Here is a 136,922-nt window from a genome sequence, read left to right as displayed (position 1 = left end):
CACGTGCATAACTTGTATGAAAGTGAAGTTATTTGAAACTCTGTATATTCACGTCACGTATGATTCTCTCCTGAGACTCTTATTGTTATTCTTATTGTGCTTATTGTTCCTGTGATGAGCTGATTCCATCAAATGTCCCTTGTCAGTTTTTCATAAAGTGCTGATTGTACAGTCACAGCTCTGGAGATATAGAATTGTTTTCATTTCTTTACTGAGAACACGACCTCTGACCTGACCTCGACCTTCACAGAGAAAGGTCGAGGATTCACTGTCACGGTGACACTTTATACGTACGCCATTTTTTTTTTTTTTAAAGATGGTTTTGATTATTGTATGTTGGGTTTTTTCTGACACGACGAGTTGTCCGAGCCAAAATGTAAAGGTTCATATATGAAGTGTGATCATGTGATCATGTGATCAGCCGAGAGGGGGGGGGGGGGGCGATGACCTGAGACGACCCTTGACCCTTGTTTTACAGATACGCACATGAACAAAGTTCCTGCATCTTTTATAGTTGTGTGTTTTCTCTCTTGTCGTTTGTTACCGTTTGTATACGAACCATTCCGTCGCCACACCCCCCCCCCCCCCGCAGCGTTTTCTTATCCCCCCCCCCCTTTTTGTTGTTATTGTTTATTGTTTCTATGGTGACGGTTCGAAAAGCTGTGAAGACGACGGCGACTGATCCAGAAGTGAAAAGAGAATAAAGAGCAAAGCTTGTTTTGAAGACGCACTGTGTTCCTCTTTGTGTTCACTGCAGACACACAACACACAACACACAACTCACAACACACAACTGTTTACGTGTCTCCCTCCCCCCCCCCGGGTTTAACTGTGAGGGATGGATGGAGGGGGGGAGGGAGGGATGGAGGGGGGGAGGTCCAGGCTGCGTGTCGGTGCGTGTGCCCCCCCCCTCCTGTCTGTCATTATGGTGATTCAGGGTCTCACCACATAGAGAGAACTACCTGGAGGAGAGGGGGGGGGGGTCTCTCTCTCTCTCTCTCTCTCTCTCTCTCTCTCTCTCTCTCTCTCTCTCTCCCTCCTCTCTCTCCCCCTCTCTCTCTCTCACCCCCTCTCTCTCTCTCCCTCCTCTCTCTCTCTCTCTCTGTCTCTCTCCCTCCTCTCTCTCCCCCTCTCTCTCTCTCACCCCCTCTCTCTCTCTCCCTCCTCTCTCTCTCTGTCTCTCTCCCTCCTCTCTCTCCCCCTCTCTCTCTCTCACCCCCTCTCTCTCTTTCCCTCCTCCTCTCTCTCTCTCCCCCCTCTGTCTCCCCCTCCTCTCTCTCTCCCCTCCCTCTCTCTTTCTCTCCCTCCCTCTCTCTCTCTCTCTCTCTAGCTCCCTCCTCTCTCTCTCTCCCTCCTCTCTCTCTCCCCTCTCTCTCCCCCTCCTCCTCTCTCCCTCCTCTCTCTCACCCCCTCTCTCTCACCCCCTCCCTCTCTTTCCCTCTCTCTCTTACCCCCTCCCTCTCTCTCTCTCTCCCTCCTCTCTCTCTGACTCTCTCTCTCTCTGTTTCTCTCACCCCCTCTCTCTCTCCCTCCTCTCTCTCTGTTTCTCTCACCCCCTCTCTCTCTCTCCCCCTCTCTCTCTCTCCCCCTCCCTCCTCTCTCTCTCCCCTCCCTCTCTCTCTCCCCTCCTCTCTCTCTCCCCCTCCTCTCTCTCTCCCTCCTCTCTCTCTCTCTCCCCCCCTCATGCTCTGAAGGGGGGGGGGGGGGTTGACCAGTTGCAGCTGTTGCTCATTTCTCACTCGTCCCGCCTCACAGAGCTGAGCAGTCACTCCACTTCTCTGGATGAGCAGCAGCAGCAGAGTGAGCTGAACTTCACAGGGAGAAGTGTGTGTGTCTGTGTGTGTGTGTGTGTCACAGGGAGAAGTGTGTGTGTCTGTGTGTGTGTGTGTGTGTCCATCCCGAGGGGACGAGCGAGCCCAGCGAGCAGAGAGGACCCTCTCCTGGTGAGAGGACACCGACTTGTTAGAGTTCTTTTGTGTTCTGGTGATGTCTGTGCAGAGAGATCACTGGAGGTCATGCTCTGTCTCTCCCCCCCCTCTCTCTCTCTCACTGGAGGTCATGGTCTGTCTCTCTCTCTCCCCCCCCTCTCTCTCTCTCACTGGAGGTCCTGATGCTTGTGACTTTTCTCTCCACACACTAACATTGAGCTCTGTAGTCACCGCTGTAGACTCTGTGTCGTCTGAGTTTATCTCTGGATCTCTGCAGCTACACATGTTTTCCACTCCTTCTCTCCAAGAAGAACCAGCTCTCACAAAGCTTCAGGAAACCGATCCCTCACACTGAGCATGTTTGACTTCACGCAGCTTCATTCAGCGACTCCTCCTGAGGGTCGGGGGGGTGGATGGAAGCTCCACACTTGAGTTTAGAGAAGTTCAGAGAGCAGATTTCAGCTCCCGGCCTCAGGCTCTGTTTATCACACTCCTTACAAAGAGGTGAGGAGTAGGGGGGGGGTGGGGTGCTCAGAGTGTATGTTAATGTTCTCCGGGGGCTGAGAACTTGTGCTCGACCTCAGGGCGGTGGACCAGGCGGTTTCCTGTAAGATAGACTGTGTGACTTCCTGCGTTTGTTGCAGATGACTCTGAGTTTTCAGTGTGAACACTTTACTTTCAGTTGAGTCTAGTTTGTGGTTTTCCTCTCGTGTGTCAGGAGAGAACAGTGAGAGCAGAGGATTGAGAAAAGGATTGAGAAAAGGATGTGAAGAGGGTGACCCAGCGCTTTGCTTTCACTTTGCTTCATTAAAAAGGGATTATTTCAAACTGTGTTGACACTGAGAGATAAAGTTTCCCCCCCGAGTCTCTGCCCTCGTTCACTCTCTCTCTCTCCTTCTCCCTCCCACCGAAGCCCGGAGTGGAGCCCGGATCCTGTCGAGGGACCACAGCAAACTGTCCTGAGCCGGACAGCGTCCCCTCCTGTCTCCTGTCTCCTGCCTCCTTGGTCTCTGTCCTCTGCCTCCGGGTGGAGCGAAGGGCAGGGCACGCAGCCTGGGTCATGAGGAAGCTGGTTCTTGCCGTGGTGACCGCCGGCTCCCTGCTGTGTGTCTACATCCTGTGTGTGAACCTGGAGGAGTCCTGGTCCATAGAACCTATGAGAAACTTCCATGGCTTCAGCCAGAAGCCCAACAGGTGGGTGACGAGTTCAGACAACTTGAGGCCAAAAGGTCAAACTGAGGCACAGAGATCCGGACGTTTAGTCCCCAAAACTCTGAGCCTGCGTTTTTCAACCAGATAGTTTCCTTTAGAAGAAATTCCATCATCTCAGTTCGTAACTTTCTGGTGAAGATTTGAACCAGAAGGTTACGAACCAGAACCTCTCCAGGGTAATTTTCATTCAACAACATTAAACAACTGAACATACAAAATAAACCTGATGAGCAAACTGACCTGTGTTTGCTCGAGTGGTTTGAAAAGTGTGGATGACCTTGAATTACAAACTGGCTGGTAAACAGACACCAGGATTGTTTACATACAAGGGAACAGGATGTATGTTGTGAATATGACAGGAACCAACGTCACTGTAATTATTTATGATGAGAGTTGAAGTCCAGAGACGCCTTTGTGACGACTCACTGAGCAGCTCATTGTCTTTGGTTTGTGAAACTGGAGAAGATGGATTTCATCCGTTCACTTCTTCCTCTTCCTGCATCTGTCTGTCTTCAGCTTCAGTCTAAAAACCGGCTGCACTTCCTCCTTTTTTTAATCTGATGTAGACAAACACACAATCAAAGTAAAACTGAGGAGTTCTTTTGAAATGAAATGTTTTACAGTCCAGAAGCAAACCAACGGTTCTCTCATTGGTCGACAGCTGAGGAGAACAGGAAGTTTTCTCCAGAACAGGCTCCAGGTCAGATTCAAAAAGGCTGAAGGGTAAAACACTCAGATCGTGAGTTGTATGAAAAGTCACGTGTTCCCCTGTAGTCGTGTGACTGTGGTTTGGACAGAGGAGCCACAGAGCGCTGCCCTCCGGAGGTGGTCTCTCACACGTGTGTGTGAAATGTAATCCTTGTCATTAACAGGCACTGCTCCAGCTTTAAAAGCCTGCAGGTCCAGATAAGATGCATTAAGACGGGGGGGCTGTTGCTCAAAGGTCTGTTTCAGACAGGAAATGGAGAGTTTGTGTTCAGGGAGCAAAGGTCTTCACATGAAACAGCTCCTCTCTGATCTGAGACTCTTCCTCTCGTCTGATGCAGGAAAGCTCACGTGTGAAATGGACATTGGAGACTTTTGCATTTAGAAAATATGTTTTTTTCTTGTTTAAATCTAATGAAGATTTTCATCGACCTCATTAACACAGTTTGTCAAAGTGTGTGAACACAGATTCATGTGCATTATACTCAAATGTCTGGTGTGCAACTTACACTAATATCAATTCTAATATATACAACCAAATCCAGAAGGATGTGCTGAGGTGCAGAGAACGCTGAAGATATAGATGTTTAGTTAATGGAGCTTATTCTGATTATTAAATCCATCACTATCTCTTCACACGTCAACAAGTTCTAGTTCCACTTTGTGTCTCAGTACCAGACTCTGAGCAGACAGCAACATCTGCTTTGTCTAATAATAAAGAGCCAATCACAGCGAAGCTGAGCGTAGTGGTCACCTGACACTGCAGCTTCCTTTTTGTCCGATAATAAACTGTGTCAGATGTCACGTGGACGTGAGCCTCAGCGTGAAGACACAACAAGCTCGGATACAAGACACAGAGAAACCAGAAAGACACAAAGAGCAAAGAGACACAAAGTTGACACAAAGTGACCTTAAAAGAGACACAAAGAGACACAAAGTGACCACAAAGAGACACAAAGTTGACACAAAGTGACCACAAAGAGACACAAAGTGACCACAAAGAGACACACGAGAATAAGTCTTGTGTGTCTCTACCTGTCTTTGCCCTGAGGCCTGTTTTTCTTGCTGAGGTCAACAAGAAGAAGAAAACAAGGCAGAAGTTTTTAAGTGATGGAGGACAAACATGAGATCTCGTCTCCTCCCGATATTGGTTCTATCATGGTCGTCATCATATTTCATCTGAAGCTGGTGACACCCTGTGAATTATCCAGAGTAAACACATGATGCAATCGGTTAAATCAAAACATGTGTTAACTGGGAAAAAACTAAACAAACAACATTTATTACAGATCAAGTTATAAATTAAATTTATATAATAAACTGTTGTAATGTAAATGTACTTCTAAGATATGTGCAGTCAGTCAGTTAAGCATTAAGACCAGGAACCATCCCAGTACCTGCAGCCTGTTGATCATTCATTTGATTATAAGATAAGACCTGAGAATTATTATGATGAACAAAGCTCCCTGTGTTTTAAGGCTTTCTGTTAACCTAAGTTATGTTAATCACACAGAGTGGGATTGGTTTCTTCTCAATTCACTTTCGTCATAGAACCAAAGAAGTTGATTTGATAAATTCCTTGACCTCCCGGCCTCATGCAGCATGTGTCTCTGTCTCCACAGCAGCTCAGGAGCCTCTGAGGAGCGTCTGGACAGAAGGAGCAGCAGCTCAGGAGCCTCTGAGGAGCGTCTGGACAGAAGGAACAGCAGCGAGCGGTGGAGCCGGCCCTCCGCTGCCTCCACCCGTCACCCTGAGCTCTCCTCTGCAGCCGCTCCGCCTCCAGCCTCAGAGACTCAAACAGCCGCTCGCTCCACGTCCAGGTCTGAAGCTGTGGGGGGGGCCCGGAGCAGCACCACAGGCCCAACACCCCCCCGGTCCACTGAGTCTCCCTTCATCGGAGACGCACGCTACCTGGGTGAAGACGTCCCTGCACAGACGGTGAGTTCTCCTCATGTCCAAACCTCCACCCGACAGTCTCCTTACATTCAGTCACACACTCATTGATATCAGATCCCTTAATGTGCCGGATTCTTTTCTTCAAGATCCAGAAACTATTCCCCGAAAAACTGTGAAAACGTTTTCTCTCCCAACGTTAAAGAACAGCTGAATATACAAACCAAACCTGATGAGTAGATTGACCTGTGTTTGCTCTCGTGGTTTGAAAAGTGTTGATGACCTTGAATGACAACAATGAGAACAGACACCAGGATGTTTGCTTTTCCACATACGTCTGCCCTATGTACATTAAATTATCAACATGACAGGAACACGACATCACTGTAATTTTTGAAAAACAATCCTGCAGTGCCACCGCCTCATGATATGATTCGATTCATGAAAATTTGTTCAGTAGTTTTTCTGTCATCTTGTTTACAAACAAACAAACCATGGTGGAGGTTATGAAATCTGTGAATCATGGTAGAAAGTCATTCCTTGTATATAAACACCTGGTTGTCATCATGATGCAGCCAGAGGGCGGGGCCTCCGTCCACTGGGCGGGGCGGCTCCTCAGGGAGTGTCTCACAGAACATGGAGTCATGGCTCAAAGAACATTAAGATTAAGATACATTTATTTGTCCCACACACATGCACAGACATGCACAAGCACACTCTCTGCTGTTAACCCATCTGGTGCAGGACACACAGAGCAGTGAGCAGCCATGTACGGCGCCCGGGGAGCAGATGTTGGGGGAGTAAGGTGCCTTGCTCAGGGGCACTAGACAGGGTAGGGAGAATCCTCTTGGATTTTTGGACAGATCAGTCCAGGTTTGTCTTTTTGTTGTTTCTCCGTGGAGTCGAACCAGAGACGAACCAGAGACCTTTTCTGCTCATAGTCCAAGTTTCTGCCACTAGTCCACCGCCTCTCCAAGTCCAAGTCAGGAGTCATGGCTCCTGAATGTCTCACAGAACATGGAGTCATGGCTCCTCGAGGCTGACGCTGTTCCTCCGTCGGCTCCGCGCTGCCTGAAGCTGCGTCATCCACACATGTTGCATCATCGGGGGGGAAATAACAGGATAAGAAAACACAGGAGATGAAATGAGACCGGTCTGTGAAAGTCTCCAGAGAGAGAAGGTAATGAAACGATGAGTGCGTGTGGTGAAGCTCACAGGTTTCATGTGGATTCCTCATCATGCTCACGCTGAGGTTCTGCTTGAAACACATTTTAATGGATCAACTCCGTTCAGCTGCAGTTCTTTAATACTTTTTAATATCCTATACCTAGTTTTGTACAGGGCCAGAGTTCTCACAGGTTTACATTTGCTGGAATAATCCAGTTATCTTGTGTAGTTTAAGGTTTTGAGCATTTCGATGAGGAGAAGATTCATAATGGATTCTCCAGGCGCAGATGAACCCAGTCAGAGAGAAACATTCCAAGTTTCACGCTCTGTCCTCCTGGTTTTATCTTTCATTCATCAGCAAAGTGTTTCCACACAGATCTATAAATGCTCTGATTCCTTCTCTCTGGCTAGAATCAGCCGTTTCCATCCTGTCGTCAGTGGGTTCTGTCCCACACGTGTCATTCCTGGATCATATTCTCCCAGTGAGTCTGGAGGTTTGAGTCTGGAGGTTTGACCCTGAGGCGGCTCGCCCTCTTCAGTGCAGCGTGCCAGGCTGCGTGGTCGCTGCTCGTGTGGGACGTGCACTCACTGAAGTCCTGCAGGGTGGAGATAAGATGTTTGTGCTTTGATAACAACATGGTGGCCTGGTCTCCTCCTCAGAACTGCACTGACGGCTTTAGAAGCCGAGTCGCTCAGACACGATTTGGGGGACGGTTTCTGAGGCGACTCCCGGTCGTGCAGTGGGCCAATCACGTGAGCCGAGAGCAGTACGAGCGTCTGAGTCAGTACCAAGGACCTCATGGCTGGGGGGGGGTCGACTACAACTGTGAGTGTTCCTTTCATTTATTCATTTTCCACTGGATCTTTCATCCCTGTTGGTTACGACTCTGTGTCCTCTACCTGGTTCCTTATGGGCTCAATTCTAAGAGAAATATAAGAAGAACAAAAGGTATCGACCAGTGTTTGAAACGCTGTGTTAATGTTGATTGAGGTGATTTTACAGTGTGTTCATTAAGGATCTAATACAATCATATCAAAAAGTGTGTATAGACAGTGAAGGTTCTCCAGAGCCGACACTGTTCCTTCATGTTGTGTTTTCTAAGATTGTTGTTATAGATATTCATACACATCCAGACAGAAGATAGAGAGTGTTGTGGATAAATGTCAGAGGAAACGTGTGTTGAGACAGTTGAGGCTTGCAGCTTCCTGTGTGTGTCTGTGTGTGTGTCTGTGTGTGTGTGTGTCTGTGTGTGTGTCTGTGTGTGTGTCTGTGTGTGTGTCTGTATGTGTGAGCCCACGTGCAGCCGCAGGGTTTTTCTTCCTTTCAGACCAGTTTCAAATAACTGAATCTGAGGGCGGACGAAATTACACAGACACAAGAAATAACTCAAAAAATTAAAGAATCTCTTGTTCAGCCGAGTAAATCTTTCCCTGATTATTCAAAGACCCGACATGAAGATGAATTCTGTTTGTCTGTGTGAGCAGTGGTGCTGGAAACTCTCTCCATCCTCAACTCCTCCGCTAACCGGCAGATGCTGGACGACTGGAGCAGCCGCAGCAACGGGTCGGCGTGTTCCCGCTGCGCTGTGGTGGGCAACGGGGGGATCCTGAAGGATTCTGGGAAAGGACCGGAGATCGACAGCCATCACTACGTCTTCAGGTACAACGCTCACTTTCCAAACTTCTGTATTTGGGTAGAAAAACTAAATAAAATCAACAAAATAATCATGAACTTCATAGACTCTGGTCTGGAGTTGGTTGAAAAGCAATGAAAGTGGATCCATGACGATCGGCTTCAGTCGGACTGTTGTGTGTTTGCTGTTCTGACTGAAGGAGACTTCACCGAAACCTGTTTTCATCCCTGTGTGTGTGTGTGTGTGTGTGTGTGTGTGTGGTTGTGTGTGTGTGTGGTGTTCAGGACCAACGGGGCGATCCTTAAGGGCTTTGAGCAGGATGTGGGGTCTCGGACCACCCACTACACCTTCTCCACCAACACCATGATGAACTCCATGAACGCCTACGGACCACTCGGCTTCACCGGACCGCCGATGTCTCAGGTCAGGACCGCAGACAGGACGTCTCTCCTAGTGGTGAGATCATGAACTAAAAGACGTGTCTGCTGCTCTCCGACAGGAAACCCGATACGTCTTCCTGCCGTGCAACGAGCGGGACTACCTGCTGGTGAAGGCTGCAGCCACGCACGCCGCCGTGGAGCGAGGGTCTGAGCGAAACAAAGAGTGAGCGTCCATCACGAGTAGGGTTGCAAAGGGGCAAAAGGGGGAAAATTTCCACGGGAATATTAAGCTCGGGAATTTGGGGAATTTTGAAAAAAAAAAACTATGCAAATTAAACACTGAGCAATAAAAACATCATTCAAAACTCTATTTTAAAGATGTATGGAACGTTGAGTTTCAACCCTCCACTGGTCATTCTTCCATCACATGCACAGATAACTCCCAGCATGCTTCACTCTACAGCAGGGCTACTGAGGCCTGCTGTAGAGTGCAGGACTAGTCAGGTAAGTTTCCATGATATTACTGGGAAAATATATTAGCATGCTGATTGAGGATTGTTCATCTGTTCATCTAGACTATTTCCATTCATTTATCCATCAATTGTAAAATATGTTTACAGACGATTCCAATTGTTTGGCTAACTATTTATATCTCTGGCATTGCATTAGTGTTTTTTTACAAACATTTTTCTCATCTTATTCTACAGAACAATGCCACGTGCACTCTCTCATGTGTGGAGACATTTCACCCCATCCAATGTAGAAGGAAAGGCTGTGTACATTTGCAAATACTGTGCAAAGACCTATGTTAAGAATGACACAACGATGCAGAAGCATATAGTCAAGTGCCCAAAGTTTCCTCAGGGCTCAAATCAGCCTATGACAAAACAAAATGTTTATGTTTATGTCAGTATATGACAAGGTAAATACAGTTAGTATAAATTACCCACAACATTTCCAGTTTATTCCCGTTAATTCCCGTATATTCCCGTTAATTCCCGTTAATTCCCATGGAAAGTTTCCAACTTTGAATATTCCCGGAATTTTGCAACCCTAATCACGTGTGACTTGTGTTCAGACTTTCTCTTGTCGAGCGTGTTTCTGTGAGTAAAGAAGTCAGGGAGCTAAATCCAGGTGTTTGAGACAGAGGCTGAAAAGAGGATCTGCAGGAGAGTCGGGTGTTTTCATCATTCACCACATGAAGGTTCTGGGTTCGAATCCCGGCTCTGCCCGGGTGTTTCTGTGTGGAGTTGCATGTTCTCCTCATGTTTGCGTGTTTTTCCAGCTCCACTGTGGACAGTGTGTGAGTGATGGATCTGATTATTTAACAAACTAAGAAACTGGTTCCACTTCCACATTCACACTTTCTCCAGTGTCTCACTCCTCGCTGCTGTCGAGGGAAATGTCCCCCGAGCACTTTGTCCTTAATCACACGTCCTGTTTTCTTAGTGTGGGAGGATTCTGTGGTCTTTGAGTGACGTTGTGTTTCCTCCACAGTCCCAAGAGGTACTTCGGACAGGATGTGACAGCGGAGAAGCTGAAGATGTATCATCCTGACTTCGTCCGTTACCTCAGGAACAGGTGAGCCAATCGTCTGCAGGTTGTGAAAAGCTCGGCTTGCGTTTCAAAAGGCAGGAAATGAGAATAAAAGAGCAACAGCGGTCGTGTGGGAGGAAAGTTTCAACACAGAGGACGATGGTTTCACTTCATCTTTCTGCACTTTGTCCTGACGTGACAGATTTCTGTTTGTTTCAGATTCCTTCGATCCGGAACTCTGAAAACTCAATACAAGAACATTTATCGCCCCACGACCGGCGCTGTGATGCTGTTGGCGGCGCTGCACTCCTGCGACCAGGTAGCTTTCTCTCTCCTGTCAGTCTGCACGTCTCCGTCGGTCCTTTATTTCCCACAGGACACGGCTGCACCCGCCTGAGAGCGTGAGAATGTTTTGACTCTCTGCGGTGGCGGCCTTGTTGAGGCACGTTGTGTCTGTCTGACATCGTGAGGCCTTGTTTACTTGCAAAGATTCAACTGTGAAATACCACAGGATTTGTTAGATCATAAAATCTGTAAAAACTGGCTTTTCCTGCCGTGAACTTGTGGGAGAGACAGAGATCCAGGCGGAAGAGCTCGAGTCGGAACATGATAAACACAGATCTGCCTCAGATTCCTGCTTCACTGTCGTTTCCTCTGTCGATGCAGGTGAGCGCCTACGGCTTCATGACCCCGGACTATAAGAACTACTCTGACCACTACTACGACAAAAAGCACCACCCGGTGGTCTTCTACGCCAACCACGACATGGGCATGGAGCTGACTCTGTGGCAGCAGCTGCACCAGGCCGGCCTCATGAACCTCTACATGCACAAGTGAATTCAGGTCGACAGGAAATGACATCATCGGGTCAAGCTACGAGCACGAGGAGGCAGGAAGTCGGTTCATGATTCTCTGAACTGACCAAAGTTAGCAAGTAGCAGAAGTTTTTCTTTTTAACGAAGGAAACTATATATTTTTAAATGTCAGCTGCTGTGATTGTTCAGAAATAAGATTTAGTTAAATCTGAAACGTTTTAATTACATGATCCCAGAGAGCGAGGAGTCAAACTGGATAAACAAACAAATATTCAAGATCCCCAGAGGATAAATCTACTGATTTCTCATGGAGCGCCATCTTCAGTTCACTTTTTTAATTTTGATTTTTTTAAATTTGGAGATTTTTATTGGGAATGAAATATCTCCACAGTTGTGAGATCATAGACTTCAAAGAAAGATGGACGACATGTCTCTACTTCCTAAATTTCCCTCAGGATCAGTAAAATATCAATTCTATTGGATCAAGACGTCTTTATAACATCAGGTAACTAATTAAAACCGACTGTATCAGAAGCACTTAACAAACCTCAGGGTGCTGGAACCGCCTGGAAAGACCGAAGCTTTCATGAGGGTTTGATGTCAGTTTTTAAAACCAGTTTCCATAATTGTCCTCTCACTTCAGTTTCTATCCCTGAGGTTGTAATTAAAACAGGAAACAGGCGTCAACGTGCTCTCAGCTACATCACATGGGATTGTGTCATATTTAATAATCATTTATAACCTATTTATTTGTATTCAGACTGTAACCAGGGACCAGAGTCTTAAACAATCAATGTTTGGGCTTGAATCTGTTTTAAAAATCAGAACGTTTTCTTCCTTCACAAATCACACACACTTTCTGTGTGTGTTTACTGTACGACGGTGGATGGGAACACAAATCAAACCTCTGTGATGGTGAAGCTTTCTGGGACCTTTGGCTTTGTTCACTTTTAGGGACTTAACTTATTTTTCTCTGGTTTTTCCTCTTTTGAGCACGTTTTAATACGAGGTGCCTCAACGGGACGACCCACACTTCTGTGCCTTCTTAATGTGAATCAGTAACTGAGGTGTTGATTCAGGACGTTTCCACGACGACGGCCGCGGCCTTTTCTCTGTGTTTGGAGTTGGAGGCCGTTGCCAAGGACTCGTCTGGAGGAACGTGCTCGTTCACCTCACCTGGACGCCGCTCTGAGCCGGGACAATGAAGGTCCAAGTTCATCATCTCAAACTGAATTCTATCATTTAATAGATGTTTTCATGATGTTCGAAGCATTGACGAGAAACTGTAAATCTGAGGGAAGAAACCAAAGACTCACTGGAAATCAGGGGATCATTTGAAATGTATTTTATAAGTAAAACATGTGAAAAAACGTGTTTTTACGACGTGTCGCGGGATGAAGGGGAAAGCTTTGTTGTGCAATTTCAGATTTTTATTATGACCTTTTTTTATAATCTGTATGAAAGTAAACTGTGATTTTATCTCTGGGTTTGTGTTTTTTAATTTCTTGATTTTAAAAACATTGATTTTACATGTTCTGATTAACTGACATGTGCTTTGAAACTCTGAGGAGACGTTTTGTGTGAATTAATATTTAACACATCTAACTGCTTCTGTAACTTTCAAGGACTTCACAGTGGATTAAAGCTTAACATGCAAGATGTATCATTTGTCAATAAGTAACAGAAATAGTTACACAAAGTTTATTGCAAGAGAATCATTTGTCAACTAAAAGACATTTGGTCACAACCTTCCAATCAGAATCAGGAGCACAGACGCAGTAAGAGGACGATGAATTCATGTTTCTCCCGACAAACGTCAAGTTAGTGGAAATCCGTCCAGTGGTTTCTGTGTAATTCTGCTTTCTGTCCAACATCACATCACAAGAAGTCCGACTGCAACTGTGTGCAGAAACTTTTAAAACCAAACTTTCAGATAAACACACTCGGATGTTTAGTTTTGGACACGTGAAGGTCACACACGTTTCCTTTGTCTTTAACAAACCGATGAAGACCTCAGCCCTTGAGGAGGAAGAGTCATTTCAGGGAGCTGTGGTATGCAGGGCCTCTCTCTCTCTCTCTCTCTCTCTCTCTCTCTCTCTCTCTCTCTCTCTCTCTCTCTCTCTCTCTCTCTCTCTCTCTCTCTGTAAGAACACACATGAACCACATGACCTCTGAAGCCTACGAGGCGTCGAGGGAGGTGCAGAGATCCAGATGTGGCTGGATGTGGCCTGGGAGGAGGGGGGGATGGGGGGGGGGCTGCACTCACCAAGTCATGACTCAGGGTTTTGCAGCGATGCCAACATGTCTGGCAGCAGCATCACGTTACAATTGCCCGCTGCAGTGGGTTGGTAACGTGGAGCCACCGGCCCGAGGGACCAGGCCTGCTCCTGACTGGAAGAAGAACAGATGCATGATGGGAAAGGGTCAGATCATCAGTTTGCATGTTGTGGAAAAGTTTCAGCACAAAGTTTCCCATCAGGGCAGAGCAGTTTTTCGAGGATGATGCTGAGGGTGCGGCAACTGTAATGTTCCAAATTAAATATACATAGATGTATTCATGTATTATTTGTTTCCGTGGCAACAGGTTGATAATTAACGTCGGTCATCATGTTCCAGTGATCTCACTATGACATCAGTGTATTTATACTGAGATGCAGCTCTATAGAATCTGAAATGTCGGTTTCTTCCTCACATGAAGAGTAACGAGCTGCTGACACCTAGTGGTGAGACGAGGTCGGTGCAGCTTCGTCTGCGTCTCCAGCCTCGATCCACGCAACACAAAGTTTTGGCACAATATTGTTGTTATTGTGAAAATCTCTTCCACTAACACAAGGTGCTGATGTGATGTGAACAGTAAGAATCTTTAACCCAGAAGCACTGAAGGTCTTTATTAGAAAGTGAAGTACCTGATCAACATGGCATCAACATTTCAAACGTTATAAAACCCAGAACAATGTGATTTATTCATTTCTGTGTTTTGGTAATAATATAGAATCTGTTCACACACACTCAGGAAACATCCAGTGAGCAGTTCCATGACAAGACTTTCACTTTCACTCTTTGTACACTTCTCTCTGCCTCAGTCCCTGGGGCTCAGCTGGAGGAGCTGTGTGGTTTCAGGAGTCTTCATCAGGTCTCGTCTTCCTCTGTCGCTCACATGCTGGAGAGCAAGTAAACTCTGTGACGTCTGTTTCTTCTCCATCATCACCATGTCTGAGAACTCTGTAAAACAAGTGTGTGCTATTATTCATTCATGGCGACATGTCCTGAATCAGTCCTACAGTTCGAATCTCAACCTTTTCCCCTCAGCCCCTATGGAGGACCATACATGACTTAAGCAAATAAATAAATGTGGAAATAGATAAAGAAATAAATGAATACATGTGGACATAAATACAGAAGTAAATGGATCAATGTGTTGAACTTATTCCCACATGTATTCCAACTTTTAATTATTTAAAAATTTATTTAATTCATCATTTAAGTGTACTTATGTAAATGAGGTAGGAGGTCCCAAACTCAGTCTCGAGCAGGATTGGTTAGCCCCTATGAGAGGTTTTTATTAGAAATATGAAGCATTACTTTTAAAAATCTCTCCATCACTCCAGAGTCTAGGAGTCATGGCAACAAAGTATTTCTTCATTTGGTTGAAACAAGCGCTAAACGAGGACGTGGACATAAATCCATGTATTACTTATTTCAATAGCCCCCCATAGACTAACAAAGAGCTGCAAGTAGATGCACTGTATGAATGTGTGTGTGAATGGGTGAATGTGAAACTGTACTGTAAAGCGCTTTGAGTGGTCTTCATCAGACTAGAAAAGCGCTATATAAATACAAATCCATTTACCATTTATTCTCAAAACATCCCACACACACTTTCCTCATCCTGCTGCTGTAGCTGATGCTAGACGACAACTTAGGATGAAAACACTGAAAAGCTTCCAAAGTGTCAGTCGTCATTAAAGTAAAAAAACATGTTGATTTTGACCTTTTTATCGGATCTGTTGAAGATAATAGAAATAGCAGATAACAGAATTCTTAGAATCAGTGCAGGTTCCTACTTGATCTGGTTCTGACGTCTTCCTCCCTCTGCTCTGACGTCTCATGTAATCCAGGAACCGGCTGTAGTGGAAGTTTCCTGCAGAATCATGAAAGATGTCGTCAGGCCATGAAACCCTCACCATGACTCAAACATGAGGTCACTTTATATCAGGAGATAAACCATAAAAGAAAATGGTACGAGAGACATTAAACTATTTCTTTAATTTTCATTTCCTTCCTTCCTTTCCTTGTTTCACTTTTTCTGTTCTTCCCTTCTGGTTTCCTTGTTTAAATTCTATATTCTTTCTGAGCTTCAGTCTTTTCCTCTTCTGTCTCTTTCTTTCCTTTATCCATCATGTCTCATTTCTCATATTTCTCTCCTTCTCCTTATCTGAATCGAGGGTGGAAGGATAGACGGTGTCAAACAGACTCAAACATCACAGCTTACAGGCGAAGGCACGAGTGTGGATGAAAGTGCACATGTGGATCAGAGGCTCTGAGATGAACTGGGAGGTTTCAGGGATCAATCAGTGCAGAGTTCCTCATGCTGAGGTGGGTCATGGATGTTCTGGGTCTCCAGCTTCATAATGTCTGTCAGCCTCAGAGGACTCGTCGTGTCAGGAGTCAGCACACGGCGTCCGGCTGTGTGTGTTGTTGTGGGTCTACGTGTGCAGTGGATAAGTGGATCAGTTGTGTAACCAGCGGAGCAGAGGCTGTCTTCACTCTGTGAAGGAGCATGAAGCAGCGCGTTGCTCGCTTCTTTCATCATTCTTCTTCTCCTCTTTCACTTCACACGCACACATTTCACTCCATCATTTGCACTTCAAGACGTCTCTTATCAAGCGGAGCTTTGTTCTCGGGCCAGAGGTGAGACCGACGCCTCACATCACACAAGCCACTGAGCTCTGAGCTCCTCCACGTTCTGAACCGACTCCTCAGCTCGTTGGACAAATTAGCATCAAGAAGATAAAATAGAAAATGATTTGAAGATTATTTAAAGCAGTTCGGAAAACACTGGAAATCCTCAGCAGATAGATCATCCCCTTGTCTGTCTCTTATATACAGGAAGGAAGGATCCACCAGTGGCCTTGCACCTGTATCGGAAAAATGACTTGGTGTAGTGGAAAATAGCAAAGTGTGGTTGAAGACTATTTGATAGTTGAAGAGTAACTCTTTGCAGACCTGTCTAAGACTCCATGACCTTAAATGTTTATGACCTGAAACCTGTTTGACCTTTCTATATACCTGTTTGACCTTTCCATTACTTATTGACTGTCCAAGGAACCCAATAGAAGCATGTAAATCATTTCTTCTTGTCCTTCGCTTCCTGTCTGAATCTACCCTACAGAACCAGTCTGAACTGGCTCAGGCAAACAGCCTTGTTCTCCTGAATGAGATCTGTGCATGTGACTGTTCTGGATCTTCACTCTGAGATCCTTGTGACTCTCTGTGTTGATCCTTTCTGCAGAAAGCACGTTATTAAATACACGTAGATAACTTTAATGTTTCCAGACTCTTGTATCTCCAGATTTCTGTCACACACCTGTCTCCCTCTCCCCCACGGAGCCCTTCTCTGCTGGGGTCCTGGCTCCTCCTGCAGGAGACACCAGCCGTCTCCTCTGACGCTCCAGGACAATCAGTGATGAGGTTGAAGTGGAGGACAGACGCCCGAGTGGGGGGGTGAAGCAGAGGCCATGAAGTCCTGGCACGGCGCTGGAGGATTATTCACAGTGTTCAGTGCGTCTGGGATATTTCTGCAGCGTCAAAGTTATACAAGTCAGTTCTGAACACATCAATGCTGCAAGATTTCATAAATAACCCGAGACAGTGCAGATATCAAACCCACTTTCAGTTCGTCCTTCATCTCGTCAAGTTCCATCATCTCACTAAAAGACTTTTAGCTTCGTCTCTCGAGGTTAACTTTCAAATAAAAGTTTGACGGGAGAAAAAGAACCAGCCTGAACCAGAGAGACAGCGAATCCTCAGGAGATTCTCCCGAGAGTCTGAGACACAACTTCACACTCAGACTTTTCTAATCCATCGTCCTCTCTGAACTTATATATGTTTTTACACTGTTTATATTTAATGGTAATCATATATTTAATCTAGCAGCTTAAAAGCGGCTCTCATCAGGTTCCCTGATTGGCTGCTGATGTCTCGTGGCCTAATTGAAACTGACTCCACTCGGCTGAGGCGTGCACAGCAGCGTCCTGTCAGTGTGTGTGTGTGTGTGTGTGTGTGTGTGTGTGTGTGTGTGTGTGTGTGTGTGTGTGTGTGTGTGTGTGTGTGTGTAACACCACTGTGTTGTGTGTGTGAAACGATGTTGAATCATAAACAACCTCCACTTTGATTCCTGCACAGTCCAGAGGAGAAAGACCCAGAGCAGCAGGACTGAGGAGCACGAAGCTTCAAGCATGTGACATGAGGATGTGCAGCTTTTATTAAATCTGTTAAATCAAGTTATTAAATGTCACAACACCTGTTTTTCTTACTTTTCATATCTTGCTTTTTTCCTCGAGAAACGCTGGAGACGTCTCAAACTCTGTATGAATGATTCTGTTTGAGTCCTGAAGAGGGCCGAGTGTTGCTCGGGTGCAGAGTGACCCGGACTCCAGAGGAGGAGCTGATGGAGTCGGGCCTGAAGCTCCGGGCCCCTGAGGACCGCTCTGAATTATGGGATAAGAACAGAGATGGAGTCAGGTGGTCTGATGGCTGTGTGACAGATTTCTGCTTCCTTCAACACAAAATGGAGGAAACCTTCAGCCTGATCTGATCTTTGCAGGTTTAATCAGCAGGATATAAATATTAAAGCACATTCATAAACTGTATTTAACCTAACGCTCATCACGTCTGGTGTGAGAAGTGACTGGACAACGATTCCCTCGACAGGCGTCTCGCTCCAGAAACCTTCTTACCTCCTCCCTTCTGTTTCCAGGGAAACGGCAGACATGCAACACAGGGTATCAGAGAGCAGGATATGTTGTGATGAGACGGAGAAACGAGAGCGGAGGAGGAGGAGGAGGAGGAGGAGGAGGAGGAGGAGGAGGAGGAGGGGAAATATTTAGGAGGAATATTCCTCTCAGAGACATCAGCTGTTCAAAAATAGACACTTGTTTGTGACCGTGTGCTTCCAGCTTCTTCCTCCTCTCAGTTCTTCTTCTGACTGTGAAGAAGCTTCCTCTCTCCTCACGTCTCCACAGATTTGATGGTGAACAAAGGAGGTGATGAAGGTTTAGATCCGACTGTGATGTGATGGTTTCTGTGTTTGTCTTTGTTCCTCCATCTCTAACGGTTAGAAAGGTCCCAGGTCTTAGAGAATCCTCCACAAAGACTGAAGCAACATTAAGTGTCTCAGTGGACAAATGAAGCTTTTGATTTGTGACCCGTAGACTTTATTTAAATCTTTCTTTGGGTCAAACCCTACAGAATGTAACTCTCCTCTCGCTCAGTGTGACCCTAAAGGATCCAGTCCCTTAAGATCCTGGAAAATATTTAAAAAGTTGAGTGTGTGTAATTTGGTGCAGATCAGAACAAGAATCCAGATCTGAATTTAAATGTGGTTTCATTTAGAGACTGTTAGATTCATGAAGGAATTCACTGTCCACTGTTGATCTGACAAACAGGGAAGTGAACACATGAATATAAAAAAGCATTTTTAGTTTGTTTCTTTGTGAAGATTCATCTCTGTCGGGACTTTTCAGCCATTTGCTTATGAACTTCAGTCACATTGTGTTTTTGAACCACGACTCTTCATGTGCAGCCACTTTAGGATCCGCTGTCAGGCTGGAGAGACTTTACCAAATCCCTGCGTCTTCATGACGGTTTATAATAAACGACTCATTACATAACTCCTGGTGCCTCACAGAGCCGGGGGCACGGGAGCCGGGAGGATTTGTGCTCGGGCAGATCTTTTGTTCTTTCCTGGCAGCTCAGTCTGTGACATTTTCCTCTCTGCGTGGGTGAAGAATTACAATCAGAGTAGATCCACAAGGAAAAGTTGACTCCCTCAGCCGCCAGGAATCCAGTGTGATGGGAGGAGAGGAGGAGGAGGGAGGAATGAAGGGAGGAGGAGGGAGAGGATGAATGCTGCCGGGTGGGGGAGGGGGCCTCACCGGTCATGTATGAACAGAAGGATTAGAGAGGATAGTCGCTAAGTCACTGTGTGTTTCCCCCGGTGTTACATCACAGAGTGTGTGTGGGAGAGAAGGCTTCACACGTCACATCTGAGGAAGAGGAAGCTGCAGGTTCACACTCACTGAGATCTTCCCTCAGACACGTTCATCTTCATATTAGAAATAGATTTGTCTTTTTTGTTTGGCTGCAGAAATAGATTCTTGCTTCTCCAGCTCCAGCCTGTATATTTCAGTCAGCTGAGCTCCTCCTCCTCCTCTTCCTCCTCTTCCTCCTCCTCTTCCTCCTCCTGCAGACTGAGCTCCACACATTTCTGTTTGGACTCGTTAGCGAGCAAGATGGCGCTGTTGCTGTCAGCACCTCGGACAGCTCCCCACGCAGAACGGAGCGCTTGATTTGTGAACCCTCGAGTGCCGGCGGGTCTCAGCTCCCGGGAGGATGTGACCGCGTCTCCAGGTGTGTGCGTAAAGCCGAGAGCTTCTGGATCCGCTCCAGCCTCCTCCTCCTCTTCCTCCTCTTCCTCCTCTTCCTCCTCTTCCTCCTCCTGCAGCCACAATCTCCACATCCAGAGGAGCAGAATAAAAAGCAGGCCCCGCAGTGACCGGACACCGGAGGATGCGTGTGCGTGTGCGTGTGAGCCGAGCCTCGGCGGGATCCAGCGGGATGAAGGTGCGCGTTGAGTCCCGGAGGAGAAACGAAGCCGAGCTGCAGATCTAGTGTCGCTGAGAAGATGGAGAAGATGGAGAAGATGGAGAAGATGCTGCTGCTCCTGCTGATGTCTTCAGCTCCCGGGTCTGCCCTCAGCTCCCACTTCAGCTCAGGTGAGACCACAAGAACCCGCTGGTCTCCTGGACATAATGTCACTGTTCATCCCCTTCTACACCCCCCCCACCCCCTTACCTGCAGCTCCTAGGTGTGTGTTTGGTTTTGAATGACAACAACACAGGAGAAATGATCCTGATTTAAATGTGTTGGTATTTTCCTTTAATCAAAGTTAAAGGTGCAGTACGTGTGCAGGTGAAAGGGAAGGTGGGCAACAGGGAGGTGGGGGGGGAATAGTCATTGTTTCTCACATCATGGTGGAATAATCTCATTATTATGATGCAGCATAAGCATCGACTGGCCTGTCACTCCTGGGGGTTTCTATGGCAACAGAAAGGTGCAGCAGTCTGTGACGATAATGTTTAAAAAGCCGTGAATCCCTCATTTTAGGGGAAAGAAAAGCTTAAAAAACCGTTGTTTGTTTGTCCTCAGCATCGGAGATATGAAATTTTAACGTTTTATCTGACTGTATGAATATCAATCTGACACGTTGTCTGTTTGAATTCGTCTCAGTCAATAATCACAAGTTACAGAACAAGTGATTCCCTGAGGAGGAAGAGGCTGAGTTCCTTTAGGTGATGTTGGAGTTCATGATGGAAGCTGCAGTTTCCCACTTTGTGTCTGTATGTGTTGAATGAGCGTTCTGATATATAATATATAAGGCAAGAAAGAGAATGAGAGAGGTGGGGGGGGGGGCTGGTTCTGACTTGGACTGCGTTAAAGCAGCAGTACGTGTAAAAGTGAGAGATGAGAAAAGGGAGCAGGACTTCTCCAGTAAGAGCTGGAGGAGGTGATGGATGGAGGCAGATTGTTTCTCACGTGGTGGAGATCATTGCAAATAGCTGGTTTTCTCCATTATTGTTATTATTATTATTATTATTAAGCATAAGCAGATACCGGCTTATCCTTCAGTTGGTTTCTATGGCAACCAAAAGGTGCGGCACTAGATGGCTTTGCATCTTGTTTCCATCCGTGGACACTTGAAGTGAGGATACTGACGAGTTCCCTTATGATTGTCGTCAACACGAACCTCACATGTCGTCTACTTCATCTGATCCAGAAGCTTCATCTGATCCAGAAGCTTCATCTGATCCAGAAGCTTCTTCTCATCCAGAAGCTTCATCTCATCCAGAAGCTTCATCTCATCCAGAAGCTTCATCTGATCCAGAAGCTTCATCTGATCCAGAAGCTTCATCTGATCCAAAAGCTTCATCTCATCCAGAAGCTTCATCTCATCCAGAAGCTTCATCTCATCCAGAAGCTTCATCTGATCCAGAAGCTTCATCTCATCCAGAAGCACCCGACCGTGTCTCTCCTGCTCTGATCCTCAACGCTCCTCTAACGCCCTCCTGCCCTTTTCAAAACACATTCATCGAATTCCACAAATCTCCCGTTGCAGTGTTTTTCCGTCTCTGCAGCCGTCGGCTCGGACCAGATGAAAAAAACAACGCTCTCCCTCTCTCTTCTCTTTCCGCTGATACAGAGAATCACAAGAACAAGAATCTTTGTACGTTTTCTGTGAAATGTTAAAATCCAGACACCGAATTCAAATCACGTTTATTTAACCAGGCAACATTTGGTTTCATCAAAAATCCTCCATTCCAGTTTTCCATTTTTAACTGAAATTTAACTGTGTTGCACTTTTCCATCTGTGCAAAGATTCAGGAAATGCAGGATAGAGCCGACAGTATTTCTGTCCACAGCTGTTCAGTTTGATATCAGCCGCTCTAAGTGCTAAATGCTCTGAGCTCGACTGGATATCAGAGAGAGGACTTCTGGATTCCCTGATGCAGCTGCATGAGGATCGACTTCCAGGGAAACTTAGTGTTTCAATCGTCTTCATTGAGGCTTTGATATTTTTACTGACCGAAATATTCCAAGTAAACGTTTGTTGCTCCTCAAATCAAGCTGAAAGGTTTTAAATGTGTCGTACATCACTTTGCAAACCTCTCACACTGAGTCTGGTTTCCTTGGATACTTTGTGGTCTCCATGTTCCTCATGTTCGCTCTGTTGGTTTGAACAGCTGATCGACTGGTGAAGAGTTTAAAAGGTTAAAGCCAAGAAGAAGCAGTTTTTTAAAGAAATAATGGGAGATACAGTTTGTGACTCTGTTGAATGAGCATCCTGGTATTTTCAATAACAAGATGTGGATGTAAAGACTGAGAATGAGAAGAGGAAACAGGAAAGTCACTACACATAAAACAAGACATGAAATGGAAAGAGAGACAGAGGTGGAGGAAGAGACTTGTCCTGACTTGAATCTTGTGATGACCGCTGTGTGGAGGGCGGGGAGAGGATGACATCACAGGCCAGGAAAGGCAGGGCTTGGTATCAGTGGTGGTGGTAGTGGTGGTGGTGGAGGGCGGGTTTACTGGAAGAGCTGGCTGGATTCCCAGGGCAGATTATCCATTTCAAATTTCTCAGTGGGTTCCTGGCTGCGCATCCGGCAGCACACTCTAATTATCCGGGCACAGAACAGACGGAGGACGTGTTTGGAGGCTCGGCTCCTTCGTTCCTGAGGACTCCACTGAACCACCAGGCCCAGGAGGACCAGGAGGACCAGGAGGACCAGGAGGCCCAGGAGGCGCAGGACACAGGCAGGGAGCTGCAGGAGCAGGTACACCTGGAGGAGAGCCTCAGTTTGCTGCTTTACATCAAGTAGAAGGTGTCAGCTGGACCCGTCATACAGAGACAGAAACTGCAGTGGACTTAGAGAGAGTGAGGAAGAGGAAGATTGAGTGGAAGCATCGTGTGTTGTTTATGTAAGTTCACTAGATGGAGAAGGGAAGCAGGCAGAATAAAGTGCGTTCCCTCGGCAAGCAAAGGCTCAAATCTAATTGTGGCCATTTACAGAAGTTGAACAAGCTCATAAAAAGCTCCGTCCTCTGATCTTCACCGTGGAAGCAGCTCACTCGGATCTGAGGAGGCTGAGGTGGTCGTCGCTGAGCAGAAGTTGTTTTTCTGGAGTTTTCTCTGCAGTGTTTTCAGTTTGAGCAGAGCAGCTTTAACAAAACACAATCGTTCCTGCATTGAAAGGCCCAGAGTGTCTTGAGGGAGGCTGATGTCTCTGATTGCTAATAGCTTCTGCACTCTCTCTTAAGTGTGTGTGTGTGTGTGTGTGTGTGTGTGTGTGTGTGTGTGCGTAGGCTGTAAGAATCATGGGGAATAAAAGCCTCTGATTGCTTAGAAGTATATTTATGATCAACACACTCTCACTCGTCTGTCTCCACCTCTTTTAAAGTGAATTTCAAACAGTTGTGTCTGAGGAGAGTTCCTGTGAATGAAGAAGCAAAACATTTGCATGTTACAATTGATTGGAATAGTTTTATTGAACAGCTGCATTAAAACACAGTAAATAACCTCACCTGCAATATACAGAAACATTAGAAAAAGGGCTGAAACTAAAATACTAAAGTATCTTTTGTTCTTACTCAATCACAGTTTGACAGAAGCAAAGCTGACGTCTTAATATTTATTAAATAACTCGATGGCTATTTCTAAAAAATAATCTCATGTTGTCAGTCCTGGAAAAGCAAAGGCATCTTAATGACATAATAATGATATTTAATTCTCTATTGATCGGACGTTAGAACCCTGCAGCCCGGCAGGATCTGGGGACTGAGGAGGTTTCTTAAAGGCACTTGATCTTCCTGCTGAAGGACACGCTGCCTACTCACTTCATCCCTTTGTTGCCACACAGAAACGTAGCTCTACGCAGAGTGAGTCACTATGTGGACCTGGACGATTCAACGTGATCCTTTTGTTTGTAACTGTAACACGTAGATTTATACTGGAACTCAGTTAATTCAAAGTTCTGGTGTAAATAACAAACACAGACGCCCGTTTGTTGAACTGGAGACTGGAGGTGAAACAGTGTCGTACTGAGCAGCAGGTCCCAGTAAACATCAGTCAGACATTTTATCAATGTTTTAGTGTCTTTCACGTGGACATTCGTGTCAAAGTTAGTTTTTATGCCGATGATATAAAACGTTTCATTGGAGTTTGAGATTGTAAATGTGTTGTTTATCGTCCTTCATCCTTTAAGAGTTGTTTTATTTGCTAACTTCTCTGGAACAAGTTGGAAACTCGTTATATTTTCATTGTTGCAGTTGTTTCTTCTGAATCCGCACAGTGATGGTCTCTGTTGATAGTTCGGCCCGGGCAGAGATTTCCAGCCTCTCTGCTGCTGTGATGTCTGATGCAGGGTTTCTGCAGTAGTGCCCTTCAGCCAGGTTTAGCATGGCCAGCTCCAGTTGCCCTGGTTCAGGCCTGACTAATGGGACGGATGATGGAGTGCGACAGCAGTCACCTGTTCACATCTCCTCTGAGCTGCGGCTCTGGTCTCCCTCTTAGCGGCTCCAGGTCACAGTGAAAGTCGAGCTCGTTTAGAGAGATGTTGTTGACAGAATACACACCAGGTCTAATGGCTGCTTCACCCTGTGAGTCAGCTGAGAGCGTGAATCTGAGAATCTGAGCGAACAGGAATGTTTCTCTATCATGTCGCGTCTGTGTTGGTGTTTCAGCACCATGGACAGCTCTCATAGTGAAAACTCAGAGGGAAGAATAATGTTCATTAATAGAATAAATCAAACTATTTAGACAAATTTATATTTATGTATAACTACACTGTCACTGTAATAAGTGATTATGGAATGTTTTAAATGTATCAATTGAGTAAGAGCTGTAAAAATCCCTGTTGTATAAACTGTGAATCGATGATAACACGTGAAACATGTGTTCAGAAGGTTTCCTTAGTTTACTGCCTCCAGATAGAAGACAAGGTCATTATAATCATTAGTGATTGTACAGTCAAAGTGTTGAACTAATATTAACAGATATGATTAAAGATATTTGAGTGTGTTGGGCTCATTAATGCAGATGATTCATAGGAGTTGTGCTCAGATTGAAATAGGAGGATTCAAACAGAGTCTTACGTCGTGATGATAAACAGAGTTTTGTGTATCGGCCACTGAGGATAGTATTTCAAATGAATCAGCAGGACTGATTGATGGCATTATGGGATGTGCAGGAAAGTGGTGATCTACCTCAAGGACCCTGTGGAGAGTCTTTTTTCAAAAAAACTTTAAAGAAAGAGCATATTGTATTCTATAGAAAAAAGGTTTATTGCTTCCCCTGCTCTTTTTCCATGTTCACCAGCTGCTGCAGCTTCACCTTCTCTCTCTCTCCAGCTGCTGGGTTGCAGCATTTCTTGGCAACTGTTTCCTGCAACTGTAATTCTGCAGAATAGTTTAAAACTGTGGGCAGGAATGTGTGTTGTGTTACCTGCCTGTATGTGTATGTACTGTATGTACTGTTTGTACTGTGTGTACTCTATGGACTGTGTGTACTCTGTGTACTGTGTGTACTCTATGTACTGTATGTACTGTGTGTATTCCATGTACTGTATGTTCTCATAAAGCCGGAGACTTGTGCCTGTATTTCATGGAATATTCCAACACACACAGTCTTTGATTATTTCTAAATTCATAATGATCCCATTGAAGCTGAAAATGTCCCATAATAGAATATCAATCTTCTGTGTCACTCACCCGACACAGTGGCTGTAATATTCCCGTGTCATCACCTGCTGCTCCCTGAGAGCAGGAGCCATTTCAAAACTCTGTCTTCGGTGGAAGCGTCTCCCTCACACGTCAGGATCCTTTTACATAAAACAGCCTGAAAAACAACCTGTTCTCTGGATGAAATCATTATTTATTCATCACCTCTGTATTTTCATGTAATTACGCTCGTTCTCCAGGAGAGCTTTGATTTCCTGGTTTGTTTTTGGCCTCTCAGCTGCGGCATTGATGATGAATTGATTTTCTTCGGAGGGAAACACAGTCAGAGACACATCCAGCTATCAGCCTTGCTTTGTTCAGTGTGTTTGCACGAGAGACGCTCGTCCCTCGACTCGAGGAAACAGTCAACAGATGAATGAGCTCTGCTCCGATCGGGGAACATTTGCAGATTCAATCACTTCAGCCAGGCTGTTGATTTATTTAGATCCTGTTGTTTCCCTCTGTAGATTCAGATTTTTCCTCTTGTGTTTCTCCTCCTCTGTGTCCGTGTCCTCATGTAATTCCATCTCCATCTCTCTGTGGCTGTGAGCTGGAGGCCCTCCCAGTCCCTGCAGTATTACAGCAGGCTGTTAAACTGTGATTTAGAGGGATTCTTTCCTGGCCGTGCTTATGGCTGAGAAATGGGGTGATTGGTTCAGGGGTTCAGAGAGAGAGAGAGAGAGAGAGAGAGAGAGAGAGAGAGAGAGAGAGAGAGAGAGAGAGAGAGAGAGAGAGATGATGTTGGTGCAGGGATGAGAGTCAGAGGGAAATCACTTTCTAGTAGAAGAGCTGGTCAGATGTCCGGCTCCTGGATCAGCTGACCCACCTGAGCACCAATCACACGTCCTCTCACTCACATCTGGCTCCATGAGTCACGTTGGGCTCATTTCCACTGAAATCTGAAACCAGTCTCATGTTTAAACTGGATCCTGTGACTTAATGAACCTGCTGAAATCTTTGCTGCAGCTTGTTTCCACATATTGAATCAGTGTGGATGTTTTTTTATTTACTCTCAGATGAAGTCAAGCAGAAGATGCTCGTCTCCAGATCGATTCAAGCTTTATTGTGAAATCTTCACATAATTGAAAATGTTAAAAAATATAAACCACACCCACACAAATCTCTCTGATCACAATAAGGACACAATTACATCAAACCCCCGAAACTGAGAATAAACTTATTGTGTATTGTAGTGTATTGCATCACGCTTCACGTCCGCTGTGATCATGTGCTCCTCGTATAGAAATATGATTCATAGATAACAATTTAAAACTTGTTGGTTCAGCTCGGAGGTCGACCTGTGAGGTCACCGACTCCCCCACCCGTCCTGAGGAGCTGCCGTATGCGTCAAGTAGCTTCAACACAGCAGATACTTCCACAGACCGTCTCCATGGCAACGCATCTCACTGCATCATTCTTCACGCCTCAGTTCATCGTTTCAGAGTCTGTGGTCACATCAAGGTCTGAGCATGTGAATAAGACCAGTGTCTGTCTGTCTGTCTGTCTGTCTGTCTGTCTGTCTGTCTGTCTGTCTGTCTGTCTGTCTGTCTGTCTGTCTGTCTGTCTGTCTGTCTGTCTGTCTGTCTGTCTGTCTGTCTGTCTGTCTGTCTGTCTGTCTGTCTGTCTGTCTGTCTGTCTGTCTGTCTGTCTGTCTGTCTCTCCTTCTCTCTCTCTCTCTCTCTCTCTCTCTCTCTCTCTCTCTCTCTCTCTCTCTCTCTCTCCTTCTCTCTCTCTCTCTCTCTCTCTCAGTTTCTGTTGTGTTGTGCAGCGACAGGAGATGCTCAGAACTCAGAGGTGCAGTTTGTTTCCTCGCTCGCTCACTGCACATTTTAAAACGTGCCTTGTGTGTGTTGGTCTTCACTGGATTTGATATATTGGTCCATGTAGAGCAGGAGAAGAGAGAGAGCGTCTGTGGAGTGTGTGTGTGTGTGGGTGGACGTGTGAGTGGTTGCACATTGTGGGTCAGCATCTGCTCCACTTCCTGGTTCGGGCCGTTTCCAGATGAGCTCGTCCAAACTTAAAAACATCAGCCACCCCGACCTGGATCAGCCGAGTCCCACCGGGTTTACACTTTCCATTTCATTTCATAAGCATCCGCTCATTGAAACGGGGCAGCACGATATATTAAAGTGTTTCCATGGCAACCGTGCTTAGAAACAGCCGCGCAACAGGGGGTCACTTTGCAGCGGGTCCACTCGGCCCCCTGTGATCACGCATAATCAGGACAGACGCACATCAAAAAAAAAGAGAAAGCTTGGCCAGCATCTCTCATTAATACTTAAAAAGATAGTCAGGTCTGTGAAGAGATGCTGCACAGACACACACAGACACACACACACACACACACACAGACACACACCAGCCTCTTACGATGAAGACACTTCGTTAGTGAAAAGCTTATTTTATGCAGTAAACTATGAATATGCCTCCAGATTAGAAGTCTGTGTAATAATCATCTTTATAAGTTTGAAATTGGAATGAATTGAGTTTATCAAGCGATATTAACTTTGTGACATGTGGTGTCACTTTAGCTCTCTTCATATTTTAATGGTGAAACACTGATAGAAACTCATTGATATTCTTTTTGTTTTCTTCAATGTTTATTAGTGTTGCATCATGTTCTCATGTTTCAGTCGTGTCCTCTTCTCTGGTTCACATGCATGAACATGTAATGCTACTTTCTGCGTGAGTGTGTCGAGCATGAATGTGTTACCTCTGTGTGTAGTAGTGAGGTGCACTGGCTGCTTCTGTGTGTGTGTGTGTGTGTGTGTGTGTGTGTGTGTGTGTGTGTGTTATGTAATAATAGTCCCTGCATGGCATCTGTGATGTGATGTCAGATCTGAGCATGGGCAGTCGGGGCCGGTGGGGACGTCGGACAGGGAGCGAATCTTTCTGCTCCAGTGACTTCTCAACATTCATCAGACTGAAGGAGGAAGAGGAAGAGGAAGAGGAAGAAGAAGAGGAAGAGGAAGAGGAAGAGGAAGAGGAAGAGGAAGAGGAAGAGGAAGAGGAAGAGGAAGAGGAAGAGGAAGAGGAATAAAGAGGAGTGGAGGAAGAATTAAGCACAAGTGAAAGCGTAACAGTCTGTGGCGTGTGACGTGATATTCTCCTTAATGAAACTGCAGAGAGCAACAAAACACACACACACACACACACACACACACACACACACACACACACACACACACACACACACACACACACACACACACATACAATCATCCCAGGGACACTGTTGACATATGAAGATGGAGAGAAAAGAGCAAGTCGAAATGAGGACAAACAAAGGAGAGACGTTCATGTTGCAGTGGGATGAAGAAGCACCAGTTCTCTATGTTGTGACCTTTAATAGATATCACACACACACACACACACACACACACACACACACACACACACACACACACACACACACACACACACACACACAGAGATTGAACTGGATGTCACAGCTGATGAATGAGTGTAAATAATGTGTTTTAAATTAGAAAAATGATTTGAATTCAAACTGAGGTGATGAACAGACACACAGTGAGTGAAGCCTCAGGAGTTAATGCCCCTAGTGGAGGAAGAGGAGCGGAAATCTTTAGCTTCATTTAGTTTTTCTAAATGTTAGGTTAGAAGAACAAAAATGAAGGAAGGTAAAAATAAACATAAACAGTAGAGAGAGGGAAATACAGAAGGAACAAATAATAAATATGGAGAGAAGGGGAAGGATGGCATCAAAAGAAATGAAGGAAGGAAGACAGAGAAGAAGATGTCAAACAGAAAGTAGAAATGAAAGGAGAAGGCGTGAGAGAAGGAAAAGAGAGTAATATAAATGAAGAAGAAGAAGAAGAGAAAAAGGAAAGAGGGAAGGAAAGCAGGAGGGACTGAATGAAGGAGGAGAGTAAATAATGATCTCATTTTAAAACTCCAGCGACCAGAGTCTCTCAAGGTTAAATAATCGAGTAACGAATCCAAACTCAAACTGGACTGGATTCCATTACTTGAGTAAATATACCCCCCCCCCCCCCAGGGAGGAGGGAGCCCAGGTGGAGGAGACACTGAGACACAGGGGATCTGCAGACCTGTTCTCTGATTGGTTCCCGGCTGTTGAACACAAAGAGTTTCTCTCTTTCTGCCTCTGAACTCCAGCTTCCAGTGTAACTAGGTTACAGCAGCTGATGGGAGGAAGATATGAATAAACAATCCTCCCAACCCTTTGTGAAATATGATGTTTTATAAGAATCTCACGTTGCTCCTGAGCGCGGCGCCGTGAGAGACAGGAAGAGAGACGGGATGAAAGGCGTCGAGTTCCAACACAGGAAGTGATGACGTTTGACTCACTGAAGGGAGAAGTGTCTCTGGGGAAGTTTGTTGACGGTGACACATCCAGAGTTGTTATCTAATCGTGTCTTCATGTCAAATGCCTCATGTGTGTGAAAACACTGAGTCAGCACTTTATTAGGAACACTAATAGGACGCGGTGGTTCCTCTCCAACGCGCTCCTGCTCTTTGTGCCGTTGATTCCACAAGATGTGGAAAACTTTACCTCGAGTTTTTTCGGCTGCATCTTGACGTGATCAAATCATTTCTGCAGATAAACCAAATACACCTTCAGCAGCCGCAGCCTCATTATGAATCCAGATTCCTCAGAGCAGGCTGAAGGAGATTCTGTGTGAGTTCAGCTTCAGGAGTTAGAAAAACAGATCGAACTATTTGCAGCATTAACAACCACGAGTGTAAGAACTTTTCTTTTCAAAGACAGTTGGTTGAAAGGTTGATTTCCTCTCCGGTGTCAGAGCTCAGCGGCTGTGAGGAGGATGTGAATCAGGACGTGGATGAAGCAGTCACCATGGAAACCAACGGTTTTTGCAGCCTGCTCTCGAGTCAGAAACCCTGAGATGTGGTCGTGGTTACGCTCAGGCAGCTGATGACCGACCACACGAGTCACAGCTGTTGTCTCCATGTGTGTTGATACGTCCGTCCTTTATCTCCAGTGACCAGAAGGACGACCTCCTCCTCTGTGCTCCAGCAGCTGAACACCAGACTGTTCCTGAGCAGATCATCAGCTTCATGCAGTTCACATGTGTTCGTGCCCGTCTGTTTTCTGCCCCCGTCATCTTCTGCTCCGCCTCTGTGGTTTTATTTTTAACGGATGCGTCCTCCTGTTGTCATCCAGTCCCCGTGTGTCTCTCTCTGATGAAAGTGTGGAGTCAGCAGAAGTGCGGCGGAGGGGGAGCGATGATTCATTTCACCGTTGCCAGCATTTCTGATGCAGCTGCAGCGTCGGCTGTGAGAGGAGAAGCTGTGTCTTTGTCACCGTTTGGCTCGTGTGTGTGTGTGTCTCACTGTAAGAAGCTCCCAGTGACTCCAGCGTTTCCTCCTGACCTCTGACCTCCCAGCCATCTGCAGGGTTAGGGTCTCTACTCCACTGGCAGAGGAACCGGGAGTTAGGTGCAACCTGCATGAAACAAATCGATTTCATGACTTTAATCCCTTGAATCTCACATTTGAGATGTAATTTGTAAGTTTCTGACATAGAGACTCAGGGTAGTTCAGTAGAATATAAAGACTTTATTGTTTATTGTACAAGACGATGGTTCAACAATAAAGGTAGAAAAGAAAGAAATAAGAGAGTTATTTCTGAATGAATTATGCTCTGTAAGATGGTAACCATAACCCTAAAATGACAGAAGGCCTCATAGTTTGGTTCATGTCCCATCTGCTAACATGGAGGAGGTGTGTTTAGTGCTGCAGCCTGCCACCAGGGGGCGATTGAGAAGGTTTGGCTGCCCCTTACGGAAGCTGTCATGTGTTTCACTTTTATTTGCAGTCTATAGTTCAGACAAAGATAGTCAAGTAGGTTTTTCTTGACCCGGTGAAAACTCACTTTGAGGTTGCCAGGCAACCAGCGGAGCCTTGGCCGAGCTCCTCGTCTCGTTCTCCATCTTCAGCTCAGAGACGTGACGTCTGAGTCAAGCTTCTCATTTAACTCCGAATCACGTGTATCTGCTCAGATGTGGATCTGGTCTCCACACGAACAGTTGGAGCTTCAGAATCTGCAGATGAATCATCAAGCTGCACAAACACCAGGAGACGTCTCTCTCTGTGCAGAACCAACACGTGAGCCTGTCAGAGTCTGCCTCCTCCACCTCCTCCTCCTCCTCCTCCTTCTGCTCCTCCTCCTCCTCCTCCTCCTCCTCCTCCTCCTCCTCCTCCTCCTCCTCCTCCTCCTCCTCCTCCTCCTCCTCCTCCTCCTCCTCCTCCTCCTCCTCCTCCTCCTCCTCCTCCTCCTCCTCCTCCTCCTCCTCATCTCCACCAGGCTGAGGAGAGACTCTCCAGGGGCTCTCTCTTCATCCCTTCTTCTTCTGCTCCCTTCTTCTCATGCTCGCTTCCTTTTCATCATCTAGTCATCAGGATGTGCTTCTCTGACCCCCCCCCCTCTCAGGGACTCGTCCTTCATGAGCTCAACGACCTCTTAGCTGCTAAGAACTCGTTTGTCTCTTTGGATTCGGACTCATTCCAGCGAAGGAGAGGGTGAAGCCTCTTTACTTCATGGAGCTCAGCGGTCAATGATATTGATTTCACACAAACACACAGTGAAGGAAACACAACAACAAGGTACCTGCTCCTTTCAGCTGGATGCAAAGAGACGATGTTAGAACGCTTCACATCGTAAAGTGTCTGCACCGATATGCTCTTCAGAAATGTTTCTCCGATGCAGACTTTACATTTTCTAGTGATTCTCAAGCAGCTGTATGAGTGTTTGGATTCAAACTGAGGATGAACAGCACACGTGAGGAAGCATCACTGTTGCGAATATTAATAAATATAGAAAATCACCGTAGTTACCTCATGTCCATGTTTGTTTGTTACTTCATAAGATTTTAAAAAGCTCTGAAGGGACACTTGAGCCTTTACTGACAAATCTGTCCCATCCCATCCTCACTTTCATATTTATTACCATCTTTGTGTTATTAAAATCAAAGTATTATTGTTGCTTCCATAGTTTTGCTATGATTCTGTTTGATATGACTTTGTAAATGTGACAGGAGAACCTGGTGCAAGGATGTGATCATGGTTTCAGAAGAACACAGATCTGGATCGGGGGGGGGTGTTATCACTGTAGACTCTCTGATGTCACAGTCATATGATTGATGATAACAACAGTAACGTACAAGCGTAGAAGTTGTGTTGACGGCTGTGTTTTGTGTTTGCCTGCGTGTGGAGTGTAGCGTGTTTCTGAAATATTAATGAGGAGCTGCAGCCTCTGGCTCCGTCTCTGCTGCCGGAGCAGGAGCTTTAAATAAACCTCCACCGAGCCCCCCCCCCCCCCCCCCCCTCCACCAACACACAGTCATTACATCTGCATCTCTCGTCCAGCCCATCAGAAACACTCAATGGTTTGTTGACCGATTCAGCGAGTTGTCTTTTTCCACCTCTTCCTCCCTCTCTGCTGCCCGTGGCATCATGTTGTCGTGGTTCTGGTTTTTATTAAAGATTCTGTAACGTTCAGATCACGACTCTGCTGAGTCCAGACTCCTGCTTCCAACTGTTCCATCTGCATGTTGTTGTTGTTTGTGAATATTCTCGGCTCTTCCTACTTTGGCTGCTGCTCACTGAGAGCCGTGTGCACTGCAGCTTTCAGAGGATCAGCACTAACTGGCTGCAGAAATTACACTGTGTGTGTGTGTGTGTGTGTGTCTGTGCGCGACACTGTGCGTGTGTGTGTTACCGCATGCTGTCCGTCCAAGTGTGTCTCCATGGTTACCGTTACATTTCACAGCATCGGAGCAGAATGAGAAAGAAAAAATCACCCACTGCTCAAATATGCCCCAGAAGTGGGAACAAGATATTATTTAGCGGCTGCACTTGGAACATCGGTGATAACTCAACCGAAACATTCTCGAGGAGTAACTCTCATAACATCTTTCTTTTAATCAAACAATCAAATGTATTGTTTCGCAGAATACGTTAATTTCTTATTTTACAAATCACCTGTTTTGCAGGATATGAACATTGTGCAAAATATCTTTTCTTTCCAGGTGTAGTGTCGTTGTTTGTTTGTTTGGTTTGCAGATTTCACAAAATCTGAACTGAACTGATTTCCATGAAATTCTGTGGAGGAATAATTCATGAATCTTGATTTAAACAGAATCATAAAATCTGTATGTACTTGACTACATTTGCTTTATTAGAGAACTGTTGTTGGAGGTTGGATCCTCTCTGAGCGATGTGTTGTTTTCTGGGCTTTAATATTTCACATCATTTCACTTTGAGCTAAATCATGAAGCCGACTTTTAAATCAAACATGAACATGTAACATTAAATATGAACCCTCCTGAGAAAAGATGATGAGCTACTGCATGTTGCATAAGAAATGATTCTATAGCACACGTTGCTCTATTTGCTTTCTCGTTGGTGCATCTGATCCCAGGATTGTCCCAGATTCTTGCTCCTCAGCTGATCTCTGTGTGTGTCTGTCTGTGTGTGTCTGTCTGTGTGTGTCTGTCTGTGTGTGTCTGTCTGTGTGTGTTGCAGATGGCGCTCCGCTGAGCGAGCTGTCCTGGTCCTCGTCCCTGGCTGTGGTGGCCGTCTCCTTCTTGGGCCTCTTCACCTTCCTCTTCCTCATGCTGGCCTGCCTCTGCTGCAAGAAGGGCAAGACCGGCTTCAAGGTAAATGCCCGTGTGCAGCCTCACACACACACACACACTCTTTATGGACTTCACACACACACACTCTTTATGGACTCTTGCACAGAGACACACACTTTAACGCTCTTTACCCGTGAGCGTTTTTCCAAATGGCCCGAGCACAGAACATTACCCTCTCCTCTCGTTAGACGTCCATTATGGCTCTGCCTCCATTTCTATTAAGAAACTGTTGATGGGAAGTAAACAGAGTCGCAGACAAAGGTGGTGCCGGCGGTGTTGGTGGAGCGGTCGGAGCCCTGGAGCCCTGGAGCCCTGGAGCCCTGGAGCCCTGGAGCCCTGGAGCCCTGGAGCCCTGGAGCCCTGGAGCCCTGGAGCCCTGGAGCCCTGGAGCCCTGGAGCCCTGGAGCCCTGGAGCCCTGGAGCCCTGGAGCCCTGGAGCCCTGGAGCCCGGCAGGAGCAGGTCTCCTCTCGGAGCAGCATGTGGAAGTGGGTCACGCCACTGAATGGAGAGAATAGAGCAGAGAACAAGCAAGATTGTGTTTGTGCACTGAACGGATGTGAGGACTGGGATGAGAGAGTGAAGGAAAGCTGTGATCTCTGTGAGGCTTCACGATGGGACCAACCCAAACATATGAATGCATCACTGAGGTTATTACAGTTCATCCTCTGGGGATCATGAATGCAAAAATAACCATCTATCCAAAAGTTCCTGATTTCAGTCACGAGCTTCTCAAATGTGATGATTTCCACATTTTCTTTACTGTAAATCATGACAATGTTGAATCACCTGGATCCAGATCCACAGAATCAAAATGTCAATCACAACAGAGCTCAAGTCTCTTTAGAAGGAACCGTAGGAACGTTTAAAGATTAAACCTTTTGTGAGCAAAGATAATAATTTAATAATGACTCTCTCTCTTCTCGTCAGTCTCTTTACAACCTGAGCTTTTATGCTTCATTTTCATTTCATCTCCGTGTTTCTAATGAAACACGGAGATGACACAACTTCCTGTCCTCTGGGTTTCTACACGAGCAGCGTCCGGCTGTGAACTGCATCTGTTGGATAGGAACTGTACCATGAGCTCCAGGTCTGGTTTGAGTCCCCGGCAGATCGGACCACCCGGACCACCCGGACCGGACCTGTCAGGGTGTGTCCGAGGAAGAGGCCAGGGGGGGAGGGGGGAGGAGAAAGAGGGCGTGAGGAAGGGAATACCCATGAGCCCACAGTGCATCCGGCCTCGGGGCCCCATCTGGAATTAGACACAGCCTCTCCCAGAGCAGGAAGGGGGGGTTTCTAAAGGGGGGGGGGGGGGGGGGGGCGACAGAGAAGAACTCTGTGTTTCAAACAGTCACAGAAAGACGAGGAACTTCCTGTTCTCGCTGCTGGGTTCTATGGTTCAGACTGAGAGAGAACCTGCTGGAATCCTCTGTCATGTCAACCAGTTCTTTATCTGTCAGATCTGTTTATGTTCAGAAGCTTGTTTCTTAAAACAAGGCTTTAATGTTTTGTGATTTTAAGAAGAATCACCAGTTTCCCTTCACTTTTTATATCTTTTATCTTTTATATATTTGTATATAGATATGTTTATGTCTAAATAAATGCTACCTTGTATAAATATTAGAAAAAGTGAGTAAATACGAAGTGAATAGTGAGTAAATACATATTGTTTTTTTATTATTATTATTGTGTGTTTTTATGTGTGGTGTATTTATTGTGTTTTAATGTTTCTATGTTTATTGTATGCACCAATAACCAGAGCAAATTCCAGGTAGGTGTAAACCTACTTGGCAATAAATACCTTCTGATTCTGATTCTGATTCTGATTCTGATTCTGATTCTGATTCTGATTCTGATTCTGATTCTGATTCTGATTCTGGTTCTGAATCCAGCTTCCCCAGTTCTCTAACTAACCCAGTTCCACTCGTCTCGAGTTTAGAACAATGTGCTGTTCTCACTCGTTCCCCTTGAGGTTGAGTGTGAACTTTTTAAGTTGCTTATAAACCAATGAATCTGTTTCCTAGGAAACCAGAGTGTACAGACACAGATTGAATTAAAGGGATTAGACCCGAGTCAGGTTGAGCTTCAAGGTCCAGTGTGAAAGACTAAGTGTGTGTGTAGTGTGTGTGTAGTGTGTGTGTGTGTGTGTGTGTGTGTGTGTGTGTGTGTGTGTGTGTGTGTGTGTGTGTGTGTGTGTGTGTGTGTGTGTGTGTGTGTATGTGTGTTCTTGTGGGGAAGGGGACTGCCCTGCAGATGTTCTTTGGCTTCTGGGAGATAGAGAGAGAGCGAGAGAGAGAGAGAGAGAGAAAGAGGAAGAGAGAGAGTGATGTCACATGTATGGTATGTGAACCCCACTCACCCCCCCCCCCCCCACCACCACCCTCACCCCCCCCACCCCCCCTCACATTTTTTACAGGGGCTCAGTTTCTCTCCGCTCCCTCATGACACGACCACAGGTTCTCTATCGCCTGTGAACTGGGAGATCTGTGCTCCTCCTTCAACTCCCCCCCCACCCCCCCCCCCCACCCACCCATCCTCCTTTTCATTTTCTCTCCCTCCATCCCTCCATCCGCGGCAGAGAGGGAGAGTCGGTGGTCAGAAGCCTCTTCTCCCTGCTGCTCCGTGGACAATGAGACTGTCTCTGCAGAGGGATGAGGCCGTTCTCTGCAGCCGCTGGCACCACCACCCCCCCCTGCCGCCCTGCACCCCCCACCCCAACGTGTGTGTGACTGTGTGAGTCGGTGTGTGAGTCTATGTGTGTGTGTTTGTGTGTGTGAGGAAGGCAGAAAGTCTGAGATGCTGTAACATCCTCAACGATGGACTCTGGGGGAAGGTAAGCTTCACCAGGACCTGAGCTTCTTTTATATCATTAGATAAGATTCAAACTACAAAGCTAGTTTTGGGAAGTTTACAAACTTATGAATGAAATATGTAGTAATGAGTAATTCAATCATATTTCTATGAGCAAAGTCTGAACATGTTGTTTTACTCAGCTCGGGAAAAATGGGAGTTGATGGTAAAATGTTTTTTTGGGGATTTGACGGCAGCAGGATGCAAGTGATGGATCTGTGTTCTGTCCTGTGTGTGTGAGTGTGTGTGTGTGTGTGTGTGTGTGTGTGTGTGTGTGTGTGTGTGTGTGTGTGTGTGTGTGTGTGTGTGTGTGTGTGTGTGTCCATGTGAAGAGTGAAACCACATGTTGAAGAGAGGGCGAGCAGGGCCGTGTGAAGATTTGGACGTGAGGCTGTGGGAGGAGGTGCAACGTTCAATCTAGTGGGACAGGATGAAGTGAGAGATGGAGGTGTGTGTGTGTGTGTGTGTGTGTGTGTGTGTGTGTGTGTGTGTGTGTGTGTGCGTGTGTGTGTGTGCGTGTGTGTTTGTGTGGGTGTTGCAGAGGGCTGCAGCGGGTCACATTTTTCCAGCATTGCGACCCTGCTGCTCTCCAGATCCAAACTAAGAGACTTTTATTCTGACATCCGGTCTGAGGATGCAGCCAGCGCCCTCCTCCTCCTCCTCCTCCTCCTCCTCCTCCTCCTCCTCCTCTTCTCTTCTCTTCTCTTCTCCTCCTCCTCCTCCTCCTCCTCTTCTCTTCTCTTCTCTTCTCCTCCTCTTCTCTTCTCCACCTCCTCTTCCTCCTCTTCTCCTGTGATGTGTCTCTACGATCAGATCAGCAGACACAGACTCTTTCACGGCTCCTCACTGATTCTCCAGCTCAGGCCTCAGTGAAACACACGAACACAGAGAAAACAAGAATCTGTGACTTTGATTGAAGTGATTTAAAAACACATGCGACAAACGTTCCTCTTAAACAAATCGAGTTTAACTAAAGTTGCCTAAAACAAACTTTTAACAATTTCAGCTTTTAAAGAGTGATGAAACTGTCCTTTTCATAAAAATAGTTGCAATCTTCCACGAAGCATAAAGAGTTTAGTTGTTAGTTTGTGTTTTAAATCCTGTTATAGATAAATATTGTTTCATATTACATTTGGTTTGTTTATAAATTCTTTATTCCTGTTATCTTTATCTCCAAAGCAGCTGTGTGAGGACAGGAACTTAAACCTGCTTTTCTGCCTTGTCACTTTCTGATTTGAAAAACTCATCCGTCCGGTTTGTTTTCAGAAAGTATCTCAACACTTCAGTCTTCAGGCTTAATTGTGAAGTAGAGGATTTAGATATTTGTAATCGCAGTGTAAATAATGGACTCTGTTTACACTGAGATGTTCCAACAGTCGGACAAACAGCTCAGAGAAACACCGGACGAGCCAGAGCAGCTTGTTTCACTTCATCTCAGTTCGGCTTCACTTGTCGAGCCAAAATCAACTCGTCACATTCTGAGTAGGGGTGGGAATCGGCAAAAATGTGACGATTCAATAGTATTGCGATTCTGCGATATATTGCGATACTGCAAGTATTGCGATTCGATTCTGCGATATATTGCGATTCATGTCCCCCATATTATTGAAAGGCATTACAAAAAATTAGGAAAATAAGACTGCTCAACTCACTTCAAATGTCACATTTAATTCTGTGAACAACATAGTCTTCTACACATTAACTGAAGTGCAAAAACTAAGAAAGGGTAGTGCAAAAACTTTGTCCTTGAACATTCAGGACACAGGACCTTTGTAATTATATACATATACCTGAGAATAATCATATAAATAAGAGTAACTTAGAGCTTCAATCAAATTGAGAAAAATAAAAAAATGTGTACTACTAGAGTCTGGTCCAGTTGGCTGCAAGGTCATGACCCAAAATGTTAAATTCATTTGGGAATATTGGCATTTTTGTTCAGAAAAAGGAGTTGGTCAACATGCTCAGATGTTAAAGTTCCTCTGGAACGTTACTGTATCTCCTGCAGTGGAGAACATCCTTTACACAGACACACTAGGTGTCTTTTAAACTCTGAAACTCTCCTCTTCATGCTTTGCCAGCCAGGGGCTGTTACATATATAATTGTACAATTTTATTTTATTTTTTTAAATATTGCAATACTTTGTGCTACAGTATCGATTTAATCGCGGGCGCAAAATATCGCGATACTTAACAGAATCAATTTTTTCCCCCACCACTAATTCTGAGTGCGTCGTTTTCTTTTGTTTCTAAATGAGTTCGATGCACATATGATGGTATATACGAGTTTTGTTCCCTTCCATCTTCTTCTCTTCTGCGATCTTACAGGTGAAGGAGACGTCGGTTTATCAAAGCAACCTGTTCTTGTGCATGACCTTTGACCTCTGGGCTTGTTTTTTTTTTGTGCCTGTGTTTTCCAGGAGTTCAAGAATGTGGACGGGGAGGAGTACCAGGCCGACATGTCCACCTTGGCCTCGCAGGCCTCCCTGGGCACCCCCGACGTCTACATCCTGCCCCTCACCGAGGTGTCGCTGCCGGTCGCTAAGCAACCAGCTCGATCAGGTGAGTCGGGTCAGACTCCGGTGAACACACTCACGTTGTGTGCAGCCCAGAGCAGGTTGAATAAAAACTTTAATAACAAAACCTTGAGAATTTACAGTTCAATAAACTCTTTGTGGAATTATGAAGAAAACAACTCAACAACCACGACATTTGCAGTGATGCATTCATGAAAACTCTGTGGCACAAGGAGAAGTGAAAGCTGTTAGAAGGTTTAACTGGGTCGTTCCACGGCTGTTATCAATCTTCTCACTCACTAAATCTCTCACAACACATCTATTCACACGTTTTCTCCTCCTTCAGAAAGGATCAAATATCGAAGGATGATTTCATCCTGGTGGTTTTGCCAGTGCTCTTGTAACGTGTGTTTCAAGTCCTTTGCTGGAAACTAATGCAAACCATGCACGAGCTGTGAGAGAGTGCACGAGACACACATGCACGTGCATTTGAAGAGAGTGATGTAACCGTGAGGAGGGCCGTGAATCTGGCTTTTGTCAAAGTTGGTCCCTGGAGCGAGCACCGCCCTGACACCGGCCTCGGCCAGCTGGGCCTCCACCTATCCCACAATCCCTCACTGCAGGTCCCTGCAGAACGAACTCTGTGCTCTTCAACTCTCACTCTCTCCCACAGACATCTGCCTGTTGCGTAATGTGGTGCAGGCAGCCAGCCTACACTGCTGCATGTTGGTATGTCAGGCATGCAAGAGCACAAACCCCCAGTGAGCAGATCCCTGGTTCCCTCGGTCGCCTTGTGTCTCTCCCTCTGCTGCTGGGTCACAATGCTTCTCCTTGTGTGTGACTGATGCTGCCCGATAAATCTGTCACTGAAGAGTGGTGCGACTTCAGCAGCACACCCCCACACTGACCTTGTTTGTCGTTGAACTTTACATCCATTTGGTTCAACTTGCATTCATCAGATAGTCCAGGACTGAAAGATAAGAGCTGCTTTCTCCTTGTTGGAGAAACCTTGGAGCTTTGAGATAAAGTTAACGAGGGTTAATGGAATTTCACTGGTGACTTCCAGCTCAATGAAAAACCAAATGATAGTTAAACATCTTCAGATAAAACCACAGCTAATAAAACTGAAAGCATCTGCAGGACTGCTCAGTGTTATCTGTGATCTGGCTGAACCGGCCTGGCAACATCTGCTCTGTCATCTGTGAATAATAGAAGCGTTGGAGAAGAGGTCAGGGGCTTATTGCTGCAGCTCCAGGGAGCCTCACCCTGTGACATCATCATAAGGTTTTGTTTTTCATTGAGAATCCGTCTTTCTTTACTCTGAACTGATCGATCCCATCTTTGCTTGGTGCCAGTTTCTGTATTTTATTTGGATTTCGTAGCTCAGGCACTAAAACGTAAAGAAACAAAGGATTGAAATCAGGGGAATTCAGTAATCATGATGAGAAAAATTAAGTAATGAAAAGGTCTTTAGTTTTCTTTTCATGCATTTGTAATCTCTGCTGATTCCTGAAAGTTCTGAACAGTTCTGAGTACGACTGGTTTCTTTCCTCCAATGTTCCCGTCTCCTGTCCTCCGGCCCAGCACTGTGTGGAGAGGTGGAGTTCCCACTGAGACTCCAGTACTGTAAGTGCTTCACTCGGTCCAGGGCCCAGTCCCCAAGATCCACCCTGATGCAGCTGTTCTGTGTCTGCAGGCCGCGCCCCCCCCCCCCACAGGAGACATGGGAACACTGGTGAAAACACGGCGCAACAGAAACAAGTCCAGTTCCACTTTCATTCCACTTAGAGCAGAAACAAGTTTCACGTGCTTCGTCGTAACAAACACTTTTAAATCTGCACAATAACAACAATCACCTGCAGCCCCCCCCCCCCCCCCCTCCCCCTCTAAGTGTGTTACACAACAACAATGGGCAGATGTCAGAAAGTGAAATGCTGGTCCGAGGCCGAGGCCGCAGCTCCTCAGCAGAGAGAGAGCAGCAGGATGCACCGCAGTGGGAGAGGATAATGGGAATTCCATTTGTCTCTGAGTGATTTAGCTGCTGTTCATCTCGCTAAAGACTTCCTGGCGACGGTGGAGATGAAGCTCCAGCAGCGTTTCTTCTTCAGAGAGATGCCGAGAAAAGAGCAGACGGCCGTGGCAAGTGGAAATCGAGTGAGTGGATTGGCTGTAAAGACGTCTGAGAACTTAGCAGCCAAGTCGAGGGATTCGCAGCTCGTCTCAGTGGATCTGAAGGAAAATACACACAAGGGAAATAAGAATTAGAAAGCAGAGTCAACATTTTCCTGAAATATCTTAAATAATGATCCCAGGAAATTTGATAGAAATATTTGTAGATGTTTTGCAAAGACAAAGATATGAGACAATCAAATGTCTGATTCTCCTCCTCTTCCCCTCAAAGGGTCAAAGGTCAGATATTCACTGTACAATCTGTGAGTATCTGAGGTCAACGTGGTGGTGAAGGTATGTCGCTGTGTTCAACAACTCCCAGTTCATTCTTCCGTCAAGACGCTGGTGGATAATAGCCCCAGTGTGGGAGCACGAACTGGTCCTAACTGGTGCCATGCTGCCCCAAGCAGCCGGACAATGGGGGGTATTCTGCTTTGGGACGGAGAGAGCGTGAGTGGGTGAAAGGAATGACCAGTCTGGGGGAAGGAGACGGGGGGGGGGGGGGGGCGTCCAGTATGTCCTCAGCACAGGGACGAGAGACAAAGATGTGTCTGTCTGCCTCGGCACCCACAATCTGAGCGTCACCGTGGGAGATACAGAAAGAAAGAAAGAAAGAAAGAAAGAAAGAAAGAAAGAAAGAAAGACAGAATGGATGCAGCAGGAGGGGAGATGCTGTCAGAGATGCTCCAGGGAGACAGAGGACAGAGGACAGCCGGACACATCGCTGCCGGACGAGCTTCAGGACAGAATGAGACCGGAGACTGGAGTGTGTCTCCTCAGCTGGAGGAGGAGGAACCACGTCCTCAGGAGGTTTCATGTTCAGGACGCAGGACGGATTCCACCGAGGACACGTGATCACCTGCTGCTGCGTGGACGGAGCTCAAGACCTTTCAAGACAATTATCTTTATTTACAAGGTTCATGATTCTCTTCCGTGTAACTGAGTGACATCTATGTTTTATCATCTTTAAGACTCAACATTTAGAAACTATACTTTGTTTTCTTATTTACGTAACATCATGTCATAAATTCAACCATTTTACTGTATTTTACATTTTATATTACACATGTGTAGTGTGACGTTTCACGTTCAGTGACACATTCATATTTCACAAAAAATAACAGACATAATCCATCTTAATAATCCATCTTACTTTGTCATGTTAAAGTTTAAAGTCTAATTTAAAGTTTGATCAGAAGTCAGTGTTTGTTGTCCAGTGAGATCAAATCAAATGACACAAATATGTTTTTAGTCTCAAACTAAATTTGTTAAATGTGTGATATTGAATTTAATGCAAAGTCATGGTGAGACAAACATGTCTTCATATGTGACATAATGTTATTTGGGTTGAAGACAAGTAACCACAGGCTGCTGGTGGATGTTTATCACTAACACCTCCTCTCCCTCCTCTTCCTCCTCTTCTTCCCATTCCTCCTCTTCCTCCTCTTCCTCCTCTTCCTCCTCTTCCTCCTCTTCCTCCTCTTCCTCCTCTTCCTCCTCTTCTTCTTCTTCTCTTTTCATCAGTCCATCTCCTGAAGTCCACAGACCTGAGCCGCCACAGTCTCCTCTACCTGAACGAGATCGGGGATGGCTGGTTTGGGAAGGTGAGTCTCAGCTGTGTGACCTGGAGTATTGGAGTGTGTGTGTGTGTGTGTGTGTGTGTGTGTGTGTGTGTGTGTGTGTGTGTGTGTGTGTGTGTGTGTGGATCTCCACCTCTCTGATGTCAGTACATTTTCACGCTGTGATGTTTCAGAGTAGTCGCCCCCTGCAGGTGAAACCATGACGTGTCCTGTTCTTACAACCAGATAACATGTTGTTCTCACTCTCTCTTCTTCTTCTCTCTCTCTCTCTTATTCTCTCTGTCTTATTCTCTGCCTCTTCTTCTCTGTCTCTTCCTCTGTTTCTCCTCCTTTTCATTCTTTGCGTTCATGACTTTCCGTCCTCTCCCTCCTCGGTACGTCCCTCTGTGTCTCTTTGTCTTCATTTCTCTCTCTCTCTCTCCTTGAACTCCTGCATGGCTGCTTCTCCTCTTTCTTTGTGTCCCCCCCCCCTCCTCTCTTCATCGGTTGTCTTGTGTGTAAATGTCCATCTGTGCGTCTTCTCTGTGCGTGTCTGTCTGCGTCTGGGCGGCTCCAGGTTCTGCTGGGGGAGGTGAACTCAGGCCTGAGCAGCACTGAGGTGGTCGTGAAGGAACTCAAGTCCAGTGCCAGTGTGCAGGAGCAGATGCACTTCCTGGAGGAGGCGCAGCCTTTTCGGTACATGCTCACCTGATTTTATTTTCAATGCAGCAGATAAACGTGTGATAAAAAAAAGTATCAGCTCCTCAGGAATAATGAAAAAACTACTTTACTTCAGATCCAAATGTGTCTTTAAATGACGAAGAGTTTGAATTGTTCTTATCTCCAGTTTAGAGATTTTCATTTTCATGACACATAAGAAAGTGCTTTCTCTTATTGGCTCTTGTTAAGTACTTTTATAGTAAAACTTTCATTGTGAATTATAATTATAACTTTTAATATAGTCACAATCCCTCATTGTTCTTTCCAGTCAATGATTATGAGCTGATTTATAAAATATTCAGATCCCACAGCTTGTTTGTGTGCAGTCCTGTTTGTGTGGTCCCAGAACCAGTGTGTGTGAACTGGTCCCAGAACCAGTGTGTGTGAACTGGTTCCAGAACCAGTGTGTGTGTGAACTGGTCCCAGAACCAGTGTGTGTGAACTGGTCCCAGAACCAGTGTGTGTGAACTGGTCCCAGAACCAGTGTGTGTGAACTGGTCCCAGAACCAGTGTGTGTGAACTGGTCCTCTGCTCTGCAGCGTCCTGCAGCATCCTGCTCTGCTGCAGTGTCTGGCCCAGTGCACCGAGGTCACGCCCTACCTGCTGGTGATGGAGTTCTGTCCACTGGTGAGTGCATGTGTTCAAAAACAATATGAATTCATATTGAACCTCTGAGGTAAATACACAGAAATCAGCTCTAGCACTTTTAATGGGTTCATCTAAGACAAGCTGTGACACCAGCTGTGTGTTGTGTTTCCCGTTTTGGAAATCTGTTCATTCAAAAACTAAAATATTAAACATGTAGTTAATAAAAGAACCTGTCTTTGCTTTGAACTGAAATTCTGCTTCATATCTACGTTCTAAATGTAGTTTATGGGATTTTTGAATGAATTACTTCTAGTGATAAACATTCTTGGCAGCTTCTGTAAATTTTTGTCATCTGAGGCCAAAGCCATTTTACTGTAAAGTGACTCAAACTGCAGCAGAACAACATCAGCTACACATGATTAATTTGTTCAGTAAATTTTAACACGTTTGTGGTAATGTGGGAGTTTTTTTAAGAACTGTTTATCTCAGTCAGAGCTTTGGATTGAGTGTTTGCTGATGACATATATTGTTTATGGTTGAAATTTAATTTCAGATTTTGTATTCGCTGTTGTCAGGCAGCACTCAACCTTGTTATTTAGTGTGATAACTGTAGACAGTGTAAATTATAAAGACCCTAAAGCTGCAGGCAACTGACGTGAAGGTAATTCATCCCAGAAAATCAAAAAAGAATCAGTAACCTAGAAAACCAAGTGTGTTGTTGACTTTCCACAGGTTCTAACACCAAGATGTTACACAACCCGACTCCCATTAACCACAATGACAACACTGCCGTCCAGTGGTCAGAGGTTGTAACATACAGATGTTTTCTGCCTCCTCCAGGGGGATGTGAAGAGTTACCTCCGCAGCTGCAGGGCTGCAGAGGCCATGACCCCGGAGCCCTTGATTCTGCAGCGGATGGCCTGTGACATCGCCTCAGGACTCCTGCATCTGCACAAACACAACTTCGCTCACAGGTATGGACACGTTTTTGCTTTTAGATATCACACATTTTGGAATTTATAACCTGGAATCAAGCTGTGTTCGGTCAAATCTGCCCTTTGCTTGTCGGTTGCTTCCTGAAACAATATCCTGGTGCTGCCTGAGTGCTCTGACAGACTCCAGCATCAGTGATTTTGTTGCAGGCGGTGACCCCTCGTCTCCAGAACCCCTCACCCCACCTGAGCTCTTTCTGTTTGCTCACAGTCTGCACTCGGGTCTTTTAAATATGTTTCTGCCTCATGACATACGAGCCTCCTCCGGTATCTTGTTAAGCCCGTGTGTTATTAATGATGAGAGGTTGTTTAACTCCTCCTCCTTCTCCTCCTGTTCCCATCAACCCTCTGTCTCCAGTGACCTGGCGCTGAGGAACTGCTTGTTAACCGCTGATGTCTCAGTGAAGATCGGAGACTACGGCCTGTCCCACAACAAGTACAAGGTCCGTTCATCAGAGAAACATGCAGACGACAATATCAGCGAAAGAGAAACTGTTTTATTAGGTTTATTCAGAGTTTTGGGATGAATCTGAACATTTGGGAAAGTGACCCTGAGAGTTTCTTGTTTGAAACACTGAAGATTTAAAGCTGTTGATATTTCGTCTCCTCTCAGGATGATTACTACCTGACGTCAGATCAGATGTTCCTGCCGCTGCGCTGGATCGCTCCAGAGCTCGTGGACGAGGTGCATGGAAACCTGCTGGTGGCAGACAACACCCAGCAGAGCAACATCTGGTAACACACACACACACACACACACACACACACACACACACACATTGGATCAGTTGTCCCACAGCAGCAGTTGCATGCAGAATAGTTTAAAGGTATATTTAAAGGTATGTGAACAGATGTGAAGGGATGATACTTGGTGTTTGACCCCCTCGTGTTCTCCTGTGGCTCAGGTCTCTGGGTGTGACCATCTGGGAGCTGCTGGAGTTGGGGAACCAGCCGTACAGACACTACTCCGACAGACAGGTGCTCACCTACGCTGTGAGGGAGCAGCAGCTGCGACTTCCCAAACCGCTGCTCCAGGTGCCGCTGGCTGAGCGCTGGTGAGACGCACACACACAAGCACATCTGTATTTAATATCATTATTATAACAAACTTTACCTATACTGAATAGAGAGCCTTGATTTGATTATACAGAGAAAGCAGTGCAACATAATCAGAGGTGCTCCTTCTGAAATACTTTACATTATCTCCAAGTACTTTACAAAGTAAGGTCAAGACTTTACAGTTTTATAGAGAAAACCTTGGACTGAATAGTTTGAAATATCTACATCTTTAAGGACCAGGTGTTTCGTGAATTGTCCCACGAAGCTAAACTCTGACTCACTAGCTTGTTTTTTCAGAGGAAACAGAGTGTTGAGTGTCAAAGGAAGTGAAGCTGCAGCACCAACAACAGATTGATGTTCTCCTCTTCAAACATGACAGCGCAATAAATAATATAATTATTCTCTTAAATTCAACGGCCCCTCCGGAGAAGAACAAACAACACAATTAAAATCCCTTCCAGCTTCAATGGGTTCTCATTTCTTCAGCAGATTCTAATTAATATGCTAATCCTGCTGCTTGTGTTTCCCTCAGCTGGGAAACGATTGTCTCCTCTTTTCACACAAGTTATTACAATTTAGCCAACAAATTAATTGAGTTTTAAGGTTTTTGTTATTTAGCTGGAATACACTGCATTTCAAGTGTGATCTATATCCTCACATGTTGTCATATTTCCGTGACCCTCAGGTTTGAAGTGATGCAGTTCTGCTGGCTCCAGCCGGATCAGAGACCCAATGCAGAGGAAGTCCACCTGCTGCTCAGCTACCTGTGTGCCAAGGGGGCCAGCGAGGCGGAGGAGGACTTCGACAGGCGCTGGAACTCGCTGTGTCCCAACATTGGATTCAACAGCCACCACGGTGCCTCTGCAATGTCACAGGACCACCCTTCGTCCACCACCTCCTCCTTCCCTCTCCTCCAGCAGTTTTCAGCAGGCGACGGCTACCACTCCGAGTCTGGGGACGACATCCTAACAGTCACAGAAACCAGCCATGGCCTGAACTTTGAGTACAAGTGGGAGCAGGCCAGGGCCGACCAGTCCTATAGAGCCCAGGACTCCTCCAGTGCCCTGGGTCAGGTCAACCATCATTGCCAGGAAGCATTTTATCCACCAGGGGGCATCGTTGGAGGCTGCCCTATGGAGAGCCTCAGCCACGCAGTTTCTCCTTACTACCAATCGAAACATCTCCACGCTCCGGGTGTTCTCCCCGTCCTCAGTGCCCACAGCCCCTCAGTAAGCAATGAATACTACATCCGCATTGAAGAGCCGGTGGACTGTAACATCGATCTGGACTATACCATGTGCTCCTACAGCCCAGAGTACCAGGGCAGCAGTGGGAGCTTCCTTACTGGGAGCGCAGACTCAGGCGAGTGCATGGCCTGTCCATCACAAGCACAGAACATGGGCATGGCTCCCTATTGGGCAGCAGACATCGATAAGTCAGATGTGTTTGACTCCAACGACTCGAGTCCGGCCATCTCCCTGACGATGGAGCCGCTCTTAGGACGAGTGTCGCAGGACAGCCCCCTACGACCCTGGGAGTCCAGTCACTATGTGTCCTATAAAGACAGAGATGGAGGTTACTACTATGAGCACTCGCCACCTTTGGGAATCGGCCACTATCTGATTGGAAGTGACCACTCCAGTGAGCACCATCAGGAAAGCTGGGGGTCGAGGAGCTTGCGTCAGGCCCTGGGCGAGTTGGAGAACCCGCTGGGTGTCACCCGCCCTGTGACCAGTCCACCTCAACAGGCCTACAGAGATCCATACCTGGACACAAGTCAGACCTCCATCATCGGAAAGAACGTGACCGGGGGTTACTACGACATGATGGGCTCGCTCAGGAAGACTATGCCCAGCCACACGAGGCACAGCAGCCACTCGGTCAGTATCGACATGGAGACAGAGGGGGCGCTCTTCATCGGGCACAGAGACAGCGATTCAGAAGAAGAAGAGGAGGAGGATATATTTGTTGAGAGACACACCTGCAACACCTGGCCTTCGAAACACCGCCACAGCAGCGCGGGTCACCACAGACGGGCGAGCTGTAGACAGGACGCTTATGTGGATTTCCACTACACCATGCCAAGTACAGACATTGAGGACTCCTGGCCAGAGGAGAGCAGCCTGGCCTTCCACTCTCTCCCCAAACCTATCGACTACCTGGAGCCGCAACAGGCCAAAGACAACAGTGCCTGCCTCAGTCTGAGCAAACACCACGCGATGGTGCCTTCAGACAACTGCAACACCTACATCTACCTGTGCCACGAGGGCGACGCCCAGGGGCCGGCGGCTGGAGAGTGCTGCCACTCACACTTTGTCGACCCACTCACAGGTTTGCTCGTCAGAAACAACAGCTACAGTCACAGCAGCTACGTCCGAGATAAGATCGTTGACCCCCCATGCAACGAGGAGATGATCAATCTCTCCCCGGCTCCAGGGGGTCCCATCGTGGCCAAACCCACCATGATAAAGACTGAGGAGCGTGGAGAGCAGTACATTGACCTGACCGCTAATGGCTCCCCACTCAAAGAGAAGAGAGAGGATGTCATCAAGGAAAACCTAATCATGCAAAAACCCACAGAACCTAAAATAGAAGAGGTGACGCTGACAATGACGATTCCTCCGCCTCCTGCCGACAACATGCACGTGATGGTGGTCCTCACAGATCCGGAGTCCGACTCGAGTCCCACTGGAGACAGCGGTGTGGACCAAGGCAGCTCCAGCGCTTGTCTCGCTGACATCCTGGATTGCAGCGATGATGACGAGGAGGAGGAGGAGGACATCACAGAGGATATCACCGACGTCACCTCAGGCATCTTCGCTGACGAGTCCAGTGAGCTGAACGCTTCTCCTGCCTTCAAGTCTCTGCAGAAGCAGGTAGGAACTCCTGATTCCATGGATTCCATGGACCTACCATCTGCAGCGGGGTCCTGTGAAGGCTTCAGCCCCGGCTCCTCCCACCCGTCCAGCTCCCCTAAAGCTATGGACAGTGGCTACGACACAGAAAACAACGAGAGCCCAGAGTTTGTCCCCAAAGAGCCTCATGAACCCCGAGAACAACCTCTGGCCAAGCCGACCCTCGATACAAGCCTGGAGGAGGACGAGGAGCTGGAGGAGGCCAAGGAGGTAGAACCATCACTGGGTGAAGATGAGGCCTCAGGAGCTTCTCACACGGGCGACCACATCTTCTCACCACTAAGCGATGAAACCCCGTACAGAGACTCAGCGTACTTCTCAGACTATGAGAGTGAGAGGCAGTCCAGGGATGAAGGAGAAGAATCATCATCATCGACAGGAAGAGATGAACAAAGAATAGAAGAGAAGAAGGGAGAGAAAAGGAAGAGTGAGGATGAGGAAGAACTTGAAGACGCTGCAGCAAACAAAGACATTAAAGTTGAAGTGAAGCTCATATCAACAGAAGGAACCGAAGGCTCTTGTCCACCAGAGATGGAGGAACACCTGAGAGAGGATTGTGGAGATGAGGAGTGGGGACTTCCTCTGGAGCCCAGTGTGTCTGTAGAGGGAGGACTGGATGAATGGCCGTCCCAGGAGGAGAACTCGTCTCTCGGGGACTGGGCAGCGGAGGTGGTGGGGGCCATGGAAGAGGCCCTGGGGTTCCTGAATGGAGAGAGTTCACACAACGTAGAGTGTGAAGGAGAAAGTGAGGAGGACGACTCAGAACCAACAGAAGAGCCAGGGATCCAGACCATTCAGACCAGGACACCCGGTGAAACCCTGCAGCTCACGGCAAACACCCGGCGGTTCTCCACCTCCTCTCCTCCACCTCCGTCCACCCCTCCACCTCCGCTCCCTCCAGCCGACGGGGGGGAGGCGGACGAGGAGGGCGGAGACACCGACGACAGCGACGAGTCCGATGAGGAGCTGCGATCCTACAGCATGCGGGAGCAGAGCTGCGAGGAGGAGAGCGAGGAGGAGATCCACCCGGTGCCCGTCGTGCTGAGCGACGACAGCCAAGCCCACAAGCTGCGCAGCCTCCTCAAGATGCCAACGCTGCTCCCAGAGGAGAACCTGCAGGAGGCGCTGGAGCGCACCAAGAAGACCGTCTCCTTTTTTGACGATGTCACCGTCTACCTGTTCGATCAAGTGAGTAGCGAAGAGAGAGAGTCGTATTTAATCAAGTTTCTACAAAATGAAAGTGAATGAAAATGAATCACTCTTGGTGAAAAGAATCAAAGAGAACTTGAAACCAGCCTCGTAACAAAGGCCTGTGATAGAAGTGTCCTTCAGACTCGGTTCAGACCCGTCGCTCTTTGCAAACTCTGCTGATCACTGGATGTTTCTGCTTCTTCTCCGTTTGCATAGAAACAGTTTGTAGTGTGATCGTATCTTCTTCTTTCTTCTCACTGTTTGCCCTTGAGCAGATCGAACTCGCCCACACGCTGGTTCAACTCCAGCTCTTGTTTCTCACTGGGTGGTGTGTTGAGATAAAACTCCTCAAGTCCACGTTACAAGTTCAGATTAGTGAAAAAGAATTCCTGCATCCACAGATGTGATGTTGAGTTTATATAACACGAGCTTCACAGTTTTCTTCTTCACTGTCTCCAGGAAAGTCCGACTAAAGAGCTGAGTGAGCAGAGCTTCCCTGTGGGAGCCGAGGGTCAAAGGTCACTCAGCAAATCCAAAGAGAGAGTCCCCGCCTCCGACGACTCCTCTGACGGGAACATCTCAGAAGAGAGTGAGTACAACGACGGAGGTTTTATGAGATACTGTGGATGTGAATAAAGAGGTGATGACCCTTCCTGTCTCCTCAGGTGCAGGCTACGAGTGGGAGGACGACTTCCCCCTCCTGCCCCTCCCTACGTCCTCAGGAGCCTCCGACTCTCCGCCCCCCCGCTCCGTCCCCACAGCCCCGGACGCCAAACCGGCCGTTCAGTTCTCCCGCTTCACCGTCTCCCCCTCCAGCGTGTCCCGCTTCTCCATCACTCACATCACGGACTCGGACATGGACTCAGCAGGAGGTGAGACTCCGGCTGAAAGCCACTGCTTCTCAGGGACTCACAACTTTACTCTCAGTGTTTCACATTGGTTTTTCAACTTTTTTTCTTGGAATTCTACGACTTGTTCTCATAATATTATGACTTTATTTTTGAAATTACAGAATGTTTATTTCTCTGGGCATGTGAGAACACAAGTGTTCAGCTTTCAAACATGAATCTAAACCTCTCCGATTTTAAGCCTTTAGTAATTAAGAGCCTCTCATCTAAATCTATTCTTAATCTTGTTTAAACATGTTTTGGTGTGTTTGGTTTTAATAAAATACTTTAATCGTGTATGAGACTAATTCCAATCTGGGAAACCGGCCACTTCAACAGAGCCATTTCTGGCTTCAACATTTTGCCTAAGAATTAGAGCAAACTGAGATTGGAAATCAGATTTGTGTAAGAATCCCTTGTCCTCATGCATCTGTTGTGTGTTTTGCAGGAAGCAGCGAGGACGGAGACAGAGACTAACGAGCTGTGGATTTTTACCGCCTCTCTTTGACGCCAGTTTGGCTTCTAGCATGACTTCTGAATTATCTCATCAGGTTTCAGAAACGAGACAGTGCCTCTCACCCTGTGGACACTTTGGAAAAGTCTTACCACAGTGCAGGACTGACCTACACTTAAAGATATCATTAATATATAACATTTTTACAGAATATTAATATATACTGGATGTAAAGAATCTTTTAAAGCAGGGGACATTTGTTTGTTGATTTTTTTCTGATTAAAAGACAATTGGAAGGCGTTTGGAAATAAATCACGTTCACCACTTGGTTCACTTCTTAATTTGTAATAGGGAGTAATGCTGAGAGCCTAGCGCCCCCTGGAGGAGACGTGTTCATCTGTCACAGAGTTTGGGGCTTTTTGACGAAGGATCAGCATTTTGAACGCGACTGTACAGCTCCACTGACTTTTATCAGAAACTGCTTCACTTGTCTTAATGAACATGAACGAGAATCTCTGAGGTATCACAAGTAATATAATGTTAATATTTGGATTCATGCAGTCGAAGGTCACACGCAGGAATCTGAACGGCTCCTGTTCGAATGTTATTTTGTGGAAACAGACGAGCGAACGTGGACAACCCGATATCTTCTCTTCTTATTTTTTATAATAGAAATCACTGCAGTGCTGTTGTACATGATTATGTGGCTCAGTCTCTCTCAGCAGCACCTTCACAACCAAACGGTTTTAAATCAGGCACAATGTCGCCATAGTAACAAGAAGTGAAGGGAATAGTTTTCAAATATAGCAATGCATGGTTTCAAGTAGCTAGGAAACATTACAAGTATTTTTTGCATTTGGAATTGAGACAAAGACACATGGTCACTGAAATCCTTTCTCATGTCGCAGCTCCAAAGAAAGATCTTCACTATCCGGACTGCAACTAATAACAAGCCAGGCCAATAGTGTGAGGAGACATAGATGATTGCGTGTTGATATTATTAAATTATTAAATATATAAATATCTGTCTTTGTTAATCCAGTATAATACGAGACCAAACAAAGAAACTTCATCACATTGATGCAAAGATCCTGTAAATCCAACCTGGTCAGAAAAGCAGCGATTTGCAGCAATATCCACAAACACTGGTGCAACCAGAGGAATAAAAGGGATCGATGACAAATGTATGATTCATAATCTCACTCAGCTCAAAAAGCCATGATATCAAAACTCAAACCTGCCCAACAGTATTCAAACAAAGCTATTTTTCTCTGTGTTAGTCTGAACAAACAGAATCTTTCATATTTAAATCAGAACCTTAAATTCTGATATTCGACAGCTTCAGCCCATTTCCACCTTTGTATCTGTTCTGAATTGAAACACCCGACTTCACTGTTACTGACACAGCTGCTGTATGTCGCCTGATGGTAAACCGTTTCCTCTAAATAATAATTATTTGGTTTATTTAATTTTAAAAAGGACAAGTGCGAGCGCCACTCTGAAACAAAGAGTCACAGGATGAAATATTAAAAAAGCTGTTTTCATGTGACGGATCAATGTTCAATGTGTCTGATCAGCTGATTGGAGGACGGAGGTCACGTCATGCTTTCTGTGTGAACGCCCTGTGACCGACCGTGTTTGTTTGCCTCTTTAATATTCTGTACGTTAGCCGCATAGAACCAGCTAGACTATCTGTAATATTTTTGTATTTCCACAAATACTTTGGAGAGTATTGATGTGCTGTACCTGTGATGGAGGGAGAGTATAAAATAATGTCTGTTTATTTTTGCCAAAGAGAAGCTGTGTTGTGGTTCAGGGGCGAGACCAGTTTGTGTGGTGGTGACAGACGAGGAAGATCCAGCTGGTCTTTCAAAAATAATCGTGCAGGAGAAGTTTTGGTTTGGATCACCGTCAGTAATGTGTCCCCACACTGACCTGGACACATCATTACCTTCTGTACCTTCTATCAAATATAAATAAAGTCTGTTTTACACATCTTACATTTTCTTCATTAGGGTTTTATCTTCTGTCTGTTATTTAGTAGGATTAAGAAAAAAACTACAGGTTGGAAGGAGATTTTTCAACCTTCTCGTTGATTTCTCAGAGAATAATTCATGAATCTTGATGAAAAGACACTGAACTCGCTCCCTGGTCATCTTCAGGCACAACACAAGTTGACACGGACTGAAATCTAAGATCCAGTCCAATTTCCAAAGTCTCTGAAAGAATTTGTGACCCTATGATCACATGAGTGAAACCTCATAAAGACACATATTGTGTAGTGTGATCTATTTAAACACAACACAGCACACTGTGGGTAAATACTTGATCCTTTATTCTCAGAATTAAATTGTAAAACACTTTGTTTAGTATCACGACACAAAGACGATTCAGCTTGTGTTGTGTTAGTCTTCTTTCAGAGTTACACACACATAGGTTTGATCAGTGTGAACAGACATCGGGTTTTGAGAAGAGGAGGAAACACTCTGAACTTAAATGTTAAATGTTAATGTCTGTTGAACCTCTGACAACATTTAGTGTTCGATGCAGATTCTGTGATATTTCTGTTTTTCTGCAGAAGCGTGTTTGACAATCTGGGACGTTCTTCATCTTCATTTTAAATACTCAAATCATTTTAATAGTCATCCCAGCTCAAAAATACATAGAAGATAATTAAATCCACTGACACAAGGTCTGTACATTCCAAACATTGTCTGGGGTTTTAGAAAGAAAACAAATCACAGAACAAGGAAAATTAAGTTTTAAAACTGCCTGCGTAGAACAGTCATTTAATTTTTCTGAAAGATAAATATCAGTTCAGTCTAATTTTCACTTATATTGGTGTAAGTCAGTTTTTCTGCCACCACAGTAATTTGAAACATGATAAAAGATTAAATGAGATCACGTTTCTCAGATTTCACCAGATTTAACAAAGCATTTGTCTAAAAACAATATCGATCAACAATAATCAATGAAATCTGAGAACAAGAACATTATGATATAATTGAAAGTACAAACACCTTCAGTGCGTCTTATATCTAACATGTCAGAGTATAATATTGAGTTTAAGTATACAATTAAGAGAAGATACTGTTCTATGTAATATTGTGCTTATCAGTTTTGATGCCATCAACAAATTTACTGATTCTGACTCATCTTCCTCCTGAAACATCTCACCTCCACCATCCACCTGAGTTCTGACTCTTCTGTTTTCTTGCATCAGACGTTTGAGCTCCTCAGTAATAACATGTGAGGCTTAAGGTGAAAACCTCATGAGACGTGGATCTTACCGACGCTACAGCCGGGGACGAGAGCTGAGTTCTAAAAGCACAGAGACGTCTTCAGGTCTTCAGCTACAGACCCTGTGAGGTCAGTTCCAGATTCAAGGCTTTGAAAAGGATCCGAGAATCTAAGTGAGACACTTTTATCCTCATTTGACTCCACTGATCATCACTATGTGAACTTTACAGAAACAACTAAACGATCAACTTCATATTGTTTTGTCAATGTTATTCAACTCTAGAAGATCTGGTTTAAATCAGTTTTAGTTGTTTTTTACATGATCTCTCAGCAAATACACAGATTACTGTATATGGTGATTGTTGTGCTTCTCGTGATTCTCATGATTTAGTCCCACTAAGTGATGATGTGATGGATTCGGAGCTTTCAGATCTCCTCTGCGATAGTCAAGGTCTTCTCCAGGGAGTCGTAGTGAGCTTCATCCAGCTGATCCTCATCCTCTTCTTCATCCTCTTCGTCAGAAAGCGGCGGTCTGGCCGGGGCCTCCACGACCGGCTCGATCGGTGGATTGTCTCTGGGGAGAGGAAACGAGAAATAAAGTCAAACACACTTTAAGATAAGTTTTTATTCCATAAAACAGAATGAAAGTCATGCAGAGGAGGAAGCTGTGGTTTCTCAGCAACATGTGGAGAAGTGAAGTAAATAAAAAGTGGGAGGAGCCGAGCAAACAGGAGGAAACAGGGAGCGTCACATGCAGAACAAACAGTGAAATAACCCAGAATCTGTTCAGTGACAGCAGAAGCCGACCAGACAATGAAGATGATGAAGATGATGAAGAAACACTGAATGATGAAGAGGTCGTTTTCAGACCCGGACGAAGAGGCTCAGTCACTTACGATGGTTTTTGGTTTTCAAAACCGGGCGTAATCAGGCCCTGAGCTGAAAGGAAGAAAACGTCCTCAGGGGTCAACACGCGTCTCAAACACCAGGAGACAAGTGACGTCCAACACAATGTTCACACACTTTGTTCTTAATACAACAACATGCATATTTAACCACTATAAACAAGAGTCATCACTTTATGGTGCAAATAAAAAGACCGTGACCGATATGACTGGGAGCCTCCATTTGAACTTTGTATGCAAAATTAATCAAGTATAATTTGACTTGTTTCCTTAATTGGATTGGAATGAAGACTTGTAGTTTTAATCCAGATTATTCCATCGTGGTTTCACTGTCAGTGATCAACATGATGATGTGCTGAGGCCTCTGGAAGCCACCAGTCAAATCAACATGGTCTTTTTATATTCATGGTAACTTATTCGTCTAATGAAATTCAAATGTTACATGAATAAATTCACACAACACATCAGGTGTCCACACAGTCACCACGGCAACAATTAAACCATGACCCGAATATATTCACACCAGAAAACAGGAAAACAACATATGAGCAGGCAGAGGAACCACAGCAGAACCAAAACACAAGCAGACGCTGAAACATGAAAACACTTTGTGATAAAGACCCAAAGAAGCAGGTGAGTTCAAAAGTACCTTCGCTAGAGGAGGAGCAGGCCAGCGGGGTTATGGCAGCGGCAGGTCAGGGCGGGGGGGATGTAGCGTAAATACTACTGTGCACTCAACAAACACACACACACACACACACACACACACTATACTGCACATGCACCAGTGCAGGTGGGAGGTAATGAGGGGAACAGCCGCTGGTTAATGAGTTCAAGGAAAAGACGATCCACCTTTTTTTTACTTTGAGTCTGACGGAGACAGAAGCTGCTTCTAAAGCTTCAGCTCTGCTTTTAACCAAATAACTGAAATATAAAAAGAGAATAAAAAACCACATCTAACTAATTTTTTTTTAAAAAGGAAGATTTCTCGTTGGCTCTTGATTTGAAAATAAACGAAACAACAAAAATGTCCGGCTGAATAAATTTATTTTATACTTTACTCTTAGAAAGTCACCGTACATTTGAGGTCATCAACTTTAGAATTACTCGTGCCCCCAAAGCATGCACATAACTTCTCTGTACAATATTCAGTTTCCTTTTTTTCCCCTTTCACAACAAAACTGATCAAAATAAAAGCACATCAGTCGATGCAGGAGTTTTGGGCCACAGGTGGTCGGTGTGCTATCTCTGCAGGCAGTCCTACCTTGGACTTATTTTAGTGGAGAAAGAAGAAACACTGGCAGCTTCCAGTCGTTTGTGCTCGACTTTTGTTTCTGGATTTATCAAAACAGAGATGGAAAGAAAGCTGAGGGGGAAAACGAGTGTTAGGTCACAGACAGACGGAGGAAGAGACACAGAGGACACGTCTCTACGATGCAAACACGTCTCACAAGAAGTCTGAAAACATTTGTCTGTTAAACTGAAACAGGATCTGGAATATTAACAACTGCTTGACTTTTTCATTCATTCAAAGAAAAGAACATTTGAAGACTCGGCATTACATGGTGCAGACATTTTTGCAAAGTAGGAGGCAGAGGAGAGGTGCAGAGTTTAGAACTTCACCTTCTCTCTTTGGTTAAAAGATGTTAAAGAATCATGAGGGGAACTACATCGTGGTTAGTGGACCAGGGGGACAGTGGTGAGAAGACTCTAACTGACAGCTTCTTTATTCAGCACAGAGAGAATCAGACAAACTGCTTTTTTTCTGCAAAACATGATGCAGTTTACTCACTGAGGTTTTTTAAAATCACGTCTTTAATTGCAAAGAGCACGAGAACAAGGAGGCTGAATGAGGTTTGAACCCGGAGTCCTACACCACTGTGACTCCAATTATCAACATTCTGCAGGTGCCTCATTCTGTCCTCTGGATCCATAAAAATATAATATTCATGTTATTTACTAATTTAAACGTCAATAAGAGGCACTCAAACACATCTGAATATGGAAATGACCATTTAAAGTGTTTGAAATTGGAACCGAGTCAAACAGGAGCACCAGTGGTCTTTAATTTCATGCATGAACACCTTTCAACTGAAGTCTTTAATTTAATAAGTCTTTAATTTGAGTTTGTTGTTTAGGAACAGTCTAAAACTAAATATATTCAATTTTCAAATCAGTAAAAAAAAGGTAAAAAGCTGCATTTTAAAAGCTGCAAGCACCAAATATCTGACTTCTCCAGTTGTAACACTTTTCATTTCAGTGATTAAAGAACCAAGGACTCGTTGACCACATTCAGCCTCCACATGATATCACACATCACAATAAATAGAGGAAGGAGCCCGAGCACCAGTGTGTGTGTGTGTGTGTGTGTGTGTGTGTGTGTGTGTGTGTGTGTGTGTGTGTGTGTGTGTGTGTGTGTGTGTGTGTGTGTGTCTGAACACAGTCGCCCTCCGATACAGACGACCAGACCGATACTGAAAACGCTGTTCACAGGAAGTCAGAAATATAGACTATTACTTTTATAAGGTGCATTTGGTTATGAACGGATCATAGATACTGTAAGACAAGCACTTCTGTATATGGCACATTTATGTACAGTCAACATTCCATTACATCGTCTCCGGTGCGTTAAAACAGTTAATTATCGCCTCACTACTCGTGATCCATGACCTCTTGTCTCAGAGTACAAAACCTCACAGCATGAAAAGTTATTATTGTTAAATACTGAGAGAATCAGTAAAAGTATTGATTGTAATGTTTTTACATCATGAAAATCCTCTGTGGGATGTGGAGGACTGACCCGGTTCCATCCTGATCTACACACGTCCTTCACCGGGTCGCAGGAACCTCGTGAGATCAGGTTCCTCCGGTGGAGAGAGAGGATCCCCGGCCGCAAATAAAGGAAATGTACATGCACGAAAGACAAGCAAAAGATACACTGTCCTCAGAGAAAATGTCCATCCCTTCGATTGTGAATATTCGGATGGCACAGAGTCCGTTTGGTTCTGGTTTGGCCGGACAAACACCCGAGCGTCTTCGTTGCATTGATCAACTTGGGGAAGAGTTTATTGCCATGAGCAGGAGGGAGGGAGGGAGGGGGGGGAGGGGGTGGGGGGGTCCTGTCCTATCGCATCGTCTGGCTGAGTCTGTTTGTCTGTCTGTCCTCACACTGTGGAAATCAACTTGCCCTCCGTGGAGCTGTGGACAGAGAGAGGGAGAGACTTCCAGGAGGACGGCTCGGGACAAACAGCAGCAAACACAAGTAGGAACTAAATCAAGAGTCTGAACCAAGGGGGGGGGGGGGGGGGTACAGTGAGGAGGAGGAGGAGCTGCAGAGCATGAGGAGGAGCTGGGAGATCAAAGCATGAGTGTTTGGATATTAATGGAAAAAAGAAAACTTAAATCAACTTAACACAAAAAACCTAAATAATCTAAAACTTGAAATATAATAAACTTATTTATCACATCTGCCAAGGAGCTGACGTGTGTGTTTGTAGGATTAGACACAAACTACTGAACCCGTTTCCTTCAAACTGGGTGAAGGGGTTCGACTGTGAGATTTATCATTTGTGAATATGGGTTCTACAGATACAGTCGCCTTGGCGGAGGTGTGGGAGCTCCTCTGGTTTCTAATGGTCCAGTAGAGACCACTTATCATTCAAATAACAACACAAACCTTATTGTGTAACCACTGTGCACTAATCACTACATGATCACTACTGGCTTCATGTCAAACCAGTGCAAACAGAACAGGATGGAAACACAAAGAAAAGAACACACAGCAACATTAAAAAGGAAAAGGTGTTTGTGTGTGTGTGTGTGTGTGTGTGTGTGTGTGTGTGTGTGTGTGTGTGTGTGTGTTGTGTGTCTGCACAACCAGCACCTTCACCTGAATCTAACACTGAAGTGGAATCATATCGAGAGGTTCTTACCTTGAGGGGAAACGAGGCTCGTACTCTTCGACTCCGTGCTGCAGAGACGTCAACACAACACAACGAGTCACACAACATTAGAACAACTCAGAAACCTGACAGATGCTGCAATGACAACAACAGCCAGCAGATGGCAGCAAAGACACATGGTAGAAACTTCCATTAAACTCTCTCCTTCCATTAAACCCTCTCCATGTTGAATCCTTAATGTTCTATTGCACTTGTGTCCGTCCTGGGAGACAGATCCTCACATGTGTCTCTCTGAGGTTTCTACATATTTTTACCTGTTAAAAAGGTTTTTAGTAGCTTGTCCTGACTCTTGCTGAGGGTGAAGGACAGAGGATGTCACACCATGTTAAAGCCCTATGAGACGAATTGTGATTTGTGAATATGGGCTATACAAATAAAACTTGATTGATTGATTGATTGATTGATGTGAAGTGATGTGTGTGTCTCCAGGAGCTGATGTGTGTGTCTCCAGGAGCTGATGTGTGTGTCTCCAGGAGCTGATGTGTGTGTCTCCAGGAGCTGATGTGTGTGTCTCCAGGAGTTGATGTGTGTGTCTCCAGGAGCTGATGTGTGTGTCTCCAGGAGTTGATGTGTGTGTCTGCAGGAGCTGATGTGTGTGTCTCCAGGAGCTGATGTGCGTGTCTCCAGGAGCTGATGTGTGTGTCTCCAGTAGTTGTGTAGCGGAGCGTCCTCTGGGCTGGAGACCAGGAGACGCTCCTGCTCCTCAGGTCCAGGGACACAGCGGGAGGCCTAATGAACGTCTCAGCTCATGTGTGAACTCGTGTGTGTGTAGATGTCAGTGTGTGTGTGTGTGTGTGTGTGTGTGTAGGGTTGTTTATCAGCCCCCCCACCTGTGAGGAGCCTGGCCCTGCCACGCTGTAGGGCCGCTGCTGTCTGCCATGCAGCGCTGCGGCGCTCGGCGCTGCCATGCGGGCGTGGCTCCCGTAGTCGGGGACGGGCAGAGCCATGTCTTCTCTCTCCAGGAGGTTCCCGGTGCTGCTGCTCTTCCCGTGGTGGAGGCTGCACGACAGGAAACAGAAAACATGTTGCTCACGATCAGGGAGAAAGCTGCAGGTTTGTGGATGTGGATGATGAAGATCTGAAGGGAGTAGGGTTGCAAAATTCCGGGAATATTCAAAGTGGGAAACTTTCCATGGGAATTAACGGGAATATACGGGAATTAACGGGAATTAACGGGAATAAACAGGAATATACGGGAATATACGGGAATTAACTGGAAATGTTGTGGGTAATTTATTCTTACTGTATTTACCTTGTAATATACAGACATAAATATAAACATTTTGTTGTGTCATAGGCTGATTTGAGTCCTGAGGAAACTTTGGGCACTTGACTATATGCTTCTGCATCGTTGTGTCATTCTTAACATAGGTCTTTGCACAGTATTTGCAAATGTACACAGCCTTTCCTTCTACATTGGATGGGGTGAAATGTCTCCACACATGAGAGAGTGCACGTGGCATTGTTCTGTAGAATAAGATGAGAAACAAGTTTGTAAAAAAACACTAATGCAATGCCAGAGATATAAATAGTTAGCCAAACAATTGGAATCTTCTGTAAACATATTTACAATTGATGGATAAATGAATGGAAATATTTTTTTTTTTTTCAAAATTCCCAAAATTCCTGAGCTAAACTTCCCATGGAAAGTTTCCGGAAATTTACCGGAAACTGTCCACCCCTTTGCAACCCTAGAAGGGAGTCATCAGCGGGTTTGGACAGAACATTCAGGATTCTTTGCTTTCTGAGGAAGGATTTATGATGCACAACCACTATACATTTATAATTTATGTTTAGGGATAAAAAGTCCAATGGAGCAAACAGCTAAATACCTACTTGTGAACCCGGAGCTGCCTCATGGAGTCACTGTCCCCCTCAGAGATCAGCCTGGTGTAGGAGAAGGGAAACCAGCCACGCCTGCAACAGGTGGAGCCGGATATTAGATACACAAAAAAAAATCATCATCTTCCTTTACTTTCCACATGATTGTGAGTTCTGGCAGGAGTTGAATACGCCAGTCGCACTCACATCCGGGTCTTCTCGTTCTCTCCGTAGTGCCAGCCGTCCCGGGCCTCGGGCACCAGCAGGGTGATGACGTCGCCCTCGGAGAAGCTGAGCAGCGTGCTGTTGTCTCCGGCCGTGTGAGAGAAGATGGCCTGGACACAGGTTCTCCCGTTCTTCTCCAGCCCTGCAGCCATGGAGCTGGACCGGGGCAGAGTGCGAGTCTCCACTGGGACAGAGACAGGACGGAGACTGTTGACAGCTTCTGTATTCCATAAACTTCAGTTTCTACCACAAACCACTTCACCTGACGTTATATTATCAGAGGTGTCAAAAGTATTCACATTCATTACTCAAGTAGAAGTATAGATACTAGGGTTTAAAAATACTTTTGTAGAAGTTGAAGTATCAACTCAAGCTTTTTACTTAAGTAAAAGTGTAAAAGTATTGGTTTCAAAACTACTTAAAGTATAAAAGTAAAAGTAATGTAAGGGGGAAAAAAAATTTCCATTAAGGACAAAGTCTTAAGCCGCGTCTCAGGGGCCTATAGTGCACTACCCCCCCTCCTCCAAAAAACACATTTTTCTAAAGGCCCTTACGACTATAATGTTATATTAAAATGTTATGTTGAAAAATGTGGGATGCACTAGGCTACCCGCTTGAACAGCAAATATGCCCATTGAAAATTATACAATTTTATTACAATGAAACTACATATATTGTTGGAAGAGACCTTTGGACTCAACACTACCAATAATCAAACTTGACTATCTAGAGGAAGTAAAAGTCGTAACAAGGTCGTGTTGCCTTTTTTTGTGTGTGTTTTTGAACGATGACAAACCGGAATGAAAACAAGCCAAAATTAAATCGGAGTAACGAGGCTATTTTTAAAATGTAAGGAGTAGAAAGTACAGATATTTGCGTGAAAATGTAAGAAGTAGAAGTAAAAAGTCGTCTGAAAAATAAATACTCCAGTAAAGTATAGATACCCAACATTTCTACTTAATTAAGTTAACAAAGTATTTGTACTTCGTTACTTGACACCTCTGTATATTATAATCTAAATCTGTAGGAATCTACAAGCACATCATCGACCACATTTTCTTATAAAACTCATTTCTTTCTATCATCTATTTTTACTCCTGATCTCTATTCCTCATTTTCAATATCACATCTCCTTCTATTCCCACCTGCTTCCGCCTGCTTCTTATTAAAAGTGCACAGGTTGTGTGTTACATCCGACACACAACCTGATACATGATATGTTCTCGGATCAGGTTGTGAAGGTTGAAAGAGGCGGAGCAGCTGCTGAGGAGGTTATGTTTTCACCTCCGTCTGTTTACTGGTTTCATCCTCAGCGGGATTACGCAACAACTACTTGACAGATTTCCACCAGACCCGGAGGCAGGAAGGAGGCGTGGCCTGGACCATCCATCCGTACTTACTCAGCGTGGTCTTGCTCTTGGGGGGGGCGGCCTTACGCACAGGCAGGGTGTTGGAGTAGACCTCCCCCCCGTGCCGCTGGGTCCCGGGCGAGGCTTTGCCCTGGGCCACTTTGCCCTCCATCCACTGCTGGTAGTCTTCTCCTCCGTGGGCGCCGGCCGAGCCGTTCATCACCGGCATCCCTGCCTCCGCCCCCCCCATCAGCCGCTGCAAAGACAAGACGTTTGCATATAGAGGCAAATCAAACACTGCAGGAAGTCTCTCTCTCCTGTGACATAACATCCAGCAGCTCGTTCACATGGATGCTGCAGAGTGGATGTGGGTCAGGAAACGCTGATTAATAAAAAAAGAATGTTTGAAGATGCACATATGGAATTATTACTGGGCGACTGCAGAGAATTTCAAAGTGTGTTTACTCTGCGAACATGAAACTGAATCTGCACCAGTTAATGCAGTGAGCAGGAGGAAGAGGAGGAGGAGGAAGAGGAGGAGGAGGAAGAGGAGCAACGAGCCAATTAACATGGTTCACTAATGATTTCATTTGCATTCATGCAGAGTTTCCTCATCAGGTCGGATTGGACAACACTCACCTGTTTGTGTGTTTGTGTTTCTTTCTATCAGAGGTTTGCACTCTGACACTGGAGACGTCTTTCAAAAATGAGTATAATTTCTAACTGAGGATATTCAGGCTTCACTTTTTAGGGATAAAACTGATTCTACGACTAAAATCTGCTTTAAACTACGATTAGGATTTAATGTTAATAATGATGATCGTAGCACAAGCTGTCGGATCACTGTGTGCTAAGTACTGCCTTGCTGAACTTGTGTTTCTTTTCTTTTATTTCTTTTAATATATATATATTTTTTTTTTTTTCTTCTTTTTCTCTTTACTTTTTATTTCATTTATTTTAATTTTTTTAGTATTGATCATATGTTTCTATTTATTTATTCATTTATTTATTTTTAGTATTACTATTATATTGTTATTGTTATTGTTATTATTATTATTAAGATTTATGTCATCTATTCTTTTCAATTCTTGATTTTTTAACAATATTTGCTCATCTGTTGGGGCTGGGTCCCGGAGGGAGGGGGGTGGGGGGTTTGTATCTGTTCTGCTGTATGTTGGAATTACATTTGTAATTGTTATTGATGGAAGAGCATTGTTTGTTTGTTAAATATGTAAAAATTCAATAAACAGATTGTTAAAAAAAATAAAAATAAAAATAAAGATGATCATGATGTGTATCAAGCAATCAGAGACTGAACAGTGACATGTTAAAGCAGAGACCCAGCAGGACTCCAGCTGCTGTTCTCAATAGAACAGGAACCGACCTGCTGCCCCATTCCTCCACCGGCCCGGAACGCTGCCAGCTCCGGCGGCACCGGCAGCGGTTTGGCGCCGGGGACGGACTCCACCATGGACATGCCTGGATGGAGAGCACCGGGCGCCATGCTGCCCACCATGCCGCTCATCTGCTGCGCCAGGAACATGGCACGATCCGGCAGCTTGTTGGGCTCGGCACACGCCTGCTGCCACATCGGGATCTTCTGAGATAAAAGCTCCTTTCCCTGCGGGAGGGAGGGAGGGAGGAGAGGGAGGAGAGGGGGGAGGGGGGGAGGAAACAAGTTCATACAAAGGGAAAGTTCTCATGTGACAGAGCTGATGCATCTTTAACTCCTTCACTTGATTGATTCGGCCCCAAAATCGCTTTGAAATCTATTAACTCGTTTTTCAGATGATTGAAAATATACAGTCGGGTCTCTGGTGACCTCCAGAGGTCAAGCTGCTGAAAACACTGGATAGATTGACTCAATGGACGTCAACATTATTCACATTTAGCAGAAACATCCAGTAGCTGATGGGAGGAGAGGATGAGTGAGAGGGAGAAGAGGGGGGGACAGGAAGAGAGAGAGAGAGAGAGAGATACCAGCGCTCCAGGTTCAGACGCTCTCAGCTACATCCCCTCCATACATTATACAGCAGTTACATAAAGAGACTTTTCATTTGCATTCATCATCCGAGCCATGAATATTGGAAGGACACGGAGGAGACGCTGCTGATGGTTTTCACTCCAGCAGGCTGGTGTGGAGGAGAATCACAGCGCGGCTCCAAGGTCGCCCGGCCCTGCTGAGTGTGTGTGGGCCGCGGCGTCAGGTGTCAGGTGTCAGGTGTGGGCGGGATCATCAGATGAATTAACACAAACACAAAAGTACAGCGACCACAAGAGACACCAACAGATGAAACATTGTGTTACCGAGCTCGCCTTCTTTCTGAAATAGATTTTTATCCCCAAAGTTACACGTGAAGTTTGTTACCTCTGAGGAGGAGGTTGTGTTTTCACCTCCGTCCGTTTGTTTGTTTGTCAGGAAACAGAAAAGATTTCAAGTCGGTTTTTCATGAAACGTTTGATGTGAAATGTCCAGAGAGAGAACTTATTCCTTTTGGCTTTGATCCTGACAAAGAGGCAGAGCCAGGATTCGTGTTTGGCTTCTACAACATTTTGTGATCGGGTTTTTTTTAATACTTTTGCAGATTTATTGCAAAAGTTTTCAGCTCATTAAACGCAGATCAGAAGAAAATCTGAAAACACTTTCTGATCATTTCAATTGAACTGAACTGTGATTTTGAAACAACCAAAGCAAAGATCCAACAACCATCTAACAACTTTCATCCTCTTGACAATTCATCTTTTGATTCTACAAGAAACTAAAACATTAAAACCAGCTGGAATCAGAAAACTGAAACATTGAATAACTTCAATCAAAGCCACGATTTGTCTAAAGTAATTAATTCTGTTCTAGAATCGAGTGTGATTCATCAACACTGATCCAGTCTCTCTCTCTCTGATGATGCATCATCACAGCAGCAGCTTCCTCCGCTCGTCTCTCGCTCACTCAGACTCTTTCACAGCGAGTCTGAACTGAGTGTTCTCACAGAAGTAGGTCAGCCCCCCCCCCCCCCCTTCACCTGCCTCCTCACCCACTCATCCTCCACCTCTCCTTCATCCGTCCGGCTGCTCTCACTTTGCCACTTCACATTCCCCCGGTGAGAGGGAGTGGGAGGGAGTGAGGGGGAGTGAGAGGGAGAGGTGGGAGAGAGAGGGAGAGAGAGGGAGTGAGAGGGAGTAGGAGGGAGTGAGAGGGAGTGAGAGGAGTGAGAGGGACTGAGAGGGAGTGAGAGGGAGAGGTCGGAGAGAGGGAGTGAGAAGTGGGAGTGAGAGGTGGGAGTGAGAGGTGGGAGAGAGGGAGTGAGAGGTGGGAGAGAGGGAGTGAGAGGGAGTGAGAGGGAGTAGGAGGGAGTGAGAGGGAGTGAGAGGGAGTGAGAGGGAGTGAGAGAGAGTGAGAGGGAGTGAGAGGGAGTGAGAGGGAGTAAGAGGGAGTAAGAGGGAGTGAGAGGGAGTGAGAGGGAGTGAGGGGGAGTGAGAGGGAGTGAGAGGTAGAGAGGGAGTGAGAGGGAGTGAGAGGGAGTAAGAGGGAGTGAGGGGGAGTGAGAGGGAGTGAGAGGTGGGAGAGAGTGAGTGAGAGGGAGTGAGAGGTAGAGAGGGAGTGAGAGGGAGTGAGAGGGAGTGAGAGGTGGGAGAGAGTGAGTGAGAGAGAGTGAGAGGGAGTGAGAGGGTCAAAGTTTTTTTAATTAAATTTTAGGGGTGTGATATATTATATATATTATATATATATATAAAACTGTCAGTTTAGGGTTCGATGTTGATACACCTCCATTAGTAATCAGTTCCATCTGTTCCATCCTCTATCTCTTCCTCTTATCCTGCGAGTCCAGCTCACGCCCCCCCCACTGGTGCAGAGGAGCAGACGTGTGGGCGTTGCTCCTCCTCACCTTGTTGTGGGCGTGGCTCCTCCTCACCTTGTTGTGGTAGACGCTGCTGCTCTTGGCCACAGCACACTGACGGTCCACCATGAAGCAGTACCGCCTCCTCTCCTCCGACAGGGCGTGCTTGTAGCCCTCGGCGATGTAGTTGTCCAGCTCGCTCTGCTTGTTGCTGATGGCTTCAACGTACTGGAGAGAGAGAGAGAGAGAGAGAGAGAGAGAGAGAGAGAGAGAAGAGCAGGTGACCACACGGCAGCAGGTGTTTGTCAGTCAGACGTTTCCTCACCGGTCGGTTCCAGAGCAGGACGCCACAAAACAGGACAAAATCTAAACCAGAGTCAAACACCTCAAATTCACTTTAAATCAAGTTTACTTAGAGATTCTTAAATTGTTAAAATGACATTTCAAACATTCCACAGCAACATGAAACGTTGACTTCAGCAGATAATGGACTGAGCTGCATGTTGACGTATAAAGAGTCAAACAATCGTTTATCGTCTGTTACGTGATCGTAGCGTCTGGTTTTCTGAACTTCAGAAGACTTGAATCTGGCTTTTAAACCCGTTCGCCTCCGTCCCTCCATCGACTCACTCGAGTCCTGGAGCAGACTCTGTCCTCAGGGTCACGTGTATAACTGAGAGTGTCTGAAGATTCCCACAGTGTGGTGTGCCAGACGGCGCCGAGCTCCAGCACGAGGTGTGAACCATGGAGGCCGAGCGGCAGCAGCCTACGCAGCGTCAGGAGACAAGAGCAGCTCCACCACAGAAAAGACTTAACGCTGATGGAGAACCACCATCACACATTGAGCATCACCACCAGATCATCAATGAGGCGGATTCATGAATCCACTGGAAAATATTACTGCCTCCGCCACAAAGTGACATTAACATTTAAAATGCATTGAATTAGGGCCAATCTGTGATCTTGAACCAAAGGAGAGAGGAAGCATTTTCTATTTCCTGTCAAATTCTTTCCAGAAAATACCTTATATTGTATTGTATTGTATAGTCAAATACTTATATTCATATCTCTACTATATATCATATATTATATCATACTCTCTGTATATTCTTTGTATACATAAGTCTATATACACATATTTATACATGTGTACATGTTATTATTACTATTATTATATCACCATTACTATTATTATTATATATACTGTTGCTGCCATTATTACCATATACTGCTTTTATATTGGTATAATTACTATCATATATAAGTATATATTATGTTATATTATATACTATATATACTGTACTATTCTTATATACTGTCTAACAATAACATTACCATCATATCATCAGTACTATTACCATCATCTTGCCACTGCACCTTATCTACCTATTTATCTTGTGTTTCTGTTTTTTTATTCTTTCTACCTCAATATGTTTAATTTTATTCTATTGTATTTTATTTTATTGTATTCAAATATACCGGCTGCTATGACAACTTAATTTCCCTTCGGGGATGAATAAAGTAATCTATCTATCTATCTATCTATCTATCTATCTATCTATCTATCTATCTATCTATCTATCTATCTATCTATCTATCTTATATGAACTTAACCTCAGGGCCGGTTTATCAACAGCTTCAGCTCCGTCTGTCAGTGTTTGTTAAACTCTCAGTGTCCAGAACCTCTTCAGGCAAAGTGAGAGGGAGACGACATCCTTCCAATGATCGACTGTCTCTGCAGATCAGTAATTAACCTAATGCTCCAGGATTGACAGGGAAGACGGGACACCAGCAATTAATCTCATCCCTTCTTCCTTCTACACAGACGGATGAGAGACGAGGGCAAGAAATATGAAATGTAAAGAGTCATGAAGATCCAGATTTTCTAATAATGACTGGATTAGTCAAGTATTTCATTGGTTCAGTCAGGGGATATTTAAATTTCTATTGTATTCAGACTATTTTAAAATTTAAATGATAAATCTAAATGATATAATTTATATAATGATAAACTGATGCTTTATTAAGACAGAACACTCTTATCTTTCCTATTTTAGATCAAGTACCTTTTTATATTTATCTTTTTATTAGAATGTTAAAATGTAAAAATGACAGAATATCTCATTTATATTACAGGGTAGTTTTTCACTGGGAAAATGTGTATGAAATAAAATATGTTTTTGTCAATAGTAGTCGTTTCCTTTGGTAACATCTAGTTGGAGGTTCATGGTTTATCAGTCTTATTTGATCACTAATTAATCATCGACACATTTCTCAGGAAGTGAAACTTAAGACCAATTATTTTCAGTATTTTAGTTTTGGCAGATACATAAGGACAGTATTACATGTCAGTGCCTCCTCACACTCTTCTACACTCTAACGTAAGTTCCACTGGGGTCAGAATGTAAAGTTAATATATTGTTGAGCCACAGAGTCAAATATATATATTCATGACTAAATGATTCCATCAAATCCAAATACAAGAGGAAGATGAGCTAAAGGAAACCGTCATCATCTGCCTGAATATGGTCATTGAGCCTGAAAACCGATGTAACAGAAGTGAAGGTGTTCACGTGGGCGCACGGAGGCTGAACACCGATCCCCCCCCACAGAGAAACATCACACGCTGATCAGCTGCAGAGGACACGGGGGGGCCACAAGTGAGTCATACCAACAGTGGAGGAGGGAAAACGTTCAGGTAGCAAGAGAAAAGCACACAGCGAGCCACTGTGGAGATCAGATTCAGACGAGCGAGTCCGAGGTCGGGCCAACGCCATGGAGCTGTCAATCAACAGAGCCTGAGTGACAGGGAGACGTGGGAGACGGGTGGGGGGGAGAGAACCCGCCGGAGGAGTCAGACTCGGCTGTTCTGAGAGCAGGTTGCAGATACACGACAGACTGTGTAGAACTCAACTCCAGTCGTGAGAAGGAAACCGATTCGTTCTCTTCCAGTCACTCACTGGAATCCACTGAGAGCAGCGTCTCAAACTAAGAAGACAACTAGAAGCAGAAGCCGTCCGACCCGTCTCTCTGACCCCGAGCACGACCTTCTCTTCACCTGGAACCAGACCTGACGTCATCTGGTCCCAGTGGAAAGATCATAAGCAGAATGTAAAGTCACCAATCAGAATTTCAACCATTATAAAAACCAACATTTAGCCGTTTTCCTGCTGGTCCACACCTCCTAGATGTACTAGCATGAAATGTGTTCTGCATGTAGGCCAGGAATCAGCTCATGTCCCAGGAGAACACAGATACTTGGATATACATTAGTAGATGTATTCACAGCAGCTCAGATCCTTCTCCATTGTAGAAGCAGCTTGGTTACATCAGGCAGTATGGGGGGGGGGGGGGGGGGGTTTGTTGCCATCGCGCTCAGACGCATAATTAGATTCCAGCTGCTTTTCATGCCACTGCCAATCAGCGGCTCTCCGCCTAAAGCACAAAATATAAAATGGGGCCAGAAGCTGCTCCTGGTTTCTGCTGACATGAAACACCATCAGCACTTCACCCGTGTGCAGGCGGGGGGGCAGCGTTCATCCACCTGGTGCATTGTAAAGAGGTTCTGCACGGCTGCGTCTCCGGCTGCAGGGGCTCTGCACGCACGCACTGAATCACATCGATCTGTGATTGCAAAATAATGTCTTAATAATAATGTTTTCAAACTGAACCGGTTTCCACATTCTTTCCGTGCAGAGGTAAAAAAAAACCAACATCAACTGTTCTGCTCAAGTGAATTCACACTGTTTGGATTTTCCTCGGCTCAATATCTGAAAGTGACAGGAAAATAGAAACTTCAGAAAGGATGAAAGTAATAACAGACATAGAGAATGGAATCCAAAACTCCAAGTCAGCTCTAAAAGAATGGATCTGGGGATGAAATTGGTTTTGCAGCTTCTGGCCTGATTCCAGTCATAATGTTTCCAGGGAGCATCGCTCTGACTCAGCTTAGCTGCAGGGAGATTTATTCACTTTTCTATATGGACAGAACCTGTAGATTGATTTACTGGGATATTGATTTAGATGAGGCAGAGCTTTGGCTGTGAGGGTTCATCTGGAAACAGCTGCTACTTGTTGAAATGTTTCTCAAACAGTCAGAAACAATACATGAGTCAGATTTCTCAGTATTTCTCATGTTTATTTATTGAAAATTCATGATTGTTGTGCGGTTGTCTTGTGCAGATTAATCCATGATGTGTGGCTAATGGCCCTTTGAGTGGGCACAGCTTGGTTATTCTCTTTCTCGTGACAGGTTTTTAGTGGGACCATCTCTTGGAATGTTTTGTGCCTTTTAAATCATTTACAGATCAAGGGGGGGGGGTCCTAAGCTGTTGAAGTCCAGAGGAGCTGCAGGACTTTGGGGCTGAATGTTCCTGCGCCTCAGCCTCGGGAAGTGCTGAACAATTAGCCATTAACCCCTGACACCTCTGCATGGCAGTGATGAGCTGAAACCACAGCTCGGGCCACAGGTTCAGGTTCAGAGGAGCTATGACTCAGCTGCTTCCTGTGTGTAGTTGTATTATTGTGTCTATTTACTTCCTGTGTTTGGTGTGCGTTTGGTTGCAGGATTGTTTCCATGAGGTGAAGTGGGAGTGTGGGTTAAAACCAGTCTATGGGTCAAACCAAAGGAAGAACTGGATACATGTTCACTTTCTTTTTCATTGAGATGAGAGGTTTTCAACATTTTCTTTGATTTCTCACTGTGTGTCTGCAATATGGTTCAGCTCCCAATGGAAACAATAACATACCACACACACACACACACACACGCACACACACACGCACACTTACACAATATAAAAGATAGAAAGTACAGAACTCCTCTGGCCTCCTCCTGCTCCTGATTGAACAGCCTGGCTGCAGCGTCTCCTGTGCAGGTTATGCAAGCGGCCCGCCCACCATGTGTCACCGCTGCACCTCCAGCCCGGGGGGGGGGGGGGGCAGAGACTCGCTCCGTCTCCTCACGCCTCCGCAGCAGCAGCAACGTGTGGAGGAGAACTCCTCCCTCAACTCACTCTCCTGCCCTCCACATCAGAAACTGATACCACACAACATGTGATGAAGAGCAGCCACTAATGAAAACCATGAACGTTGTGGGAGCACGTGGGCGGAGCTACAGGGTAAATGTAGTGAAACGTGGATTAAACACCAATAATGTGCATTTACAGAGATTTCGCTCCTTCATACCTGTATTAGGTTTCAGATATTTTAGTGGTAACAATCAGATCTTAAATCAGTTTTTTGCTTGTGGCTGCAGCCGGCTCCGTGTGTCCTTGAGCAAATGAACCGACTGTTTGAACCAGTGAGCTTGAGTCAGAGCCTTCTCTATCTCCATCTCCATCTCTCTCCCTGTGAAGAGGCTCACAGCCCAGTGGGGGGGGGGGGGGGGGGGGTCCCATCCCATCAGCAGCAGCAGCAGCAGTCACGGATTACCAGCTGCACTGAAGCTCAAATCCCATCAGGAGGAGGGGAAAGCATCTGAGAGCCAGCTCCACGTGGAGCAGAGTGGGGGGTGCATACAGACGACTCAGCATGGGGTCACTAAAGGTCTGCGCAGGGGATCCAGACCCGACTCGGCTGAAGTGGATTCAGTAAATTAATTTTCTGCAGAGGCTGAGGCTATCCTCCACAAACGGGCTGAGTGGGATCAGCGGCTGGAGCCATGTCCTGTGTGTCTAACCCGTGGTCCTCAGCTGGTCCCACAGGGAACTGGTCCCACAGGGAACTGGTCCCACAGGGAACTGGTCCCACAGGGAACTGGTCCTACAGGTCACTGGTCCTACAGGGAACTGGTCCTACAGATCACTGGTCCCACAGGGAACTGGTCCCACAGGGAACTGGTCCCACAGGGAACTGGTCCTACAGGGAACTGGTCCTACAGATCACTGGTCCTACAGGTGACTGGTCCTACAGGTGACTGGTCCTACAGGTGACTGGTCCTACAGGGAACTGGTCCCACAGGTCCCTGGTCCTACAGGTGACTGGTCCTCAGCTGGTCCCACAGGGAACTGGTCCTACAGGGAACTGGTCCTACAGGGAACTGGTCCCACAGGGAACTGGTCTTACAGGGAACTGGTCCCACAGGAAACTGGTCCCACAGGTCACTGGTCCTACAGGGAACTGGTCCTACAGGTCACTGGTCCCACAGGGAACTGGTCCTACAGGTCACTGGTCCTACAGGTCACTGGTCCTACAGGTCACTGGTCCTACAGGTCACTGGTCCTACAGGTGACTGGTCCTACAGGTGACTGGTCCTACAGGGAACTGGTCCCACAGGTCCCTGGTCCTACAGGTGACTGGTCCTCAGCTGGTCCCACAGGGAACTGGTCCTACAGGGAACTGGTCCTACAGGGAACTGGTCCCACAGGGAACTGGTCCTACAGGTCACTGGTCCTACAGGGAACTGGTACTACAGGGAACTGGTCCTACAGGGAACTGGTCCCACAGGGAACTGGTCCTACAGGTCACTGGTCCTACAGGTCACTGGTCCTACAGGTCACTGGTCCTACAGGGAACTGGTCCTACAGGTCACTGGTCCTACAGGTCACTGGTCCTACAGGGAACTGGTCCCACAGGTCACTGGTCCTACAGGTCACTGGTCCTACAGGTCACTGGTCCTACAGGGAACTGGTCCTACAGGGAACTGGTCCCACAGGGAACTGGTCCCACAGGGAACTGGTCCCACAGGTCACTGGTCCTACAGGTCACTGGTCCTACAGGTCACTGGTCCTACAGGTCACTGGTCCTACAGGGAACTGGTCCTACAGGTGACTGGTCCTACAGGGAACTGGTCCCACTGGGAACTGGTCCCACAGGGAACTGGTCCTCAGAGGAGACACCAAACCAGAGGAGCACCAGGATGGATACGTTTCAGTGACACACACACACTGACCTGCATCTCCTTGTCTCCGTACTTCGAGGGGTGTTTGCTGCCCTGGCTCTTCCGGCGCAGCTTCTTCAGCTCGGCCTGGCACTTCTCCAGACTCTCCCCTTTGCCCTTGTGCTCCGTCTGGTACTTCTTCAGCGCCGCCTGAGGGGGGCAGCACAGAGTCAGCAGGGGGCTCGGCCACAGCGGCATCAGTCCGCCTCCACACAGGACATTTAACACTGATGTACATTCATCTCAAACTGACAAGTGGTCCGGCTCTGATGTACTGCCTGATGACTGGGAAGCTGCAGGAGGGCGGAGCCTCAGCTCCACTTCCTCTCTATCCGCAGCTGGTTCACATTCATTATTGGGACTTGGGCAAAACTTGTTCGTGTCCAAAAGGTCAAAATTGCTTTGGATTTATTGAAGCTGCCCACAATTTATTAGATTTCAACTTTGCTACGCTAGCTTTCTTCGATTGTAGTACGAAGGTCAAAGTTCCCAGAATCATTTTATACCCGTTTAAATTGATCAATTTTCTACCCTTGTTTAAAATTTGCATATTTACAGCAGCCAAACGGTTTCCCAGCATGCACTGGGTGCAGGGTGCACTTTATTACTGATACTGTATCTTGTCAGTTTGTGTGTATTTCTGAATACACATAGACACAAACACCTTATGTGTATGTGGTGCATGTAACACACAACTTGAAAAGAAAATCATCAGATCACTGTAACAATCAGAATGACAATCAGTTTGATATATTCCCTCTTATAATGAAATATTTTTTGGGATTAAATCCAAACTTCACCAGTAATTAATTTGTCTGTTTAAATGTGTTTTTGTTTTTGTTGCAAACCTCTAGTTTTCAGTGTGAGTCATGATTCACGAGGCCGAGTGGGAAGTCATTTATGTAACTTGCTGCAGTGGTTTGGATCAAAGCAGCTGGGAAATTAATGAGAGAGTGCATTTTGTCTCTGGCCAATGATTTTATGAGAACATGGTTCATACTGCATCTTCATAACTTCTCTCCCAGGAGACGTGAAGGACAGAAACACGTCTCTGAAAACAAGTTGCCGGTCGATCATTAGTGTAAAACGTATTTTAGGGTCTTGGTATTTCAGCTAGAATCTGTATAATGTCTTTAACTGTTAGAAACAAATCTCACATTCAGGTAGCGTGCGTCCAGCTCCACCTTCTTCTCCAGCTCGGTGAGCAGCTCGTTGTGGAACGACTTCAGCTGCAAGACACACACAAACCCTCAGAACCAACACACAACACACCGCCCCTCACACTGTCACACACGGAGCTGCAGCAGGTTATTAACAGGAATGTGACCCTGCAGCACAAGAAGGAGGAATTTGTTCATTATTCTGAAATGTCGCACCCAACAGACAGGAGACGATGTGAAATATGTTCAAACGTCAACTTGTGTCTGTGCATTTGTGTGAATTCAGTTGTGAATATTGTCTTGTTTGTTTCCAGGGTAATATTCTGCACAACAATCTGCTACAACTACATCATGTATTTAAATGATCAGAAAGAAAGAAATCCAAAAGCTCAGTGACCTCTCACTCTCTTTCTTTTCCTCTCACACATGTGGGAGGAGAAAATATTTTGTTTAACTTTTATCAGCAGGGAGTTTGCTGAAGCTACAGATCAGAACCGAGCTCCAGGTCAGAACCGAGCTACAGATCAGAACCGAGCTACAGATCAGAACCGAGCTCCGGATCAGAACCGAGCTATGGATCAGTACCGAGCTCCAGGTCAGAACCAAGCTAGAGATCTGAACCGAGCTACAGGTCAGAACCGAGCTAGAGATCAGAACCGAGCATCAGACGTGCTTTCATCCCTGGAGAATAAATACAGATCTTCTCAAAGCCTAATTTGTAAATTGCACTGTTGAACAGAACCTCACTGCCCTGGATCTACGACACCCATTACTGGAATGGACGAGGAGACGATTTAAAATACCCTTTATAAGATACTTTGAATAAAGCTGATCCTCACGTCTTCTCTGAACTCACTGTTCCCTGCTAATGTCGTAACTGACCAATTAACTCAAAGGTCTGTTGCAGAACCAAATTGAAAAAGGATTTCAGTCTGTAATGGTTGTAATTTACAAGAGAAGATCAGTAAACAGGCATATGGGAAGTCAAGCTGCTCAGGAAATAAAAATATAGTTCAATGATTTGTGGATCTCGTATTAAATATTAAAATATCTCTTGTGATGTAGAGACTCTAAAGAAACAGGCCAACAATCATCACCACCACATGCTCACCATCTCCTCGAGCTGGATCTGGATCTGTCTGTGCACCTCAGCCATCTGAAAGAGCACCTCCCCTGCAGAGAGACAGAGAGGAGAGAGAGAGAGATAGAGAGAGACAATACACAACAAGAGGGGGGGGGGAAAGAGTCATATTGAATCTCTACGATATCTGCGAGGAACCACATACTGTACATCGTGCAAAAGAAAGAGACCATGCAGGCACACAGGACAGATGAGAGACAGGTGAAGGGTGTCAAGGGAGGAGGAGGAGGAAGAGGAGGAGGAGGAGGAGGAGGAGGAGGAGGAGGAGGAGGAGGAGGAGGAGGAAGAGGAGGAGGAGGAGGCCAAGGACAAGATGAAACATCTGTCGTGATTCTGATGAAGCAGACATGACTCAAAACAGTGACTAAATCAAAAGAACGTTCCAGAAATATGAAAAACAGACAGAATGGATGAAAACTCAGAGATAATCAGGAAATCTGCTAAAGATTCTAAATATCTAAACCAATATTGAAGGTTTTAGTGGTAATAAACTGTAAAGTTATACATACACAGGAACAGTATGATGATAAAAATCTTTATAAGGAATTTCATATTTGCATTAAGATGTGTGGAAAACACAAAAAAACAGAACCAAGAAAGAAGTGGAGAGTAGAAAATAAAGACAAACGATAAGTAAAGGATGATTCATGCAGCCAGGGTGCGTGTTGTTTTAAGATACCTACATGCTGCCTCTTCTGAATATGCAATGCGTTGTAAAAAACAAAAGGAACAAAAAGATCTAGTTTGAGCAAAGAACAGAGCGAAAGAGATCTAAAGAGACAGTGACAGATCAACTAGCCCGAGAAGAATGAGACACACAGAGAAACAGTCAGAGTCTCAGTGACACACTGTGGGAGCAGAACAGATCCTGGATCACACACACAAACACTGGAGGATTTACACAGTATGAAAGGGATTTTTTGTTGTTTTTACAAAATGTTCTGTTTGTTAAAATCTGAATCAGATATAAACGGCGAAGAATCCGACATCAATTGTTTGAGATCATTTAAACCAGGTGACTTGTTTACACTGTAAAACATACTTTACATCTTAAGTCACAATTCATTTATAACCAAATTATAAAAAATGTTTGTATCACATGTTTATGTTTAAATCCAGAGTCCAGCTCCAGTAGAAGCGCCTGAACAATAAACCTCAAAAGACGTCAAAAGTAAATGTAAAATATATTAATAAGCATAACTATATTCACAATAAAACAAATGAAACTTATGCATATGTATGAAACAGTGGATTAAGACAATATTATACATAAACACTAAAAACATTCAACATTAAATATACAGCATTTGTACTGTGATTTTCTAACTGCACATTTACCAACTTATACAGAACAGCTAAGATATGTGTTAAAATATTCTGAATATAATAAACAGCTGAATGGACTTTGGTACATTTGTGAAAATGCAGAGAACAAAGTCTTCTACAGCTGCAGCGCAAAGCAATCAGAGCTAATTCATTCTACATGAGCACATTCATAACCATTAATGACTCTAATCTGGCCTTTGCATAATGTACGCTGACATCAGATAATGTATGATGCTGAAGTGAGGTGAGGGGGGGGGGGGTCTGCTGGTGGACCAGTGGACAGAACTGTGAGAGGGGGCCGTCGGAATGGGATTAATGGAAGTGCTGTGGTCATGCAGACGCGACTCAGCTGGAGTTGAGGGGATTTGGAAACGGTGGCAGCAGAAGGGGGGGGGCGGAGGTGGAGAGCAAACAAGTGCATGTTACTCCGAGCTCTGGACTGAGGTGCTGGACTGACCCTGAGCCACTGACTCAGCTGAATCCTCCCGACACCTCTTTAACGGACACAAACACAGATGTCACTGAATGGAGGTGGGACACAGAACACAGAGAGACAGGAGACAGGAGACAGGAGACAGGAGACAGGAGACAGGAGACAGGAGACAGGAGACAGGTTGGTCTCACACTTTACATCCTCCCCTCCACTTCTCCATCTGAAGCTGGAGAAGTGTTTCACTGCTGCAGGACCGCACGTCACCAGCAGCCAGGCAGATAAATGCATTGGCCTCTACCTTCAAATTCTCCTCTGCATTTTGGAGCGAGCCCAACACACACACACACACACTCCATCCCATCCATTGATAAACAGCCTCTGGCCATCTGCAGGATACATCAAGTAAACTCAGGCACCTCCATCTCTCTCCCACACACACACACACACACACACACACACGTGTTGATCTGAGCCAGAGGAGCAGCAGAAAACCGCACTTAATGAAAAACATATTCAAGAGTGTATGAGATTCAAAGGATATTAGTTTTTGCCCTGGGTATTGTCTCACAGGGCAAGAACTACTACTTAATGCAGCCTCCAAATCTGCAAGGCTGAAGAGAGAGAGAGAGAGAGAGAGAGAGAGAGAGCGATCAACTCTCATCCTCACACACACTATATAATATAATCTGCAGAGTAATTAAGGTCGTTCCTCATTGATCCCTTTAAGGAAACACTGGTTTCCCTTGTTCTCCTGCTCTGGCAGCTCAGGGTCAGCTGAGGCTGTTCCCAAAGTACAGAGATGTGACTACAGGTGGAGACGAAGGCCAAACCTACAGGTTTTCATCACCTGGACCATCCCCAAATTCCTGGATGTTCTTGTTTCATTGCACCAATTTAATCCAAAAACCTCTTGCATTGTGAAATACTGGACTTCCAGCAGCCGGAGCTAAGCTGCTTACTGGTAATCACAACACTGGAAGCTTAGAGAGCACATTGTTGTGTGCACCCGGACCTCACAGCTCGGGATCAATTCAAACGCTGCTTTTGTCTGTGAAAGGTTCTCACAGAACTTCCATGAAACGGCAAATTAGTCTGAAAATGTATGATGTTTTGCTCAGTCCTCAAAAGTCTGACACTCATTAGGCTTCTTTGCAGTTTCTTGGCAGTGTCTAAAAATAGAAAACTTCAGGGCATAGTTATTTCATCGGGTGAAACAATAGAATGCTGAACCCAATTAGGCCAAAAACCACCAGATCCACTGGAAAGATTCAGAGGTTTACAGCACACCAACAGATTTTAAGATTTAAGACTCATGAATCAGCACAGATGAACCAAATGGGGTAAAGTTCATTCTGAAAACAATCTGAACTTCAGCAATTCTCTCTAAATACCCAAAGTGGTCCCAACAACCAACCGCCAGTGTTCAGCGTGTGTGTATGAGTACAGTACTGTGTGTGTGTGTGTGTGTGTGTCGCTGTGTGTCTGTGTGTCTGTGTGTGTGTTCTGACTGCAGCGCGGGAACAGGCCCATTTATTCAGCTAATCGAAAAGCAGCACTCACATCTGGGTTCATGGTCCCGGCTCCTGTCCGTGTGACGCCTGAACTCGACAGAAGGTGAAACAGACAGAGAGTTAATGGCCGTACGAATGAGGCTGTTCCATGTATTGTGCGTTTCTGCAAGGACGATATTATACGAATCCTAAAAGCAAACACAAGCAGCTCTAATCCCCCAGAGAGCTGCAGAGGAAGGTGAACAAGGAGCTGCAGGGAGAACTGTCCTCCTCACAGCCACATGATCCACAACGTCATTGTTGTGCTTTCACTTGATTAAACACTGGAAGCGTGAAGACAAACACACACCAGCACATGTGCACACATGAGCACAAACACAACGTCTGAGTGTTTGCACGACTTGAAAAGGCTGTTAAGCATCACAACTGCAGAACAGCAGTAAAGAAAACAAATTACTGAGGCTCAAATATTTAAACTAACCAACATCACCATGTTCCGTGATATCAATTACAGCTTTGTCACCTGCTGGTGCACAAACCTCCACCAGGGCTCAAACAGCCCCCTCACCAAACCTCATGTTCTTATATCAAGATCCATGAATTATTCTCTAGGAACTAAATGATAATGTTGAAAAAACGCCCACAAGGTTACAGAGAAAACAGTTCCTGGATCTGCACCAAACTTGATTCTGTTCTTTCTTAGGTCACAGTCCTGTTTGCAGAAGTCTCCGGGTGTAGTTCTGAAAACGTCTCAACACAAACAGATGAAAGCATCTCAACGGCACAAATCCACACAACCTGACGACACAAGTGTCAGCTCACGACGTCATGAGGGGGCGTCACCTCAACGTATTGACCAGTGAATCTTTTCAAAAAGGAATCCGGCAACAGAAGATCAATATGAGCGTCTGTCTACACACAAGCCTTACAGGGCGGCTGACGGGTAGAGAAGTGAGACTGATGATCCCAGACGGCAGACGCACGCTGGAGGGGAGGAGGCAGGCGAGAGGGGAAGGAGAGATGGAACCTGGTGTCTTTTTGTGTCTTGATTAACACACAGATCTCAGGGTGGTCGATACGGTTCCTGGCATCTAACTCATCATTTCTGGCCTTTAATTGTGTCCCTACAGTGAGAAATGGGCGAAGCTGTTTTTCTCTGCGTGATTAACAACATGCTTCATCCCTGTCGAGCTTTCTCTTGATGGGACAAAGAAAAAACACGATTCCTCCGACAACATAAACTGCAGCAGCTTCACACGACAGATATCGTTGGTATCAATAAGCTAACAAGGAGATGACGGGTTCCACTATCAGTCACTTCCTGCCTGTTGAGCTTCACTAACACACACAGGAGGGTGTGTGTGTGTTTGCACGTGAGCAGCCTGGAGGATCAGCAGCATCATCAGATCACAGCCCGGACTTCACAGTAGAATCAGCATCATTAAGTCACAGTTTGGCTGATTCCCCTCATCGAGGACACGGAGACACCTCAAGGACATTTTGAGTCCAGCACATTATTAAACCACATCAACTCCCTGTTACATTAATAAGATCATTTTAACACGACACCTCCTCCTTTTCTTTTTGGACTTTAAATGGCACTCGAAAAAAGACGCGTGGTTCTCTGGTGACAGGTCGGCTGATTTGAAAGTGCAGAAGCCTGTGACACTCGGGACAGAGACATGGAATGGAGTCCGGTGGAGAGACAGGTGGTGGAGTCCTGAAGGGCGAGTGAGAGCCATCAAAGCGCCGATGCTCTGTTGGCAGCAGATTTAGATTTGACCAGAGACCGTGTGGAAGCTTCTAATGAGCCAGGAACAAGTTGCTTTTTGTGTCACCTTCCCCTTCTCTTCTGTCTCCCTCTCTTCTTTACTTCCTCTGTTTCCTGCAGCCTCCCTCACTTCCTGGGGTGACTGGAGAACAAGGACTTTCTTAAAAGGAAGACACAGTGAGCGAGAGCTAACTCGGGGGAGCAGAGCTGTTCTGATGACGTGCGAGCAGGAGAGCTGACGTCTCACATCCGGCCACTTGGGTTTTGGTGAAGAAATAGTGAGTTGACCCTGGAGGGAAATTAAAATATGTGATAGATTGAGACATCGCCACAGGGGCAACCTCTTGTTGGCCCACATTCCTCTAGTGGTCGCTCTACTGCCCCCTTCAGGTTCCCCTCTACACACCAGAGCCCTAAGGTGGAGCAAACTGCACCCTGACCAAAGTTCTCTTCACGGCAGCTCCACCGATTTGCTTCCAAAGGACATGTGGTGACCTTCAGGCAAGAATACATCTGAATCCTGCAGTTAAATAAAAGCTCCTTTATTGTTTATTCCTCAAACCTCAATTCAAAAGACTCAACCATCCAGTGCTTTGACAACACGTCCCCAGTTTGTGGTCATGGAGCTCGACTCAGTCTAAACTCCCAACGACACCTCGGAGACTCGTCATCAGCCGGTGACTCAAAACACCGCAGTCAATCATTCTAAAGGTTGGAAAGGAGCAGAGATAATTCCCTGTAAGATAACGAGCGTGGGAGTAAAATAACTTACATTGTGAGATGGTGTGATAAGAAGGAGGGGGGGCGGGGGGGCGGGGGGGAGAGAGAGAGGGTAAAAAGGAAAAGCTCTCGCTGCAGTTTCCGTCTACGCAGACTGAACAGTGGCTGAATTCAGATTAGTGTTGAAGCTCTGGGGAAATTCTGCCTTTATGGGCTCAGACACACAGAGGGGGGTGGGGGGGTGGGGGGGGTTGGGGTACCCCAAACTGAGCCGTGTGATATTTGAAGCGAGACCCATGATGTATGGTGGTCAACACCAGCAGACACTGTGGTTGAATTCCCCTCAGAGATGCTCAGTGACTCAGCAGTGGACCAGGCACAGGTTTCAGGGGCGTGGCCTCTCGCTCCACGTTTATGAGTTTTCATTATGACTTTCATCCTCAGCTCGTCTCTGCTGCAGGAGATTCAAAACCACTTCTCCTCCACACAAAGTACCAGTGAGAAAAGAAAACATGACAGTAGAATCTGCTGATGGAAGCAGTCGTCTTGTCTTCTTGATGTGTCACAACATTAGTCGTCCGTCCCCCCCCCGCTGGTCACTAATCCAGTGTGTGATGTCACAGCCTGCACCCGAGCTCGCCCTCATTTCAGATATCTCCTCACATCACGTTTGCTGAAGTGGAGGAAGACGCCTGGAAGGGCAACACGCCTCGAAATCACGTTGCTGAATTCATTAACCAAAAGGGTAATTGTGTCCCGGACCTCAAATGAGTCCATCTGAATTAACCTTACATTGTTTTAATGAGATGGATGTTATGCATAATCGTGCTCAGCCCCTGGCAATGGGAATATCTGGGAGAGAGAGAGGAGATGGAGGAAAGATTCAATTAAAGCCAAAAACACAGCATAAAATAAGTGGTGACGCTTTGTTCGTTTTCTCATGGTCTCTCAATGCAGGAAATATAAGATCTGTAAGTAATAAGTTTAGGAATGAGGTTGAATATGTTGCACGTCTGAATCTAGAGGTAGAATGAAAAGAATGTGTCCAGACGAGGAGTTCACTCTCTTTAGGCACGCTGCAGGGATCCAGAGCAGCAGCAGCCGGGGTGGGAACAGAACATGGAACAGGCAGAAGTGTGGGTTTGGATCTAGAATGTGCTGATAAAAAAACCGTCCACAGACGATTTAAAACAAAGTCCAGATGGATGCGTTCCTTTGTGCCTGTGCTGCAGGTTTGTGTAGCAGCGCCAGGACGTGAGTGAGTAGCAGCCCCGCCCACAGGCTTCTGAATGGTGGAGCCCTTATTTGGTCGGAGAGGGGAACCGGAACTGCAGGAGCTTCCTATGCTTTCCCCTCCTCCATCTCCATATGTGGTACACGGAAGAAAGACGTTTTCGGCCGCGCTGACGTCACCATCTCCATGTTTGGGCTGCGTATCGAGCATCGTCCTCCGGCTCTCCTCCGGTCGAGGCTCTTCGTTTCATCTATTTTTAGAAGTGTGTGCAGAGTCGGCGTGTTCTCCCAGGGCTGCCGGAGCTCCCACGTTAATGTGGGGGCGTTCGCAGACACTGAGAGCTGTAGTGAGGGAGGAGGAGGAGGAGGAGGAGGAAGAGGAGGAGTGGGATGACACTCTGGAGTATCGGCTCTCTCCGCACAGACTCACGCTGCAGAGCACTTGTCCACAGAGCATCAGTTAAGATGAAGTGGATGAAACGGAGGGAGGAGTCACTTCCTGTTCCTGTGCCGAGCTCTCAGAGGCATCATGTGACAGCAGCTCATGAAGGACACTGTCCACAGATTGTGTCTCCATGAGGACATGTGGGACCGTTTGTCTCAGGCTACAAATGTGAACGATAATCATGTTGTGTTATTCTTGTATCAATTAGTCAGTTTAAGTTGGCATGATTGTGTGTCTGTGTTTATTCAGTAAACAGCACGTGTGTGTGTGTGTGTGTGTGTTTGTGTGTGTGTGTGTGTGTGTGTGTGTGTGTCCACCATAAATCCAATAAACTGTTTTCTTATCTCTGGGGCTGTTTGTAAACAGACACCGATTAAATTATCTGAAAATTACTTTTAATAGGTTGAATTGATTGTTGAGCATCCATCTACACAACCAAGATGTGTGTTACTAACACTATTCATTAGAGCAGGGTCTTATTCATGGAGCCTTACATCAATTAAAGCTACAACTTACAGGCCTTTAACCAATATTTCATTACCTTTCTCTTGCCTATATGATGAGACACTTTGTATAAATCGCTGAAAAACGAAATCAAACTGCAAACCTCATGAATCCTCATATTTCCACAGCCGTGTTTACTTTGCTCAACTGCTGCAGAACTCCTGACTCAGAGGGAAGGGGATCGACCGGTATCTTATTGTACTTGTACTTCACAAAGTACACCCTGACCTCCAAACTGACCCATTGGTATTCCATAAACAAACGACTGGCGGTGACATACCTCATTAAGAAATCTATAACTTTAGTTCTTGTGGATTCTGATTCACTGCAGTGATTCTCCAGCTTTCTTCTCTTTCTCCATCAGCCTGAATGTCTCTAATCCAACTCTCCGTCTTCCACTCGTCTCATTTCCCTTCAGTCTCCTGCAGCTCTGCGTCTTGTTCATGTGCTGATGCCGTCAGCTGCTGTTCAGCTTAATGCTCTGATCAACAGGATGCTTTCAGTCTGAGGTGCAGAGTCTTTCTGACAGAACTCACTCACAGATCAAGCAGTTTAAAGTCCGGTGACGTTAAATCAGCTCCGTCACCCTGAAATGTTCCTCCTCCACAAAACCCAATTACATGAACAATACAAGTTGGCTGATTTTACAACTCGTCAATTATGAAGAGTGAGGTAAGACCAGGGTGAATCATCACACACACACACACACAGTGTATACTCTGTGGTCCATGTCACAGCTAGAGACACGTGGCTGCAGAGCAAATGCACAACTACACACAAACAAACACACAATTCTTGTAACCTGACCTCTCATCGTCTCCTCCCAAGAGCTGTCATCTCTTTTTTCATCTCTTCGGACCAAGACATTTTCAACCATACAGAGACTCCCCAGGTGCACATTCAATCAGATTATGATAGAGTTTCTGTATTAATTATTCTCATTATTATTACTGGTAAGGAAACACAGGTGTGAAAGTCTTGTTAAAAGATGCCTGGGCCGCTTCACTGCTGGGTTCAGAGGAACATAATCCTCGTCTTAAATAAATACAGCATCTGTGAGAAGCCTTGTGACTAGGGTTGCAAAGGGGCGGAAATTTTCCGGTAAATTTAGGGAAACTTTCCGGAAACTTTCCATGGGAAGATTTGGCTCGGGAATTATGGGAATTTTGAAAAAAATAAAATACGCAAATTAAATGCTGAGCAAAGAAACCATCATTCAAAACTCTATTTTAAAGATGTATGGAACGTTGAGTTTCAACCCTCCACTGGTCATTCTTCCATCACATGCACAGATAACTCCCAGCATGCTTCACTCTACAGCAGGGCTATTGAGGCCTGCTGTAGAGTGCAGGACTAGTCAGGTAAGTTTCCATGATATTACTGTGGAAAATATATTAGCAGCTGATTGAGGATTGTTCATCTGTTCATCTAGACTATTTCCATTCATTTATCCATCAATTGTAAAATATGTTTACAGACGATTCCAATTGTTTGGCTAACTATTTATATCTCTGGCATTTGTTCTCATCTTATTCTACAGAACAATGCCACGTGCACTCTCTCATGTGTGGAGACATTTCACCTCATCCAATGTAGAAGGAAAGGCTGTGTACATTTGCAAATACTGTGCAAAGACCTATGTTAAGAATGACACAACGATGCAGAAGCATATAGTCAAGTGCCCAAAGTTTCCTCAGGACTCAAATCAGCCTATGACACAACAAAATGTTTATATTTATGTCTGTTTATGACAAGGTAAATACAGTTAGTATAAATTACCCACAACATTTCCAGTTTATTCCCGTTAATTCACTTTAATTCCTGTTAATTCCCGTTAATTCCTGTTAATTTCCATGGAAAGTTTCCAACTTTGAATATTCCTGGAATTTTGCAACCCTACTTGTGACGCATGGATTCATTTGCCTGACTTGTTCTCAGTCCTACAGACCGACGACGTCTTCCAGCCTCAAGTCCTGATTTAAGAATCCTCCATTTTCTCCCCTCACTTGGCATTTCTCTCAGGTAATTTACTGAGGCTGTGAAGCTCAACACAAGCAATGGAATATGCTGAAGCACTTGCAAGGCAATAAGATTGTCATTCCCCCCCTTTTATTCTGCACAGAGCCCGGCTGCTCTGAGCCCGGCTGATATGAGCAGAGGGCATCAATCCATTCTGCACAGCCTCGTTCTTTCCTCGGAGGCGGAGGGAGGTTGTGTTGAGTTGAGCGGCTGCTGAGTCACGGCTGCCAGCGAGCGAAATCAAAGAGGAACACAAAGCAGGCGACCCCAACACGCACGTAGACAAACGACTGTGGATGCACAGTCATGCACGACAGATAATATGAAAGCAGGGGATGTGCAGATGGATGATCACTGGGATGTGCAATAATCTTGCACACTGACCAAAAGCAAAAATAAGCATTACATAATTACAAGTACATACTGAACTGTAGAGAAGCATAAAGTTAAGTAATGAATATAAAGTTGAGGCATTTTTCCAGAGGCCAATAAATGGAGGAAATCATTTTGGAGTTATAAACATCTGCAGAACACAGAGGAGCGATTACTTTTTACAACCCCGGGTTTTCAGATGCAATGACACCACTGGTGTACGAAGACTTTCACTTAAGAGGTCGATTTTAATAATTGATTGTTTAAGATGATTCATAGGCTCATTAAAAGTGCAGGATTATAATTATAACAGGAAGTAGAGAAGTACCACGTAGGAACAAAGTCACTGTGGAGGTGAAGCTGAATGAACAATGAGCTTTTCTCCATTCAACATTAGAGCGCTAACACAAACTCAGCTAAGACACAGGGAGGAGACAGTAGAATGATGACGCTCGAGAAGAAGTGCGGGGGGGGGGCACCAGAAAAGATCTCTTCATTAATAATGGATGCAGCTTTTATATCCTCCTCTGATCCACGGTTTCCCCCGCTACCTCCATCACTCCCTCCCCCTTCTCTTTCAGCCCCTGCCTGCTATCTTAACTCGCATCAGGGAAAAGGAATGAAGAGGTTGCAGTGATCCAGAACTAACGCAGGCTCCTCCCCCCCCTGCAGGCGACTGGGTCCGCAACTACCACGCAACTTTGCACAAGTGGGTTTGTCTAGCTGCAAACAGCTGTTCTCACCTGTGTAGCTGCTGGAAACGGGCCATCGATTCTCAGCCCAGGCTAATGACCACTAAAGGTTCTAGTCTACAACGAGCAGAACCAGAGCTGATCCAACTGAAACCAGACGACACGCTGTGTGAGGCTGAGCGAGCTGGGAAAACTACATTACATAACATCCTGCTGAGAACTGCATGTAAATGAGAAGGTTTTTAATTAACAGAGTAAATATATCAGGGATTTAGATTGTGGTGAAATATGAAAAAAGGAGAGTTTTTTATTTTTCATTTATACAAGGGAAATAAGAAATGAACAAAAAGGGGGAAGCTGTGAAGAATATAATTCTTAGATCATAATGTGTCTGACAAAATGAATTAAAGGTAATATAATACATAGAATAATCTCCAAGTGCATCAAAATAAAGACTAATAATCAGGTTAAGATTTACATGAATAACTGTAGGTTAAAGGTTTGTGTGTGTGTGTGTGTGTGTGTGTGTGTGTGTGTGTGTGTGTGTGTGTGTGTGTGTGTGTCCAGTTTCAGGTCGGTCATCAGCTGCTTCTGCTCAACAGCACGAGCCGTCCCATCCATCATCTGCTTGTGCAACCCCCCTCCACCCCACCAGGGGCGCTACAGCTACTACAAGGACTCACCAAGATCCTTAGAGCCTTGACTTTCGCTGGCCATCTCGCCCATCCGCACCAGAGCGTCGAAGTAGCCCTTTGCAGCATATGTGACACCTGGAAACATGGAAGCATTGGGCATCAGATCAAGGGTGCGGAGTGGAAATCACGTCTTCTTCAGCCCCCCAGAGAGGTAAGGTTGGGCATGGGAAATACAGAGCGACAGGCGGAATGGAAACCAGGCAGGAAAAGAGAAAGCTCTATGGAGGCAACTACAAGGAAACAGAGAAAACTACGGAGACTAGTCTCAAGCAACAAGAGTTAAAGAGGACAAAACCTTTTGACAATGAATCACCCAAATGACAGAGAAAGCTTTTCCTACTTGCCCTTAAATTCACCTCTAAACTTCTTGCTTCATAAGAACTGTTTCCTGAAGCCTCTTCCGTGTCGGCTCGGATTCTAAATGGTAAAAAATTTTGAATTTATTTTTATCTGAACCTAATTCCCCCTTTTTCAGGAAGTCAAAGATGCGTGAGTCGCTCGGTATGAGACAACACGTCTGAATAAACGAGGGGTCTGAATTCTGAATTCTGATATCTGAACATGGCACCATTCGTCTACAAGTGGACTTCAGCACCGTCATGAGAACTCATGAGTAATGATCTGGCTTTTTGTTATTATCAGTTACAGTTGTTTCCAGGTCATCTTTCATGTTATTATTTATTATTATTATAAATATTTCAAGCTGATCCACTTAATAGTTCTGATCAGGACCCCAAGTATTTGGAGCACCTTCCAAAGCTCTCTGCGATTCAAATACTGTAATCCATCCATAGTTCTCTGAGGAGCATCGTCACACAGACACATGAGACACCGGCTGAGACTCAGGCTGTAAACACCGAGACAAGAGGAGCCCAAGCAGCAGCACAGGTGGGTTCAAGCAGGTCAGAGGTCAGCTACACAGAGACTGACGCCATGAAGACAGAGGACACTTGTCCCGTCAGGAGATGGATGAGAGTTTATTACAGTTGATGTTGATGGGTGTTTGTGCATAGGACTGCCAGAGAACACTCATGAGAAGGGACAACATATCTAAGAATATAGATTTCATATCTGCACATGGCAAACTATGGGTTCAAGTTCATAAAGTTGTTTTTGTAACCTTGACGTCCAAAGAAACACTGAACGAAACCGGCTACGATGCAAGTTATTGTTCTGAAAGAAGACACCGTCTCTCCACTTTGTAAAGATATTGAAGAAATGCAATTTTGAAGAAAGACCGTTCCAGATTGACTTCTGACCTGAAAGATCTTTATATGCAACCATCTTTAATAGCAGACGGAGAGAGGAGCCAAGAGTCTTCCCTGGCTTGTCAAGCCTGAGTTAAGCCTAGGTGGGATATGAGGGTTTGAGAGAGGGAGACGATGGACATGAGGCAAAGACGACCGGGGGGGCTTGGATCATTTAATCAATGTCCAGAGAAATCTGAAGCAGGAGGAGCGAGGAGGCAGGTGAGGCGGGATTAGCTCGAGGAGACGTTCGCTCGTCTGCTGGCGGAAAAGTGACAGAAGCAGGAGGAGGAGGAGGAGGAGGAGGAGGAGGAGGAGGAGGAGGAGGAGGGGGGTCTGGCTGCAAAGAGGATTAGAACAGTGACGTGAAGCCGATACAGAGCGTCAGCGGCAAGAGAACATCAACAAGACAAAAGGTCTAAATCAGCCGAGACTGGTGATATGCATCCGAGGGTGTTCACTCTACATCGAGTTTCCACAACCTCCACATTCCATACACATGGATCTGATTTGAAGGCCAAACACTTCAAACACCTCAAAATGGGCTGAAAGGGTCAGAACAGCTGTTTTGACAATGACGTTATAAATAATACACAAATTAGGCTTTTTGATATTTTATACCATTTTGTATTGAATATCTTTTAAAAAAGTTACACTTTGGGAAGTTGTGATCTGCAATAAGTATATAGAGAAATAGTCAACCAGTAGTATGAAGGAACAGGTTGTCTGGTAAAAAATATATTAGTGGATTGAAATATAATTATTTAAATTGACACAACATCAGTTATGTACGATCGAGATTTCTCTCTCAACCAAACGTGACCAAGATTTAACATCGACTCGACGTCTTCTGACCTTCGACCCCCCCACATCACTTCCTACTGGGCTCTCTCCAGTCCCACGTGAAGCCTCTCAGCCCCCCCCCCCCCCGCAGCACTGAGCCTCATCACATCCACAGACACACGGCCACGTTCCACCGGACTCTAAGGAGTTTAGGTTCAAACAAAGCAGACAAACATCAGCTTCCTTCGTCCCTCAGTGACATCTCTTCAGTCCCCAGGGAAGCAAACCTGTGGCCCCAGTTCCACTTCCAGAGGATGCACTGGTATTCTTCCAGTCACAATAGATGCTCACTGGGTGCCCTGCTCCGCTCTGGCACTGATGAAGTGTAATCCCCACTCAGGGAGTCACAGGGCTATTTTTAGTTTTATCTATCAGACTGGAGTCAGGCCTCTTTTATTGGTCTTGCAGGTTGCAGAGTCTTTCCTGCATTTCCACTCCAAACACGCACAAGAGAGCAGTGCTCAACACACGCACACAGCATCAATGGAGATATCTGCTCCTGATAACATCCTCCCTGAGGCACCACACGTGACAACAGGGTGAAAAAGAGCTTTTCTTATCAATAAATGAGCTGCACATGCTCAGAGGCTCGTCTTATCTGAGGAAACGTACATGGCAACACGGAGAGCGTTCCCGGGCAGACCTATCTGCATTAAATATCATAGAAACACCGTGAAGCTGCAGGACAAACTTTAAAACTGTGATACAAGTCAGATTCACGTCCCTGTGTTGGTGAATGTTTCTCAGACTTTTGCTTCAACTCTTCCTGTTATTTATATTTTACCCGGGCTTGTCCTGGATACCTCTGCCCCACGGGAAGCGCCGCTATCCTCCAGACTCCTCCTGTTCCACTTCTCATTGGCTTCTGCTCCACTTTGCTCCCCAAGACATTTCCAGTGATTTTGCCTTTAACCTTGAACGAGTGCTGCATGTATATCTCAATCCCTCCGTCTTTCTCTCACTTGCACACACACACACAACCCCGCAAACATGTCAGCTCTTCATGCCAGAAAGCAAAGGACAAGGGACGCACAGTAGAGGCGGAAATTTAGGATTGATGGACTGGTGGCAGAGAGCAGGGAGGAAGACGTGTGGACATGGACGTCGTCACAGAGGATCAATCAGATGACGTCAACCCAAGAGTGTCATCAAATCGTCTGGAAAGATCTTCAAATTTTGGCATCAAATATTTGCGTTATGTCTCTACTAGTTTCAAGTTTCAAAGCTTTAAAGGAGTGAGGACTCGATGGAGACGTCCACAAAACTACAAACCTCTGATTATCTGTGTCGTTATTACAAATCCAGAGGATGTAAAAGCAGCAGCAGAGGAGCTGGTGGGGCATTTACTCCTCTGCCTGAACTACTGGACACCGAAGAAAGGACAAAGGACAAGGGACAGAGAGAGAGAGAGAACAAGAGCGGGTCGGTGTACTCACTGGTGAGCGCCTTCTCGTAGCTCTTCCCCATGGCTATGAAGTTCCTCAAGCAGGGGTTGAACTGCTCCATGATGGACTGCAAAGATAGAAACACAGCACGTTAGGTTAGTGAAGAGGCAGGAGAGACTCTGGTAGAAGCACTGAAATGAGCTACAGTGACAGACCAGCACTCGTTACTAGGGCATGAACACACACACACACAATCACACACACACACACACACACACTCACACACACACACTCACACTCACAGCCGGCTGAGCCAAGGAGGAAGAGGAGTGCAGCGTGTCAAGCTCACGATGAAAACAGGGAGGAACAAACGCGGACAAAAACTGAGATGAAAAGAAGGACGTAAAGAAAGGGAGAGAGAGAACATGTCATCGGGGTGTGTGTGTGTGTGTGCGTGTGTGCGTGTGTGTGTGTGTGTGTGTTTGTGTGTGTGTGTGTGTGTGTGTGAAGGGGTAACCTGCTTCCTCTCACCTCCCCTGCTGTCTCCATTAAAACAAACCAGGTTTTGGCCGCTGCCTCCCTGGGCTCAGCAGCAGACCTGAACTGTTTCCTTCCATCCCAACATTCACCTGACTCAGACACACTGTTTCTGCTAATTACTTTTTTTTAAAGGGTCAGGTCACCAGAAAACTATAGATTAAACATTTTCTCACTTTTCTGAGGTGGCATCTAATAAGAGCTTCATCAAATCTGAGAGACTTACATGCATCTCAAATTATAACAAATAAAACCACTAGAATGGCAGTCGAGCATAAAACTTCCAAGACCCAATAATCCCCTTAAAATCAATGAAGTTTCACCAACGCTCACACACTCTAGAGAGTTTCCTACATCTGCCCAAGGTTTTTCATCAAGATTCATGAATTATTTCATAATAATAACCTAAGTGACAAGAGCAGAAAATGATTTAAAAAGTCCTGCAACAAATGTAAAGGTTTCTTCTCTGACTCATACCCATAATGCATCATTCCACCATCATGTTGTTTACAAACCAACCAACAAAGAAACTGACGAGGTTGAAACATAACAATAAAAATATCCACAAGGCTAAAGATATGATGGAGATAAGAGTCTGTATAAAAGTTGACCCTGGTCAAGAAAGGACACACACACACACACACACACACACACACACACACACACACACACACACACACACACACACACACACACACACACACACACACACACACACACACACACACACACACACACACACACACACACACACACACACACACACACACACACACACACACACACACACACACACACACACACACACACACAATGCAATAAATTCTAACCAGCATCCTTTGGGACAGTTGGCCCAGTGAGCACACAGGCAGTGCAGTGTGTCCACATCCAGAAACACACAACCAGCAGTGACCTGAGTCCTCGGTAACAGATGAAGAAACGTATGATGAGTTTTATTGTCGTGTCTGTCTCTGCACTGACTCAGCCGCCCCCCCCCCCCTTTCATTTCTGCTGCATCTTCAGCAAAATGCCAGCAATTTCAAACGCAGCACTTCTCCCTCCCCGACTTTCTCTCCCCTCTTTGAAAAGACTGGATGTCTCAGATGATGGAATCGGACAGAAAGGTGAAGGGATGAGTGGGAGACTGGGGAGGATCCAAGAAAAGATTCAGAAGAACAGAAGAGATTTAACAACTAAGCAGCTTTTAAATAATAATGACAACCTGCTGAAACTAGGACTTAAGATGGTGAAACCACTGTGATAAGTGGATTTGCTTGAAGGAAATCACCAGAAACTTTGTTCTTTTGTGAACAGTAAGTGCTCTTAGCAGCGCTGACCTTTAAGGGAACAGCAAATCCAAATTCTTAGTGTTTCACAATCTACTTCTAGTTTGTTTCCTGCAACTGCTGCACAAAAGAGGAATGGTTCATGAGTCCATGGGACAAATGTCTTTTAAATATATATGTATTTTAAATAAAGACCCTTGGAATACATCTTATACCAAAAACAAGAAAAATACTGTTTTCCCCCTGTTTTGCCTTAATTATGTGAAACAAAATGCCAGAGGGAGAAACAGCCTGTTAGAGAGACTATAATGACTCAGTTAAATAGTTCATGTAACTGACTAGTGCAGTAACACCCGTTGGGAGTCGCTCAGGCATCTAGAGCCACAAGTCTTAAGGAGACGAGCTGTGACTTTCTTCAGAAGGAAAAGGAAACTTGTGCCTTTAAATTTTAAAAGGTCACAGATGGACGAACACAAAGAGGGACAGAGAGAACGGAGGGATGAGCAGAAGGCAGAAGGAGAAGAGGTTATATCTGGGAGTGGCAGACACATCCTCTCGTGACCGCCCGCTACGAGGAGGGCCTGCTGCCGGCTGACACACAACTCCCACCTTGGTACACAAAACTTCACCATGACTTCAGAAAAGTACAAAAGTAGGACGGGACGAGACAGGACTGAGGGCCCAGCGAGGGGAGAGCTTGAAAAAAGGTGCTGGGTTCAGGAAGCAGCGTGAACACGAATCAGAACTGATAATAAACACATCGGAACAGATTCATTTCGGGCTGAAGTTGATTTTAAATCATTTCTATATTGAAAACTGTTTGTATTATTAATCAAAAGCGCCCTGCTGTGGATTTATGGGCAGACTTTTCTTGTGTCACAATCAGTACACAGACACACACACACACGAAAAGAAGCAACGTTTCTTTGTGCATTCTGGGGACAAACAAACCTATTTATACCCCAGCTCCCTCTCGCCCCTCTCTTCCATCTCTGGGTGCATCTTCTGTTACGTAAGCTGTCGGCTGCTGAACAAACCCAGTCGGTGGAAACGCTCCAGCAGCAGCAGCAGGAGGAAAGGATCCATCAACAACAGAATCGAAACAGAAGAAGTGTCTCATGTCTAAATAAACAGAGGACTGGGCGGAGACTGTGGGACGAGGTGTGTACATGTGTTAGTGAGTGTTTACATGCCAGTGAGTGACTTCGTGATGAGGTGTGGTTATGTAATCTCTGTCATACAGGTCCAGCCTCATGCATCGCATTCCTCCACGGAGGTGGTGTGAGTGCTGTTGAAATACTTTCAGTGTTTCCCATGTTGTTACACAGACGTGAGCAAACGCACTGAAACAAGCTGGAGGAAGAGCAGGAGCTGAGGTTTGACAGTCGTTCTTTAACATCACTAAAATGAGTCAGTGTGGACTGTGACTAATAAACCCAAACACTGGTACCAATATTAGGGAGGTGAACATTTCTGAAACCCAGTGTTTTCTATTAATTATCTAGACTGTTGGTATCTGCCGTGTCCTAATTTCATAATGAACCAATAAAGAATTTGTACCTCTCATAATAATTTAAGTTACCTTGCAGAGCGGCTGCGGTGCCATTTGCCTCCTTCCCTCACACTATCGTCCATAAAGTTTTTACCGTCCACGCAGACAGTCAGGCCTCATTGTGGTCTGACTGTCGGCGTTAATGCAGTTTTCTCATATGTGAGAACTTCTTATTTACCTACTACCACCACACACTGAATACATTCAGGGAAACAGTGATAACGATATTAGCAATGATTCATAAGATGTAATCAAACCCTTAGGATGAAGACATTTTTTAAGGTTCAATACTTTAGTATAAAGAAGTATGCAAATAATCACAGAGCTTGAATTAAGAATATAAAGATAAATGCAAATTTAGTTAATCAGGCTGACAACAGGCTGCTGAACTAATTCCTGAGTTTCTCCTTCGTCACTACGCGCTCACACGGTTTAGGGAATAGTTTAATAGGATCATTAACTTGGTCGGTCCTGTAGTAATCTGCACTCAATCAGTTGAGCTCGTTCCTTCGGCTGCAGGGACGGAGGCTGATTAGCATTCCACTGAATGAAGGACCATATTTGAGTGAGTGCACGGGAAATGAGAGGGATTACCGAGCACAGGCGTCTTTGTCTCACTTCGCCCGTGTGCCTCGGTCATGGGTTTTAATTGACTCGCTAATCACCTTCACCAATTAAGTGCCAACACTCGATCACAATGCACAGATTGTCTGGTCACGTTGCCGTGTTGTGAAACAGCTTTTATCAACGTGCTTCATCTGAGACAAACACCACTGAATTCTCTCTGGAAACCAAATACCAGCAGAATAATGAGCTGTTCCTTATCTTCTGCTGTGTGGACACAGACAGACATTCCAGTTTGATTCTACATCCACAGACGATTCACTGCTTTTATCAACTTATTACACAAGTTCAGTGTCAATGAGGCAACATTTGTTTACGTCTTCACTCTCAGACAGGAACAGATGGAGATAATCACTGAATACTGTGAGATGGACCATGAAGCTTATCACTGATCTCAGGGAAGATAGACATATTATACAAACAACCAGGATCCAGTTCTATCGGAATGGAATTCACATTTTGAAGGAAATGAGACAAGACAGTTTAAATGCATCTGCAGTGATATTTGAGGTATTTACAAGTCGGAAGAGTTTCTCCTCGTATTTTGTTTGTTTGATGATTTCAACCCTGACGAGTTGTTTGTAGGTTCCTTCCCACTTGTTACCCTGAGCAGCAGGTCGCAGAATCTAGACACACTTAGAAGTTAATATAAATCTTGGCAGAGACTTGGACAGGTGTGTTTAGGGAGTTATTATTTTTACTCGCCACCGTGGCCTCAACAAGCGGCTAACGAGAGGTTAGCGAGTACGTTGCAGCACCAAGTCCATCAGAGAAAGAAACATGGCTGCAGATGGAACCCGTGTCCCAAGACAGACGGGTGATGTGGAACAGAGCCAGAGCTTATACAAGCTATTAATAATGGAACCAGAGGATGCACACACACACACACACACACACACACACACACACACACACACACACACACACACACACACACACACACACACACACACACACACACACACACACACACACACACACACACACACACACACACACACACACACACACACACACACACACACACACACACACACACGTTCCTCTGTGAGAGATAATGAGAGCTAGAGGTGTGTTCAGACGTCAGGAGGAGGAGACATCAGGTGAAGGTCTCAAAATGAACCAGCATTCAGGTAAATGTAGCATACGAAGTACAATATGTTAAATAGAAGAACAAAGCATTGTCTGATTGGTGAAATGTTTCCACTCGAGTACATGTACTACCCTGTAGTTACTTCCCACACAGATAGGTACACTCACAGCTTAACAGGTGAGACTACAAAGGTAAGATAACAAGCAGCATTAAGAACATAGTGACCTAGCTGGCTCTGCCACAATGCTGTGGAGGAGGCAGACCGTGTGTGTGTGTGTGTGTGTGTGTGTGTGTGTGTGTGTGTGTGTGTGTGTGTGTGTGTGTGTGTGTGTGTGTGTGTGTGTGTGTGTGTGTGTGTGTGTGTGTGTGTCTCAGTTGGCGGCAGGAGATGAGTGTGAAGGGTGAGTCACAGCCCACATAAACAGCAGCAGGTTCATATCATGTTGGGGCGTAAATTAGAGTAAGGCTGAGCCGGCCATGTGGCACCATTAGACCCCGCTGCGCCGCTCAATGCCATGAAGATTAACCAGCTAGGGACCTGACATTCCCAGTGAGGGGGGGGGGGGGGGGGACAGAAAATGTGGCCTCAGGCAATCGATTCATATTTCTACAGTCAGTATTCACAGTATAAAATGGACATTGAAAAAGCTCCTGTAACGGTATCTTCATTTCAAAGAATGACCTTAAAGGGTTAATGACCTTAAAAGGTTATAAACACACACAATATTCACTGTATCACCTGAAGTTCAGTCGCTCTCTGACAGAATAAACAGTCTCTGGAGAGCAATCACCACAGAGTCAACACTTTGAGAGTCGATAACTGAAGTTCAGCCTTTTACTGCAGACGTGTGTGATCTGTGGCTGGGATGTGAAGGTCAACCAGATAAAAAACGACTTTTTAGGACTTTGCATTGACTTCCAGTCATTGTGGACAGCGGAACCTTGTCTCTAAACTTGACCATGACCGATTCATGTCTTACCCTAACCCCCCCAACCCTCTAACCCTGTCCTACTAACCTCACCACAACTCACATCTGACCCCGAACCCTAACCAGGACCAGAGGAATGAAGTTCTGCCTCAGCAGCATCGAGCTCAGGTGTCCATGAGGTCCACTGGTCCCCACAGGGTCAGGGTTAATGCTGGGAAAGGTCCTAACGAGCACACACACACACACACACACAAACACACACACACACACACACACACACACGGTCACTTACTCTAGGTGCTAGCCATGGAAACACTGAGGTCCTGCGCAGTGCTGAGATGTGTTTGGCTGCTGCTCACAAGTCAAGGTGACCCCTTGTCATCAGGTTTAACCGTGTGTGTGTGTGTGTGTGTGTGTGTGTGTGTGTGTGTGTGTGTGTGTGTGTGTGTGTGTGTGTCGCACATATGACGTCCCCTCTTCATAACCTGCCACAACGCTCCAACTTCTCGGCGGGTGTCAGCTGCTCTACAAACACTCATCACTCACACGCTGACTCCGAGCACAGAAGCAATTTGGCGTCAACACACGATGTTGTTTTCCATCAAAGTAACGTCCTGAACAAACACACAAGCCACAAGCAGCTGATCACTTCTTCATCTACGAACTACAACATTGTATTATTAACATGGGTCATTAAAACGTTCCCACTAATTGTCCAAATAATAACTTGGTTAATAACTTCTGTCACTTCCAGCTTCATCTCACTCAGTCCTGTGGTTTGAGTTCACGTTTCACTCCAATCTGAGTTTCATCACAAACTTCTACTGATAAACCAGAAGTGTTTTTATTCCCATGACCTCGAACAAACACTTTCCAACAGTTCACAGCAGCTGCCGACCGCCTCACTCCATCTGCATTAGTCTCTCCTCTGGGAATTATGATCATAAGATCATCTAAACAGAAGTGAAACAGTCTATAGTTCAAGATCTATAAATCTGCTGGTTGCAATCGAAAAAACTTGAGTATTTTAACATTGTGACACAGGCCATGAAAGAACTGCTGAATTTACAGGAATAAAAAGAAATGTGTGTTTGCCATGACTAAGGGTCATTCAGAGGACAGATTAGAACACTGTATACTTATTGTTTTAGAATTGATTTGAAAGATATTGTTGATCACCTTTCAGCCGCTGCACGGCCTGGACCAAGATTATATTTTAGATCTTTTAATCCCGTATTAACCTTTTGTGTTGCATGGGATCCTCAGGCAGATACTTTCACTGCTGCAGGGACCAGGGACCAGAACTAAAGGGAGAAATGGTGATACTGTTGACTTTGTCGATTTGTTGTCTTGCTTATTGTCATGATTTGAAACATGCTATACTATTACATATAAACGAACCATTTAACTTTACACAGTGAGATATTTAAGTGTAAACTACACTGAGGCATGTTTGGGTTTTGTTATTTGGTAATTGTTCTGCAATTGAGGCCTGATTCCTTGAATCCCTCCACAGGTAGAAACTCATTCTCAGCTCGGTCTGCAGCTGAGTCTGCAAACTCTTCTCATCATTGACCTGCTGCTGAAAACTGCTCTGCAGATTTCTAATCCAACACATGTCTCAAATCCTGATTTATGTAAATGTTTCTAAACGTCACACACGACATAAACGCTCAAACATGTAAAGTACGTGTGCAGATGCTTGGTGAGCAGGAAGCAGAGGAGACTGATGCTAAAGTGAAAACAGCCGTTAGGAATCCCCACTGCAGAATCAGGAGTATGTTATATGTGGAAGTGATGAGCTGATGAATATTATATTATGTCCATTACTGATTTGCTGCTGTCCCTCATTATTCTGCTTCCCAGAATGATTTGCTTCTGCTCAGTCAGTGTGACAATCACCGCGCTAAAGCTGCACTGCTTCAACGCTCTCTGGAGATGGAAATTCAGTGTAAGTGTGTGTGTGTGTGTGTGTGTGTGTGTGTGTGTGTGTGTGTGTGTGTGTGTGTGTGTGTGTGTGTGTGTGTGTGTGTGTGCGACGTGCGTGTTTGTGTGTTTAGCCAATTTCCCTTTCAGATGAGCTCTTATCTGTGTGCAGGCGAGCAGAGGCAGAGTCAGCGCCCCCTATTCCACAGATGCAGCTTCAGAAGGAGACGGGAAAGGTGGGGGCACTTCCGGCACCTTATATGGCCGTGCTGGAATTCCCCCCCCCCCCCCATCCTGTGTCAGGGCAACCCATCACTATTCCCCTCACGTTCGGCTCGTACCACAGGAAAGCTGCTGGGTCGGTGGGCGAGGAGGTGATGGGAGGGAGGGAGGAGTCTCTGTCGTCACCATGTGAGCGTCATCGTTCAGAGTGACTCAGTCCTGCTACAGAACCAGGTTCCATTTTACACACACGAACATGTGGTCACACGAACATGTGATCACACGAACATGTGATCACACAACATGTTTATATGAACAGGGTCGTAAATTATTACAGGCAGGCTCTTAAAATAAAAAGGTAATTTTGGCAAATACAATATATGGACGTGCGGATGTACATGAAATGTGAAATATTGGTGTGTTTCAGCTTTAAATCACACACGCACACGCACACGCACACACACACACACACGCACACACACACACACACACACACACACACACACACGCACGCACGCACGCACACGCAACGGCAACACTGGATCCTCACTCGTCTCCTCGACTATTTATTCTGTTCTTTCCTCCGTCTCCGTAACTCTCCTTTCATCCTCTGCCAAGATCCCTGCCTCTTCCTCTTCCTCTTCCTCTTCCTCTTCCTCTTCCTCTTCCTCTTCCTCTCCCACCCTCCCCGATCTCCCTGCAGCTCCAGTTAGAAAACGTAACGATGTGGTGAAGGCTGCTGACGTACTGCACACGCAGCTATGAGAGCTGTGTCATGACAGAGCAGTTGGTAAAACTAAACTAAACAATAGCACCTACACAGATCTGCAGCCTGCTGGATGCTGCTGCTGGGCCCTGCTTGTGACTGGAGGCTGAAAGGCAAACGTCCAACGAATACCTAGAGTCATAAAGACGAGCCTCACAGCGGCTGCTTTAATCTCAAATTGAACCTAGTTATTAGTTTGTCACTAATGGGACGGATAAAGATTATCTTTGTATCTAAACCTGGATTCTGTGTATCTGACTTTCAAATATCAGTTGGAAAATAAGGAGAAACAGTCGCAGCAGTGATTTGAAGAACCAAAATACAAGAGGAGCTGTGGCCTTCCACCTTGTATCAGAAAACAGGGATGAGCTGCTGACTTATCTGTAGAAATCAGTGTTTCAGAGGCTGATGGTGAAGGACAAAAGTCTAACTACAGAAACCATCACTCACAAAACTGCAACGGGTTAGGATTACATTCTTTGTTCAGATTAAACTAGAACTCAAGAAAATGTCCAAACAATTTCCTGGAGCTCATATCTGAAAATGGTCTCAGATTCATTGGAGACACTTGACGGAGCCACAGCTGTAAAACCCAAAAGAGCTGCAGAGCTCATTTTCAGTGGGATCAGCAAAACCAGTGATTCAATTCAACACTAACGCTTATTAAAGTGCATGACTGCATCGCTGCAGCCCTGCACTGATCCCTTTTACATAACACAATCATACACCTCACAACACTTTCAGACGGCGACACTCACAAACCCTGTTGTTGCTTAAAGATCAGTAACAAGTCACAGAGCCAGAACAAAGCCTGCAGCTGGAGGAGCATGGACAGAGGCACAAAGCAAAGCATGAAGCTCTGAGCAGAGACAATGGAGGTGAACGCAGTGAGACTAATCAGAGACGGACCAATGATGCTGGAGAAATCCTGCCTCGGATTCAATATGTTCCCCTCATATTATCACAGAGCCGAGAGGCTTAACCTCAAATCAACTTGAACAGTGTTGAAGAGCAGGAGGAAGGATTTCCACATCAGCCTCTCACCTGCAGCCTTCAGCATCACCTGAGCTGCTGCTCACAAAACCCACTGATGACGCCGGATAACAATACAATGAAATCTGATGAAATACCTCAAACGTGTTTGAGAAGAAATCTACTGTTGACTGCAAGTCTGGATTGTTTTGTTCACTGGTGAAAGAACTGAAAAGGCTCTTGAGGGAAGGAGAACGTGAACAGATTGTCGTGGTGTGACTGTGTGGATCAAGTGTTCAGAATGACTCACAGCCCCCCCCACACATTCGAAGAGGATCCTTCTCTGGAGAACACACAGTTTGGCTTCACATGAGCACCACAGCCTCGTGTCTTGCGGAGGTGGGAGTTGAAATGATGACAATATTTACAGAAGCTTTCGTGGTTCCAATCGCTCGAGGACACTTACTGGTCAGCGACGGAAAGCGTAGTGACGCAGTGACCACATTACATCGTGTAGCAGAGACACTTGGATCCACAGCCTCAGTAACAAAGGAAACAACAATATGAGTTGGTTGCTCTCTGACATGAATTGATTGAACTGAACGTTCCACAGAAACAAACTGAGCCTGAAGGAAAAACTATTAAATCACTGAATATTCTGATTTTTAACAACTCACTGAGGAAACGTTAACAGTGGTTGTATCCAGAGCTGCAGCTAAAGGATATGGTTGGATAACCCGTTCTGCTTGAGTGGAGAAACGTTCGACTTGAACAATAAGAGGAAACGTTCGGACTGTAAACCGTGCACAATGAAAGAAGGACAGTTTTACACCATCTACACTACACACTACAACATATCAGCTGTTCCCCCCAGACCCCCGCCCCCCCCCCCCTTCCCGTCACACTACCTCACAGCCTCCTACAAACGGAGCCTGCAGCACTGCTGGGGTTTCAACACTCGGCTGAATACGCTCCTGAGCAAACATGCAGATGGTGTTTGTTCAGCAGCCACAACAACCTGAGGAAACAGTTTATCCACAGTGTGTGATGAACTCATCTGTGTGACGTTTCATCCCCTGGTGATGACAGGTGGATTCACTCATCACCATCTGCATGTTCTGAGGTGACTTTATACCAGTCTGCAGGACTGGGCAGGCCATCAAGCTCTCAGTACTGTGTGTACTTGAGCTCTCAGTACTGCGTGTATTTGAGCTCTCAGTACCATGAGTATTTGAGCTGTTAGTACTGCGTGTACTTGAGCTCTCGGTACCGTATGATCTCTCAGTACTGCGTGTATTTGAGCTCTCAGTACTGTATGAGCTCTCTGTACCGTATGAGTTCTCAGTACTGGGTGTACTTGATCTCTCAGTACCATGAGTATTTGAGCTCTCGGTACTGTATGAGCTCTCAGTACTGTGTGTATTTAAGCTGTTAGTACTGCGTGTACTTGAGCTCTCAGTACCGTATGAGCTCTCAGTACTGCGTGTATTTGAGCTCTCAGTACTGTATGAGCTCTCGGTACCGTATGAGTTCTCAGTACTGGGTGTACTTGATCTCTCAGTACCATGAGTATTTGAGCTCTCAGTACTGTATGTATTTCAGCTGTCAGTACTGTGTGTACTTGAGCTCTCAGTACTGTGTGTATTTCAGCTGTCAGTACTGTGTGTACTTGAGCTCTCAGTACTGTGTGTATTTCAGCTGTCAGTACTGCGTGTACTTGAGCTCTCAGTACCGTATGAGCTCTCAGTACTGCGTGTATTTGAGCTCTCAGTACTGTATGAGCTCTCGGTACCGTATGAGTTCTCAGTACTGGGTGTACTTGATCTCTCAGTACCATGAGTATTTGAGCTCTCAGTACTGTATGTATTTCAGCTGTCAGTACTGTGTGTACTTGAGCTCTCAGTACTGTGTGTATTTCAGCTGTCAGTACTGTGTGTACTTGAGCTCTCTGTATGTTCCTGATCTCTTTGTCGGTGCTAAATGATTTCAATCTCTAACACTGTTTTGTAGCCTCAGTTGAAACAGATTGAGTTGAATCCGGTGGGAGTCGTCACCTCTTCATCTTCTGCTGCTCCAATGAATTAATAAGGATCCGATACTTTCTCTAAACTCAGATTCACACGCAGCTCTGCTCGTTGGATCAGTTCAGAAACATGGCAGGCGTCAGGCAGTGCAGCAGCGAGCTCCTCCTGCTCCTCCTGCTCCTCCTGCTCCTCCTGCTCCTCCTGCTCCTCCTGCTCCTCCTGCTGACTCCTGCTGACTCCTGCTCCTCCTGCTGACTCCTTAATGACGTGTCCTGCTGATGACAGGAAGGAACCCCACAGCGGCTTTTCAGCACGGCTGCATTTTCATTCTACAGCAGAGTGTTTTCCCAGCAACACCCTGCTCCCTACAGGGGGGGTTAAATGAAGCTGCATGCAAAGGTCACTTCTTATTTCTTATTAAATATGATATTAATAATTTGGTGTCGTAGATAATGAGACATGCTCATCACATGTTCTCAGGGAAGCTGGAACCAGAAAATTGACTTAATTTTGATAATTGACCTTGTGATTTATCAGTTTTGATCATTTACATTCAACAAATAGACTTTTCCACACATCCTCCTCCTCCTCCTCCTCCTCCTCCTCCTCCTCCTCCTCCTCTCTCTGCAGCTTCATCTATTATCATTCCAACAGAACCTCCCACAGGTCAAAGCATCGACTCCTCGTGCATCATTGGTCTTCATTAGACGTTTATCATGTCAGCAATTTAACTAAATCTCAACCAAACATCCTAAACTCTCGTGTTGTGTCCCAGCGTCTTTTCGTCTGTCACCATGAACTCCTGCTGACCTGAACAGTCCATGTGGCTCAGTGACCACACGTGACCTTCTCCTCCGGCCTCCAACAACACCTCCGCTGCAGCAGAAGCTTTCAGACGTGTGGAGCAGTGACAGGTTTCCCCACATGAAGGAAAACCCTTGTCGTTCCTCTGCTGCTGAAATCGAGCTCGTCTGGAGAGCTGCCCTGAGTGCAGTGAATCTGAGGAGTAACTCCTCCTCCTCCTCCTCCTCTTCCTCCTCTTCTTCCTCTTCTTCCTCCTCCTCTTCTTCCTCCTCCTCCTCCTCCTCCTCTTCCTCCTCCTCTTCTTCCTCCTCCTCCTCCTCCTCCTCCTCTTCCTCCTCTTCTTCTTCTTCCTCCTCCTCTTCTTCTTCTTCTTCCTCCTCCTCCTCCTCCTCCTCCTCCTCCACCAGGCCCAGTGTGATGAAGAGGAGCTTTGTTGTGGAGACAACAATGAAGCCACCGAGTGCTTGCCCGTTCAGTGGGTTTCCCAAGAATATCTGACGCTGGTGTTCGTGACCTTTGCTTCCTCTGCCCTGAGCCAACGACCTGCGACCACAACCCTGACCTCTCTGATCCATTAAGACAAAGTACGCGGATATTTCCACAGATGCACTCGGTCCACGAAGTTATAGTTTTCTTTCACAAGTGCATCAACACAAAGGAAATCTACATGAAGCTACTGTCGACAATCACGAGCCCACACTGCAGATTGCCGGTCCCAGTGGGATCCACCTCAACTGCAGCAGCTGGGATGTGTGGTTCATCTACTTCCTGCAGGAAGTTCCTCTGGTGCTGGGGGCATGATTCATAGTGAACTGCCCGAGGCACCAGGAGCTCACACTGCTGGTCTGGTCCCAGGAAAAGGAAATATAACAACTCACAGTGTTACTGCAATAAATGATATAACCTGGGACAGAGAATCAACCAATCAACTCCCGAGCTGCTGCTTCGTGTCAAACTGCAGCAGTTGGAGTTAGAAGGTTGAATTCTGACTCATGTGACATTTGATCATAAACGGATTCACATTCGGTCTCGGACCAGATCCAAGATATTCTCGGTCCGTGTTCGTGAGGAATAGAGACGAGTCAAGGACCAAACTTCAGAATCCAGCAGCAGACAGTAGTTGATCTGAATCAGAGACTTGTCACTCAAAGTGAACGTGTGTGAGTCTCAGTCTGCAGCAGCTGCTCCTCACGCAGGGAGTCGCTCCTTCTCACCTTGTACACGTTCTCCGTGATGCGGTGCACCTCGTCGGTCCGGGACATCCTTGCTGGTTCTCCTGCGGGAAGCGGCTCCTCTGAGTCCGGAGCTGTTGCGAGATCAGCTGTTCCGAGATCAGCTGTTCCGAGATCAGCTGTGTCGACACGAGCTGAGTCCGAGGGGCCGCTGTTTATACCCGCTGGAGAGGGGGCGGAGCCAGGGAGGACAGGGGCGCTGCTGCCTTCACGGACACCGGGAAATAAAGCTGCTGCTGCCTGTGGAGGACGTGAGAAGAGTCCACCCTAAAACCCCAGCTCCCGATTCACTTGAGTTCCCTTGTTATTAATTGAACAAACTAAAAGGTTGCATTAAATAAAAAATAAACCTGCATCTTGTGATGGCTTATATTATATATGACATGGTACATATATACAGGACTTTTGGTACGTTGAGGTCTAATGTTTCTGTCCAGACATTCTATATTTCTGTCATTTCTACTGGGTGCTAAGTACATAGATAAATAAATAAATATCTAATTAAAGTGTAAAGTCTTCGTCTCTGCGTCTGGAGGAGCTACCTTTGTTTTATTATCTCTATGATGAATGAATCCTAATAAACCTGAACAGAATGTGAATCTTGGGTCTTTACAGTGACCCATGAACGCAGCACAACATCTCATCTGACCACGCCTCCTCCGCGGTGTCACGCGCTTCCCACGCCGCCTCTGCTACAACCATTCATCATCCATTCATCATCCATTCATCATCCACTCTGCAGATCCGAGCCACAGACTCTGGATCAGATTCATTAAATAAGCTTGAACATCAAATCCCCGGAACTGTGGTTTATAACGTTCATATGAACCTGAAGCTCTTATTTCAATATAACATAGACGTTTATTTATGTCTCCTGCTCTGGTCCTGTTGTCCCCCCCCCCCCCCCCTTCCTTCCTGTGTGTGAAGACGAAGGACAAATCTGAAGACAACTAAAGGTCTCACCTTCATCACCTTCATCACCTTCATCACCTTCTCCACGGGGCTGAAATGGATGAGACATCTGGAGCTGTGAGAACAGAGCTCGGCCCTGAACACACAGGTTTTCTTTTGACTGGCACACCTGATTAGAAGAAGATGAGACCGAGCTGCACTAGTGGAAATCAATCAGGCAGGTTTGGTCCTGGAACAAACATCAACGTTCCCACTGTCAGTGACCTCATCGATCTTCTACTGGCTTCAATTCCATCTTGAAACATGATTAAACACAAGTGAATCTATGACGATTGTTAATCAGGCTGAGGATGTCTCACTCAACCTCAAGTGACGACTTGAAAATACAAAGGGTCAAAAATCCTACAACGGCCACAAAACTTGAATATATCATTATTAAGTTTATTCAATAGAACGATTTGTTCGGTTCTTTTATAAAATCAATGAAAACAAGTTTAAATTAAAAACGATCAATTCAGCAATTCATGGCTTCTTCTTTTTCTTTTTCTTCTTTTCCGCTGCTTCTTCCCGCTCCCCGTTTAGTTTGATCAAATTATCTTTCAGTCGTCTGAGCACTTCTTTCAGCTCAGCATTCATTGTCATATCTGCAGATGCCAGTGTGTCCTCAGGCACTGACGACATCTCTATGTAAAGATGCTAACAGCAGGTTCAACAGACAGCAAGTTTCCAACTAGGCCATACGTGTAAACTCAGATGTCAGAGGAGTATTGATCCCTGACAAAAGGAGCAACTGTCTCTGATGCCAGCCATTTGTGACTTGTGTTTTCTGTGTTGTTTCAGCACCACAGACAGCTCCTCCAGGTAATCAGACAGTTTCAGCACCACAGACAGACAGACATAAAGACAGACAGTTTCAGCACCACAGACAGCTTCTCCAGGTTGACAGACAGTTTCAGAACCACAGACAGCTCCTACAGGTAGACAGACAGTTTCAGCACCACAGACAGCTCCTCCAGGTAGACAGACAGTTTCAGCACCACAGACAGCTCCTCCAGGTAGACAGTTATCACATATAGTGTTGACTGAACAGCCTCTAACAGCTTCACATCAGGTCTCTCTTTGTAGCCAAGTCTGTCCAGTAGTTGTGGGAGCATAACCACTGCTTGCTCAACTGGTATCTGCTCCATTGTGCAAAAGAAGAAGGCGACTCACCCCTGTAATGAAGGAGTTCAAATTTCCAGGTTCTTTCAGCCGTTTCCTGCTTTCTCTGCGGTATTTGTCTCCATCTTTCCCAGTAACAGTAAAGAAACGTTGTCAACACTTCTTCTGGTTTTTGTCCGTGTAGCACAGCAATTTTCAGTTTCACAAAATCCCTTAATTTGGAGCAAAGTTCATCTCCACTGGAAGCCAACCTAAACTTTGTCTGAGCTATTTTTCTCATTGAAAGAATGATTTTCAGTTTTAGTTGAATGTATCAAGTCGACCAGTGCACCAGCAGAGAGGAGCTCTTTCATGACTGTCTAAAATGCCGGCTATTTGCAGAGGTGTGATTGGCTGTGGAAACCGTCTGTTTGGATCAGCGCCTGCATCAAGTAACATCCTTGTAAGAATTGCCGGTGCGATGTTCAGTCCAACGTAATGCAAAGGTGAGAAGATCTTTTGGGAAAGGACATTTGGATCGCCCTTCTCCTTTAGAAGGTTATAACCCCACAGCCATCGGTGGTTATATAATCACCCATCTCAGTGCAGGGGAACAGTCCTTCCATGTCATTATCCCTCAGTAATGTTTTGAGACTCTTGAGGTCATCTCGAAGTACACACTGTATTACAGGATGTGTTGACGTTGGAGGGATCTTCAGTAGAATATCTGGTAGAATACTATTCTACATATTTCTCTTTCTCACTAGTAACGGATGTAAAATAAGATATGTATGCATATATGCATATCAGATGTGCAAAAGCAGCTGTGTGTCCGTCTTGAAAAGTGCAATGGATTAAGGTGTGTACAAACACACCTGATGAGGCTGTGAGAATATAATCTAAACCTACCTGATGATTCACCTCTGAAAGAAACATCCCTACAGGCAGTCAGAATAAAAGCTCTACTGATCTGCTTTAACTCATTGTGGGTTGGCCTCATTTAAGTTCACTTTCTTCTTTCAATTCATCAATCATGCTTCCATGTCGAAGCTACCGTTGACTTGTGAAATGATGCAAATACTTAAAGTAACAGTAACAACCCACTTTTTGTTGGAGCATAGAGAGAGTGCAGATACAACAAATCCCTACTCAGTGAGGCTACATCTTCTTTCTTCTTCAGCTCAGACGAGAGGAGAGAGTCTAATTGTACACAGGTGTTCCAGTTCAACTGATGACTCTCTCCTCTTTATCAGCAGAGAGAGATCACCAGGAACCAGATCACTCCCGGACTCAGTTAACTAAGAGACACTAGGCTGAAAAGCTAGTCGCTGTATGTTTGTTATAAGTTTATGTTTGTTGATATGCATGTGTGAAGCGAATAAAGACTATTGAAGACACCTGCCTGCTTCCCCTTGTTTCCCTGACGAGGAACTCACGGTAACACAGAGACATTGGTACAGTAATGTTTCTTTGTAAAAAGGTCGAAAACAATTGAATATATATATATATATATTTATATATATATAATCTGCGGTTTCCCTAAACAAACATTCAAATTCGACTCAAAACAACTCTGGAGCCACGTTCACGTTTGCACCCCCACAAGTGCAGGGTGGGCAGGAGCATCACATGAACACAACAAAACAAGATTAAACATTTCTTACAATCATATTTTTACATGTTTGGATAGATGAAGTATTTTTGAGTATAATATTAATAAAAAGAAACGGTTTAAGAACAATACAAAATCTCAAAAAGCTAAAATGACTCTAAACTAATCTTCTTATATATATATATTGCGCTTGAGTGGTTTAATCAGTGTGATGGAAATTCATCTTGAGATTTGAAATAATGAAATTCCCAGACTGGAGTTGCCTCTGAGTCTTTTTAATAGTAAGCTCTGCAGAGTTAACACAACAAACACGGTGCTCAAAATGGAACTGGCCCCAAGTTCACAAAAGCCAGAACTTATACAAAGAGGCATTTCATAAAACAATATGAAAAAAATACATGAAACCATCATCTGTATCTATCTGCTGTGTCCGTCCACTGTAGCAAACTCCCTGTTTGTCAAGGTCACAGCAGTGAGACACCTGGTCAGTGGAATCTTATCTAACATCACTCAACTTAAATTGCAGCCTAAAAATATGAATTTGTTTTCAAACTGCCTGTTCAAATATACTCTATTAATGATGCAGTTTCACTATCCATTCGGAGTCTGTCCAGGTTGGTTCTACTGGACTAGATACCGCTAGTTGGCGCAGTAAAAGTGTTGAGATTCTTGAACTGCAAGGCCGACGTGTTGTTCACAGTTTACAGGTTCCACCTCTTGTCAGTAGTAGCGTTGGTTCTTTTCGGGTATGAACATTGCCTTCAGGGGATTCTCCAAATTCCATCCTTGCCTTATGGTAAATTTAAAAACGCATCGAAAGAGATGAGGAAACAGTGACAGCAGATCAACGCTGGCTGCTTCATCGTGGCTGCAAACAGAGAAATGGAATAATATTATGAACAAAATCCAAATGTACACTAGACCAGTAACTTCTACACCTTTGGCTTGTGGCCTCTTAAAAAGTATCACTGTCTATTAGCACTGCCTTATCATCATTTGCATGATGCCAACTGGTTACCTCGCTCAAGGAGCTTATGATTTTGCCCTTGGCCATTTGCTTGTTTGTTGGTTGGTTTGTGTATTTGTCGGCAGGATTACACAAAATCTACTGAACAGATTCCTTGAGACTTGGCAGAAGGATGGGACATGAGTGAATAGAGAGCCCATTCAATGTTGGTGCAGATCGGGGGTGGATCCATTAACGCTTCTCCTTTTTCTATAACATTGTGTTTTTTAGACATTTTCACAGAATATGACAAAAATCTGGCATATTGAGAGGATTGATGGGCCTGTACCCTAAATGATCCAGTAACTAAAATAAAAAGAGCAAAGACGATATTTTTATATCATTATATTATGTAGGTAATTATTTGTGCGAAAATTCATATAACAGTGGCAACGCACCGATATATGTGCAGACACATAGTCAACAACTACATGCAATGTTAATGTTAAAGTTAGTTCAACTAATACCAATAAGTTAATAAAACAGTGGGGAAAAGGTCATTGAATAAATGCACTTAATAAATAATAGTTTTTTTCCATGAAGTACAATCTATTACTAAATAAACCTTTGCTTGGATGATTGAACTCCTAAAATGTTTCCAAATACTTATTTGTCAAAATCCCAATCTCATGAACATATTTTACTCATCTGTAAATTCACCTTAAAAGTGGCGCTGAATGGAGATGTGGTGCTCAGGGAGGGGATGGAACATTTCCTAATAAAATATCTCAATATCACTGTTTTGAGTTCATTCATCCTTTTAACTTACCAGTGCTCCTGGAGGTTTCGCATGAAGCAGAGTAATCCCAGTACGTCTTCTGGGTATGGTTCCTTTATCCATCTTTCCATCCTGTGCACCAACTCTGGACGAAACTACAGTGGGAAACAATTAATATTCACAGTTATAAAAGGTGACAAAGGGACTTTGTTAGAACAAAGTGGTGGGGCTTCAAAAGATGAATTTCAACTTGCAATCACCTCAGTTTTCCACGTTGTGTAGGAAACACCCTCAGCATAGTCCTCCAGCATCGAAATCAACTCCTGGTTATCTCTTCGTCGGCTTGCCACCTCCTCTATGTTTCCAACAAGCCTCAAGTATTCTACTTTCCTGAGAAAAGAAAAGAACATTTGCCAAGTTAGACTGCCGCCTTTACAAAATGTGATGTGCCTGCATCTGATGAACAGTCATGATACTTATGACATTTTATCCATTAAATGATGTATCCCATTGAATATCCTTGAGTGTGTGTGCTGTGACAGTGCTGTCAAGTCAAATATTACAATTTTCCAATACTCTTTTAGCCGCTGCCCAAAAATGTCGAACAAAAGACATTCACATCATTTTTGGAGAGATAGTATGAATTCAATTTCTTTATTATTAGAAAATATTGACATGCTAATATCTTTAACTAAGATGGTGGCCATGGTTAAGATTTTACCTGCTTGGAATCACCATGTTAACATTAAACTGGAAGAGCCACAGTCTCTGAAACCAGCCACTGTATGTAAACCTTTAAGTCAACACTGTGCTAGCTCTAAAACATTAATCTGCAGCATCTGAATAATCTGAGATAACTGGCTATGACAAAAGAGATTTTACTTGGTGCTGGTCCAGAAGTAGGGATGGCTCAAGCACTCTTCCACTGTGGGTCGGGCCTCTGGGTTTGTTTGGATCATCCTCTCGATGAGATGCTTTGCCACCACATCTTGAACGTGGTCCAACGTATACTTCCCCTTTAGAATGTTATACTCAAGCTCCCAGAATTCACCACCAAAAGGATGGTGTCCACCGGAGAGGATGAAATACATCAGCATTCCTGCCACCTGAAAAGTCAGCAAAGCAGTTTAATCAACAAAATATTTTGTTTCACTTAATCATAAAGAGAATACATGCAACACAAATACTAACCTGTATATCTTTGCTCGAGTTGTATAGTATGTCACCATTTTCTTTTAGAGTCTCGGTGGCCAACCAGCCTTCTTCTCCTGCACTCAGTCCATAACGACGACTTGATTCGTCTGGCGAAGGTCTGCTCAGGCCCACACCAGCTAATCTTGCCCTCCCGTTCACATCTGTCAGATAAATGGAGTAGATTGGTGCAGTGAAAATAAATCTGTTATACCACATGAATTCAAATACTTAGTCAATTTCGTTTTGTTATGCTGCCTTAGCACGTTGAGGATGTTTTTAACAAGTGATGGATGGTGGCATAGACATAAAATGTACTGAAGAAGATGTGAACTTGGAAAGACAGATCCAATTAGCTTTTGACCGTGAGGCCGACGCCGGTGTCTCTAAATAAAAGCAAGCAGTTAACGCAGTGGAATTTATACATTATGTTCTACTTCCTGATGCTCTAGCCTGATGCCACCCATCACATGAATGCTTCGGACATTTTCCTGGTGTCTGACCTGACGAGTCAGACCCGAATCATCTCCTGTCTGTATGTGAAAGGCAAAGTCTGTCGAGCGTCAGGACTCAGTTGTCCTGACATTTTCCAGAGTTCATGTTTGAAAACAGCTACAGTGAATCACATTGTTCTATATATTTGTCTCCTTTACTTACCGATCAAAACATTCTCTGGTGAGAGATGTCGGTTGAGAATTTGTGGCTCTTGACAATGAAGTTCCCTCAAACTGTGCAGGAGGTCAGAGACGAGAACCTCTGGACGCAGACTGTCATCCTTGCTTCTGACATACTCATCCAGGGTGTATTCACAAAGTTCAAAAAAAAGATATCCAAAGTGCCTATCTTCTGCAAAGTCAACACATTGCACGACACAGCGATGGTCCAGTTTTGGAATTCGTAGAAGAAATTGCTCATTCGTCAGCTTTTGAAAGCTGTGTTGTGGCATTATTTTAACTGCAAGTTCAATGCCATCACTTCCTCTCAGCCCCAAGAAGATTTCACTACCATCCCTCCCTCTCGCTATCCGAAAGTCAACATCATTTATGTAAGCAATGCCTCCAATCCAGGAGACTCTACGTCCATCAGTATTTAGGCAGTGTACAAGCGTCTCTAATTTGTCCCTCCACCTTTTGCTATTTGATTCCCATTTGTGTGTTTCTGATGCTTTCTTTAGACCACCATCGACGTTATAGACCTGCAGTAATGTTTTGAGACTCTCAAGGTCATCTCGAAGTACACACTGTATTACAGGATGTGTTGGAGGGATTCTCAGTTTAATCTCTGGTAGACCATCCATTTCCCTGCTTCAGATTACCTGTGGGCAGACAAATATCGAAACATTAATAAGCCCTGAGCACCACTGTCTCCTACTGCTCTGTTCAAAGGCTCCTTTGATGACTTCTGAGTCTCCTTTGATGACTTCTGAGTCTCCTTTGATGACTTCTGAGTCTCCTTTGATGACTTATAAGGCTGCTCAAACTTGAGTTGAGCAGCCACATGGCTACTCAGGATATCTTAGCACAGTGGCTACATGAGTATTTCATAAGCATATGACGTATGATTATGATACTACATAAATCAATAGGTTGTGTTTTTCATCTTTATATACAGTCTATGGTTTGCAGTCATGCACCGCTGGACCACGCCCACTAATCACGCATTACGGTCCACGCCATCAAGTTAGACCCCATGGTGAAGATGTTAACTAAATGGAATTTAGTTTTAAAACCAGGCTTACCTCCTTTTGGCAGTAGGTGGTGCTATCCCTGTCACTATATGCAGAAGATAGATCTGTTCACACTTTTCTCTCTTCAGATCGTATAAATCGTCACCTTTGCATCTAAGACATCACAGGAATCTCAAACCACTGACACTGTGACATTAAAGACAACTGACAAAAAAGAATTTGAATCCTTTGAAGTGTCCTTTGAAGAGTCTTTTATATAAAGGCTTTTTCTTAGAAAGCCCCAAAAGGGAAATAAAAATCCTTCCAAATACAATAGGGCCTCCCACCGGAGGTGCTCGGGCCCTAATGAAGACGTGACTGGACTTGAACTTGGATCTGAGACTTGAATTGAATCAAATTGAAATTAAAAGCTGTCGACATGTGACGTGGACACTGAAGTCTGACAGTGATGAAGACGAGTCTATCTTCAACAGTGAAGGCTGACAGTGATGAAGACGAGTCTTTCTTCAGGTGTGACTCTAAAACGTTTGATTTCAGACTCAACCTGAAGATTTCACACCTTAAAAAATAAAAGCACAAGAATATCACAGAATCACGTGACAGAGGCCTAAAGAGCAGAAGTTCATCAGACTCTCTCAGCACAAAGCTTCAGGGGGGCATGGAGATCTGGACCTTCTGTGACAGTGGAGGTGTAGTGATGTAGGCCAAGGTTGGCTGAGGATGTCTCACTCGACTTCAAGTGACGACTTGAAAATACAAAGGGTCAAAAATCCTACAACGGCCACAAACTGTGAATATATCATTATTAAGTTTATTCAATAAAACGATTTGCTCTGTTCTTTAATAAAAAAAATGAACACAGTTTTCTGTGTAGTTTCAGCACCACAGACAGCTCCACCAGGTTGACAGACAGTTTCAGAACCACAGACAGCATCTCAAGGTAGACAGACAGTTTCAGCACCACAGACAAACAGTTTCAGCACCACAGACAGACACAAAGACAGACAGTTTCAGCACCACAGACAGCTCCTCCAGGTTGACAGACAGTTTCAGAACCACAGACAGCTTCTCAAGGTAGACAGACAGTTTCAGCACCACAGACAGCTTCTCCAGGTAATCAGACAGCTTCAGCAACACAGACAGACAGTTCCAGCACCACAGACAGACAGACACAAAGACAGACAGTTTCAGCACCACAGACAGCTCCTCCAGGTAGACAGACAGTTTCAGCACCACAGACAGACATACACATACACAGACAGTTTCAGCACCACAGACAGCTCCTCCAGGTAGACAGACAGTTTCAGCACCACAGACAGACATACACATACACAGACAGTTTCAGCACCACAGACAGCTCCTCCAGGTAGACAGACAGTTTCAGCACCACAGACAGACAGACACACAGACAGACAGTTTCAGGACCACAGACAGCTCCTCCAGGTAGACAGACAGTTTCAGCACCACAGACAGCTTCTCCAGGTAATCAGACAGTTTCAGCACCACAGACAAACAGTTTCAGCACCACAGACAGCTCCTCCAGGTTGACAGACAGTTTCAGCACCACAGACAGACAGACACACAGACAGACAGTTTCAGCACCACAGACAGCTTCTCCAGGTAATCAGACAGTTTCAGCAACACAGACAGACAGTTTCAGCACCACAGACAGACAGACACAAAGACAGACAGTTTCAGCACCACAGACAGACAGACACACAGATAGACAGTTTCAGCACCACAGACAGCTCCTCCAGGTAATCAGACAGTTTCAGCACCACAGATAGACAGTTTCAGCACCACAGACAGACAGACGTAAAGACAGACAGTTTCAGCACCACAGACAGACAGACGTAAAGACAGACAGTTTCAGCACCACAGACAGCTCCTCGAGGTAGACAGACAGTTTCAGCACCACAGACAGCTCCTACAGGTAGACAGACAGTTTCAGCACCACAGACAGACAGACACACATACAGACAGTTTCAGCACCACAGACAGCTTCTCCAGGTTGACAGACAGTTTCAGAACCACAGACAGCTCCTACAGGTAGAAAGACAGTTTCAGCACCACAGACAGCTCCTCCAGGTTGACAGACAGTTTCAGAACCACAGACAGCTCCTACAGGTAGAAAGACAGTTTCAGCACCACAGACAGACAGACACACATACAGACAGTTTCAGCACCACAGACAGCTTCTCCAGGTAGAAAGACAGTTTCAGCACCACAGACAGACAGACACACATACAGACAGTTTCAGCACCACAGACAGCTCCTCCAGGTTGACAGACAGTTTCAGAACCACAGACAGCTTCTCCAGGTAGACAGACAGTTTCAGCACCACAGACAGACAGACACACAGACAGACAGTTTCAGCACCACAGACAGCTCCTCCAGGTAGACAGACAGTTTCAGCACCACAGACAGCTCCTCCAGGTAGACAGTTATCACATATAGTGTTGACTGAACAGCCTCTAACAGCTTCACATCAGGTCTCTCTTTGTAGCCAAGTCTGTCCAGTAGTTGTGGGAGCATAACCACTGCTTGCTCAACTGGTATCTGCTCCATTGTGCAAAAGAAGAAGGCGACTCACCCCTGTAATGAAGGAGTTCAAATTTCCAGGTTCTTTCAGCCGTTTCCTGCTTTCTCTGCGGTATTTGTCTCCATCTTTCCCAGTAACAGTAAAGAAACGTTGTCAACACTTCTTCTGGTTTTTGTCCGTGTAGCACAGCAATTTTCAGTTTCACAAAATCCCTTAATTTGGAGCAAAGTTCATCTACACTGGAAGCCAACCTAAACATTGTCTGAGCTATTTTTCTCATTGAAAGAATGATTTTCAGTTTTAGTTGAATGTATCAAGTCGACCAGTGCACCAGCAGAGAGGAGCTCTTTCATGACTGTCTAAAATGCCGGCTATTTGCAGAGGTGTGATTGGCTGTGGAAACCGTCTGTTTGGATCAGCGCCTGCATCAAGTAACATCCTTGTAAGAATTGCCGGTGCGATGTTCAGTCCAACGTAATGCAAAGGTGAGAAGATCTTTTGGGAAAGGACATTTGGATCGCCCTTCTCCTTTAGAAGGTTATAACCCCACAGCCATCGGTGGTTATATAATCACCCATCTCAGTGCAGGGGAACAGTCCTTCCATGTCATTATCCCTCAGTAATGTTTTGAGACTCTTGAGGTCATCTCGAAGTACACACTGTATTACAGGATGTGTTGACGTTGGAGGGATCTTCAGTAGAATATCTGGTAGAATACTATTCTACATATTTCTCTTTCTCACTAGTAACGGATGTAAAATAAGATATATATGCATATATGCATATCAGATGTGCAAAAGCAGCTGTGTGTCCGTCTTGAAAAGTGCAATGGATTAAGGTGTGTACAAACACACCTGATGAGGCTGTGAGAATCTAATCTAAACCTACCTGATGATTCACCTCTGAAAGAAACATCCCTACAGGCAGTCAGAATAAAAGCTCTACTGATCTGCTTTAACTCATTGTGGGTTGGCCTCATTTAAGTTCACTTTCTTCTTTCAATTCATCAATCATGCTTCCATGTCGAAGCTACCGTTGACTTGTGAAATGATGCAAATACTTAAAGTAACAGTAACAACCCACTTTTTGTTGGAGCATAGAGAGAGTGCAGATACAACAAATCCCTACTCAGTGAGGCTACATCTTCTTTCTTCTTCAGCTCAGACGAGAGGAGAGAGTCTAATTGTACACAGGTGTTCCAGTTCAACTGATGACTCTCTCCTCTTTATCAGCAGAGAGAGATCACCAGGAACCAGATCACTCCCGGACTCAGTTAACTAAGAGACACTAGGCTGAAAAGCTAGTCGCTGTATGTTTGTTATAAGTTTATGTTTGTTGATATGCATGTGTGAAGCGAATAAAGACTATTGCAGACACCTGCGTTTGCACCCACACAAGCTCTCGCACAGGGGCGTGCGCAGGGTGGGCAGGAGCATCACATGAACACAACAAAACAAGATTAAACATTTCTTACAATCATATTTTTACATGTTTGGATAGATCAAGTATTTTTGAGTATAATATTAATAAAAAGAAACGTTTTGAGAACAATACAAAATCTCAAAAAGCTAAAATGACTCTAAACTAATTTTCTTAAGTTTGAGTGGTTTAATCAGTGTGATGGAAATTCATCTTGAGATTTGAAATAATGAAATTCCCAGACTGGATTTGCCTCTGAGTCTTTTTAATAGTAAGCTCTGCAGAGTTAACACAACAAACACGGTGCTCAAAATGGATCTGGCCCCAAGTTCACAAAAGCCAGAACTTATACAAAGAGGCATTTCATAAAACAATATGAAAAAAATACATGAAACCATCATCTGTATCTATCTGCTGTGTCCGTCCACTGTAGCAAACTCCCTGTTTGTCAAGGTCACAGTAGTGAGACACCTGGTCAGTGGAATCTTATCTAACATCACTCAACTTAAATTGCAGCCTAAAAAAATGAATTTGTTTTCAAACTGCCTGTTCAAATATACTCTATTAATGATGCAGTTTCACTATCCATTCGGAGTCTGTCCAGGTTGGTTCTACTGGACTAGATACCGCTAGTTGGCGCAGTAAAAGTGTTGAGATTCTTGAACTGCAAGGCCGACGTGTTGTTCACAGCTTACAGGTTCCACCTCTTGTCAGTAGTAGCGTTGGTTCTTTTCGGGTATGAACATTGCCTTCAGGGGATTCTCCAAATTCCAACCTTGCCTTATGGTAAATTTAAAAACGATCAACGCTGGCTGCTTCATCGTGGCTGCAAACAGAGAAATGGAATAATATTATGAACAAAATCCAAATGTACACTAGACCAGTAACTTCTACACCTTTGGCTTGTGGCCTCTTAAAAAGTATCACTGTCTATTAGCACTGCCTTATCATCATTTGCATGATGCCAACTGGTTACCTCGCTCAAGGAGCTTATGATTTTGCCCTTGGCCATTTGCTTGTTTGTTGGTTGGTTTGTGTATTTGTCGGCAGGATTACACAAAATCTACTGAACAGATTCCTTGAGACTTGGCAGAAGGATGGGACATGAGTGAATAGAGAGCCCATTCAATGTTGGTGCAGATCGGGGGTGGATCCATTAACGCTTCTCCTTTTTCTATAACATTGTGTTTTTTAGACATTTTCACAGAATATGACAAAAATCTGGCATATTGAGAGGATTGATGGGCCTGTACCCTAAATGATCCAGTAACTAAAATAAAAAGAGCAAAGACGATATTTTTATATCATTATATTATGTAGGTAATTATTTGTGCGAAAATTCATATAACAGTGGCAACGCACCGATATATGTGCAGACACATAGTCAACAACTACATGCAATGTTAATGTTAAAGTTAGTTCAACTAATACCAATAAGTTAATAAAACAGTGGGGAAAAGGTCATTGAATAAATGCACTTAATAAATAATAGTTTTTTTCCATGAAGTACAATCTATTACTAAATAAACCTTTGCTTGGATGATTGAACTCCTAAAATGTTTCCAAATACTTATTTGTCAAAATCCCAATCTCATGAACATATTTTACTCATCTGTAAATTCACCTTAAAAGTGGAGGTGAATGGAGATGTGGTGCTCAGGGAGGGGATGGAACATTTCCTAATAAAATATCTCAATATCACTGTTTTGAGTTCATTCATCCTTTTAACTTACCAGTGCTCCTGGAGGTTTCGCATGAAGCAGAGTAATCCCAGTACGTCTTCTGGGTATGGTTCCTTTATCCATCTTTCCATCCTGTGCACCAACTCTGGACGAAACTACAGTGGGAAACAATTAATATTCACAGTTATAAAAGGTGACAAAGGGACTTTGTTAGAACAAAGTGGTGGGGCTTCAAAAGATGAATTTCAACTTGCAATCACCTCAGTTTTCCACGTTGTGTAGGAAACACCCTCAGCATAGTCCTCCAGCATCGAAATCAACTCCTGGTTATCTCTTCGTCGGCTTGCCACCTCCTCTATGTTTCCAACAAGCCTCAAGTATTCTACTTTCCTGAGAAAAGAAAAGAACATTTGCCAAGTTAGACTGCCGCCTTTACAAAATGTGATGTGCCTGCATCTGATGAACAGTCATGATACTTATGACATTTTATCCATTAAATGATGTATCCCATTGAATATCCTTGAGTGTGTGTGCTGTGACAGTGCTGTCAAGTCAAATATTACAATTTTCCAATACTCTTTTAGCCGCTGCCCAAAAATGTCGAACAAAAGACATTCACATCATTTTTGGAGAGATAGTATGAATTCAATTTCTTTATTATTAGAAAATATTGACATGCTAATATCTTTAACTAAGATGGTGGCCATGGTTAAGATTTTACCTGCTTGGAATCACCATGTTAACATTAAACTGGAAGAGCCACAGTCTCTGAAACCAGCCACTGTATGTAAACCTTTAAGTCAACACTGTGCTAGCTCTAAAACATTAATCTGCAGCATCTGAATAATCTGAGATAACTGGCTCTGACAAAAGAGATTTTACTTGGTGCTGGTCCAGAAGTAGGGATGGCTCAAGCACTCTTCCACTGTGGGTCGGGCCTCTGGGTTTGTTTGGATCATCCTCTCGATGAGATGCTTTGCCACCACATCTTGAACGTGGTCCAACGTATACTTCCCGTCTAGAATGTTATACTCAAGCTCCCAGAATTCACCACCAAAAGGATGGTGTCCACCGGAGAGGATGAAATAGATCAGCATTCCTGCCACCTGAAAAGTCAGCAAAGCAGTTTAATCAACAAAATATTTTGTTTCACTTAATCATAAAGAGAATACATGCAACACAAATACTAACCTGTATATCTTTGCTCGAGTTGTATAGTATGTCACCATTTTCTTTTAGAGTCTCGGTGGCCAACCAGCCTTCTTCTCCTGCACTCAGTCCATAACAACGACTTGATTCGTCTGGCGAAGGTCTGCTCAGGCCCACACCAGCTAATCTTGCCCTCCCGTTCACATCTGTCAGATAAATGGAGTAGATTGGTGCAGTGAAAATAAATCTGTTATACCACATGAATTCAAATACTTAGTCAATTTTGTTTTGTTATGCTGCCTTAGCACGTTGAGGATGTTTTTAACAAGTGATGGATGGTGGCATAGACATAAAATGTACCGAAGAAGATGTGAACTTGGAAAGACAGATCCAATTAGCTTTTGACCGTGAGGCCGACGCCGGTGTCTCTAAATAAAAGCAAGCAGTTAACGCAGTGGAATTTATACATTATGTTCTACTTCCTGATGCTCTAGCCTGATGCCACCCATCACATGAATGCTTCGGACATTTTCCTGGTGTCTGACCTGACGAGTCAGACCCGAATCATCTCCTGTCTGTATGTGAAAGGCAAAGTCTGTCGAGCGTCAGGACTCAGTTGTCCTGACATTTTCCAGAGTTCATGTTTGAAAAAAGCTTCAGTGAATCACATTGTTCTATATATTTGTCTCCTTTACTTACCGATCAAAACATTCTCTGGTGAGAGATGTCGGTTGAGAATTTGTGGCTCTTGACAATGAAGTTCCCTCAAACTGTGCAGGAGGTCAGAGACGAGAACCTCTGGACGCAGACTGTCATCCTTGCTTCTGACATACTCATCCAGGGTGTATTCACAAAGTTCAAAAAAAAGATATCCAAAGTGCCTATCTTCTGCAAAGTCAACACATTGCACGACACAGCGATGGTCCAGTTTTGGAATTCGTAGAAGAAATTGCTCATTCGTCAGCTTTTGAAAGCTGTATTGTGGCATTATTTTAACTGCAAGTTCAATGCCATCACTTCCTCTCAGCCCCAAGAAGATTTCACTACCATCCCTCCCTCTCGCTATCCGAAAGTCAACATCATTTATGTAAGCAATGCCTCCAATCCAGGAGACTCTACGTCCATCAGTATTTAGGCAGTGTACAAGCGTCTCTAATTTGTCCCTCCACCTTTTGCTATTTGATTCCCATTTGTGTGTTTCTGATGCTTTCTTTAGACCACCATCGACGTTATAGACCTGCAGTAATGTTTTGAGACTCTCAAGGTCATCTCGAAGTACACACTGTATTACAGGATGTGTTGGAGGGATTCTCAGTTTAATCTCTGGTAGACCATCCATTTCCCTGCTTCAGATTACCTGTGGGCAGACAAATATCGAAACATTAATAAGCCCTGAGCACCACTGTCTCCTACTGCTCTGTTCAAAGGCTCCTTTGATGACTTCTGAGTCTCCTTTGATGACTTCTGAGTCTCCTTTGATGACTTCTGAGTCTCCTTTGATGACTTCTGAGTCTCCTTTGATGACTTCTGAGTCTCCTTTGATGACTTATAAGGCTGCTCAAACTTATGAGTTGAACAGCCACATGGCTACTCAGGATATCTTAGCACAGTGGCTACATGAGTATTTCATAAGCATATGACGTATGATTATGATACTACATAAATCAATAGGTTGTGTTTTTCATCTTTATATACAGTCTATGGTTTGCAGTCATGCACCGCTGGACCACGCATGAATCACGCATTACGGTCCACGCCATCAAGTTAGACCCCATGGTGAAGATGTTAACTAAATGGAATTTAGTTTTAAAACCAGGCTTACCTCCTTTTGGCAGTAGGTGGTGCTATCCCTGTCACTATATGCAGAAGATAGATCTGTTCACACTTTTCTCTCTTCAGATCGTATAAATCGTCACCTTTGCATCTAAGACATCACAGGAATCTCAAACCACTGACACTGTGACATTAAAGACAACTGACAAAAAAGAATTTGAATCCTTTGAAGTGTCCTTTGAAGAGTCTTTTATATAAAGGCTTTTTCTTAGAAAGCCCCAAAAGGGAAATAAAAATCCTTCCAAATACAATAGGGCCTCCCACCGGAGGTGCTCGGGCCCTAATGAAGACGTGACTGGACTTGAACTTGGATCTGAGACTTGAATTGAATCAAATTGAAATTAAAAGCTGTCGACATGTGACGTGGACACTGAAGTCTGACAGTGATGAAGACGAGTCTATCTTCAACAGTGAAGGCTGACAGTGATGAAGACGAGTCTTTCTTCAGGTGTGACTCTAAAACGTTTGATTTCAGACTCAACCTGAAGATTTCACACCTTAAAAAATAAAAGCACAAGAATATCACAGAATCACGTGACAGAGGCCTAAAGAGCAGAAGTTCATCAGACTCTCTCAGCACAAAGCTTCAGGGGGGCATGGAGATCTGGACCTTCTGTGACAGTGGAGGTGTAGTGATGTAGGCCAAGGTTGGCTGAGGATGTCTCACTCGACTTCAAGTGACGACTTGAAAATACAAAGGGTCAAAAATCCTACAACGGCCACAAACTGTGAATATATCATTATTAAGTTTATTCAATAAAACGATTTGCTCTGTTCTTTAATAAAAAAAATGAACACAGTTTTCTGTGTAGTTTCAGCACCACAGACAGCTCCACCAGGTTGACAGACAGTTTCAGAACCACAGACAGCATCTCAAGGTAGACAGACAGTTTCAGCACCACAGACAGTTTCAGCACCACAGACAGACACAAAGACAGACAGTTTCAGCACCACAGACAGCTCCTCCAGGTTGACAGACAGTTTCAGAACCACAGACAGCTTCTCAAGGTAGACAGACAGTTTCAGCACCACAGACAGACAGACACACAGACAGACAGTTTCAGCACCACAGACAGCTTCTCCAGGTAATCAGACAGCTTCAGCAACACAGACAGACAGTTTCAGCACCACAGACAGACAGACACAAAGACAGACAGTTTCAGCACCACAGACAGCTCCTCCAGGTAGACAGACAGTTTCAGCACCACAGACAGACATACACATACAAAGACAGTTTCAGCACCACAGACAGCTCCTCCAGGTAGACAGACAGTTTCAGCACCACAGACAGACAGACACACAGACAGACAGTTTCAGCACCACAGACAGCTTGCCCAGGTAATCAGACAGTTTCAGCACCACAGAGAGCTCCTTCAGGTAGACAGACAGTTTCAGCACCACAGACAGCTTCTCCAGGTAATCAGACAGTTTCAGCACCACAGACAAACAGTTTCAGCACCACAGACAGCTCCTCCAGGTAGACAGACAGTTTCAGCACCACAGACAGACAGACACACAGACAGACAGTTTCAGAACCACAGACAGCTCCTCCAGGTTGACAGACAGTTTCAGAACCACAGAGAGCTTCTCAAGGTAGACAGACAGTTCTAGCACCACAGACAGACAGACACAAAGACAGACAGTTTCAGCACCACAGACAGCTCCTCCAGGTAGACAGACAGTTTCAGCACCACAGACAGACAGACACAGAGACAGACAGTTTCAGCACCGCAGACAGCTTCTCCAGGTAATCAGACAGTTTCAGCACCACAGACAGACAGACACACAGAGAGACAGTTTCAGCACCACAGACAGCTCCTCCAGGTAATCAGACAGTTTCAGAACCACAGACAGCTTCTCAATGTAGACAGACAGTTTCAGCACCACAGACAGACAGACACACAGACAGACAGTTTCAGCACCACAGACAGCTCCTCCAGGTAATCAGACAGTTTCAGCACCACAGATAGACAGTTTCAGCACCACAGACAGCTCCTCCAGGTAATCAGACAGTTTCAGCACCACAGACAGACAGACGTAAAGACAGACAGTTTCAGCACCACAGACAGCTCCTCGAGGTAGACAGACAGTTTCAGCACCACAGACAGCTCCTACAGGTAGACAGACAGTTTCAGCACCACAGACAGACAGACACACATACAGACAGTTTCAGCACCACAGACAGCTTCTCCAGGTTGACAGACAGTTTCAGAACCACAGACAGCTCCTACAGGTAGAAAGACAGTTTCAGCACCACAGACACACAGACAGACAGTTTCAGCACCACAGACAGCTCCTCCAGGTTGACAGACAGTTTCAGAACCACAGACAGCTTCTCCAGGTTGACAGACAGTTTCAGCACCACAGACAGACAGACACACAGACAGACAGTGTCAGCACCACAGACAGCTCCTCCAGGTAGACAGACAGTTTCAGCACCACAGACAGCTCCTCCAGGTAGACAGTTATCACATATAGTGTTGACTGAACAGCTGAAAAGCTAGTCACTGTATGTTTGTTATAAGTTTATGTTTGTTGATATGTGTGAAGCGAATAAAGACTATTGAAGACACCTGCGTTTGCACCCACACAAGCTCTCGCACAGGGGCGTGCGCAGGGTGGGCAGGAGCATCACATGAACACAACAAAACAAGATTAAACATTTCTTACAATCATATTTTTACATGTTTGGATAGATCAAGTATTTTTGAGTATAATATTAATAAAGAGAAACGTTTTGAGAACAATACAAAATCTCAAAAAGCTAAAATGACTCTAAACTAATTTTCTTAAGTTTGAGTGGTTTAATCAGTGTGATGGAAATTCATCTTGAGATTTGAAATAATGAAATTCCCAGACTGGATTTGCCTCTGAGTCTTTTTAATAGTAAGCTCTGCAGAGTTAACACAACAAACACGGTGCTCAAAATGGATCTGGCCCCAAGTTCACAAAAGCCAGAACTTATACAAAGAGGCATTTCATAAAACAAAATGAAAAAAATACATGAAACCATCATCTTTGTCTTTCTGCTGTCAATGTTAATTTTGTCGATTTTTAGTCCAAGATCAGCTTCCACCATTATCGGGTGCCGCTATATATAGACTTTAATACAGGCTCAGGGCCCATAGAGAAAAACAACAACAATTCATACAATCAATACATTACATCATAATATACAGGGAAAGACGGGCTAAAAAAGGCACTCATGCCAGTGTTCCCAGATCTTGGATGTGTATTTGACCGAGCTGCGGCCAGGGTCTGTCATAAAATCAATTAAAAAATTTGTCGAGCGGTCCAGCCGACTCATAAACTTAAACGCTAGGTTCCTCAGCAAGGCCATGAAGGTGGTTAGACCCATATTACAAAACAACTCACTGGCTCTAGTACTCCTGGGTTTCTTCAGGAGTATCCTAAGACAGTCATTATAGGCTACTTTCAACCTACGCAAGCTCTCCTTCTTGTAATTCACCCAGAGTGGAGCTTAACATCATCTGTACAGTGGTGGAATTTTCTGAACAACATGTTAGCTTGGACATAGAGAAATCCCCTCTGTCTGCACATGTCGGCATCATCCTCCAACGTGTCTGTAATAATGTGCCCTAAGTATTTGGTACTATTGGACTCCCCCAGAGTTTGCCCAGAAAAATGAAAGGCAGGGAACTTAATATCCATGTCATCCTTAGTCCTACAGACCATTACCACACTCTTATTGGCATTATATTTTACATCAAAATCAACCCCATAATTGGTGCAGATGTTAAGCAGCTGTTGAAATCCACTGCTACTAGGGGATGTTAAAGCTAGGTCGTCTGCATACATAAAGTGGTTAACCAGGGAATCACCTATCATACAACCTGTCCTGCATCCCCCCAGCTGCCAGGAAAGGTCGTCCATATAGAGATTGAAAAGGGCTGGTGATAATATACCCCCCTGCCGGACCCCGTTACCAACTTTAAAAGGGGTGGATAAGATGCTCCCCCATCTTACTCTCAAACTCTGGTTCGCATACCAGTAAGCTAGGATGCGTACTAAGCTACTGGGCACACCCCTAAGTTTGAGCTTGTTAAACAGCTTAAAGTGGTGGACGCCGTCAAATGCTTTGGATGCATCAATAAACCCTATAAGCATAGTAGAGCCCTTCCTTCTATATGTGTCTATTGCCTCTTTCAGAGCATAAATACATAGGTCGGTACTATGCTTGGGCTTAAAGCCAAACTGATTGTCAGTGGTGGTTATGTATTCACTTATCCTATCAAGGATTAATCTTTCTAGCACTTTGGAGAGAATACTAGCAAGTGCTATGGGTCTATAGCTATCAATACTCCGATCTTACCAGCCTTGTCTTTGATAATTGGGACAAGAACTACTGACAGCATGGAGTCTGGCAATATACCATGAGTCACCATCCCAGTAAAGCAGATAGCCAGTAGCACTGCCAACCTGGGGCCAGCTGACTTTAGGTGCTCTGCTGTGATGCTGTCCAGGCCACTAGCTTTCTTGTCTGCAAGTTGCCCTACGGCACTGAGAACATCATTGGGGTGAAAACAAATACTTTCCTCATCTATTTTGCCAACATGATAAGGCTCATATTTAATACTATTGAACAGCTCTGCATAATGCTGCCTCCATAGGTCAGCTATTGCCACTACATCAGCTCCCCCCTCTATACTGCAAGGAAGAGCTGCTTTAGCCCTATTAAGGGTTTTTACCTCTTTCCAGAAGCTAGTGATGTCATTTCTAAGCAAATTATCCGCCATAGAGTGAGCACTCAGCACCTGCTCTTGTTTGTTTATGTAGCGCAGAGCATATTTATACTTATCATTCATTTTCTTTTTATAATCAAGGTCAGGTCCCTGCCTGGGCCTACCTGCTATTACCCAAGCCCTATGGGCTGCATTGGACTCAGCATGATGGCTAGCTACAAAATTATTCCACCCTGGCTTGATGTTCTTGGACTTTCTGGAATGAGTGAATAAACACCTGCTAGCCTCAAGAAGAGCTCTAACTATATTGTTGTACATATCACACAGACTTGCACCATGGGAGGAGTCAACACAGTTAACACTAGTGTAACAAATGTCATTCATGGGCAGATTTCCTTACTCAAAAATGCATCAGACCTGAAGCAATATTTGAGGACATCATCATTAGATAGTTTATCCCAATCTATCTTTACTTCCCTGTTGTCCTCATGCTTAGCCAGCTTGGGAACGTTATCCACATTTAATACCATAACAATGGGAATATGGTCAGAGGTGGCTAACCCATAACAAATCTCAATATTTTCCAATGAAGCATGAGCATCAACAGTGGAAACCATGTGTTCTAGCCACAAGGTCGTATTCCATGCTTCACTAACATAAGTGTAACTTGAGTCAGGCAAGAGCACTTGATATTACTAAGTTAGTGTCGCTAGTGAACCTTAAAATATGTTTAGCAAACAGAGACTTATTATCTGACAGGTCTGCATTATAATCACCTGTGATGGAAATCTGGAGATACTTGAGGCTGGAAACAACAAAGTTATCTAAGTGTATTTAATAAGGGTCTTTCTGCAGAAAGTATCAACACAGGGAGTCACACAGATCTCAGAGTGAAGATGCAGGACAGTCAAGTACAATGGTCTTCTATAGGAAAACTAAGGCTATCTCTCTCAGCCAATCCAGACTGGTTCTGTAGGCGCAGGGAGAGAGCTATCTCAACACAGACAACTGATTTACATGTTTTTCCTTTGGAGATAAGCAGACATACATTCAGTTCCTTTGGAGAATAAACAGACACTAAAGAAGGGTCTGTCTTTAGGTCATACACAGTTCATACAATTAAAACTGTCCAAGCCATAAAACTTTTGGACATGGTCATAAAGTATTTAGAAAGGTTACATAGGTATTGTGGCAGTGGTGCACGCCACGGGGCTCACAGACACAGCCAGAGACGGAATGATTCACTTTTAACATATTTATTCGACACCACACACGTGATCAAAACATATAAACTTAACACACTCAAAGTGACAAGCTTTCTCAGGTCCTCTCAGGTGTCTAGTCTCTGAGTCTCTGAGGCGCCCTGAGGCAGCAAAGTGGCTGCCTTTTTAAAGTGGGAGGACCAATCAGGTAACAGCTCTCACCTGCGCTGATTGATCCTCTCTGGTGCAGGTGAGGGTTCTCTCCCAGCCCCCTCACCTCCACAGGTATCTAGACATAGGTCATGAAACATTTAAACAGGTTACTTCTCAACAATAACATAGGTCTCAGCCACATTTAGTAATTTTTCCACTACACACCCACAACATAAATGCAAGATGAGTCATTATCTTCGATAAAGGATTGTACAAATGCAAGCCTGCTCACAAATTCATCAACATGATCATAAGATTTGTATGGAGTATAAATATTAAAAATAATAAACTTATTTACATTACAATTAAACTCTAGCCCAATGGCCCAGTCCACATTTAAATGTAAAACTTTAACCATGGAGTCATATTTTGTGTTCCATAATATCACCACTCCTCCAGCAATCCGACCTCGGACAATTATTGTGCTGAGGTCCATGGTGGATTCACCTGCACAATGAAAGTCAGGGTAGACAGTGTTTAATTTGTCCAAATCCTGTTTGGCCAACCAGGTCTCCTGAATGCACAAAACGTCACAATTGACAAAAAGTGTATCCACAACCAGCCGCCTTGCCTTGTCAGCAGCCGTGTTGTGACGGCTTAAGTTTTTTCTTTCTGGGGTGCCAGCCAGGGAGAGCCCTGACAATATTTTATTTACATTAATTAACTAAGCCACACAAAGGTTATTCTCACATATAACCAAAAGGAAACTTATCAAAATATGAATGATACAAAACCAATGATATGACTTTTAACTATACATATGACAAACACACAGGACATGTACAAGTATTGTATGGACCTACTCTGAGGCCACGGGGATTGTAGGACACAACGCGCATTATGAGTCTGTGTCATTCCCGTTGGGGCTGTCAGTTTCCTCGGACATCTCCGCCGACGTGTCCACGGAGCCCGACGCTCCAGCACCAGGGCCCGACAGACCCTCACTCGCTGCAGGGCAAGAAATCCCCCCCGCAGCTCTCCCAGGCAGAATCGCCCCACTTGTTGCTCCTGTTGGACGGCGAGGCTCGAAGTATTGTCTGACGGCTGACCCAGCTGGCCAGAACTGGGGGTCCCTGCCGCCACCCGGTAAGGGACCAGCAAACACTGGGGTTTTCCACCACCACCACCACCAGCCGCTCGTTAAGGGATCCTGACACCTCCAGCAGTCCCTCACATGCGCGCGCCTGCGAGTGGAGGGTAGTCTTCAGATGTAATGGGACACAAATCTTGGTAGGTCCCCTTTCTATGATCCTGGATCCGTTGACATGATCCACAGATCAGTTGAGATCGGGATCCGGTTGAGTTGATATCCTTCAAGACTGGAGGAGATTGGGGGGGGGGGAGGGGTTGCGTGAGCCGTGAATGATGGCTGACTGAGGAAGAGAGCAGAAGGGATTTTTAAATCAAACAGCTGATGCTCGAAACTACATTAGGTGTCTGTTAGCGACTGTAGACACTGAAAGATGGATTAAAATACATTGGCTACCCCTCCACCTTTACCAGTGGTCCTCTGACAAAAGTTAAGTTGATTAAAGACCTCGTATTAATCAGAGCCATGTGTAGAGCTACATCCACACTGTCCAGCTTTGAGATGTGGCGAGGTTCACACCGCACAGATCGTCACAAATAGAGTATAATCTGGGAGTAATCATGACAGGAATGTCGGAGGCTGTGGGTGATAGTGATCCAGGGCAGTACTTGTAATTCTCCACAGTGGGGAGCTAGTGGTAGTATGGGAAGCTTGAGTGTTTAGAGTGGTAGAAGAAGAACAGGGGGTGGCAGGCGATACAGATAGTCATTCACAAAGTGAAAAAGGTACACCATGTTGTAGATTACCTGCAAGCATGCGACTCCCCTGCGAGCTTCCTGGCTTGGGCGATCTTGGCGAGCGCCGGACTGCAGCACCGGCATGTGGAATGGAGGCGACCGTAGGGTGCTGAAGCAAGGTGCTGTCTTCCTAGTTCAGTAAAGTTGGAAAGATACAATCAGATTCTGACTTCCTGGATCAATAAGTCATAAGCGAAACTTTGTTAAAGCACAAAAGCTGCATAGTTCCCACCGTAGTGAGGGTTAGGGTTAAGTTATCGTCAATATGAGTTGTCCTCCGTGATGGACACAGAACATTGGTGTCCATGTACAGCCCGCTGTGAAACTAGTTCACTGGGACCGTCTACAAAGTGCAACAACGAAAAAAGATATTACAAAAATATTCAATAATTTCACTGTAATACTGTATATTCTCACCAAAATCACGTCAGAGGTCCAGGGGGCCCTGCTGTCTCGTTCCTCGTTAAGGTGGGGGCTCCTCCGGGATTCCTAACTCATTCATGCTTCAAACAACTTTCAAGAACAAGATTAAATCTGCGCGCAGTCGGTGAGCGATTTAAAATTGCCTAACAACAAGAAGTCTCCCTCTCCTGAGGGCAGGACATAATCGACTCCCAGGGTGAGAAAAGGCTGCTTGTGAGATCTTGGAATGAAGATTAGTTTGATACAGCATCTACATTTTTTTAAGGAGGATACAGTGTTGAATACCACGGGGTGACGTCTGAGGTACAGTGACATTACTTTGGGTGACGACCCATTGATAAAGGAAATAATGAATAATGTCAATGAATGTCATGTCTAAAAGAGATCTCTGTTTGCTGGTAAGTGAGTGACTGCGAATTAATATCGAAATGGGGAAACTAAACAGAGAATCTTTTACTGAAGTGTCTGATCTAATGGGATGTGCAAAAATGATGTTTGAGAGACATGGTGATGACTCCTGTTAACAGCTTCTGTTGTGGGTAGGAAAGTTAGCATTTTCTGACAATGGTAGTTTAAGTATAAATCATATACTTATCTTGCGCCATACAGGTCCTGGAGACAACGGATGCTGGAATTGCAGACAACCTGACCACGTTGCAAGAGACTGTAACAGATAAAAGAGAAAATGGGAATCCACAAAACCCCCAGCTGGTGTAACTGTCACTTATCCCAGAGGCTACACAGAAGATGAGGCATGGCTGATGGCAGAGGCAGGGGAGAATCCAGATTCAGGTGAAAGCATCCCCAACACCACTCTCACACATCCTACACACAGGTGCAACGAAGTGTTTAAAATGACAAATGAGTGGATCTAAAGTTTTACCTGAAATAACTCTACACGTAGAAGGCAAAAAAATATCACATTTCTGGTTGATTCCGGGGTCATAACACAAAAACTATCTTCCTAAATTGGGTGGTATATATATTTTCACTGTTGGGGCATCAGTCACCACATTTAAATAATCATATACCACACCACTGTCTGTTACCAAAACAGATGGGGTGACTTGCAAATTTGTTAGCATGAGACCTAATGTGTGTTTTAAGCTTGATTTTGCATTGTACAAAGGAAGGGGTTAAAGTCACCAGAACATGAGATACCCCAGGTGAATATGTACAACCAGATCATGGTCAGCCACTGTACGTATACCAATGGGACCTGTTACCCTCAGGGCCCGCGTACGTAACCTCAGATCTGCTTGAAATAGCACACACACACACAATGTCATGCATCTGATTTACATTGCACAGCCACAGTTAGTGAAGGACCAGACACAGAGTTTGAAAAAAGCCCAATAATCTGAAAATTGAGGGGATGATGAGCCTGTACCCAAAATGATCCAGTATCTAAAATAAAAAGAGATGAGGATAGTTTTATATCATTATTTAGATAATTATTTCAATAGTTCATATAACAGTGGAAATGAACCGATATATGTGCAGACATATAGTCAACAACTACGTGCAATGTTAAGGTTAAACTCCTAAAATTTTTCCAAATACTTATTTGATATTATTATTATTTGAATTTCACCTTAAAAGTGGAGGTGAAGGAGATGTGGTGCTCAGGGAGGGGATGGAACACTTTCTAATAAAATATCTCAATATCCCTGTTTTGAGTTCATTCATCCTTTTAACTTACCAGTGCTCCTGGAGGTTTCGAATGCAGCAGAGTAATCCCAGTGCGTCTTCTGGGTATGGTTTCTTTATCCATCTTTCCATCCTCTGCACCAACTTGGGGGGAAACTACAGTGGGAAACAATTAATATTCACAGTTATAAAAAGGTGACAAAAGGACTTTGTTAGAACAAAGTGGTGGGGCTTCAAAAGATGAATTTTAACTTGCAATCACCTCAGTTTTCCACGTTGTGTAGGAAACACCCTCAGCATAGTCCTCCAGCATCGATTTCAACGCCTGGTTATCTCTTCGTCGGCCAACCAGCCTCAAGTATTCTACTTTCCTGAGAAAAAAAGAGAAGCTTGCAAAGTTAGACTGCTGCCTCTACACAATATTATGTGCCTGCACGTGATGAACACATCTTGAACGTGGTCAAACGTATACTTCCGCTCTTGAATGTTTGACGTAAGCTTTGAGCGTTCACCACTTAAAGGACGTGAAGCAGATACAGCAGCAAATGAAGCGGCACAACTAACCAACATACTGTAAATTTCACAATGGATTGATACTCCTCTTGCCTTTCTCTCACAGATTTACCACAAGCACAGAGCCGTGCTAACAACATAGAGTTTTTTTTCAAAATGAATATTTTGTCTGACAAGCAACGCTACAAGAGGCCAGGACATACAAGCCCCTGGTTTCATTGAACTAACAGCATGTGAAGGAAAGGAATATTGTCTTGTGGCTGTTGACATGTTTTCTAAATGTGTTGAAGTTTTCCCTACAGGTAAAGCAGATGCCTCTGCAGTTGCAAAGGTGTTCATGCGAGAAATCATTCCCAATGGAAATGCTACATGAAATCAACAGTGATAATGGAACTCAATTCGTAAATAATGCAAATAATCAAAGCAAGCAAATAAACGGGTTCCACCTCTTGTCAGTAGTAGCGTTGGTCTTCAGGTGTGAACATTGCCTTCAGGGGAATCTCCAAATGCCATCCTTGCTTTATGGAGACTTGAAAAACGTTTTCAAAGAGATGAGGAAACCATTCAAGCAGACGTACATTGGCTGCGTCTTTGGGACTGCAAACAGAGAAATGGAATAATATTACGAACAAATTCAAATGTACACTAGACCAGTAACTTCTACACCTTTGGCTTGAGACTTGGCAGAAGGATGGGACATGAGTGAATAGAGAGCCCATTCAATGTTGGTGCAGATCAAGATAAAGGGGGTGGATCCATTAACGCTTCTCCTCTTTCTATAATATAACATTGTGTTTTTTGGACATTTTCACAGAATATGACAAAAATCTGGCATATTGATGGGATTGATGGGCCTGTACCCTAAATGATCCAGTAACTAAAATAAAAAGAGATAAGGATAGTTTTATATCATCATATTATATAGATAATTATTTCTAGCAATAGTTCATATAACAGTGGCTATCCGCGATATATGTGCAGACATATAGTCAACAACTACGTGCAATGTTAAGGTTAAAGTTAGTTCAACTAATACCAATAAGTTAAGTTTTTCCATTAAATTCAATCTATCACTAAAAAAACCTTTGCTTGGATGATTGAACTCCTAAAATGTTTCCAAATACTTATTTGTCAAAATCCCAATCTCATGAACATATTTTACTCATCTGTAAATTCACCTTAAAAGTGGAGGTGAATGGAGATGTGGTGCTCAGGGAGGGGATGGAACATTTCCTAATAAAATATCTCAATATCACTGTTATGAGTTCATTCATCCTTTTTACTTACCGGTGCTCCTGGAGGTTTCGCATAAAGCGGAGTAATCCCAGTACGTCTTGTCGGTATGGGTTCTTTGTCCAGCTTTCCATGCTTGTTACCAACCTGTGCTCAAACTACAGTGGCAAACAATTAATATTCACAGTTATTAAAAGGTGACAAAGTGGTGGGGCTTCAAAAGATGAATTTCAACTTGCAATCACCTTAGATTTCCAGTCTGTGTAGGAAACACCCTCACAGTATTCACTCCACACGTCTCGGTAATATCTTTGTTGCCTTGCCACCTCCTCCATGTTTCCAACCAGCCTCAAGTATTCTAATTTCCTGAGAAAAGAAGAGAAGCTTGCCAAGTTAGACTGCCGCCTTTACACAATGTGATGTGTCTGCATGTGATGAACAGTCATGACACTTTATACATTAAATGATTTATCAGCCACTGTATGTAAACCTTTAAGTCAACACTGTGCTAGCTCTAAAACATAAATCTGTAGCATCTGAATAATCTGAGATAACTGGCTATAACAAAAGAGATTTTACTTGGTGCTGGTCCAGAAGTAGGGATGGCTCAAGCACTCCTCCACTGAGGGTCTGTCCTCTGGTTTTGTTTGGATCATCCACTTGATGAGATGCTTTGCCACAACATCTTTTACGTGGTGCAAAGTAAACTTCCCCTCTTGCATGTTTTGCTCAATGCTCTCGCGGTCATCACCAAAAGGATGGTGTCCACCAGAGACGATGAAATACATCAGCATTCCTGCCACCTGAAAAGTCACCAAAGCAGTTTAATCAACAAAATATTTTGTTTCACTTAATCATAAAGAGAATACATGCAACACAAATACTAACCTGTATATCTGTGCTCGAGGTGTATAGGACGTCTTGTTCTGTTAAAGCCTCTGTGGCCCTCCACTTTTTTGTTCCTTGTTTCCTTGACAGATAAGAATTTTCTTGGGGTGGCAAAGATCTGCTCTTGCCAAAACCAGCTAATATTGCCCTCCCGTTCACATCTGTGAGATAAATGGAGTAGATTGATGCAGTCAAAATAAATCTGTTATACCACATGAATTCAAATATTTAGTCATTTTCGTTTTGTTATGCTGCCTAAGCACGTTGAGGATGTTTTTAACAAGTGATGGATGGTGGCATAGACATAAAATGTACTGAAGACGATGTCAACTTGGAAAGACAAGATCCAATTAGCTTTTGACCGTGAGGCCGACGCCGGTGTCTCTAAATAAAAGCGAGCAGTTAACGCAGTGGAATTTATACATTATGTTCTACTTCTTGATGCTCTAGCCTGATGCCACCCATCACCTGAACGCTTTGGACATTTTCCTTGTGTCTGACCTGACAAGTCAGACCCAAATAATCTCCTGTCTGTATGTGAAAGGCAAAGTCTGTCGAGTGTCAGGACTCAGTTGTCCTGACATTTTTCAGAGTTCATGTTTGAAAACATCTACAGTGAATTACATTGTTCTATATATTTGTCTCCTTTACTTACCGATCAAAACATTCTCTGGTGAGAGATTCCGGTGCAGAATCTTTGGCTTTTGGCAATGGAGTGCCCTCAAACTGTGCAGGAGGTCAGAGACGAGATCCTTTCGAAGCCGAGGGTCATCCTCCACGATGTGCTCAGCCAGGGTGCGTTCGCACAGTCCAAAAAAAAGATATCCATAGTTAGAATCTTTTGCAAAGTCAAAACATTGCACGACACAACAATGGTCCAGTTTTGGGCATCGCAGAAGTAATTGCTCCTCCTTCAGATCTTCAATCTCCTCTATAGGAACTCTCTTGACTGCGATTTCGGTGCCATCCTGTCTCAGACCCAAGTAGACTTCCGTACCATGGCTCCCGCTCGCGATGAGAAGGTTCTCATGGTTTATGTACACAACGTTACCAATTCTGGTAAATTCAGTTGGACCTTTCTCTACAAACCATACAAGCGTGGCAAGATGGCGTTTCCACCTTTGGCTCTTTTGTTCCCAGTCCTCTGCTCCATATGAAACTGCTCTATCAGTCGGAGCACTTCCATCCATATCGCCAATTTCCTTCATAAGGTAAATGGCAATTTCCATCCTTTGGTAGACAACGGCAGCCGCCAGTAGTGTCATGTCACCATCCATCCCAGGGCAGTGGATTTTTCGGTTGATGTCAAAGAATTTCCGTATTTCTATGAGTCG

General features: G+C 44.8%; 3 protein-coding genes across 5 annotated transcripts; 2 read left to right on the top strand and 1 right to left on the bottom strand.

Moving 5' to 3' along the window:
• Nucleotides 1-1,748: 1,748 nt before the first annotated feature.
• st6galnac (ST6 (alpha-N-acetyl-neuraminyl-2,3-beta-galactosyl-1,3)-N-acetylgalactosaminide alpha-2,6-sialyltransferase) lies at nucleotides 1,749-12,755 on the top strand. Of its 3 annotated transcripts, none has more exons than XM_061095329.1 (10): nucleotides 1,749-1,800; nucleotides 2,842-3,122; nucleotides 5,510-5,783; nucleotides 7,566-7,731; nucleotides 8,391-8,565; nucleotides 8,824-8,962; nucleotides 9,039-9,142; nucleotides 10,417-10,500; nucleotides 10,675-10,774; nucleotides 11,122-12,755. In XM_061095329.1, exons 1-10 carry the CDS (start codon nucleotides 1,783-1,785, stop codon nucleotides 11,290-11,292), a joined length of 1,512 nt encoding a protein of 503 aa, XP_060951312.1. In that variant the 5' UTR covers nucleotides 1,749-1,782; the 3' UTR covers nucleotides 11,293-12,755. The 3 variants fall into 3 exon arrangements, with proteins under 3 accessions (XP_060951312.1, XP_060951311.1, XP_060951313.1); XM_061095328.1 differs by having other exon boundaries at nucleotides 5,468-5,783; XM_061095330.1 differs by lacking the exon at nucleotides 1,749-1,800 and adding an exon at nucleotides 1,898-1,943 and having other exon boundaries at nucleotides 5,468-5,783.
• Nucleotides 12,756-37,244: 24,489 nt separating this feature from the next.
• aatkb (apoptosis-associated tyrosine kinase b) lies at nucleotides 37,245-54,363 on the top strand. The gene is made up of 13 exons (XM_061095559.1): nucleotides 37,245-37,296; nucleotides 39,734-39,875; nucleotides 43,523-43,602; nucleotides 44,135-44,253; nucleotides 44,817-44,904; nucleotides 45,706-45,839; nucleotides 46,216-46,300; nucleotides 46,471-46,592; nucleotides 46,763-46,912; nucleotides 47,602-51,019; nucleotides 51,482-51,611; nucleotides 51,688-51,894; nucleotides 52,358-54,363. Exons 2-13 carry the CDS (start codon nucleotides 39,773-39,775, stop codon nucleotides 52,384-52,386), a joined length of 4,665 nt encoding a protein of 1,554 aa, XP_060951542.1. The 5' UTR covers nucleotides 37,245-37,296; nucleotides 39,734-39,772; the 3' UTR covers nucleotides 52,387-54,363.
• A 1,619-nt stretch (nucleotides 54,364-55,982) lies between these two features.
• On the bottom strand, nucleotides 55,983-106,115 carry baiap2b (BAR/IMD domain containing adaptor protein 2b). Its single transcript, XM_061095166.1, has 15 exons — nucleotides 106,028-106,115; nucleotides 92,130-92,205; nucleotides 88,592-88,678; nucleotides 77,566-77,577; nucleotides 76,853-76,914; nucleotides 75,739-75,810; nucleotides 74,594-74,731; nucleotides 67,777-67,929; nucleotides 65,250-65,486; nucleotides 63,917-64,121; nucleotides 62,499-62,700; nucleotides 62,307-62,387; nucleotides 61,301-61,469; nucleotides 60,441-60,478; nucleotides 55,983-56,177 (listed from the first exon to the last, which is right to left on the bottom strand). The coding sequence occupies exons 1-15, from the start codon at nucleotides 106,073-106,075 to the stop codon at nucleotides 56,030-56,032; spliced, it is 1,728 nt and encodes a 575-aa protein (XP_060951149.1). The 5' UTR covers nucleotides 106,076-106,115; the 3' UTR covers nucleotides 55,983-56,029.
• Between the last annotated feature and the right edge of the window lie 30,807 nt (nucleotides 106,116-136,922).

This window comes from Limanda limanda, chromosome 21 (assembly GCF_963576545.1).
Source record: "Limanda limanda chromosome 21, fLimLim1.1, whole genome shotgun sequence".
Taxonomy (NCBI): domain Eukaryota; kingdom Metazoa; phylum Chordata; class Actinopteri; order Pleuronectiformes; family Pleuronectidae; genus Limanda; species Limanda limanda.
Note: the sequence above shows the minus strand (reverse complement) of the source record. Positions and strands in the feature narration are given on the sequence as shown.

Coding starts and splice junctions, on each gene's coding strand:
- st6galnac (XM_061095328.1), top strand. Junction 5,784..7,565: donor AAGACGTCCCTGCACAGACG/GTGAGTTCTCCT, acceptor TCTCCTCCTCAG/AACTGCACTGACGGCTTTAG. Junction 7,732..8,390: donor GGGGGGGGTCGACTACAACT/GTGAGTGTTCCT, acceptor CTGTGTGAGCAG/TGGTGCTGGAAACTCTCTCC.
- aatkb (XM_061095559.1), top strand. CDS start 39,773: ATGTCCACCTTGGCCTCGCAGGCCTCCCTGGGCACCCCCGACGTCTAC. Junction 44,905..45,705: donor TGATGGAGTTCTGTCCACTG/GTGAGTGCATGT, acceptor TGCCTCCTCCAG/GGGGATGTGAAGAGTTACCT. Junction 51,612..51,687: donor CGGGAACATCTCAGAAGAGA/GTGAGTACAACG, acceptor CTGTCTCCTCAG/GTGCAGGCTACGAGTGGGAG.
- baiap2b (XM_061095166.1), bottom strand. CDS start 106,075: ATGTCCCGGACCGACGAGGTGCACCGCATCACGGAGAACGTGTACAAG. Junction 67,930..74,593: donor ACGGAGACAAGGAGATGCAG/GTCAGTGTGTGT, acceptor CTCTCTCTCCAG/TACGTTGAAGCCATCAGCAA. Junction 62,701..63,916: donor CAAGAGCAAGACCACGCTGA/GTAAGTACGGAT, acceptor TCTCTGTCCCAG/TGGAGACTCGCACTCTGCCC.